This window comes from Etheostoma spectabile, chromosome 11 (genome assembly GCF_008692095.1).
Source record: "Etheostoma spectabile isolate EspeVRDwgs_2016 chromosome 11, UIUC_Espe_1.0, whole genome shotgun sequence".
Lineage (NCBI taxonomy): Eukaryota > Metazoa > Chordata > Actinopteri > Perciformes > Percidae > Etheostoma > Etheostoma spectabile.
The window spans coordinates 4,889,847-5,000,189 of record NC_045743.1 but is presented as its reverse complement, the minus strand read 5'-3'; the positions used below and the strand labels follow the sequence as shown (position 1 = coordinate 5,000,189).

The window sequence follows — 110,343 nt, the reverse complement described above, 5'->3', positions numbered from 1 at the left end:
CCAATGGAGAATTAAGAAAAGGTTTAATGAAAACAGCATGATGAAGATGACAAGACAAATACAATAAAACACAAAACATAATCAATCTGCAGAAGACAGTGGACTTGATCCATGCTTCTCCCTGATGGAGTCACATGAGACCAGTCCTGAATATTTCTAAATCACACACATCCGTGTTGTTTTTCAGACAACAGCAGTGACCAGTGCTAGTTAGTGTCTGTTAGCTCACAGGGCTCTAGGGTGTGACTAACATTGTTCCTCTATGTCGCACCGGTGCTAATGTCCCCGCATCCACTGCCTCGCCACAAACAAAGCAGTGTTGTTCATATTGATTTGGTTTCATTTTGTGTTACATGACCCATTTCTTCTGTGAAATGTTTGGATCTCTCTTTAAGGCCTACTCTCCGCGCAGCCCCCCCCCCCATTAACTCACACACGACTCCAGAAACATGGAGAGACACAGCGGCCGCAGGTCCACACTTCTGACATTTGTCCACAGTTTTGTTATTAACACAGCTGTATACAACTTAAGACAGAAGAATATAACATAATTTGGATGTGAAAGGAGTTATAAATAGACTATGTGACTATAACATTTGTTTTGGTTAAAATCAACCAATAATCGTGATAATTAATCGTGATCTCAATATTGATCAAAATAATAGTGATTATCATTTTGGCCGTAATCGTTCAGCCCTAGGCTTCTTTCTATGTGTCATATGCCAGACTTGACCTGGTCAATGTCTTTACAGTCAGAGGAACAGAGGGGGAAGGTGAGAGACAATAGGGCCGGTCTTGACCTCTTCACAGGGACAAATAATCCATATTTTCTTAACCTGGCTGCATCATACATAAACAGAAATACATAGTTTTTAACTTTTTATAACTCAACACTACGAGCGGCCGAAATGGGTTTCCACAGGAGGGTGGCTGCTGGCGCCCCCCTTAGAGGTAAGGGAAGAAGCTCAGTCATCCATCCGTGAAGGGACTCGGAGTAGATCCGTTACCGTCGATCCTTCGCGTCGAAAGGAGCCGCAGGTTTGTAGAAACTTGGTAAACTGCAAATATGTGGAATTCAGCCTTCATTGATTTTATTATTTGCATATTTTCATTACCTACGGTCAGCTTGTTTTTATATTGTGTTCACGAGTAATTCCTATATGCTACTAATATACAGTCTATGGCCAGTGCGCATGCACAATGCACGGAGAGGTGGCGGGCTCTGGGGCTTGTTTTCGCCCCAGAGCCCCTACATGAGTCGCCTCTCTTCCTCTCACCCTTCTCTTGCAATCATAGCCAGTTAAAGAAAGGTCGGAATCCCACCAACACTAACCAGTTTCCCATGGATTTGGTGTTTCCCTTTAAGGGTATTTCCGGAAGTTACGTCATTATCATAGATTGTGTAGCGTAGGCTATGACAGAAAGAATCACTTCGAATTTAATTGAAAGCTTAACTCTCTAGCTCTTATGATCAATTAAAAAAAAGTCGCAACACCTATTTGACGAAACCCCCTGAAGTCAAATTAATTGTTTGTTTTTCTTTACTTTAAGATGTTTCGATTAGCCTATTTTGTATTATTAATATTATATAAATTGAATTATTTTATATTTTGTTGTTCAAAGGGTCACTTATTAGGCCTATTACGTGTTTGTGACTGACGTGATATGTACATTTATTTGCTAAATAAAGTTTTAGACAATAGAAGAAGCCTAACTTTAACGTGTGACAGCATAAAAAGAGACTCAAAACGCAGTAAGTATTCGTACTTACGTCTGGATCTTCTAGCTGTCAATGTGTAGACCACATCAGAGACGGTTTAACCGTCTCTGATGTGGTCTACACATTGACAGTTTGATAACAGGTTACAAGTTTCTAGTGTTCAGAAGTAAGGGCAGAGTGAGAGCTCTGTAGATCGCCTCTGCTCTGAGGTTCCCGTCTGCCTGCATGGCGGGGGTACTCCGATGTGTTGGAAACACACGCCGCGTTTTAAGCCTCACCGTGCGGAGGTGAGACGAGGCTTTTACTATGACCTAAAAACTGAAGAAATGTTTAAGGACGTTTCTCAGAGACATAGAGCTTTGCTACTTTTCGTATTTCTTTCTGAAAGCTGTCATGTTAGCCTGTTGTGTTTCTGTGCTTCTTTCACCACGTAGATCAAAGATCGAGGGAAAGACATGAGTTCCCATGGAGTTAAAAAAGCCAGAATTAGCCAAAAGGCTATGGTTTTCATGTGTCGTCCCCTGTCCTCGCTATTAAAACGGCTTTTTAGGAAAAAAGGAAGACCACACAAGCGACACAACATTCTGCACAACACATCACAGTAAGAGAATACAACAAAACAAAGCACTCCTCACCCTAATTAGCACAAGACAAGACGCAACACAGAAGCAGAAAGAACTGCAACAAAGCAAAGCAACTCCGTTGTTGTATACGGTGACACAGCTGTTAAAAACAATAAGAGCAGTACTAAACTAGGAGGAAACAATCTGATAATAGATTAAGAGAATGATTATCAAATCATATAAAATCATCGGCGTTCCACTTGAACCATTGCAACATATTTACTGGAAACGTAGTACTAAGAAGGCACGTAGTATTATGCAGGATTCTAGTCATCCTGCACACCACCTCTTCTCCCACCTTCCATCAGGGAGACGGTTGCTGAGTATCCCAACGCGCACATCACGTTTTAGGGATAGTTTTATATTTTATTTATAATCAGGTTGTTGAATGATAGCGCAGAAGGAAGGAGGGCTGGGGTCTGGATTTAGTTACTTAGCCACTGTTTATTGTGGTGGTTAAATGGTTTTATGTTTTTAAACTATATTATTGTTATTGATTGTTACTGTTGACTGGTGCTGAGAGAGTGTAATAGGGCATACTGTATTTCATTGCTGTGGTACTTGTACTAAAGTGCATATGACAATACATTTTGAACTTGAACTTGAAGCTAAATAATGATTAACTTCATCTTCCCAAAACTCCTCCCATTTAGTCCACTATCCATTTAGTGTCTGTTATCCTTCTCGCTGCTCAAAGGTTATTTGCTGCTGACCATCGGTGGACCCACTCTGTGAGAGGAAGAGTAGCAGCCGGCACACACTACAGTCCATCTTTTTCACACTCAGCTTCAGGTAGGTCTTTGTCTTGGGAAATACGTGCTTCTGGTTCATAGAAGTCCACTGAATTAAACAATCTGCAAAGCTCAACACAACTTTTTACAACAGTGATGTAGGTTACAGGTCAAGTTACATATATCTCCAGCTTACTCATTTACCAGAGGAGTTGTGTGTAGGAATTTAAATGTAGGATTAACAGTCAGAACAGTTGTGTTTTGTTCTTATTGGACTGAAGTATTTGCTCCTCAGGGTCCATGATGGGTAAGAAGCTGCTGGTGGATGTAGATTGTGGAGTGGACGACGCTCAGGCCATCATGTTGGCGCTGGCCGCCCCAAACGTGGAGCTCCTTGGCGTCACGTGTGTGCATGGAAACACCACAGTGGAGAATGTGTGTAAGAACACACTTCGAGTTCTGCAAGCTTGCAATAAACTTGAGGTGGGTGCAGCACGGTTAGTTTTCTATAAAGTGTAGTTATTTTATGATCCAGACATGATTTACTGGGGAATTTTGTGTCTTTTTTTTTAGAAAATGATTTGTGTTTCTCAAGAGTGTCGGAGGAATTTACTGCTGTTGTGTTTGCTGTTTCTAAAACTGCCCAACAATGAGTTGTTGTTCCTCAAACCTCATGACATGAAGCAGGAACTGGAAGAACTACACAACCAGTATGAGCTCAATAAGCTTGAGTAGAAAAGTTGCATGAGTTATGAAGATTAGACTACTGCATTTTAATACCAAAATGAAACAGGAAATGTTCTTTGGTTTTGCTTTCAAAAGGGAAATGAAACCAAATACTTGACATGATATTATTATTATATTAAATCACTGCTTATAACAAACAGTATTACACATAAATCACCTTGTCTCACTCAATGGAAACACCTTTAATTAAACTTGCCAATAATCAACAAGATGTATATCAATCCCATCATACCAGTGCATACAAATTTAAGGCATTAAATGTCCCCAAAAAGTACTTTAGAAAAGCAAAACATTTTATAGTCCAAACTCACTGCCTTTATGGAAACCAGCATAGTATACTATACATTTTTAATTGTGTCCACATTTATTCTTGTATTGGGGTTCAATTCGCTGGCCCCCCACCAATCTGGTTGATGAGAAGGGATTCACACGAGACTTCAATCACATTTCACAAGTTTTTTCACAAAGCAGATATCTGGAGACATAACTCCTACCCAGTTATGTCTGAAAGCAAACTCACAGCATAGCAGATTATGTAGAAAAAACACTCCTTGTTACACACATTCAGTACTTCTCCATATCCTGGGGCCCCTGCCCCAGCCCATTGTGCTGACCCTCAACTCACCCTCCGTCTTCCTGCTTTGTACTGATAAGTGCCCACCTGTGTCGAGTGTGGAGTGTGGCTGAAACCGGGGTGCAATTGCAGCCTAAAATGTAGCAGATAATGTCACACAATGTGCTTTGTTTTTCCCTCCAGCTGTATAATTTGCAATATTAGCTACATTGGTATACATGTTGTCTCTTATGTTTCAAACTCCAAGATATGTCGCATATATGGACAGAAATCAGTTTGGGAGCTGTGTAACAATTATACTGGTATAAATGTTTCCTTGTGGTATGTTTTTTTTTCATCTGGTGCCAGATTCCAGTGTTTAAAGGTGCAGCTAAGCCAATCCTTGGGAACAGCCTCAGTGCGGGACAATTCCACGGGCAGGACGGGTTGGGTGACGCTCCTGACCCCAACGCACCAGGTCTGGACCTGGTTCAGAAGGAGGGCGCTGTGTCAGCCATGATCCGGATTGTCAATGAGAATCCAGGAGAGGTGAGAGACGTGTGAGACAGCTGTATGTATGTATGTATGTATGTATGTGTATGTGTGCGTGTGGTTGTGTGCTTTTTCAGGTCTGTAAGGTTTGGGTTTTTTCCCCAGGTGTCTCTGGTTGCCACGGCACCCCTCACCAACCTGGCTCTGGCTGTAAGAATGGATCCATCTCTACCGAGCAAACTCCGAGGGCTCTACATCATGGGAGGCAACACTGAATGTCAGTAAAATCATAAACTAGGTTTTTCATATGCATTTTAGCAAAATGTGGGGAAGGTGACAGTCTTAATGGGCTAGACAAAGTCAGGTACTCTGACAAAAAGGACTTATTTGAATTAATTATTGTCTTTTGCCATTCATCTCCAATTAGCACAGAAATGACTGTTCTTTATTTCTTGTGTCATTTTCAAAACGACATGAGATAAGACACAACAGAGTTAAACTGAGTGCCAGACATCTTTTACAGTGTGACTAATTTCACTGTGATGAGAGTTGAAACGAGTATTTATTATATATTATTGATAATTGATTATTAATTTAAAGGACCCATGACATGGTGCTCTTTGGATGCTTTTATATGCTTTTCTTCTTACGACTTAAAGATTCCAGATCGGCTGATCTGAGCTTTCATTTTCTCAAAGGCTAAGCAGGATACCCAGGGCTCGGTTTATACCTATCACCATTTTTAGCCACTTGGGGACCATAGGCAGGCCGGGGGAATGCATATTAATGTTAAAAAAACCTCATAAAGTGACATTTTCATGCCATGGGACCTTTAAGCCAATTCTCCAGCAAAACCGCCAATAATTACCTGGTTGAAACTTCCCCAGTGTGAGGATTTTGGGGTTTTGCCTGATCATCTTTGGGTTTTGGACTGTTGGTTGGACAAAAGAAGTTGGGTCAAATATGTCAATATGACATTTCTTTAATTTCAAGTATTATCCAGACATCAACATGAATCAATCAATCAAGACAAGAATAATCTAGAAGGAAAATAATTGTTAGCTGAAGCCCTAACCTTGACCCCCGTGTGTTTGTAACTCTGTGATCAAATTACTTCAGAATTCAAATCCTTGTCTATCAAGTGTTCTCATTATTCTGTCTACATCCTTTAATGGTGGTCGTTTTATGTGGTTTGCGCCTTCAGCTCGAGGAAACACTACAGTGTGTGGTGAGTTCAATTTTGCTGCGGATCCAGAAGCTGCGTACGTTGTACTGAACGACTACCGGTGTCCAACCTACTTGGCCTGCTGGGAGTTTACCTGCTACAGCAAGCTGTCCTGGGTAAGGCTTCTTTTTACACAGTGACGTATACATTTCTCTAATTTTTACAGCACATAGCCCTTCCGATACGTTTACGCATCCAAGGAACTCATGAAAGAACAATTGCCGCTCTGTGTTTACAATTCTCCTGGTGTTGACAGGAGTTTTGCGACACCTGGTTGGCGCAAGACACCGATAAAGCTCGCTTCATGGCACGGATCTTCCAACACAGCATCAAGGTTTCACAAAGCGAACGCTTCCAGAAAGAGTTTGTCGCCGGCACAGGTTTTATTTCCTGCGACTCGTATGCCATGGCAGCCGCCGTAGACGATTCATTCATCACAGAAAGCGACCATTATCCAGTTAGCGTAGAGCTGACGGGCACACACACCCGAGGCATGATGATAGTAGACACTGTGGGCTTCCTGAAAGACGCTCAAAAGGCTTTTATTATGAAGAAGGTGGATATGGAGAAGTTCAAGCAGATGATGATGGCTGCTTTGAAATAAAAGCTGTGCCCACACTAAGCATGTTATAGTTTCCACCCACACATTTTGGCCCAGTTTTCTGTTGAGTTGTAGAAGATGCTTTGGTCTTACTACTCACAATGAGTAATTTTTTCTCCATTTGTATTTTTTGTAATAAACTAACTGTATATAAAACTAACTGACTGCAAACTGTAACTTAGCACTGTCTATAGCAGAAAGTCCAGAACTAAAGAATAATTCTGTATGATGTAATTTGAATATACCTCAATTGTATGATGACCCTATCATAAAAACAGATTTTAAATGTTATACTTGAAATCGTATGTTTCAGTAAGAAGTGTTTCTGATGACAGCGCCTCATTAAAATGTTAAGAGAATCTTTTACATTGTATTATTTCATCACATCAAGTTTCTCAACTCTCGCACGCGCACAGTTTTTCAGCACTACATTTTGTCCTTCAGTTTGCATTGTTCTTTAATATTTGGTAGTCCATTCTTGACACATACTTCAGATGAGGTTGTAAGGCTGCACATACTCTGGCCTATGAGCAGCACTCTTTAGTTTAAATCATTACAAGTATTTACAGTTGCTTCAAGATTCACTCAACCACTTCTTCACATGGTTCCTCAATATCCTTTCCTTCCTCTGAATCTCGACCTTGTGTCCAGCTGTAAGACAGGACAGACATTTGTTAGTGTGCAGCACGCGCTGAAGGCATGAGTCCATTTATCTTTTTACAAGACATTTAAATTAAACATCAGCCATTTGGTTAGTATTCCATATGCTTCTGGTCACTTTGGGAAAGCACAGCTTACAGGCACACCAAGAAATAAGAGAAAACATTTCCTGCTTTCAAAATTACAATGTACTGCTGACTTACCATTGACCTCTTGCACTCAAAGAAGGATGTCTGCAGGGCTTTGCAGTGGCCTTCCTTCAAACACTCACTAGGCATCTTCCCCTCCTCACAAATTAAGAAACCAGTTAGAAAACAGTGGGCACTTCCCATGAGCTAACTGTTCATTTCCTCGCACAAATGCAATGTTTGAACCTGGTCTCAAAGTCAAATTGAGTTAACATGTTAGAAAACACCAACCTCAATATTGTATTTTTGGTGCAGTAACTTAGCTAGCGTTAACTGCAAAGAGCATAGACTGTACACAACTAGCTAACTTAGTTACTAGTTACTTAGCTAGCTAAAGTTGTTACGTTAACGTCAACGATAACTGTAGCTAACTTAAGAAATACTCTTGGCACCGAACAAACATCGATTAGGTTAGGGTTAAATCCATGGATTTATTAAGCGGGTTAAATTGAGGCGTTGGCAAGCAGCTACTGAAGGTAATATCAGCGGTAATCGACGAACGTTAAAACAGTAAACTAACTTCACCTCGGTAATTTCATTATCATATTTATGAATTTATTAAATGGCCCGTTTTTACATTGAGTTTGTCGTGACGTAGAATGACACATGGTGACTGGTTGGGGTTTGGGGAAACATCACCCACGTAACGTTACGGTTCTTACTCCAGAGCCATGTGGACATAGCTAGGTCTGGCAATGGGAAACTACAACTTAGGTACTAGCTAGCTAGCTAGCTAGGTCACGCTAAAGGTCACTTAACTCCAAGCGTTTGTAGATTAACGTTTCTATTACCAACGATGGACCCGCAGCGCCTTGTTTCTCCCCTCTAAGGTACCTCAGATGTTACGACCAGAGAAACCTTAGGCTCGTTCGAGATGAGCCAGGTCTGCGCAGAATCGATCACCGGCGATCGGCGCCCGTTGCATGCCGGTTAGATTTGTGTCCGACTTGATCCCGACTTGCTCTGACGTCATGCACACGTGGGCAACGGAAATCTCACGAGAGCAAGGCGGCCGCAGTTCTGAGACGCAGGCGGCGCAGTTGCTTTTCACCGACTGCAAGAGCCAGGCGGACCCAGGCGGACCCAGAGCATGCTGGGAAACGCCGGCTTCTCAGCTGATTTAACACCTGATTGGTTTACAACATGATGACGTTTTATATAAACTTTTTATTGTTTTTGAATCGGAGCGATTTTAATTGCTATTTGTCTGATTTAAAGACTTATTCTGTCCAGAACACATGTTGTGTGACTGATAGTTAAGTTTAGAAGTCAAAGAGACTAAATCCGTTCAGATCACGGATCATCTCCAGTCTGTTGTTCATTAAAATCAGCAACAGATCGCATGTAGAGCACTTTGCCAGCTACTCTGTCATAACTAAAACAACTGGAGACTGTGTACCAACTGGTATGAGGGTCTGATTATATTTTATAAAATCGGAATCGCACCACAGTGTTTTCATCACTTCCTGTCCAGCCTGAAGGCGGCTGGAATCGGCTGGAAACTGTCCGACTTTACCGCAGCTTTTTGTCACTGCCCCCCGCTGCTACCGCCTGCTCTCGTCCACTTTACAGGCGAGGCGCAGTTCATCTCGAACGAGCCTCTTCTCTTACCTTTACCACGCAGTCGTGCTGAAGGAGACATGCCTTGAAGTCCTCTCTGACACCGGCGCAGGCTCGGGTATCTTCCTCTTTATCCTCATAATATTTCGGCATTGTGCAGAATCCACGTTAACACCAATATTCCCTTATTCATAAATTCACAGGTGCAAAAACTTGGTTAGATAACAGAAGTGACATCAGACATCAACATTATGAAAGCTTTCTGCCACCATGTTTCTGAAACTGCATGATGGGAAAACGGAAGTACGTTGGGGCAAAGAAGTGAACGCTGGGAAGGTTTGTAGTTTTTCTATGTTGATTTTCTTTCTGAAAGTAATGTAGACAGATCATCCATCTGCGAAAAGTTAAAATAATGTGTCAAATGAATTTTCTGAACATGTTTGCAATATATTTACTATGCTTTTACCCTGTTACTTTACAGCAAACCTGGTGATGCAGATGGCATGAGCAATGCAAGTAGAACAAAATCACAACACAGAAAAATGGCCATGACCTCTAACAACTTCTATCATTTATTTCAAAGATGTCCATGAAAAATGATGTCAAAAACATCGGAGGCAGGCATACACATGTACGTGATGAAGGCACATGAACTGATGAGTGTATGGAGTTGTCGATCAATGGAAGAGTTCCTTTTCTTTTTGTCTCCAGTCCAACAATACAGTAGGGGGATCAGAAGGAGATTCATGACCGTTCATGCGGTTTTCATGCAGTTTCTGTTTGTAAGGGGATCCAGGAAAAGAGAGAGAAGTACTGTATCTCTTTCAAAACATGTTCCACCATTTAAGCGACGTGCTCTCATCTTCTCCCAGTTAAAAAAAAAAAAAAAAGAATCTGATGATTCTACTTCCGTTTTCTTGAGTACAGATCTAGCATGGATGATTTGATCAGGGGTGGAGGAGCCTTCTCGGACCAAAAGTGCACTGTTCGTAAACTACAAATAATCTTCCACATGGACAAAATGGTAAGCAAAGATTGGCCTATATCAATTTCACCAAAAGGCACTTTACCACCCCCTTGAATAAACCACAAAGATGTATAATGAGTGAAGTTTCACTTTAAAATTTCTTCAACTCAAAAATTGGCCACACACACTTCAAGTGAATTTCAATAACCTATATGAGTGAGAGAGAGAGAGAAGAGAGAGAGAGAGAGAGAGAGAGAGAGCACATTGCTTTTTTATATATTTACAAATCAGTGAAAGTACTACACAATCTCAACCAAATCAAACAAGAAAATGTGCACATGATCAGTAGTCATAATATTCTGTCTATTGAAAAACAGATACGCACGTGCTTGGGCAAATAGTTTTTACGTAGATTTTGAGAAGTCAGTGAAATAGGCATCTAATATGGGAAGTACAATGTTGAAGGGTGTGATGGTAACAAAACAAATGTGAAAAAAGCAGTGCAAATTACACCGTTCCAGATGATAATCTGGTAACCCCCCCCCCCCCCCTTTTTACCACTGCCTTTTAGCATAACACAGAGATACTGTTCTTTACGTTCAATCACTAATTGGATTGTGTGTTTTAAAAAAATGTTAGTGTTTCCAGCAATCAAAGTGTAGGCAGGAGTGAGAGATTGGAATAATGTTGCTCAGACAATTTTAAGGAACCTGGATATAAGGCACAATTATTTTCAATTTTGAACCACAACTTCAACAGAATCTATTCACAACTCTCCAGCCATTCAGACTTTAAGAAGTGAACATTTACCGTTTTTGTGTAACATTTCGCTTCAAGTGAAAAGAAACTGTCACAGACTGAACCCAGCTACTTGCAACAGCAGACAAAAGCAACTTTGCAAGTAGCTGTAATAATGAAAAAAATTACACAGCAATTTAGACAACAAAAACACAGTACACAAATAAAACATCCTCTGAACTACCATACACGTCTCTTAATAGAATAAAAATATATTTTACCTCTTGTACAAATTAAAGATTTATTTCAAATAAATTAAGTCACCTTCATAGATCGTCATAGCTGTAATAATATATCAATATATTCCTTCAGGAAAATGACGCAAAGGCAATGTCTGATTGGTTTACTATTAGTGGACACTGAGGTCATACACGGCTTGTCAGACAGGAGGTGAAATAGATATGGTGTTATGGAACTTATTTCTTGATGAATTGGGATAGTTTCCACGGAATCTGGCCTACAGTATGGTCAAAGTTGTTACTGACTGGCTACAGGCAGGATTTTGGAACAGTAAGCTCATCCCGAGTTTGTGTTTCAGGACAAGTGGAGTATTTGAGTGTGGCTGACTGTACTCTGGGTGTGAGGGAAACATTGTTGTTTGGGCTGGTGTTGATCTAGAGCTCCGTCATCTCTGTCGAGAACAGAGAGCAACTGGCCGTTACTGATGATAACATTCTTGATCATCATGGGCTTTTGCTGAGGCGCTAGTGGACAGTGCAATGCCCCAGCTTGCCCAAATGTGGCAGCATTGAGAAACAGAGGAGGATTTGGCAGCATCTACACCAATGGCCAGGTGACTGGTTCTCCCTAGACGTGATGATTTGTCCTTTTTCGTCCAAGCATTTTCTGATTGTGTTCTAAGCCGCTGAACAACATAGTCACTTTGAGAGCCAGAGCTGGGAACAGATGTCTTACACACACCGCTGTTGTTCTTCAGGACAGTAGTATTCACATTCTCACAAATGAATTAAGAACACAAGAGTGAGGGAGAGATGCAGAAAGAAATGGAGAAATCGATCGATGAGAAGCAAAACAAGGTACATTAGGAAGAGCAGGGACAGAGAGGTGGCGTTCCTCAGACAAGCAACTCTAGTGGGCTCTAATGACTTCACTGCTGGTTGCCAAGTGCCAGAAGCCCTGCGTAAGCAATCTAGGAGATTTGGGTCCCCCAGAGGCCAGGATTCATGTGCCCGCTCCAGAACAGTCAGCCAGCTATCCTCTTTATATGAATCTACAGGAGGAGAGCAGAGCATCATGTGTTATTGGATAAAACAAGGAGGCAGAATGCATCTGGAGAGAGTGATTTTTATAATTTCATTGGACAGAATATGGACAGGTGTGTATGCGATTGGCTTACTTCACTGAGGATGGCCCACACAGCTGAGTCTTTGACAACTGAAAGCCGAAGTGCTATGATGGGATTAAAAGAAGGATCTACAAATCCCTCTGCCACACCCTTTTCAAACTGACCTGTAGGTTAAAACACACACACACAAAAAGAGAAAAGGGGCTGTGACTGAGAACATTTCACACACTTTTGTGTGTCTATCACTGTAGTCAGTGTGAGTGGGTAAGCCGACCACGAAGTTTCATTGTGTTTATATGCACTCACACACACACGGCACTACGAGACTATCAAATCCACTTACCAATCCTGTAAAAGCGGTCTTCAGTTCGCTTGAACTTCTCTTTGGTCTTCGGTCCAGGTTCCTAACATTTGAACAAATTGAAAGATGGACAGTAGAGTAAAAGACAAGACACACAAGTGTGACCGTTCAGTTTGTGTGTGTTCGTACCGAAACAGGCAGTATTTCCACTGTGGTGTTCTCTATCTTGTCCCCTGGGTGCTCTTGGTTACCACTGCGAAACAGGAATCTGCCAATCAAATCAAGCATTCAGTTATTCATTTTAATATTAACATTCATGGATAAGCATTCTTGCACTTTTCCCCTTATGGTAGCTGCCACACAGATATGCCATCAAATCACTCATGGTTAGTTTTGCAAGTTATGTTTATTAAATGAAAAATGTAGCTTGTAAAAGTATGTAGACCTCCTGTCCCAGCGCTTGTCCCTTGTCCCTCCCGCATTCCCACCACTGAGGTGCTCTTGAGCAAGGCCCTTTACCCCAACCGCTCCAGTGAGCTGCTCAGTGGCCAGCAGATCAGACTGTGGCTGTACTGGGCAGCTTTCAGGTATGAATGCACAACTGTGTGAATGTGACAGGTCGTTGTTGCAAATGAAAATTTGTTGGGTCCAGACTAGATTGATAATAGCCAGACAGATTCTTTTAAGAAAATGAAAAATGAAGGGGTGCCATCAATCCAGAAGTGGGCTTGTGCAATGGCTAGGGTGTTTTCACTTAAAGTTGCACCGTACTTACTTGGATTACATGTTTAACAGACAGAGTAGGAGACAGAGGAAAAATGCCAGACAGACCAACTGCTGATGAGATGTTATCTAAAAGAGTTTGAACCAGTGTCATTTAAAAGCAGAAAAGCACTCCAGAGTCAGACAGTGAAACACTAGATGGCCGTTTTCCCACTCACTGTCACTTGCTTGCTGAGTGACAGTGACAGTCTCACACACTTGTCTTGCTGTCCTAACATTATCTTTACAAAAACAATGGATACATTCATCGCTATGAAATGAATCTCCTCATGACCAAATATTAACATCCTTTTCAGGTCCGCTCTGATCCAAGCTGTCAGCTTTGCCATCAGCTCTCTTTAATTTCACTGTCTTGCTCCCTTTCTACCTCTGGATCCACAGAGAGTAGGAGGCTCGCCCGAGAATGCTTATTTTAGAGCACTCTCATTAGCTCGGCCTGATCTCTGAAGAGACATACAGTGCACGCACGCACACTGTATGTCTCGTCAGGGATCCACACACACACACACACACACACACACACACACACACACACACACACACACACACACACACACCACACACACACACCCCACACACACACACACACACACACACACACACCACACACACACACACACACACACACACGTTAAGTGTGTGTATCACTGAAGGGTATCAGGTGAAAAAAGTGAAAAGACAGATTTCTACATGTGCCTGTATGTGGAAATGTTATTGTCATGATAATGATATATATGCATGCTCACAATATTATTTGAATGCAATCGATAAGAAGCTGTGCACACAAACCACAATCAGATAAAGCCCTTTATATGTACCTCTCTATGTTAACAGGTCGGTCAAATTTGAAGAGGATGTAGTCTCCTGCAGTAGGAGTGATGGCCCAGAAGAAGTCCTCTCCTAGGTACGTCTTCTCTAGCGTGTGACCCTGATACACCTATGTGACACAATACATGTTTTGTTCCACACTGATCACGGATTTTGAAGTTATTGCATTAAACTAATTGTTCTTTGATAGTTATTTTTATGAAGTAGATAAGTGCAATGTAAAGATCGACATATAATAGTTTATGGGCAAATTATACCTTCACTGAAGTGGAAACTTCAGCTGGGGGGTTGACATGCATCTTGTGAAGCAGTGGCTTCAGGAAGTCCTTGTCCTACAGATACAGACAAGAAACCAACATTTCAACACAGAACTAGCCTCAACTGCTAAATGCTAAATGGCGGTGAGGGTGTGAGACTCACTGTGAGTTTTTGGATCTTTCCAGCAAGAGAAGAATGGAGTCCGACGTGTTGAAACAGGGAGGGTCTGAACCGCACACGTAGGCTGGACTTCTGCCGCTCGCAGTGTTTCTTTAAAAAAGGACAAGGAAGAAATGATGAGACCTATTCCTCTTACAATGACACTCATATCTACACAGTAATCACAGTGCATACCGCATCTTTTTCAGGATTGCAGACTTTGACCCAGAGAATATGATCCAGCAGCCAGTCGATGGGCTTTTCCTTGTAGAACATAAAGATGAACTCAACAATGAGGTTCAGGTCAGGAGCCTGGAACATTTTTCCTGGAGGAAAGAGAGAATAAGGGAGGTTTATAGACATTTGTTTATCCTGCACGAAAACAATCAGCATCATTAACAATGAGCTGCTTAAAGCATTAATATGAACAAAAACAAAAAAAAAGAAGAAATGATTCCAACAGTTTACTTGGATTAAAATATACCCGTTCCTCATTTACATATTGTAGTGATGGGTTTAATTTGCATTTGCTTTCCCCTGCCAAATCAAAGTACTTTACAATGACCCAATTTATATGCCGATCAATATAATTTCAGTCTTTTCTTAACTGGCTATTGCAGATCCATCCCCGGTGCATTTAACTGTGATCATATATCCGACAAGAGTTAAGAGAATGATATAATAATCACTTTTGAGAGACCATTTAGCCAGGAATGACATTGTTTGGCATTGCCGATCTTGCTTCATTTGACAGACTCGTGGTGGATGCCCAGTATTGATCATATGCTTAACAAATCGTACCAATGAAGCCCAGCTGAGAGAACTCCAGGATCATCCAGTCCTCTGATGAGAGCTGCAGGGCAAAGTTCTTCATAGTGGCAAAGTAGTTAGGCTTCGCCACAATGTCATCCTCCAGCTGAAGGAACACAGACACAGAAAGAACAAAATGTAAGACAGGAGAAACCAATTTAAGAGTTGGGGTTTAATGTTGATGGAAAAGGGTGAGAGACATGAGGGAGACTACTCTACGTCCACTCAAAGACAACACTCTAAACTGAGCTAAGAAGCACTTGCTACACTAGAGTAGCAGTAGATATCAGACAGGCAATACCTCTTTCCTTCAGGTGAGCGCAGAGAATGGAAATGGCATAACCCACAAAAAGATGATTACCAACACAGTGAAAATAAACCGTGAATGGCTAGCTTTAGCACTTTAAATTTGCGGAGAGTAAATATTCATACAAACGCTCCCAAATTGGACGCCTATTTTAGCCAAGAGGACAGATAAGAGCTGTAGAAGTCTAAGAGGATTAGGCTAAAAATAAGTGAAACTGGCTCTGGTCTGATGAAAACAACACCGGCTCTGATGAATGACTGCAACAACATGCATTTGCTTCTAGTACTCACCATGTTTTAAATTTGGTATGACACGTTCCAACCAAAAAGTAAACCAGTGTTTGCCTGATACCAAGCTTTCACGCTGACACATAAGTAACTGTCTGCAGAGCCCTTCTTAAAATTAGTCCAACAAGTTGCTGTGGTAACATCTATTTTATTCATGTATCTATTTAAGAACATACCTGGACATAATAAACTCCTTTGCTCACAGCATACATCATGAGGAAGGAATAGTCCAGATTCTGCTTGGTTCGCCATCTAAACAATGAAGAAATCATCAGCACATAATAAACAATACATATATATGAAAAGTGAAATCATCTCTCTGTATTTTACGTTACCTCTGGGATAGACACACTGCTTCACATGCAAAAAGATCAAATGTGAAAATCAGGTATTCCAAGGTACACTGTTAACAACAGACTACTGAAAAATGTATAAACCAGTGCTGTCCTACTAATTGTTTGATCTGACTGATCTGCCATTACTGCAGTCTGACTTGTGGCTGCAGGTGTTTGTGATGCTTCCAGAGAGGCAGGTTTGGAAGGTGGCACAACACACACACATTTAACACTCGGGTAAACAGACACCATAAATATGAGGGCATGGATCCATGTGCACTTAAACAAGCCAAGTGGTTGAGTGTTGCTGCTGCTTCAGAGGTGAGGGAATGTAATAAGAATTTTTCAACACACACACACACACCACACACACACACACACACCACACACACACACACACACACACACACCACACACACACACACACACACACCCACACACACACACACACACACACACACACACACACACACACACACACACAACACACACCACACACACACACACACACACACACACACACACACACACACACGACTGTTCAGCTTGCCATCAGAAGCATCTTTCATCACAAACCCCCACAACATGACATACTTGGGCCTGATGGCTATTATCAGAGTACAAACTGTAAGAAGTTGGCACAAACTGCACCATAAACATTTGCTAATGAAGCCAGTTTGTAAGCTGACAATAAAGAGAAGATAAGTACAGAGTATAATAAAAGGGAGCACCACAGAGAAAAAGAGATAGAGGGTGCTGCTGCCTATGACCTTGATCAGACTTTGAGAAATGCCTGTGGAATACTAAGTACCTCAGCAACCGACCTAAAAGCTCTCGCTTGCTCCCTGCCTCCCACTTTCCCCCTGGCTCATCCTTTACTTTTCCTGCAATCCTCAATCCTCTGCAATCACAGCTCTCCTGCATTTCATTTCTCTCAGGGCTGGTTTCTTCATGATTACCATAATGATTTCTATCACATTTTTCCTATATGAATGTGGGCAGTGAACGCACAGGTAACACAGATGTCTATGTGAGTTGCTTACTTGACTCTCTCTTTGGAGTCTCCAAACGTTTCTTTGAGGTTGGTGAGTTCGGGGTAATAAGCAGCAGGTGGGGAGATCACCTCCAGCAAGCCTGAACTCAACTCTGTAGAAAACCTGAAGAAAGAAGGCGATGTTGACGATTTTCTTACTTACATTAAACAACATTTCCACCTTTTTGCGCATCTGTGAAGAAGCAGAGAAGTGTACTCACTCTTTCTCCAGGCCAGCAACCACGCTGTGAACATAGTCCACGTCAGTCTGCAGTGGCAAACAAGGAAGACACATTAGACCCACAGACCTATTTGTTGTGCAGAAACACAATGCTTTGACTGCTACTGTATGAAGATGAGATCTCACCTCCCCAACGAAGACAATAATGACACAGTCAAGTTTCTCCTCTGGTGACAGTTTGTCTATAAGTGAACGCAGCGTCTCTGAGAGATAAGACTTCACCTTCCGCTTCACTGTAGGGATCCCCATCACCATGGTGACTGAGAAGAAAAAGTGTGAGGTGAGAATAGGAAGTGGTGAAGGATGCAGGGGTGGGGGGTTTAATCAAGTGGATCCAAAACAAAATAAGCTTGTCAAACAATGACTAATTACACTGGCCTAAATCCACAAGAACAGAAATTCATGGCCAGACTGACAGATGACAGTGGGAAGGTTGATTGATGGAAGTAGTTTGGAATGCATCTGCACTACCATGCTGTGTGTTATTATAGATAAGTGTATTTAAACTACAATCTTACACAATGTGTAACTTTAGTAAATAGTCACTAAATCCCCAGGTAGAGGCAACAATGTTTGGACTTTACACAGAGGTAACAAATATGTATCATAGCTGGAATGTCAACAAAGCCAAACGGCCAACATCGACAGCAATGAGAAAAATAAACTTTAGAGATTTAATTACTGATTAACGTTTACTGTTTTCAATTACTTGATTGAAAATGTATTGATAAAAACAAAAGGTATGCCTATTTTGTCAGGCTAATGGTCCAGAAAAACAGCAAATCCTACACTGTGAGAAGCCAGAAACAGCTGATGTGTTTTACTCGATACCAAACAATAAATCTAATTTGTTTTGTCAGTTCACTAAGCAATTGATCGCATCAGCAAAACCCACTGATCGCAAATATGAAGCGGACAATCATCTCTGAGCTAAGAGAGGTCACAAGTAGGAGCAGATATTACATTCAGCTGAGGATAGGCTGATGAAGGGAGACAACAGTAAGACATGGAAAGAGGAAAAGAAAGTGGCTATTGTCATCTCCCCGTCGCTTGGTGATGGTTGTGGCTTAACAGACGGCCTCTTCTTTAGTGTGGAGAGCTCCCCACAACAGACTGTTGCTGACATAAAAGCAGTTCATTTTACTCTTTAAGACACAAGGATCACTCACTAGGGAAAGAGAGAGTGAGGTGATAAGAGAGCAAAGAGCGTACAGCAATTCCACATTGGTGTGACAGCAAATGCCAGGATGATGTTATCAGGCTGGTTATCTGACACGGAATCAGTGTTTTCGTCATGCTAAGACAAAAAAGTAAAAACACTAGCATGACATAGGCTTGCCTATTCGCCTCTATGTGTTCATATTTAGCTCTCTCTTGCTCTATGCATGGTTTACCTGCCTTTTACTTCATTCAAAACCTAGGTTTGTATTCTACAGAAGGCGGTTTTGCACGATACACTTTGCATAATATGTAAAATGCATTTCCAGAGAAAAATGAAAACAATGTTAAGTGTTTAGTGTGTGTGCAGTTTAAAAGGGAGAGCATGCTGACTGAGCTGATGTGGGGCCACAAGGGGCCTCAACAAAACAAACTTAAGGTGCGGAATGAGTGAGCAGCATTGTGGACTGGAGAAAGGGTGAAGAGTGATCTGTGCAGCGTAGAGAATCTGTCCCAGTTTTGCTTTGTGTTTCTCACACCGAGCTCCGTGTCATATAGCGACACCCACCACCACACCAAGAAAGTAGGTCGAGGATGAAAGGAGAAAGTGGGAGGAAGGAAAAGAGACAAAGAGTGACAGAATAAGGGAGGGTGGCAGACAGTGAATGAGTGATAACGCATGCAAGTGCAGTGTGAGCTGGACCAACTCCATGACTGCCCCTCCCATGTGTCCCTTGATCAGCCTGGACGCTTCACTCTGCCGTCCTTTCATGTAAAAACAGCTAAAAAAAAATCTACATTTCTGTCCACTTCTCTGTCACATCAGTGAAAAGAACTGATTTGACATGCCTTTCACGTAACACCTGGTGTTCGGCTGTGTTTGTTATGTTCAGCAAATTGGCGCTTGATTGTTTGCTTGGACCTGACAAGAAAAATAACTATGTAAGAGTACATGTTTGATTATTAATTAAACACAAAGTATGGTCTAAGTGGCATATGTAGTAAATGGATTATATTTGGAGTTTGTTGTTTGTTTGAAGCTGTGTTTTTATGCATATTTGATGACCTTGTTTGTATCTATCTACAGTAACTTGTCTTTGCTTTTAATAATAAATAAATAATTAATAAATAATTAAAAAAGAAGCCTTTTTCTCATAAGGAGAAGTGTTGCTTTGTGATGGCCGCACTAGCAGCCACACATGGCAACAACTCACGGTGGTAACTCTCTTTTGGTATTAGCACATTACACATTATACAAAATAAATAACTGGACACATTTTAGTTCTGGAAACAGTTGTATTAGTTATTTGAGTTAGTTTTCTATTTAGGTGCACACATTTAGTTAACTTTGTCAATTTATCTAATTTCAGGTTCAGTATCTTTAAGTTACATTTTGTGAAATTAATACCTTCTTCTTTTTGAGTTACCAGTTCCTGGGGAGTTGCTGCTGGGGGTCGTTGGCTGAAAGACAAAAGGACCTCCAATTGATTCAAAGCTGTTTCCACATATCATGGGGGTGGCAGAGACTGTAATTTTTGAGTTGTGTTCTTTTCTTTGCTAGTTATACTTATAGTTAGATATGATTATTTGATTGATTTACCCTTAGTTCATATTATTTGGCATTGGTTTAACTTAGGTTGTAGTTATTGTGGTTTGGCTATTTAATGTGTTTGTCTACCCCCCTTTGTGTCAGAATGGCCCGATCAGCCACTATATAAGTTTCCCCCATGTCTCAGTCTTGTTAGGTCTGTTTAGTTTGTGTAGGTCTGTTTGGTTACGTTACCTGAGTTAAGTTCTGTTTAGTTGACCTCTTTTATGGGCCCAGGACTTTCTGTTTTCTGAAAATTTGTTGTTTTTTTGTTTTGTAAATAAAAACCTACATTTTTCTGAAAATCTACCAACTGACTCCTTGTGCCTGCCAGCTAGGTCCCTCACATGCAGCTAGGGATAAGAGGCATCCTGAGTAATGTGGGTGATTTTAATGACAAAAAGCTTTTTTCAAAAGGTTTCTAAGCTTTCAAGGTCTTACAAAGCATGAGGGACTCTGTGTGTGTGTGTGTGTGTGTGTGTGTGTGTGTGTGTGTGTGTGCAATCCATAACCTGAGTAAATCACCAAATAAACATTTAATTAACACCTCACACTCTAAATTTTTAGGATCATGTTATTTAAGTGGGGCCTTTAATAAAATGAATCCCCAACACAAGGGGCCTGGTCCAATAAAAGAGCAAGCCATCATAAATCTGACTCCTTACCCTGTGGGTTGAATCATCCAACCAGCAATGCATGTATGGAGGGGAGCTTTGCAAAAACAATAATTATGCTCTTTGTTGTAATGGTTCTGCTTGTGTGCCATTTAATGCTGCACAAAACAGCTTCACCAATGAAAAGAAGAAATTCAATTCACAATATTTCTTTAAAAAAACATGACCAACGGCACAAACTTCACAGGCGGCTCATGTTTGCCGATGCATTTCAGCCAAAGATGTTTGCACGAAGGGTAAGGCTTGATAGCCAAGGTACAAGATTCTAGCACAGTCCTGTGTTGTGAAACAGGGTTTCTTGGTTCACAAGGGGGTATGAGTGTGTTGAAAACCTACAGTTTAGATTATGTTGATTCATGAAGTGAGATCACAACTTCTGCCATTCAGACTGACTGAGTAATCAGCAGAATCAAAGGTGTCCATGCCATATTGGAGTTACTTCTGAAAGTGTACAAGCAATGATATCTGAGGTAAGAAATACATTACGGGTTAAGCAAAGAAAGAAGCAACCAAATATGCAAATGTGGAAATCATGTTACTGTCAATTTACACCTCTTTCACACAGAAGCAAAAAACACAGTTGCATTATACCAAATACAATTGGCAGCGCAATAGCAGCAGTGAGTGGGACACTGGTGAGGTGTCACCGCACTAGCAACTTCTAATGGTTAGTTGGAACACCTGTACGGAGAGCGTGGTAAATGGGAAAGACAGGATGAACTTTCACATGCGTTAGGCAGCCCTTGGAGTGAGGTTCAGACACATGACTGTGTACACTCTCCTCAGGCCAACAGAGTCAGCACGAGGAATTACAAATCGGGGAAGAAAATAACAGATCTTCAACTGTAGCTTGTAACATGTTTAATAGCTGGTCCTTGTAAACAAATGTTGATGTTGCTTGGCAACAAAATAAGTACTGACTGTTTGCATAAGGGCATAAGTTGGCACGCTGGTGGCTTGCTTAAGGTCACATGTGTGTTTGGAACAGGCAAGGCTGTATTTACAATAATGTTCTTTTGTTAGTTCCAGTCTAAAAGGGGCTCCAGTCCGGTCCTACTCCAACCATTTAAGACTGAAAGATTCTCTGAATTGAACAAGGTTTATGTTAAGAAATGGTTCAAAGTTGATGTCCTAATTTGCACAGCTATAAATACCCCAAGGTCAGATATGCTAAGACCAGCATAAAAACAAGTTGAAAGTACATGAAAGATACAGAGGTGGACAAAGAACAATGAGCAATAGAAAAAAGGGGAGGCACTATTGCCGGTGGCTAATCTAGTATGTCATGGGGCATATATAGGGGGAATGTAGGGGGAAAATTCACCCGCTGCCGCAGAGAAACGCAATCCCAGTAGCAGTACCTCCAGCTTGGGTGTGCATTCCAGTGAACACAACTGATAGTGTATTAGGGTGGGAAGCTGGTGAGAACAAAGCAGCAAGCGGTAACGATCTATCAGAGGCTGTATGCAAAAAAAAATGAAAAATGCATAAAGAGTCTTAAAAGGTAACAAATACCTGCCCACCTGTCATAAAACCAGACAGACAAGCAATGGCTAAGAGATGGCAATGATAGGCCTTGAATTTGTCCTTGTTTCCTGGGGGAATACGTGCATTCTTTGATCAAACAGACTACAGGCCAGGGACAAGAAACTCTTCTTCCTTATTAGCCAAATTAGCAGAGATAGGAGTAAGTCACACATGGACAAGTCACAAGTTTTAACCTCCAAGTGTCAAGCAAGTCCAAGTGATTTTTTGTGACAATCAAGTCAAGTCAAGTCATAGCTTACTAGCCAAAGCCAGTCTCGTTTACTCACGCCACTTGGTAATATCGTCAACGCTTCCCGGCCGCAAATGCAACAGCACCTAATCAGACTTTCTCATCTGTATATGGATTTTCTAAAATTGTAAAGTAAACGCCTCCTCAATATCAGAAAAACAGAAAGTCAAGTCATTTTAAGTAATTTGACTCAAGCCCAAGTCAAGTCTCAAGTCATGAATATCAAGTCAAAATCAAGTCAAGTCTTTTATGAAATCAAGAAAGTTTCAAGTCCTAAAATTTGCGACTTTAGTCTAACTCAAGTCAAGTCATGTGACTCAAGTCCCCCGTGTCTGCATATCAGTAATCCTCTTACAGAGAACTTGACATAGGAGAGGTCACATGCTAACTTCGTCTGTTGAGGGGTGAAAGGAAGAAACATTCAAAAAATAAAGATGGGGTCACTGAAAATAGGAGTTATTAGAAAAGAGTGAAAAGGAGAAAAATAATCCATATGAAAGAGGAGCCAATGGCAGGTAGCAGTGGACAGGTTGCAACTTTGTGAGCTTTGTAAAAGGTAGGTTTTGGAGTGTCTTCACTAAAGAAAACTACCAAGTGTTTCCTAATGTAAACTTTCTTTGTAAAGCACTTTTCAAAACGTTACAGTGCACCTCTCAGGTTAAAAAAAGAGCACAACATGTCATACATATAAAGTAGGACAGAAATGCAAAAGAAAAGGAAAATCCCCGTTCGATCAAACCAAGAGGTAAAGTACCTTATAAAGTAAATAGGGAATTACACTGTATATACACTATAATCATCTTATCTTCTTAAGAATGATCCAATTGCAAAGCTCAGTCACCAACTGAAAACTTGTTGAGACTTAATTCTCTTTGTGATTGCAATGCAGATCTCTGGAGGTTTTACTGTCTTTGTGAAGCATGCATATTCTGGAGAAAACCCCTCATTAATCAGGGAAGTTACTATTACTGTACTTAATGTGCTGTGTGTGTGTATACGCTTCTCACCTCCTGTGCGGCCAAGACCAACCTGCACAGCAGGGTGCAGGCTGCCCTCATTGTCGAGAAGGTGAGGCAGGTGGTGGTAGATATTTGGCACCTGGAGAGGTTTCCTATTTGCGAGCTCCTTCAGGAGTTTCTGTGTCTCATCTGAAGGCAGGCACACAGAGAAAACTCTTCTCACTTTCATTAAATGATGACATAGTATAATTATGCTGACCTTTAAAGCACAAGCTGTTAATGTGCTGGTAGAACAGGGATGCCATCACTACAGGATGAATAAAACATTTAACTATACACAGCAGAAAATCTGACTTCTTTACGAGAATGTGAATATTTAATGGCTGCAGCACCCTGTCTGCGCTTATGACTTATACCATACTGCATGGTTTACAAATGAATACTGTATTTCCCTTATGCAGGGCTCTTGGTGTTTTGTACTAGTCCACTGCTGCCAATAAGACAAAATCATCTAATCTAATCAAGTTTTTTTATTTTCCATTTGTCTGATGTATGAGTAAATAAAAATCTAAAAATGTTTGAAAAGCATAACAGCCAGAAGGGAACTAAAATAACATAACTCAATTGAGTTTTATTAACTGCTATTAGGATGATCAAACTCAATATGAAATGGAGTTTTCATTTTTAAATTGGCAGACAATGTGCAACTTAAGCTTAGAAACAAAGTTTCAAACTAGACTTTTACATTTTTATTTAAATTATGTTCTATGCCGAGCAGTGAAATGGTATTGTCACTTGATTGTTTTGAGGGTTGACTGAGACAGTTTTAGATTTAGTCTAAATGAATCCTGCCACTTGGAAAATGAGATGAAAGATTTCATTCAATTTCAAGAAATTAGCTAGCGCTTTGAAAGGGCACTTCCCTGCGGAAGCCGAGAACACCCATGTATATTTTTTTAATGCACTGTTATCTTGTGACAACAACTTATTAATTTGTTATCTTGATATAACAAAGTTTGTTTTCTCAAGATAAATTAATTATTTTGTTATCTCGACATAACTACATATTGTTTTGACAAAGATCCATTTGTACACAGATGGGAGGCGGACAAACTCGTATTTATCCGGCTGCTTCAGCTAAGGTAACCTAAATGTAATTCTCGGCTTCCGTACTTCCCCAAGCCTTTTTTTGAACTAATAAGCTCTAGTCATCTTCATAACACTGCGTAACAATGTCTAGAAATCTAAAAGCAGGCAAAAACAAAAGAGCCCTTTGTAACATCTAGGAGCCGTGCGTGTTTTTGATTTTCACCTATGCAACAGGTGATGCAGAGTAGGGATGTAACAATTACCGGGGTAACGGTAACAGTAACAATTATCCTTCATTTAAAATATGCTTATTAACGCGGTGGATTACCACGGTGTGGGAATCCTGTGTTTAATCCTTCCCAGCTGCATCGGAGGCTCCTGAAGTTGCCACGCAGGAGACAGGAGAAGGGGACAGAATGTATCAGCGGACTTTTTTCTTTTTCTTTACTTTCTCATTTTGTTGAAGTGATGTGGGTAGCCCAGAACTTCAGTTAAAACTATTCTGTAGCCTGCTAACCTGTCATGGGTTTTACTGCCTCATTATCATCAACAAGTGCTCTGCTAATGTGGAAGTTAAGCCTGTGTTGCGTCTTGATATTACTTTGGAGAGAGAGAGAGAGGAGAGAGAGAGAGAGAGAGAGAGAGAGAGAAGAGAGAAAGAGAAGAGAAGAGAGAGAGAGAAGAGAGAAGAGAGAGAGAGAGAAGAGAAGAGAGAGAGAGAGAAGAGAAGAAGAAAGAAGAAAGAAAAGAAGAGAAGAAAGAAGAAAGAAAGAGAAGAAGAAAGAAAAGAAAGAAAGAAAGAAAGAAGAAGAAGAGAAAGAAAGAAGAAGAAAGAAAGAAAGAAAGAAGAAGAGAAGAGAAAAAAGAAAGAAGAAGAAGAAGAAAGAAAGAGAGAGAGAGAGAGAGAGAGAGAGAGAGAGAGAGAGAGAGATCTGTATATTATTGCCTTGATCATATTGCATAGCTGATAGATGTGCAGATTGTTTAATATTACTTGTGCAGCCACGTCTTGATACTCGGGTTGTGTTTCCTACCAACGGGCAATTGCCAGTAAACAGACCAGCCTGTGGAGCCACGTGCTTAGCTATTAAAGGTGTACACCGTTTGCTCCGTTATGGATATGTGTGCTGTAATAGCTGTGGTTTATGAGCAGTTTGTGTTACTGAGCAATATGCTACATTTATGTTAATTATTACAGAGAAATTAATGTAATTCTTAGTATTGTTTCTTGTTAAATGCTGGTGGCTATAACATTTAGTTTTGGTAAATAATGTTCATAGTAGGCATAAGTCAGATGCGTATTAGTGTGCATTATTATTTGCTTATATTTCAGAACGACATCTAACTTCACATGTAACGTCAAATACCACTTCATTGTTAACTTCATATTGGAGTTGTAAATAGATCTTCTTGGATCTCAAAGTCCGACATCTCTGGTTCAAGTTCTTACCGGACACCCTGAAGCAGGCCAGTGATTCAGTAGCCACTTTTCAATAGTTTATAAGCCTATTGCCTATATTATTGTAATATCATAAACACTTTTATCAAACCATTTCAGCTCGTGTAGGTCTATCAGTGCTTTCTGAACATAATGAACACACTTTTAAAAATACCGTGATAATACCAAAAACGTGATCATTTTGGTCCCTATAACCGTGAGGTTAAATTTTCATACGGTTACATCCCTAATGCAGAGCCAGTATAAGAGGCAATGCTCGATCTATGCTGCGACATCCATTGTGCAAAAATAACTGCAAATCCTTGATGTTTCTTTAACAGTGTAAAAGCTCAGTGGAGTTGATGAGTCTTTGTATGCGAATGTGTTAGTTACCTGAGAAGTTGGTGAGCGCATCTTTGCTGCTGTTTGTCTCGGCGATGGCGCGTCTGAACTGCTCGAGAATGTTGTTGAGCTCAGACGAGCGCTGTAGCGTCCTGTGCTCGGCCACACGAAGGCGTTCTTTCAAGGCATGGAACTCCCGCTGGTATGCTATCAGCTTCTCTATAAGACAGACATTTGCAAAGGTGTGCGTTAGCAGGCGCTACATAAAGTTCCAGATTTTGAAAATAAAACAGTGGTCTGATAAAAAGGACCACTGTTGCCTTATAGGGGATGGGTTCAGTCAAAAAGACTAGACAGACTAGGTAGATCCACTTGTTTTTGTTTTTTAAATCTAATCTACTGCATTACCATATTATAATATCATTGTATACAATACAACACTCCGGAGCAGCTATTTATTGGCAATTCCAGCAATGTGTTGTTGTTGTTGTTGTTTTTTGGGGGGGGGGGGGGGGTTATCCCTTTATTAGACAGAGAGGAGGACAGCTGAAGATGTGAAAGGGGGAGAGAGTTAGGGGGAAAGACATGCAGCAAAGGGCCACAGGCCGGATTCGAACCTGGGCCCGCTGCGTCGAGGAGCAAGCCTCTGTACATGGGCACCCGCTCTACCCGCTGAGCTATCTGGGTGCCCGCAATGTGGTTTTTTTAACTGGAAATTACTTGTGAGGTTTAGATGCCGTTTACTGCAAAAATGTGAAGAAACGTTCTCAGGAAACAGAAGTTTAGCGGTTGAGTAGGAGTTTTAAAGTAGAGGCTGTGAAATTCTATGAAAAGGGAGTAGCTGTGGTCTGTTGGTGGGTTAAGATTATGGACGTTTCATATAAGATCAATCCAGTAAGAAAAATACAGCGCAGTGAGTCAGTCATAGGGTTAGATGCATATCTTACTTTACTTGTTAAAGTTTTTTGTTTCTTTTTAATTTAGTATTGCTTTGGTGTTGTATAAGTACTGTATAAGTAAAAAGTTTATAATTAAAGTATTTATTATGTTTGGAGATGATTAGAAATGGAGAAGATTTTAAACCAAAAAAAGCACATTTATGGTAGTCACTGACAAACCTACAAAGCAAGTCTTTGTGTCAATATGAGGAGAGAAGACTTAAACAGGTGTATATCTGTGTATGTGTGTGTGTTGGGGGGGGGGGGGTCTACCTGATATTCCTCTGCAGGTAGATTTATTTTTCCCTTTCCGAGAGCCCTTCACTACAACAAAACCCAGATACCCTTAATCTTCCCCTCTCCATCACTCTCTCTCTCTCTCTCTCTGACTGAGCTAATATCCATCCACTCTGCCTTGGCTCCTCTTTTGCACAGAACCATGACTCCCCCCCCCCCCCCCCCATGTTGATCTCTAAGACACACAGACAGATGCTGTCATTTGGCTCAAAACGTCATGAAAAGGGCAGCATCAAACTAAAAACAGACTTTCATCTTCACAGGACTCCAGGCCTGTGGAGATGAAACCACACCTGTAATCCCACTGTGCAAAGAAACAAAGACACACAGAGCACCACAGAAACAAGAAGTAGATAAGGTTTCTATTATGTATCTCTTGTACAGATGTATTAGGTGTTGAAACTGTAGGCATTGTGCATGTATTGAGCAAAATCACATTTGCTTTTGAAGAGGTGCCTCTCCCATTACCTGAGCAGCGTGTTAATGCAAACTTTATTGGGCAGTGTTTACATAAGTCTCTCGACATTTTAGTTAAATGTCACTCTTGATATGCTTTCCTTACACCGGGTGAGTGGGGAACCTACTCTACTGGTAAATAGCCACTGGATGACTGAATATGCACAATGCGTGCATTAAACATTTACCTGAGGTCTAGATGTCTATACAATTTCATTATTATTCTCTGCTCTCTAGAACCATTAGTTGTGGGGGCAGGGCTAAGTGGATATGCTCTACCTCAGAGCTTAACAACCTCTCCTCTTCTTTGGTTTGCATCCAACCTCTGTCTGATCCCTGTCCGATAACTTTCTACACGATCTGCATATCCATCCAGGCGTATGCTTTTTTTTTTTTTTTTTTTCTCTGTGATATTTTGCCTTGACGTGCCATCCTTTCATTCCTCTGCTCTGGTTATTTGATTTATTAATGAGATATGTGGGAGAAATGGAGAGTTTGATATATAATGGGTTCAAACAGTCTTTAGAATTAACAGACTCAAGGTTACACACACACACATACGTATGCACACACGCAAAATAAGACTAAAATGAGCTGATCAGCATGGGTTGAATCCAGAAAACTGGGCGCCTGGGAAGCTCATCTGGTAGAACGGGCGCCCATATACAGTTGTGTTCAGAATAATAGCGGTGTGTTTAAAAAAGTGAATTATGTTCAAAAGAAAGCCTTTTAATTTCCTAATTTCGATGGATTGGGAACACTGCACAATCAATTTAAAATCAAAACATGACCAAGGTTGATCAAGTTTGTGTTCTACCTTTACAGAAAGTGAAGAAAAAGGAATATTAGGAATATTATTATTTGATGTCACCCCACTAGTGCTCTTTGGGACTGAGGTCCGGGGATTGGGCTGGAAACTCTATAACATCTTGTTCATCTGGAACCAACACTTTCCTCGCTTCCTGGTGTGTTTTGGGTCATTGTGTCATGGTTTTGTCAAGTTTCTGTTTTAGTTGGTTTCTGGTTTTCTGCATGTTTTCATGGACTTCCTGTTTTATTTGGAAAGCCACTTCCACTGTCACCGTCTTCATTCATTTCAGTTGTCTTCCTGCCTTTGTTTGTTTACCGCCTTTTATGATAATGTATCCCTGCCTCTAATTAGTTTCACCTGTTTGTTTTCAGCTTCCCCCGTCCCAGTGCTTAAATACTCACCATTCCAACTCACAGTTGCCAGATTGTAGTTGTACATTATATCACTCTCGCCAGCGGTTTCCCTAGTGTTTGATTTCCCGGTGTTATTTGACTTTTGCCTGTTTCCTGATGACAATTATTGCCTGCTCCTTTTGTACTTTTGCCTGCATTGTTCTTGGAATAATAAATCTACTTACCTGTGATTCCCTGTCTGAGTCGTGCATTTGAGTCCGCCATTGCACATTGTACTCCTTTGGCCAGTCAATGTGACCTTTGACAAATTTCAACCTATTCAGTTTTTTTCAGCAATGGGACTTTGCGGGGGCTTTTAGGTGATAGCTTTGCTTCACGTAACCTTCTTCTGAAGTACAGTACTCACAGGTAACTTTAAGTCTTCTTTGATTTTCCTGGAGCTGATCATTGGTTGAGCCTTTGCCATTTTGGCTATTCTTCGATCCATTTGAATGGTAGTTGACAGTTGTTTCCCATGTCCTTCAGACTTTGGATGCCATTTCAAGGCATTTGAAATCAGTTTGGCTGAGCAGCTTATACTTATCTGCACTTCTTTATAAGTTTTACCCTCTCAAATCAACTTTTTAATCAAATTCTGCTGTTCCTCAAAGCAATATCTGGAACGACCCATTTTGCGGAGTATTTCAGTGTGAAATACACTATATCCAGCATGCTCAACATTTGTTTCCTTCCTTCCTTAAATGTGGGCCATAATTGACACCCGTTTCTTCACAGAATCAATCACCTCACTAATAAACACAACACTGCCATTATTTTGAACATTCCCCTTTCAATTACAGATTCAATTACACAGAATAAGCATCAAGCATGTCATGAATGGTGGTTTTCGATGACTCATATGATTTATGAAGTTAGTGATTTTAAACACAACTGTGTGTGTATGTATATATATATATATATATATTTTTTTTTTTTTAAAATGAAATGAAATGAAAACGATAAAGTCACGCCATCTATTGCAAAAAACAATTGACTTGAGCATATTTGACAAATACTCTTTGTTCTGGTACTGCAACTTGATAGCAAAACTGACACTGGCAAATTTGTGCAACAGAATGTGCTGAGTTCAGTAACTTAAAAAAGTTGAACATATTGTAGATAAGAAAAAATAAATCTCCGCCCACATAAGCGTTTATGCTCCATATCAGAAATGATCTCTGTCCATATTAACATGGACAAAGCATGCGCGTGCCGGTGTAAACATGAACAGATTGTCTAATGTTACTTGGGTTGACAGTCATGGATGTACAAGTTAAAACTACAGAACAACAGAGACAAAAATACCAGAGATTTATTTTGCTTGGACCGACTACGAGGTGGGACTGTTACTGAAAGGGAAGTCTACAAACCGATAAGACTGACCAATGTGCGCCGTAGCTTCCAAGAGGCCCAGTTTCTTCCTGTACAGACAACAAAGTTTTTACTTAAACGGGTTTGGCAGCGTTTCCAAATTCATCAATTTTAGGGGCTCAAATACCAAGGTAGTTTGGACGCGACAAATAAACGTAGCAAACAATATTAGTTTTGAAAACATTGTGCGGATGTAGCCTTCAAACAGATGTGTCTGAAGACTCCTTAAGACATTGCAAGAAGCTTGTAATTGGTAACATCTTAAAGTAAGCGCGTACCATCTCTTCTTTGTCCACATTGCTTTTTTTTTTTTTTAAAGCTCCTGTGAACAAAACTCATCTATCAAGAGTGTATTTGCTCAAGGAAGAGGAACATAGGTCTTAAGAACAATTGTAAATAATGTTTAAATACACTTATTAATTCACATCCTTGTTGTTGTACTTGTTATGGCACGGTGCTTACTCACATTGACCTCAGTAATAGTGCTAAAAAAATGTAACGACAATGGCTGGATGTCTAAGCTACATAGATCTTCAAACTACCATCTTCTGAACTTCACAAGAGAGAACAAGGAGGATTTTAGTGCTGAAAAATACTTTACAGAAATCCAACCCTGAACTCACCAGGGTGTTGAGTCAATCCATTAGCTCATCAAAAGCCCTCACAGTGATCTTGTCCTTGACCCCTCTCTCCCTTGCTGAGGCATGCTGCTGACAGCAGGGAGTGCTGATAAGGGACTTGTGCAGTTTATGTTTGCATGAGAGAGAGAGAGTTGCAACACATAACACGCAGGTGTCCTTATTAAAGCAATATGTCACTTTTTCCAGCAAATTTTTACTTTGAAATACACAGCTGCCCATTTAACAATACAATCACAAATAATGTCTGAACAAATAAGTGGACACTGGTTAAAAAACTGTTCTTGTACAGTTTGTCTACTTAGTTTGCTGACCTGGGGCCTGTTGCACAAAACCAGGATAAGGGATAAAGCTGGGATATAGAAGTTATCCTGGATGAATTTAGCTCTGACTTGGTTGCACGAAACCAGGTTGAATTAAACCCAGCCAAGTAACCATGGAGATTTATTCTTTGCGGCTAGACTGGTCCAGAGCAGGCTACATTCAGGCGAAGATTAATCCTTAAGTCTCATGTGTTAAATCAGCTGCCGCTCTGATCCGATATAAACATGTTTAAGTTATTCCGTTGTTCTGATTTATTTTTATTAAAATGCATTCTTTGTCACTATTGTTGTCACGGGTTTGATTTAGACCCTACTATTGCAGTTGTTTAGATGGTTAGAAATGGTTGCACTGACACCCTGATGCGGAGTGGAAATCGGGAGAGCAGGGACTTTTTCCCAGTAGGGAAATCGGGAGAGCAGGGACTTTTTCCCAGTAGGGAAATCGGGAGAGCAGGGACTTTTTCCCAGTAGGGTTTTTTCAGTGGCTGCCAGCAGACCTGTGCGTCGCGTCAGTGTCCACTCTCTCTGTAAAAGTAGTGATGAGCAGCGCGGCGTCCGTGGTCTCAGCTTCAGGTTTATACAGGACGCGCTCCGGAGATTAAGTGGGACAATGCAGCTATATTCCCACTGGTCAGAGACCAATACAGTCATGATTTCATTTTCTTGTTGCTTTTTCTTCTCTAATAAAGAACGGTTTGTGTTACTCCTTAATATGTAGGCTTCATTTTTTTTTAAATTATAGCTTACTTTGGTTTCATAACCTTCTCAATAAGTCTCACACCATTGGACCAATAACGTGGCTTATATACAAATATAGTGTAGTTTACATTCATCATACCGGGAACACCACAATGCAATCTTTTTATTTTGGTGCTGTCACTTGTCATAATAATAAAAAATTTAAAAAAACATGAATGTTGTTTCGAGTGGGGCTCGAAAGTTCGGGCATCCCAGGTACAAATTTGTATAATATTCATAAAGAAGCCAAGAAAAAATGGGGAAATCTCCAAAAAGGCATCAAATGACAGATTAGACATTGGTATAATCTGTCACAAAAAGTTAGATTTTATTTCCATCATTTACACTTTCAAAATAACAGAAAACAAAAATAAATGGCGTCTGCAAAAGTTTGGGCACCCTGCAGAGTTTCTAGCATGCACCGCCCCTTTTGAAAGCCGAGACCTGACAGTGTCATGGATTGTTCTCAAACATTGTCTGGAAAGACCAGGTGATGTCAATTAGGGCGGAACGATATTGTGTTTTAGCATCGACATTGACCTTCTGTCCCAACTGACGTTACGGTTCGGAGCTGCTACGCTGGAAACGTAACACTAATCTACTACAGAAGTATGTCTGATCTAACGTTATTTCCACTGATTTAGTTGTTCTTGGATACACAAAGTTTGTTGCTAGTGCTAACCAACAAGCTAGTCAACCACAACCTGAAATTAAGAGGAAGCAACATGCAGTCACTGTCATTCACGTTAGCCTGGATTGATTATTATATGAATACAATGGTGTCATGCTAGTCAACCAGCGTATTTCTACCTAATATCCCTCTCCAAGTAACGTTAGTCACAGCGCTTCTTGCTTTGGTGTTTGTAATGCGTTAAAGTTCAACAAAGAATGGTTCACATTAGGAAAGATCCTTTTTCATTTTTTTCTTCTATGTAGATGCACTACCCTACAAAATCACACAGTAGTGGAGAATGATTTATTATTTCCAAATAGAGCTATTTATGTCATCTTTAAAAAAATACTTTTTCTTTTTTCATTTCGCAATATACTGTATATCGCAGGGGGGGGGGGGGGGAATATCGTAATGTAAGATTTTTCCAAATGGCCCCCAAAGTCACCAGATCTCAACCCCACAGAGCATCTTTGGGATGTGGTGGAACGGGAGCTTCGTGCCCTGGATGTGCATCCCACAAATCTCCATCAACTGCAAGATGCTATCCTCTCAATATGGGCCAACGTTTCTAAAGAATGCTTTCAGCACCTTGTTGAATCAATGCCACGTAGAATTAAGGCAGTTCTGAAGGCGAAAGGGGGTCAAACAGAGTATTAGTATGGTGTGCCTAATAATCCTTTAGGTGAGTGTGCACACACACACACAGAGAGAGAGAGAGAGAGAGAGAGAGAGAGAGAGAGGAAGAGAGAGAGAGAGAGACAAAAACAACCACACCAACCCACATAAATAATATCTCACACACACAATTGATTTTTGTTGGTATTTTCCGGAGAAGTGGAAGTTGATCCATGAGTAGGCGAGTGATACTCCCTGAACGGTTCCGTGTAGTTTGCAGAAAGAGAAAATGCACACCTATATCTCATTCTGTCCTTTTTTTGCAACACAACTCTTTCACCTCACATTTAAAATAAAGTGAAAGTGTTGTGGTGTCAAAAAGAGAAGTGGTATCAGAATAAGACAGATTACAACCCAGATTCTTAATTGTTATCCTAACTATGGGCTCATCATTTCTTCTGACCTACAAACACTCTTCTTCCTTTACTGTAAGTCATAATAAGCTCATTCAGCCTACTGTGTCTCTTTAACCCCATTTCATGGGCCTACTTTAGAACGTTTTTTAGAAGAAAAAAAACATTTGCACCTGGTATTAAAATCTGATACAATTGATCCAACAACAAGTGGACAGCTATAGGTGTAGATGGAAACGTACCCAAGATGCATTGAGATCCAATCACTTAGACTGCATTCGGAGGTAGTTTAGGCAATATGTACTCTAGCTTTGCCAGAGTTTCACACACAGACTAATTTGTGGTGGTGCAACACACACACTATCTCGTGAACACCTTTACACAATCACACATTAAAAAGAGCTAAAACAACATTTTATATTCTGAATACAATGTTGTCAGTGTCCCGACCCGACCCTCAGCAAACAAGCAATTGCGCCTTTTTCAGAAAGTTAACAAAATCGCAAGTTTGCAGTAAAATGCTGTTGGGTTGTTGAGGTCCAAACTATGTAGCAACTGTGAATCAAATCTTATGAATAATAATATATGGTCATTTTTTTTACTCTTACACTGAATGTTTGCTGCTTCAATCCAGATGAGTGTTGAAAGGTATTTTCCGCGACTAAAAAATTCCGGTGTTGAGGGTGAGGACCAACCTGAACTGGAGGTATCAGTCTAAAAACCGTTCGACCAGTGCAATTAATTATGTTATTAATTTGTTTACAATATATTCAGACTTCAACAGGCCTGCACGATATTGGAAAAATCTGACATTGCAATATTTTTTCCCCTGGAATATATATTGCAATATGAAAAAAGAAAGTAATTTTTAAAAGATGACAAATAATTATTTTTGGAAATAATAAATCATTCTCGACTACTGCGGTGATTTTGTAGGGGAGTGCATTTACATAGAAGAAAAAAATTAAAAAGGATCTTTTCAAATGTGAACCATTCTTTGTTCTTTTTTGTATAGGCTTTGCCCTCTAAGGGCAACGCTATTGGGTTTATCCCTTCGCGCATGCACAGTTGTAAAGATTTTCTTTCCTGTCCTTGCACATGCCTCAACTACATCCACATTCACTGTATATGTCCACAGCGGACCCGTTCTTTGTCTCCAACTTTTCTTCAATTAGGTAAAACAGCATCTGTCGCACTGGCTGTGCGAGGCTATTACCCAAGCTTATAGCACGGAAGGGGCAGAGCCCCCCGCAACATCCAAGGGCATTCAATGAGGGCTCTGTCGGCGTCTGCGGCTCTATTTAAAGGCATGGCAGTAGCCGACATCTGCGCGGCAGTGTAGGTTACGTAGGTAACTCCAGATTCTATGAGTATATGCGTAGCCCTCTAAGGTCTGGGCCACCTGCTCCTAGAACATTAGTTGAAGAAAAAGCTGATGTTTTGGGAGACAAACAACAGGTCCACTGTGTACATATACAGTAAATGCGGACGTAGTTGAGGCTCGTGCCGGACGCAAGGGCGGGAAAGAAAATCTTCATAATCGCGCATGCGCGAAGGGATAAACCCTTAGAGCGCTACGCCTATACTCATAGAATCTGGAGTTACCTACGTAACTATCGTTAAACTTTAATGCTTTACAAACACCAAAGCAAGTAAGCGCTGTGACTCACGTTACTCTTCTGAAGTGGTTTTGGAGAAGAAATTAGGTAGAAATACGCTGGTTGACTAGCATGACACCCTTGTATTCATATAATAATCAATCCAGGCTAACGTGAATGACAATGACTGCATGTTGCTTCCTCTTAATTCCAGGTTGTGGTCGATTAGTGGGGACAACTCGCTAGTTTGATAAATTCACGCGCAACAGCAACAAACTATGTATCCAAGAACTGTTAAATCAGTGTAAATTACGTTATATCAGACAGACTGCTGTAGATTAGTGTTACGTTTCCAGCGTCGCAGCTCCGAACCGTAACGTTACAGTAGTTGGGCCAGAAGGACCCCTTGTTTCTTTAAGCTAACTATATTAGCTTTAGCCTGGCTGGCAGCATTCTGCGGGGAGAAATGGAGTTGTAATTATGTGGCATTAATCAGGTGATTTAGTTTGTATTTGCAGCAAACATAAAACACTGACTACTGTAGCTTCACTGACTACCTATCAAAAAACTATGCGCAACACTGTGTCAGCGGCAGATACACACGGAGAGCCGCAGTACAAGGTATTAACACTATAGGGTGCCCAAACTTTTGCAGATGCCATTTTTTTGTTTTCTGTCATTTTGAAAGTGTAAATGATGGAAATGAAATCTAACTTTTGTGAAAGATTATATGAATGTCTAATCTGTCATTTGATGCCTTTTGGAGATTTTTTCCATCTTTTCTTGGCTTCTTTATGCACATTAATACAATTTTTTACCTGGATTGTGCAAACTTTCGAGCCCCACTGTAGGACAGCATCCAACAGTGTGTCCTACTCAGTTTTTGATACTTTGATTGTTACAAAAATAAATATTTTTTGGGAAACTCACTTTCAGGGATGTCACCAATCAATTGTAGAATGATTGAAAAAATATTATCAATTTTGATCATCATCTAATATGTTCAGTAATGGTTTAAGCAAAAATATCAAACATTTACTATTTCTAGCTTGTCAGTTATGATGATTTGATGCTTTTACTTGTCAATATGATAGAAAACTTTTAGTTGTGAAAAAAATTAGCAATATGAAAATGTAACCTTCAGCTCTGAGAAATTATGTGCATATTAAACTACATTCTGCCATTTTATAAGCAAATCCGTATTAAGTTAATAAAAACAATAGCTGACGCATAGATAATAATAGTATTTGAAGCTCTTACTATTTTCTGTCTAAATGAAATTGAAATCTGCTCTTAAATTAAAATCTAAGGGCCACTAGGATTCACATGATGAAAATGTCATCTCCGAGAATCAGTGAGGTTCTTTGTTCTGAGTTTTTGGTCAATTAAAAGCTCATCACCTTGAGCACAGCTGACAGGATGCTTGTACTCATGCAAGAACACATCCACACAGACAAACTAATGTGTACAAGCCGGTCCTTGTACAAACAGCAAGTCTATTCCACAGATTAAATCAACGGAGAGCAGTTAGAGCCCAAACAATCAACATCTCTCCTCCTCGACACTGACGAGAAATTGTGTGCCGTCTGGGAATTCTGTTCAAGAAAATAGGAGGAACATGCATGAATGAATAGCAATGTGGGATACAGGAAGTGAACAGAAGCACGAGGAGGGACGCACAATGATTGTTAACTCACCAACGGCTGAAGACGCCTGTTCCTGTTTGCACAGGCTGTCTGGGTTAAAGGTGTGTGTGTGTGTGTGTGTGTGTGTGTGAAAGATTAATACCCCTTTCACAACGATGGCGCCATGAGGGTTATACCCATGTCGATTGTGTGTTTGAATGGGTGAACCCTCCTTGATTTATTCGGCTTTGCGACCCAGGTCGCCAGGTGGGTTTGATCAGGGTGAGACTAGAGTCGATTTCAATAGGTGCTTCTAATGTCGCTTCAATCGCCTCCTCAACACGTCAGCTTGCATCCCTTCCTCGCATCTTAGTCCCTCCCACGAGGAGGCACAGGAGAGATGCAAGGAAATCATCAGAGGAGAGAGTCAACGAGGAAATATGTTTTTAGAGAGATGAGACGTCCTTTCTTCTGAAACGTCACATTAAAACGTCAGCTGTAAGGGCGGAGTTACCAACTCCTTTAGCTGCATGGTTTCCGGGAAGGCTGCTCTAGTGTATTCTCGCCTATAGTTCCGTCACAGAGGAGGGACAGAATAACTTTCGGTTCAGCCGAGGCACAAGGAGTTTAGGAGCTATCAAATAAGACCATGAGATGCACCCAGGGAGGAACATATTATGTGATTGGTTGTAAATGACAATGGGGCAATCTTCACAGGTCCCCGAACACATTGAAAAAAACGACATATATTTGTAACACCATGCTTTGTGCTGGGTTTTCACCATAGACTGTATAAACCTAGGAGGTTCACAGGTAGCTACAACAACAGCAGAGAAGTGCCAGGATGTTCACTACTCTGCCTTTAGCAGAGTGGTGGCCATTGTCACTCCCCGATGTAAGTCGAGTGCAGATTTGAGTCGCACATGCTCAGATGTAAGCGGTTTACGGCATAATGTGTCATACCCGATGAGAGTCGAGTCAGACCGGCTCTGGTCGAGTGCAGATGTCAGTTGTGCATGCTCAGATTTAAACGGTTTACAGCATAACATGCCATACTGAAATTTGTGAAATCCATGAAATAATAAACTTTTCTCATTACAAACAATAACAGAAGATGGGAATCATTTCAAAAACGTTTTAGCTATCTATCCACACACACACACACACACCACACACACACACACACACACACACACACCACACACACACACACCACACACACACACAACACACACACACACACACACACACACACACACACACACACACACACACACACACACACACACACACACACACACACACACACACACACACACACACACACACACACACACACACACACACACACACACACTTAATTTAGTAGGTTTATTTTTACAGAAGTCTAGCATCTTGTAGGCTACTTGTAGTGAAAGTAGAGATGGGCCGATTTCCAATTTCAGCAGCCCGGTTTACGAGGCTAAACGGGTTCGAATTCATGCTAGCCGGTTGAACTGGCAATTACCACTTACGTCACCTTCTGGCAAATTAAGAAGTAGCTCCCATTAGCAATCTGTGCAGACAGTGTCACGGCACTAAATCCAACTTGTATTGCAAGCAGTATTGGGCAGTAGAGTTATTAGTTTAACTACTTCTAAAAAATTGTTGCTGTTTCTGAATCAACTAGCTTTTCAGTGGCTTAAGTTAGCTTTTATTGATCAAGACATGCGGTAGCGTCCACGCAAGCTAACGCACATTTACTAGAGCATTCTGAAGACCAAGCAGGGAGCTCTCAGCTGCGTTCTGAAATAACTATATCAGTATCACTGGTGCCACCGCTAAACACGGACGTGTATCGTTACAGGACTGTATAAAAAAAAAAAAAAAAGCGTAAAACTACAGAAAAATAACTTATCCCACAGTCTCACTGCCTTGTTAGCACTCCCATCCATTCTCTCCATCATACAGCCCACCTCAGGCTTCTCATCCACTCTCTTTTAAGATTTGGCCTTTCTGCTCTCTTCCTCCTTCCAGGCCACTTATGAGTTATCTGGCAGACTGCCCTAACACACGCACGCAATGAGAAAACACAATGTGCAAGCTATATTCTCTCCCGCTCTTATAAACCATGTATCTGGCCTAACACCTTCCTTATCTGCTGGCTCATTTGCCCCCGTCACTGCAATTACTTGTGCTATTTTCGGCCCATTGTGTTAGGCATGATGTGATGATTAAAGAAAGCCATGCCTTTAAAACACAGAGGAAGGGGAATGCATGCATGGTTTCAAGGAAGGCAAAGAGGCAGTCATATTTGCAAGCATGACGTCACATTTACAAAAATAAATGAGCTCATCTCAAACCAGGGCTGGACATCACAGAGAAAGGATTAACACAGTCACAACTACAGTAATATGTGATAGTGATACAAACAAACATATCACTTTTGTTAATTGTTTTCATACTATAGTGTTCATTTTCTTAACAGAGATGGCATTCTGTTTCCTGCCCAGGGACTACAGATGTATCTTATAGCTAACTATGAAAAAAGTTAAGAAGCTGTGCACTGTCCCTGTCAAATAAAACTAATAAATAAATAGATAGATAGACTAGAATTACCACCTTGTTGCAAACATCCATGTCGGTCCAGACTTACATAATATATGAATTTCATAAAAGTTGGTGCCTGGGCAGCTCACCTGTTAGAGCACACGCCCATATGCAGAGACTCAGTCCTCAACGCAGCGGCTGCGGGTTTGGTTCTGACCTGCAGCCCTTAACTGCATGTCATTCTCCTTCGCTCTCCCTTTCAAATCTAAGCTGTCCAATAAACCATAAAAGGCCTAAAAATGCCACACACAAAATCTTTAAAAAAATAAATAAAAGTTATTAAGTACATTCTTTGGCGATACGTGAATGCTTCCCACACAAATCTTCAACCCGGCAGCACACAAGACATATACAATCACCACAAGATTTCAAGACTAGTGCCACCAGTTCAGTATTCAACCAAATGTCTTCCCTGGTGTTAGATTGAGTGACTGTAAATACGCCTGATGGAGAGAGAAAGTACATTTAAAGAGGGGAAAATATTGTTTTAAGCAACTTGTAGTGGCATAATGTGGTGGTGATGGTAGTATACAGTAGCCCCATTTTCTTCACATAAGGATAACAAACTATAGCCAATGCATGTTTGCTGTGTCCCCAGCAGTGTATTTTATTATCAGGAAGCAGTTCCTGTAGACTGTGTACTCTTTTTTTAAGTTTGTTTGTCCTAAGACATCGCAAAAGAATTATCACACAATATCAACTCTTTGTCCCACCCTCATCTCAAACCCAATACCCTCTATTATTATTAATTTCTATCCTGTATTAACAACAATATAGTTAAGGTCTATTTGAGATATAACCAGGGAGATAGCAGATAGCAGTCTCTCCCTGGGAGTCGAGGCGGACTCTGACATAGAAGTACACATTCTGGAGAGTCATTCAACATGGAGTGTTTGGACAGCTGACTGGCACAGCTCTCATTCACAGCAGTCAAGTGACCAAGCCAAGCTGTCTGAAGCAGAGAGTTGGGCAAAAAAAATGTAAATAAAACAAATTTAAAAAAAGATTACCTCTCCATCCAATAGTTCCCCAAACAACGGTCTTATAAACTCCAATAACTGAATCATACAAAACAGTCAAGAGTCTAAATGTAATGTTTTTCAACTACTGGAACAGGTTTTGAAATTTCTCATTTTCCGAATGACTCAATGCTTGAAGCAAGCACACTCTGAACGCCCACGCTGGGCTGCAGCAAAAGATTCAGCCATCTATAACCACAAGGAGAATAGATAATGGCACTAAAAACAGCCTTATATGTAAAAATAAAAAAACAAGCTGCATTCAAACATCTCATTTTAAGACAGCAAACAACACAAGCATAGCGCGTTACGGAGCCAGTGCAATATGAGGTAGAGTCAATGAATGTTGTACACACCCTGGGTTAATACTAAAATATAAAATAAAGATAGACCAATAAATGTTTAGGCCCAGGCAATCTGAATTTGACAATATTGCATTTTATTTCGGACCTTTGAAAGAAGCTAGGTTACTAAGTTAGGGTTACGTTTTTATCTTTGTCACATAAAGAAAGAAAACAGCCCAGTATTGTGCACAAATAATGAACTGTTCAGTAAACAATGAGAGATATGTGTCAGTGTGGCCTTCCCAAAAACTAATGCTTCCCAGAGTTCATGGTATTAATCACTACGCTAGCTTTCACTAAAAGGCCTAACTGCTCATACACCCTGTTTATCCCCAGAACATGAACATTTGACACATTTTGCAGTCCAAACTGTGATATAGATTTGAATAAACAAATAGGTATGCCGTTTTCCATATGTTGCTCAGTGCACTGCAGCTTAAGAAAACAAAACAAACAAATGAAGAAAATGTCTGACAACACAGAAATGCTGCAATTGCAACTAAGCAAAACCCACTCAAATTAAGAAGCATATTTTCCACTTTGTCACCACGTATAAGAAACTTGCTCTATATACAGACAGTACAAGATCATATAGAAACGCTGAAACACTACATCACACTAAAAATGACAAATGTGTCGACCATACATTGATTATTTTTCTAAAAATAAAACTTTTAGTTTGGCGATATTGTAAATATGCCTACTATAGTTTTTCCTTTGCAAATATGAAACCATCTTTTTCATATTGTAAGTTGCACATATGTGGTCAAATAGCTTTTCCATGTGTGGAAAACATGTTTACTTGACAATTAACTTTGGTTTGGCCTAAGTCTTTTTAACATTGGGTATCTGTTGATACAAATTTCAATCCAATACTGTCTGGGTCAACCCCTGTTTTGCTTTGTGTTTTGTCTATTTGCTTATGTTTTCTTAAGTTGCAGTGTGTTGAGCTCTCCCTGACACCATACAATCACATTTACTTTTAAACAGCAGCTTTAAGGTCAAGTGCAAACGTTCGCTCACATTCTTCCTTTTTAATGATCAGTAGATCCAAAGTAATTTTCTGCATTCTGCATGTTTTAAATATTCATGTTCTGACTAAAGATACTGGATTGTATCAACAGGTGAAACACACAGAACAGAGGGCATTGTCACTTGATCTTTGCTTAGCACAAGCACTGTCACATCGAGCCATGGCCCAGTCCCAGCATTATCTAGTAGTGGGACTCACTGGACTCCATTTATTTATTTATTTTATATATTATTATATTTTTTATATATATTATATATATATATATATATATATATATATATATATATATATATAATAATATTAAAATATATAATAATACATTTCATCAAGCTGATAAGCTCCACATTAATCACAACATGAAGGGCTTGGAATTGATCTACCGGCTGCGATTATTTACCCTCTGCTGATAACAAGTCATACACTAAGGCCCATAACCCTGCCACATGGATTGGGTCAACCCTGGCAGGTAAGCACTTGGCCTTTGTATACTACTGAAACACAGACACACTTGTGTAATAAGCCTTAGCCTATATATTTGGTGGTTAATATTCAGATAAAAAGGCCTTCATGTTTCTCCAGGAAGTGAAACAGAATTGATTGGGAATTGCCAAGAAGCATAGCAAACTGTGTTGCCTGGCGCTTTGAACTGGCACTGGTACTCTAAATGATTTCTAACTGATTAAGGTCGGAGGTCAACAGAACAGTCTGGAGATGAGCTGTGAGAGATGGAGACTGACTACATCCTCTGCCATGCTCTCAAAGTGTGAAAGCGCATACAGTGGAAATATAAATACTTGCACACGTGTGTACATTGAACCACGACATTGTAAGGAGGCAAATCCACTGGAATGAAACCGGATGAGCTAGGTCCGAGGTGAACGGCAACACCTGCTGTCCTACGACATGCTGCTGAACCCACGCCAGCTTCATATCTACCAGTTTGTTAACGAGGCCTTACCATTCTCGCTTCTTCTACAAGCCAATTAACGTTTTACATATCATGTGTGTGTGTGTGTGTGTGGTAACCGCGTTGAGAGACATGTTTAACCTACCTTTGCCATTCTGCCACGCTGTGTACCAGGACAGGCTGAGGAAAGACGTGAAGAAAATAATCGCAGTGGCCACAGTTCCATTTCTGAGCCTCATCTCATTTCAGCGATGCCTCTTCTCGGCTGAGTGTCGGGGACCCCGGAACTACCGTTGCCTCCCTCCCTCCTTATCCCTCTGCCTTCAGGGTGTTTAGACGGGCGTTGGCGCCGGCATATGGGGGGCGTCAAACGGTAAAAACGCTCTAGTTAACCGGGACTGTGAGCGCGGACTTCTGCGCTAGGAGAGGAGTGCTCGGTGCGTCTCTTCTTGTCGTTGTTCGGAGGGCTGGAAGTGGCTCTCTCTTGTACCGTTACCGTCCAACGGCGGTCAGTCACGAGTCAACTGCCTTTCGTGACAAGACCGTTTACATGGTCGGTTAAGATAAAAACAAGCTAGCTACCGATACAATCCATTGTAAAATTGTTCGGCCAGTCGGTTAGCTACAAGTTGCAAGTAGAAGGCATTTCGAGTGTGTGACGGCCGATCCTCTGGGATAGGCTGGTCGCTCGCTGACGCTGTCCGCGAGGCAACGCCTCAAATCCATCAAATCACGTTGGTGTTGCTTTATGGCGCATGGATATAAAAAAAAAAGGCAGCAGCGCGGTGCTAACCGAACCACACTCTTATCTGGAATTACAATTTAGACATCCATAATAGCATTTCAGTCGAAATTAAAATTATATCCACAACAACATCAGAAATTGCAGGCCCATTTCAAAATATCTACAAATTTGATAGTCAAAACTAAATCCTTTAAAATGTTTAAGTGTCCGCCGTGTTTAACATAAAAAGCTGTTTCAGATATCTGTAATTTAATAAGGCCTACTCCTAGTCAAAATGAACATTTCAGATATCCACATAATCTTCCTATGTACACATATGACGTCACTGAAACGTTCTTGCATAGGATAACCAGATTAACGAAAGAATAGATTAAAACGACAGGGAATACGTAACAATTGTATTATTTCTAGAGGGTATTTTGGATCATTAAAATTAGATATCTATATGGATATAAAGATATCTGGAATGTTTGTTTAATTGTGGATTTCTGAAATTACAGTTTTGACTACAATCGTATTGTACATCTGAATAGGAAACGTGACGTCATTTGTACTGGTAAGAATAACGATGTGGATCTCTGAAATGACAATTGTAGATATTGTTGATATCTGAATTGTTCTTTTTGACTGGGAAGAGTTGGATTATGGAAATCTGCAATACAGTTCAGCTATTAAATGCTTAGACTGTCAATTACAATTTTAAAAGGAGTTTTGATATATTTTATGTAGTTTTGACAAGTACAATCAAAGTTGTAGATATCTTGAAATACAAATGAAACAGACAAACTGACTAAAAACATACAGTCTGGTTTGTAGGCTGCAAGCGGGTCTTCCGGTGACATCCTTCAAAATAAAACAACCTGTGGTGCAATCACAGCTGGAGTCGAGCAACTCTGAATGGTGGCTATTTTCTTGAAGAAAGCGCCACCTCCTGTGCCTTAGTGGAGGTTCAAAAGAAAAAAATTGGGGTTTATCTCCATGGCTGTTACTACAGGTTAAAATACCTCAAATGAAAGTTAATGTAAGCAGAGAATCCTCATTCTACAAGAAAAAAGCGCGCCATCTAGTGTCCAGGCCTCTAAGCGCGTTCATGAACTTCACATTGTCTGTGTTTTGGAATTTGTTTTATAGAGATTGCGGCTGTAGTATTGCGTAAAATAGTGTTCTGTATTGTGTAAAAAGGAAACATATTTGTAATGTTTTTTTCCGTTTATTTGTACTTTTCTTTTCTTTCTGTTATCTTGCCCTCCTGACTGCAGATCAAGTTCCCACCTGAGATAATAAAGTGACTGACCTGAAGTGAATTTAGTTGGTAGAACTAAAACTTTAACAAAGTCACTATTTGTCACCAATGGTCCTTTTTGTACGTGGAGTCTGGCTTGTACTTTGCATGAAAGCAGAACTATGCTGTAATACATTTTTAAGTTATGGGTAAGACAACATGGTGCTTCATTTGTGTGCACGCAGTACCAACACATATTGCTAATTTGGGATTATAGATCATTTTTAACCTTGGAAACTGCAGTTCACAAAACAATCTCACTTTAGGCATAATATTATTATATTATAGTTATTATATTTATATATTATTTTCAGGTACTAGATTAAATAATAAAACTTAACTTGAACTCCTAATTGCCATTTTTGTCTCAAGATGAAACACCAGAGCTCAGAAAAGTTGATATAACATTTCCCTTTGAACTAACTGACTACTACAAATTCATATTTTCTTTAGTATGCACGGCAATTGTGAGTGCTAACATTCATTTATTTTTCAAAGAGCACACGTTTTAATGCAAACTCATAAGATAGACCATGTTTATAAAGAATATAATAATGACTGTGACCATTCAATAATTTAGCCTACTGGCTTTTAATACATTCACACACCAAACACAGAAAATGGATTTTGCAGGGCGAAAGCGAAAAAGTGAAGAATAAATCACTTTCACAAATTAAAATAGCAACAGAACTTTGAATATGTAAAAATATTCTTTGCACAGTGCTGCTTCACACATTCTTGCCCTTTATGAGATTGACGTCTGTGGTGTGGACAGCTGAACTGATCTGTACAGGCTGACATGATGCAGAAAGAGGGATGTTCTCAGAAAGGCGTAGCTTTAAAGTAGTCCTCCAGTGGAATCAGCGATATGCCTCCGATCCAGTCCTGCAGCCAGACCTGGATCAACTCCAACTTCATGAAGAACCACTTGTGTCCCACTGGCCACTTCGCCATAGCAGGATGTCTACAAAAAAAGAACAACACGTGATACATATGGCTAATTCTGTTGTTTCCCCTCCTTTTCAGGGTTGATGGAAGCCACCATGCACTATACGCTACATCTACCATTATCTGAGTTACCTTGAAAACATTGCCTCCTTTGCAAACATGAGCTCCTCTGGGGCTACCTCCACCATCTTGCCTGTTAGTGTGAGTCGAGCACATCTTGGATCTTCTGCCTCATACACCATTTGCCTTGACACAGAATACCATGTTACCATTGTAACACACACATACTATAGGGGGTCTGGCTTTTCTGAGCCTAAGTGACTAGTCATTTAATTTAGTCAAGGTTGGATCATCAATCCGGCAAAGCTGGCAACAAAGGGCCAAAAAAGCTGTGTCAAATGATTTGTATTAATTATACTGATAAGTTTGAAAATAAGCAAAATGTCAACTGACATGATTAAGGCTGAATCTCATTTCTCTGTCAGGCAGGGGGTACGACAGAGAAATGAGATTCAGCCTAAAGTCCTTCAGGTGGGGTCCTGCTTTATTGCCCGTGCCCTTTCAAGTTAGTTAGTTTCAGTACCTTGATTATTTCCCTTTTGGGGGCCCAGTAGTTTATTTTTTGCCTGAGGACCTTTTAGCAAATTAATCTGGCCATGAGTGTAGCGGTATATGTCAAATGTTAGGGCCTACCTGCAGAATTCTCCCTCAGCCTCTGAGAATGTGAGAGAAGCGTAGGGGTTACTTTTCAGGTCTGATACAGTGTTGTCCATCGGAGTCACATAAAAATAGATGACTCCAGTGCTGTTGTCCAACGGTCCATCACTGACTGAGAAGATGTTCCCAAAAGGGAGACCTTTGATCTGTTGACATTAACACACAGTCAGTAATCAATAACATGTTCAAAATACAGAAACATTTTAGATACACAATGGGGTCCGCTATAAGGTGAAATGGACTCATATAACCTGAGGAGTAGTGGAAGAAGTATTTAGATCCTTTACTTAAATAAAAGTAGAAGTACAATGTGAAAATACTCTGCTACATGAACAAGTTTTTTTAGTTTAGTTGTGGGACAAGTTAAAACTTTATCATCAGTACATAGTGAATCCCAGCTTAACTTTGCATAGCTCCTACCAAATCAGCCTAATATCTGAAAAATCTATAATGATGCCTAATAGTTTATATATCGATCAGTTTTGTACGTAAAATTAAAGTAACAATAGAATGCACAGATCAAAATGTCCAATATTTCCCTATGAAATGTAGTGGATTATAGGTTGCATAAAGTGGAAATAAACTGCAAGTATCTCCAAATTGTTCCTATACTTTAATACATGGCCTTAGCTGCTTTTTACCACTGGACCTCAGTATTTAAAAAAACTTTTATGGCCGTCCCTCTAATCTCACTTTAGTTGATTATGAAAAGATGTGTGTTGCTTGGCTAGTTTAAAATGCACTGATTGTATTAGCACAGTAACTATTCAGAGAAAACCTACATGGACCCATAGACCGTTCATATTAATAAATATACAGTCTATGCATGGACTACAACTCCCAGTGTGTGTTACCTTGTCTTGAGTTGAAATGGTGGACAGATGTCCCCAGTCACTGTAATGAGCTATGTATCTAGCAGTCCTGGCGGTCTCTTGGTGCGGAGGGGGACTGCTGCTGCCGGACTTCTTCACCTTCTCCAGCCGATATGAAAACAGGCGAGATGAGATCTGCGCCACATTCTCGTTGTCCGGCTTGACGAGCTCTCCCGGGCTCTCCACGCTGTCTCCGAGGACGCTCGAGGACGGATACGCCTGCTTCCACAGCCCCGCGCCATCCACCAGCAAAGCCGGGGCGACCTCATCCGACAGGTCCGCGTCCTCCACCACATCGTTGGAGGAGACGACCCAGGACACGGAGCTCCTCAGGGTGTAGCTTTGACACAAACACAGGACATTGGCAAACACTGCCAAGTGAAAGTAACGGGCCGTCATGTCAATGACCGCCCTCGTCCACTCGTTTGTTTACAACCTCACGTGTATTTTGCTTTCGTAACACGAGGAAGTCTTTCAACAGAAAGCAGTTTGACAGCGACCCCTACTGACACACCAGGGGGATTTGTTTTATAATTAATTAATCCGAATGATTGAAAAATGTGCTGATTTTTACACTGAAAAGCCGTAAAGTTTTCGGAAAGTAAACGTATTTACGTACAAATTTGAGGTAGCTAGTGGTTCTTAAACACGGGCTATAGAAGTAGCCTAATATACACTTAATTAGATCTTAGAGTGACATTTAAAAAAAAAATTGGATTCTCTCATTTTAGTTTAACAGCTATTGTATATTCTATTACGTTTTTACATACAGCACTTATGATGATTTTATGTATTAATAGGTGATAAAATAGAAATAGCCAGTGGTTCCTAATCTGAGGCCCAGGACCCTCCAGGGGGTCCAAAGATACACATGAGGAGTTACAAGATGATTAAAGGGACAGTAAAAGCAAAAGCAAACATTTACTATGACTTACTTCTTTAGGTTTCTGAAAAACCTTCTATTTTACTTATTCAGTGTAATACTAACTAACTATTTAGAATTTTGATGAAGCGTCCAAGATGGACTAGTGCTAGCCATCTGTGTGTGACCTGTAATGTTCCCACCTTCCATGCTGTGCTGAGGAAGTTTATGTACAGATTTATATGTCGATTAACTGAGTCAAATAATACGATTTTAAATGCTATAATTAATCCTGCACTTAGTGATACCAGATATTTGTCAAAACTATGGAATCACTGGAACATGCACCTGTACTTGTTTTAATTATTGAGCATTGCAATTGGTAAATTTGTATGTATGTGTGTTTCTTTTGTGATGTTGTTGGGGATCAGTTTGTCTTATGTATTTATGTCTGTGTATGGTCTGAACCCCTCTTGTATTGTTTTTAAATCATTTGGACCTTGAGTCTGTAAATAAAGAAATAATAAATAATAAAATAATATCCTAGTCTAAATGTATAAGAAAGACTCAGCAAAGCTAATGGCATGCATGTAGTTGCAGAATAAGTTTTTTGTGTGAATATGCACCTGGACAATTAAGTATTGGTATGTGTTCAATGCATGCTCTGGTTAAATAATGATAATGCAGTGTAATCTAGCATTTAGATCTGTATATTATCTGTATATTTTAATTTAGTCATCTTCTTCTCCTCAGCCGTTGTACATTTAGACAATCGACAAAAACATAGCATTGGAAATTTTATTATTTAACAAACTATTAACAGCAGTGGCATGCTGATTTACATAAATTGATTTTCATCGTTTATCTTTATGTGTTTGTGGCGGAGCGATTACAATAAACCCGGGCATTTTCAATATATACTCTGTCTCTCAATACAACATTAACACTTGATAGAATTGAGTACAATTCAATACACAAACACAACAGCCTCAACAGAGCTTAATCAACATCTTTGACAGATTCAACAAAAAAACATAATTTGTCTGCAGGTCTGTCCATATTGTTGTTTTTACAACAATGTCTGTCTGTTTGTCTGGCTGTTTTCCCTCTCAGTCCATGGACTTATCACTCCAGGCCATTGACTTTCTTTTTGCCAGCTCCATCCAGGATGGCTGGCTGCTGTCAGATATGGACTGCAACGCTGATGGCACTGTGGGTGACGATGAGGGCGATGACGCCACATTTTTACGCAGCCATTTGTCCTCACGAGGTCTGTCTGGAACCTTGGAGGGACTTGATTCTGAAAGAAAAAACTGTCATGTTGGTGCACATGGAGACAATGATTACTATAAAGTATTTTGACAGTTGCAATCACTGTGTGTCAACACACCTGCAGGTTTTACCACTTGTCTTCCTTCTGGTTTTATGTCTTTGTTTAGAGGCATGGTTTTGACTGAAGCAGGGGATTCACCTGATGTCTGCACCTCTGTTTGAGCTTTCCTTAATTCCACCTGAGAAAAACTGAGTTAGATTATCTGCTCTGGATAACGTTTCAGTTTAAAACAACAGTTGTTAAAGAATAAATCTAATGATATTGTATATTTCACTAATTGTCACCAAACCTCATGAAAAGACCAAAACTAACAAGAAATTAATCTGACTACTGGGTGTCCAACAACTGAAAACAAAATGTCACAACATTGACATATTCCTTCTAGGATGAACAAGGGCACTTTAGTTTATTTTGAGTCAACTCTACACAATGTTGTATTGTAAATACTCACTAGCGCACCAAAGTTGTGGCTAAGAAGAGTCTTCAGAAATGTACTTCTGTCTGGTTTGCTAAAAACTACAGTGCCAAGCTGTTTAAGAGATTACTGAGCCTTTTTCGAACATGAAATTATGTCAATGGTCTTAGACAGGGTATGAAAGTCAAAGTATTGAGAGACTCTTGGTTATTTTGTTGATAATAACAAAAATATGGAACATCACCAGCCTTATCCTTGAATTGATTTACAGTCAAGTACGATATGAAAGACAGTTACAAAGAAGTACCACAAACCCCCTTGGTTCCAGACGGAGTGGTCCACTCTGCCCGTTTCTCCAAAAAAGCAGCCTTCTCGCTTACTGACCCGGCCCAACCGGCCCGTCTTCCTGACGGTGATGCTCCCTCATTTTCCTGCCCAGAGGCTTCTCCTTCCCCTCTTCCAAAGGTACAAATCGGCGGAGGAGCTGTTGCTGAGGAGGTGGTCGAAACTAAGGTTGTTGATTTGAGCTGGTTGGAGGGATGAAGACTTCGATTGCTCCAGGGGAGTTGCTGCTGGCCCGACGAAAGATTGGATTGTGCAAGAGACTGTGTGACACTCGCCTGTGCAAACTGAGATGAGGTTTCTGTTTGTGTAGAGGAGTGAAAGGGAGACTGGGTTGTCCATAGGTTGGTCTGTACAGCTGGATGAGAGGCAGACTGAGGTTCACTGATTTGTTTTAATGTTTGTGGTTCTCTGGAGGCGTTTGACTGAACAGGAGGGGTCTTCTGTTGCACAGCTATTAGTGATGGTTTGACAGTCTGTGCTTGACTTCTACTTTCAGCTTTGACTGCATCCGTTGATGGTTGATTTGCAGAATCTGGTGGTGTTGTACTTTGTTGTATTTTTACAGTCTGTGTCTGTACTTGTGCTCCAGTCGGTGTCTCCATTTGCACTTGTGGTCGAGCCGCTGTCTGCACCCCTGTAAAATCTCTGGGAAATCTACTAGTAAAAAGGTGCTGAAGGCTTCTGGTCTTTTCCATTGCCAAGCTCATCCAGGACACCTCAGATGAGGATGTTTGGGGGGTGGTCTGGGGCTCCTGAGGCGCTGTGGTGGCAGTTTCAACTTCTTTGAGGTTTGAGGATGCTGTTTGGACTTCTGTCGCCATCATGTGAGGATTGCTGGTAGATGACAGGTTATGCTTAACTGGAAGGGACAAGCCCGGCTGGGTTGGATCTAAGAAGTAACACAGTTCAGTTAGACACACTTGGCAGCTCTGTTAAAGTTAGCCTGAGTGGTATTTTAAGTACAAAGGTCCCCTGTGGTCAGTACAAATTGTGTTACTCTCTAGAGTGATTATTTACTATGTGCAAATCGTAGTGTGCATGTGTGCAATGTTTAACCTTTTAGGGAACTGGAAATAGGTTTGCACATAAAATAAGAAATATCTTTTTTAAGTGAACCTGAGATTAATCATTTTCTACACGGTGAAATGACTTATATTTCTCAGAGACTTACCTGTCAGTCGAAGGTCTCGTTTGTCACATTGCTCCTCATGCACATGTGGCTTTGAGTCACGATTAGAAGAGGTATCAGACCGAAATCTCATCGACAGAGATGTGGAGCGCAGTTTAACACCAAACGCCTTCTTTCCTTCATCCTCCTCGACCTCTTGGGCTTCCGCTGCCTCCTCCAACACCTCCTGGCTGCTCTCCTCCACGTCCGCAGCGCCTGTATCTGCGCTCACATTTTTAGATGGTGTTGTCACTGGTTCCATTTTTTTGAGGCTGATCCCTCGTTTCACATGGAGGAACTGAACTTTTGTGAGGCACTTCCTCTTGTCTAAGTCTTCCCACAGCAAAATGGCCCTCTCTCAGTTCTTCCTTTTCCCTCATGTTTGAAAAGGGTTTATCCTTTGTTCCCCAGACTGTCTTGTGCCTGGCTTCAGTGTGTCCCAGCACTCCTACAAAACTGCCTGATCGGGGTCTTTCTCCATCCCAGTTTTTGGCAGTGGTGAGGGCCAAATGGAAAGACCCTGATCCTGAGGTGGGTCTCTTTATTCTGCTTGTGCTTTCTGTCTCGCCTTGAACCTGCTGGTAAACTGAGCCAAAGGGAGTAGTGTGCTGGTTGGAGGAGACTTCAGCCTTGTTGAGAGTATTTCTCTTGTCATGGGACATTAATTGTATTTCAAAATCCTCTCTGTTGTCTTCAGTTCTGACTGTATAAAAGATGAGTGTGGCCGTTCTCTGGTCATTACATCCCCTGGTCTGTGAGGCTTAACTCTAAGTACCTGGGAGGGAATGGAGGCCAATCTTCCAAGAAGAGCTTGGTCCTGTTGGGGAAATGTTAGGCCGGATGATTTGGATGTTGCCTCTGATGTGACTGGTTCCACCTCTGGGGATTTTGATGGAAGACGCTGAGACATAAAAGGAGTGGCGGCCCCTCCTTGTTCTGTTTCCAATTTCACCTGCTCTTGAGTACTAAGCCGCCGCTGCGCTGCTCTTCTTCTCTTACAGACTCTGGATGGTTGGTGTCGTTAAGGGTGTGTAAGTGAGACTCGGAGTCATTCTGTTAAAAAAAAAAAAAAAAAGTAAGTAAGGGGAGGTGAATGAAGGCTGGTGTGTTTGTCTTTATTAACAATATATAAGGTGAAAACATGTTCACTCACTGCAACAATGGTCTTCTTGGTGCTGGCCCTCTGGTTTCTGGGCTTGACAGACATCCGGTGGCGTGCAGCAGAGGTATCCAGGGAGGGGGTAAACTGGGCTGGAGAGCTGAAGTCTATCGGGGGCTCCACAGCAGAAGAAGAGGAATGGGAGGAGGCAGAAAGAGGCAAAGGGAGAGATGGAGTCAGGGGCACAGATTTGGTTGGTGCAGGTTTGGGGATGGGTGAGAGCGGACGAGAGGACGGCTGGGATGGGGTCTGAAAAGGAAGGAAAGTTATAATACAGCATAACACTGCAAATGCAAATTGAACATGAAGACACCTTCAAAGATACCTTTATTGATTTGATTTATTCCCAAAACCTAACATCAAGCTGATCGCATCTGACTATTTCTAATAAGGCTGGCCATATCCTACTTTTTATTGTAACCCGTTCCCCTGAAAAGACCAAAAGCTTCATTTTCAGGTTCCTTCATTACAGTGAACATGGGTACTCTAGTTTATTTTGAGTCAATCCCCACATTCACTGTCCTGCAGCTGTAAATACTCACTAGATTAATCTGTGTCTAAAAATAGTCCCTGACAATTACACTATTTACTATTTAGCAATGTTTGCAAAAGAAATTGCAGTACCCAGCTGTTTAGGTATTAAAATTTGCAACTTAAGAGTGTCTCAGACAGGGAAGTCAGACAATATTGAGAGAAGGACTGACGCAGCAACCTTTTCATGGAGTTTGTTGACAATAAGAAAATTAAAGAATATCCCAAGCCTTATCCTTTATCCATTGCATTAAACTAGACAAATCCTAATCTCATGATTGTATCTCAAGAATTTTGGATCGTCAAAATGTCCAGAATTTAAAGTGTAGCTCTCTTTGCGGTGTGTTGGGTTTGCATTACAACATAGAAGAAACAGAAATTCACACAAAGAAACACACTTGGACACAGTCACACAACCATTGTACTTACTGCACTGCTAAGCAGGCATAGGCAAGATGTTTCACTGCTGAACTAAAAGGGCTTTGGCTCCTGGTGACAGTGAGGCCGTTGGATGGAGTAGAGCCAAAATGGTTGGTGAAAAGTAAAGACTAATAGAGTCTGATTGATAAATTCACTCAGGAGGAACTCTCAACATCATAACGCACCCTGAATTAAACTGAATGTGGACAAATCAAATAAGCAGATAAGTCACCATGTGTCACTTCAGTGGGATAATAAATCACCTTGCTTTTGGCTCCTGAGATTTCAGGGGGGCTGTGGGCAAGGCTGTCATCCTCGGATTGGCTTCCCAGATCGTCTGGACGTCTGATTGGCAGAAGGAGAGGTGGTGGCCCCAAATGCATCTTCTGATGCTGAAGTTTAATCTGTGATACCAGAGGCACAGTTTTCTTTTTAAATAAGTACATTTGTAAAGGCCCAAGAAAATGCCTAACATAAAAAGACTATACCTGCAGTGCTTTGATCTTGCTGTGAACGTTCTCCTGGGATAAGACCCTGGCTGGTTCAGTGTCTGTCAGGGCAAGATCGGCCAGAAAGATGCTGTCATGGGACAATGCCCGTGATCCCATCATCCCCTGGGAGCAACTGTGGTAGCCAGAAGAGGTGTAAAGGTATAGACTAGAAATCAGGACAGAAATGCAGCTGTAAAGCAAACATTTACAAGACCATGTAGACACTCACGCCAAATCTTCATCTGATCCGAGTCCCTTTTCTGCAGTAATGTCACTGGCTGACTGGCTGAGTTTGGCGTCTCCCCCTCCCCCTCCTCTCTTACTCCTCCCGAATAGACGAGTTTTCAGAGCCTTCAGTTTGGACTTTTTACGTCCTGACAGAGATTGAAAAAACGACAGATTCAGATCACAGCAGCTCACTCACACATGCACCAAACTAACATAGTCTCTTCTTTAATTTTTTTTTTTTACACTTTTTATATTCTCTGTTTTAATTTCTTACATCAGACACATGTCACTGGCAATAAATGGTCCCTGATGTGTGACAGTAGTCATATGTTTCAGTGTTATGCTGAACTTAATTCTGATTGATTACATTGTCAAAGACTTGCTTCCTCTTCACCTTAAAACTCTTCTGTAAAACTTCATGACAGATAGTCTCACCTGGAATGTCCTCGGTGCTTCCTTCTGTATCTCTAGGGAAATACTCCATTGGCCTGATCAATGAAAGAAGTGCAGAACAGACAAGAGGAAAGTGCATAAAGAAAGGCACCAATAATGAGAAACAACTGTGACAACAAAAACCTCAGGCATACACTTTTAAGAGGCTGTTGTCACATGCTGGAGGGAATCTCACGTGGTGTGAATCTTCCAGTGGTTTGTGCTCTGTTCTCTGGCATGCACGCATTATGCACTTATTACACTGGTGTGATAACCTGAAGGTGTGACTCTGGACTTGAGGTTCAAAGGTTTATTGGCATATCAGGAACGGTACAAACCTTTACTGTAGCTAGGCAAGGCGTGCTGAGATGTCTTTATGGTCAACAATATGTATTTCAAGGATCTTCTACTATCAAAGGACCATTAAAAACACATTAAATACAGTGTCATCAAGAAATAAAACACACTATGTAGGTCATAGAGGAGGTATTGGTATTTTAAATATAATATTGCAATAGTAGGAGTACACATAAATACCACACTGTCACAAAGCAGTGCAGCCTGGATACTATTTTATGACCACAGCAAAGCTAAAATCTTGCTCTCAGACAGCTTTACTTATGCAACACTTTGTCTGACAAACATGAAGATTTGGGTTGATGTGTTACCGGGTGCAAAATTCAGTGCAAGGTGCATGTTTTCATTTTGTTTTTACAAACTTCATTTTGTACCCTGTCCTGCAGCTAGCGTGCTATTTGAGATAAACAATTGTCTGTAAGTCATGTAGTTTTCAACTGCACCGAGGCACGTTTACCAGAGCAGGATCCGGTACAGCATCTGTGTCTGATAAGACAAGATGGGGCAGGTTATGGATAAACATGCAAAGTCCACACTGCACCTCTCATGTCACCCAGCCTGCCCTCAGAATGCAAGCACGCCCTATTAATAAAGGATATAAGCATATGAATAACCTGGGACACTCTAAAAAAAAAAGACACAACATTTGAACCTCTTGCCCAAATACAAATGTGGCGTTTCCACCAGAACACTGAATGAAACGAAAGTGCAAATGAACCAGGCCATACCTCTGAGTTTTATCATCCACTGAGCCAAGCTATAGCCCCAACCGAAACAACGGATAATCAAGTGGATTATTGACATTGCAGAGAGATCCTTGTGAGATTTCACAGCACCATGATCCACACAACAGCTTGATCATAAAATTCCCATGTCAGGTACAGTATACTTCTCCTTCTCTATGTTAAAACACAGATTGACACACACCGCTTAGTGCAAAATTGAGTAAACTTACCCAACGTCTAATGGAACCGCCTTTGCTTCTCTTCCTCCTTTTTGTCCTCTTCTCTGGGCAGAGTTGTCTTGTCTCAGCAGTGGTACTGTTGTTTTTAAACCTCAGGCTTGAGTCGTCCAAATCTGCAGACAGAGGAAGATGCAGAAGGAAGGGAGCAAGGGAAGTGTAAAGAGAGAGAAAAACATGCAGGGAGAAAGAGAAAGCGAGCGAGAGAAGGACACTCCATGACAGGGTAAGCGAATGCACAAAGAGAAAAGAGGACAGAAGAGACTAAGAGAGCGAGAGAGTGAGAGAGAGAGAGAAAGAGAGAGAGATACTCCATTACATTAGTGGCACACTGTGGCCCTCTGCGCTAAGCTCCTTATAAAACACTAACCTGATTTTAGGCCCAGAAATGAGAGTAGAGGGGAAAAAATAAAGCTTCAGTTGGAAAGAGGGCAGGCTGCTGGAGTTCCAGCTCATAGGACTGTTTACACATTACACCGGGTTGCTTACACCCCCAGGAGATCACAGAGTGATCAGAGAGAGAGAGTGTGTGTGTGTGTGTGTGTGTGTGTGTGTGTGTGTGTGTGTGTGTGTGTGTGTGTGTGTGTGTGTGTGTGTGTGTGTGTGTGTAAGAAAGTTAAAAATTGAAAAAGACACACACCTATAACCCATAATTAGCCATCTTCCAGCCCTGGTAAGATCCCAAATTCAAACCCAAATGCACCAGACACAGATGTGTTTTAATTGAGATGCGTGTGTTTTTAGAAATACATGAAGGTAATGTATGTAGTTTACTGTATGAGTGTCCATACATCACTGTTCTTTTTGAATGCATACAAATTGACCTTTGTTGCATGTTTCAACTACTCATTGGTAAATTGTCCAATAAAGTCAAGGAATAACCTAAACAGTAACAAAAAGGGAACCTTTTAGTAATACTGGTAAAAGAGAGAAAGCTATCCCACACATAAGTTTTATAATCAATGTGTTTCAATGGTGAATCCAATTCTCTAAACATTCACGCAGGATAACATTGAGAGATGGGAACACTATCTAGGCCATGGGCTACAATCAGGGCGAGGGAGGGCGGCAGGAAGAGAAAGGGAAACCTTTGCATCCATGTTTTTTGTGTCTAAGTGTGTGGCTGAGCAGCTTCTGTGATGAGGCTCCTCATCGCACAAATCCTTATCTCTTGCACCAGAATATAAACCCAGCCAGTGACATGTGGTTTACATGCAACCAGCAGCATGTTAACAGAACAATGTGGCATCTTGGATGTGGTTTCATTAATGGTTTTATTTCCTGCAATCTACACATAAGGCACACTAAGGGTATTTATTTTATCTTACACTGTGATCACAGCGGATGAGTTGTATTTCAGTATGTGAAAGCTGTTTGCACATAGGCCTATTTAATTACACTTGCACAAACTGCCTCTAGCACGTCAGCCTTTTGTACTCGAGGACGCTCATTGTCTGCTCTCAGAAAACCAAGGCAGCAATGTGTGTCACAGTTACTGTATAGTCATCTCTGGTTCATGTGAATCCCTGACGGATTATATTTCTTCCTTTCAGAGCCCAGATTAGGACGGTACACATCGAGATTAAGGGCGATAGATAATCCGATCACGGCGCTGTTTGAAATCATGCGGGTTCCCATTCATTCATACAAACTATTCCTCATGAAAAATAAATGAAGGAGATATTTTTTCAATGATTGTCGTTTTTTGTCATTAAATTACATAAAACTAAACTCATATTGGAGTTTCCTAAATATGAGTTTTAATCCTTTACAGTGTGCCTACATCCAGCAGCAGTTGAGATTGTTGTGTAAAGGAGAATAAAAAACAATATTTTCATATCAGGCCTTTCTGATCAAGCTGCCGCAACAGTAAGGTATTGTGGCGTTGCACATTTCAAGGAATTTAAAATATGGTTAATAATGTGTTGCTATTTGAATGACTAGGCAATCAATGCAATACAGTTCATCCTTGGAAATGGCTATTAATTCAAGAAAGTTCAATAGTGCTCAGAATAATGCAAAGTTTGGACATCCGTTCGTCCTAAGCCAACTCTATCTGCTGATGAAGCCCGTGTGATATGGTCAAAAGCCCAGGAGCAGGTTAGTAACTAAGCCTTGTGTTAAGATTCTTTTGAAAACTGGAAGTAGTAGTCTAGTTTTACAAACAAAATCTTCGGTTGACTTTCTACTAAATCACTATACACCACAAACTTAATAATCAGCTGCAGTTTGTGTGCTTTGCATACCAAGACACCAAAATCAGACTTACAGTTACTAATCTTGTAAAACTCCTTTTTATTAATATACTTTTTTTATGTATGATTTTTTTTTAGTTAGCATATTTTGAATGAGGACAATGAATATAAAGTAACTGGACAAGCACAAATCCTGGTTAAAATTGAATAATAACACACAGAGAAATGTTATATTAATAAAAGCACTTTAATGATAATTTTTGAAGGTTTTGATTTATTTTTCCACCAGATGGCGGTATAGCATTCTAAAAAGCAAATAGAAAAGTTTAAAAAAAAGTCTAAGAAAAGAACCCAAAATTACTCTTAGACAGTTTGACTCCAGGCAAAACTGAAGAAACCATACAAAATGATACAGTTGGTTGGAATTAAAGGCATACCAGTATGACAAAAAGCACATTGTAAAACCTGAAAATGCTTGTTAGAGTTGGCATAAGGCCGATCAACATGCACCTGTATGCTAAGGCCAATCCAACGACACAGCCGTGGTGTCTGTGTGTTTTGAGGGCAGGTATGTACCTTAAGATTTAGGCTTCATGTATCTCATAGTGTTTTTGTGTGTTTGGTGTGAAAAATGTCTACGTTGGTCTCTTGGCACTGCCTGAGGTCATAGTCACAATATCCAATAGAGAATCGGCCCTGGGAGATAAAAAGGAACACTTCTTACAACCAAAACTCAACATGTTGATACACAGACATTCATTCAGCACCGTTATTCTGACAATGGCAGCAATAGAGAAGGATGAATATGAATTAGTATGAAGTCTCACCTTAGGTCTCTTGAAGTAATCGAGCCCTCTTCCTATCTTGATGATCCAACCATTGTCAAACCTAAAAACACAATTCATTGTGGATTACTGCCATAAAGAAAGGCCCAATGACAGAGAGTGGAGTGCGGATGTAAAGGTAAATCCTATAACTCAGGCAAGAATTTCTTTAAAAAGAAGACACCATCATTTGAAAACAATTCCAAGGCTATACAGTGTAGTGATTTGGTATGAAATCCTTTGGTGCAGCTGTACCTGATCTCCCTGTCATGTATCGTGGAGGAGTACTGCAGATCCAGAGTCACTCCCTGAGCACTCAGACTCTCTTTCAGCTCAGCCAGAGCGCTGCTTTGCTGGCTACTATCCGCCTGCAGAACGGGATGAATGGCATAAAAACACCAACACTAACTGAACAGAAGAGACCGCTACGGCTGTTATGCATTCACTACATAGTGTGACCTCATTAGTTAAATAACCTACTTCATCCTGTGAAGTGAGGAGATGGATCTTTTTCACCGGGCAGGGCGCTTTCAGCAGCATCTCACAGTACCGCAGGAAGTTGTACAACTGTAGTGGCGAGGGGGGGAAAGGGGTTTGTTTGACATGTTAGAATGAGTCAATACAACATTATTTCTACCACATGGTAACAGATACCTTATTTATTAATATTGATTTATTTCAATGTTGAGCGATCCAATACCAAAGATTCTATTGTACCTTAAAATAATGTTTCCAAAATAGTTTAGTGGTTCATTAAGTTGTTGTAATGAGACATAAAAATATTGGTAACAATTCCCCTCTCAACCTATAGGGGGAACGAAGAGGAAAAGTGCTTTGGTGCCTACTGTAACGGTGCTATTTAAGTATCTAATGCTAATGTGATTGATTAAAAAAAAAAATGTGTGCTGCCAAATCCAGCTTGAAACAAAGAAGAAAAAACCTGCACAATAAGGTAATGATGAAAACTAAGATCTTACCTGGTGGGTGTGGCGTATGTATGGGTCTTGTACCCAGACCTCTGTGAGTAAACTGCTCATGTAGGGCTTGAACAGAGACTCGTAGCTGTAACCAGTAGCATCCTCTGCTATTCTAATCTGCTCATGGTATTTCCCATCTGCCAGGAGAGGTAGCAAGAAATAGAAGTAAGAGGTGTCACAGACAGCAGCTAGTAACAATCCCCCCCCCCCCCCTCTTCACACACAAACACAAAATTGATTTAACACAACTGTATTTAATGATATGCACCCTGTAACTTGCATAATAGGAGCTGAAGAAGTAAGAATGGGTAAGAAAATACAGAAGCAACTTAGGGCTCCCAAAATGTTTAGTTTTTAACTGTGCCATGTGAATCACTTGGTTTGTTGTTCATTTAATTTTTATATTTTTATATGCACCACTTCAGCCTTGTGTACACATACTGTATATATTCATATATTCATTCATTTCAAAATAAACGTCTGAAAAGTTATTTCAGTGGGTCAATGGGGACCCACAGAGGTTAATCCGGCCGTGGCAGGGTCAGACACACACTTCTCCCGGTTTGTTATTCATCCTTTGGTGGTTGCATTAATTACCTTCTTTCATCTGGTTCACATGAGCTTTGATTTGCTCTGCTCTGTCCATGTAGCTCTTTATCTTCTCTCTGTAGTGGCCTCTCTTTGAGTCATCTTTCACAGCTGCTGACAGAAGAAACCAAACAAAACTAAATGACGGTTCGTGTCGACATTATGCGACCTCTGCTGTATATACCTTTCATCGCGTCTATAAGCAGCTGGATGCCTTCCTGGTAGCAGACCAGAGACTCCTGAAACCGGTCGCTGTGGTCGAGCTCCACTGCCCGCTTCAGAACGGAGATGGCGGATGTCTCCATCCCTGACACATGATTTTGTGTCATTGTTGTGTCTCTCTATCCCTAGAGCTTCTATGAAACCAACAGGGTAATCATGCTTATCTACTGCCAGGAAAGAAAAAGAAGTTTCACCAGTGGCCCACCTTCCCAGTTGATTATTTAACTGTCTATGGTTGACAGCTCCATGAGTGCGCCACAAAAATATTCCCCGTAGAAACGTAACGGTGGAATAATGGTCCACGATGCTTAGACGGGTGCAGTTAATATAAACATACATTTTAAACGTCTATATTTTAATCATGTATTTATAAAAATGTAAACAGTACACTTTTTTTTTTTAAATCTCAAATTTAGTTTAAAAATAGTTCTAGGAACTTTGTCCTGGGAACATTTGCCACATCGGTGCAGTTTCAATGTAAACCTTCGAGGTTTCCGGTTGATGCATCCACGGAGGAGACAAAACAGACATGATGCTTACGGTTGCAGTTGTTTTTCAGCTCTTGAATTAATGTTGTACGTGTGAATTTGATGTCTATATAGTTACGTTCATGTTTTTATCCATAACGTTTGGTTTGATCCACGCGCTCATTTTGCGGTCAGCAGGGCTGGACGTTAAAGGTAACCTTGGCTCGCGTGACTAGTTTTTTTTGTACCTGGGGTCAACTGTCAAAACTAGTCCAACTACGGGAAAATAAGACATGGCGGGTGTCTGTCACGGTTTGAGCTCTTTATCAGGCAAGGTAAGAACAATATTTTCTTCATGTTTCAACTCTTCCATCCTGACAGAATCAAATAACGTGTTCTGTATTTTTTAAATTAGGACCTCTCAATGTAGATACTGTCCCCACTAACACAGAACGTTTAGGAAACGTTAGGGAACGTTAGTTTTTGGTTCTCTAAAGGTTAGTTCGAACCAAAACCAAAATCTAACGTTAGGGAACGTTAGGTAACGTTAGTTTTTGGTTCTCTAAAGGTATGTTCGAACCAAACCAAAATCTAACGTTTATGGAACGTTAGGTAACGTTAGTTTTTGGTTCTCTAAAGGTTAGTTCGAACCAAACCAAAACCTAACGTTTATGGAACGTTAGGTAACGTTAGTTTTTGGTTCTCTAAAGGTAAGTTCGAACCAAACTTAAATCTAACGTTCAGGGAACGTTCCCTTCTGGTTATAACGTTCCCAACCAACGGTAACGTTCCCCTGCGGTTGCACCGTACCTTCACACAACGTTCCCGTTTGGTTGTTTTTGGTTGTTCTGAGTTTTTGAAGTAGCATAAAGGTTTGCTGTCACTTGATTTAAATTCACTCAAAAAATATTGGACTTAAACAATCTAAGTAAGATAAACAGCATAGCAAGATAATCTATTTATTTTAAGGCTGATATCAATTTAGCTTAAAACAGTAGGCTACTTTTGTGCTTGAATTTTTTTTATAACTGTATTAGTGAAAATAACAAGAATCTATCGATAGAACAATTTTCACAACTAAGAAAATTCACTTCTTTAATTTAGTTTGCCAAACTAACCAAAATACAAAATACCCCCTTGTGCAGGTATTTTGTATTCAAATGTGAGAATTTACTGCATTTCTTTGTCTTAAAACATAAAGTAAGCGGTTTGGTTTACAAAACATTTTACGATATTTACCGAACTCTAATTAGCTGCTATGATGCTGAAAGTTGCACAAAAAATAGTCGGTGATAAACTGTCTCTGAGGTCATTAAATTGTAAATAGAGGACGCTAATTATACGTAATAGGGATACATCCTCTGGCTGTTTTTAATTGTGTTTGACGAATCACAGTACTCAATCACGTTGTTGCAAAAGTTAAAGCATTGTCCAATGCCCTCAATGGCTAAATAAACCCAGGGATATTAAAGTGATAGCCACCACAGTATAAACCTGGCAAAATCTGACAGTTGACAAATGTATATTGTCTCTCGTCCTATCACTCCAACCCCACAGGACACTGCATTTATGTCCTCCCATAATAGAAAACAAATCTCTCTTTAAGCCAATGCCAATCACCCCTCTCTGATTTTACTCGCTTTTACAGTTCCTGTCAGAAGCTATACTTTTGTCACCTTGCCCGTGGTTTGTGTCTGCACGCAGCAAATTTACCAAAGCAAGAATCCCAAAAGAGGTAAGTATCAAGTCAAGAGCCACAGGCTCGCTGTACAGTATGTCATTAGTTGCATGTTAGTTCGCAAACATTTTGTCCACCATACCGAATTTAACTTCCTTAGTAGTTTAAGTTAGATTGTACTCACATAGTATATATTGGTAATATAGGTAGATTGGATCAGTTATGGTGCTTTGTTCTGCACTTCTAAAGTAAATTAAAGCATCACTCTGGCTCATTCGTTCTGTTCAAACGATTTGTCCTTTTTCGTCACAGCTTTTTGCAGAGAGATCAAAAGAACATGAGAAATATGGGGGAGATCCAGAGCAACCTCATAAACTGCACATAGTGACACGAGTCAAAAGTACGATGCGCAGACCGTACTGGGAGAAAGAGATGGTGAAACATCTTGGGCTTGAGAAGGTACAGCTTTCGTGCTTTTGTGCCGTTCCATTCAACAACAAAGAAAATGTTTAGCATTAGATTTGGGAAATATGATATTAACATGTATTATTTAGGACTACTTAGGTGTTAATACTAGGGCTGTAACGATATGCAAAATAAACCGGTAACGCCATCGGAGGAATACCGTTACTTATGTAAAACATTACGTATGCTAAATGTTCAGTGATTTTTATGACTACAAAATAAGTCCCGCAATAAGCATTATACACCGTGGCTGTTAAAGCTATAGCGTGCAACTATTTTTTATTGTTGGACGTCCGTTTATAATAATAATAATAATAATAATGTATACTTTATTAATCCTGCATGGGGAAATTGCAATGTTTTTAATCCGTTGTTATTACACACCGGCCTGAACTACACTTACAAGCTTACTTACTTTGGCCCATATGGGGACTTGAACCAGCAACCCTCCGGCTCCCAACCCAACTCCCTACTGAGCAACCTACAAAGCAAATTTAGCCTATAAGCTTAACAAAACTCTGTCTTTCTCAGTATGGCTACCTTTAGAAAAGGGTGTAGTCTGGCATCTTTAGTGCACAGAAGTTCGAAGACAGAAGAGTCTGTTTTTTTTTTTATTCCTCTGTGTCCTCCTTGGCTACAAGCATGGAGGAGGGGCGGGGGTGGTGCCATAGGTGGTGCTCCTGCACTGAAGGCTTACTTCATGTGGATGCAACATCAGTGTTGTCATTACTTAGTATTCCCCATGAGGGAGACATAAAGTACGTGCTGTAGCTTTACCTTGCCTTGTAGACCGACAAAAACTGCTTTGGGATGATCCCTAAAATAGTTATCTGTGATTGTATCACATGAAGCAGATGTAGCATCCATCCACTACAGAGACCGATGGAACGTTTATTAAAACAACTCTGATTTTCCTTTTCTGTTGTGTATTTAGGCCCATGTACCTGTAATTCACAAAAATACTCCTGCAGTCAATAGCCAACTGAAATTCGTCAAGCACCTTGTCAGGTAAGATTAATGTAATATCTGCCTTACATGAATGGTCGTCAAGTCTCTGCTAATCGTGAAAGCATTTGTCTGGACGTTTAAAAAGACTTGTTTGTATAATTTCTTGTCCATCTATCATCTCTCCGGGGTTCATTCAGGATCCAGCCCCTGAGGACGCCCTATGGACTCCCCGCTGAACAGGACATGGGTGACACCTACATTAACAGCAAAGGAGAGTTGATTGTTCGTCGCCTCCTCCAACCTGTAGACCCAAAGGCTATCGAGTCTTAGCTCTCCTTTCAATCATATCTATAGTTCAATTGTTCGTAAATATCATTAAAAATCTTGTGCTCCATAGCTTCCTGTTTTGGTTCCATTAAACTAAGAAACTTTGTTTGGTTTAATGGGTTCTACATTTACTCAACAAATGTTCATTTAAATACACACTAATCAGTCATACAGATTACAAATTAGGACCAGATGATGATACAAATTCTTTATTAAACAACTTGTAAAAACGGAACATTTAGACCTTTCAAAATGAAATGCCGTCTGTTTCCTTTTCGTTGGGTTCTACCTTTTCTCAGCTTCACTCACACAGGCGTTTATTTTAACATTTAGACAACTTTTTAGGACTGTAGCTGTGTCGATTCTGTACTACATGCAAATTGTTTAAAGGCATCAGCTATATCCGCTTATCCTTTAGAGCAGAGGTCTTTGTTTGGGCCAAGGACCCCTAACCTCAAAGAGTTTCGAGCAGGGACCCCCTTTCAGTTTGTAAACTGTTATATAAAATTTAGTTGCATAATGAACTGGGCCTACAATAATGTGTAGTTTGGCCTAAAGCCTATACACATACCCTTTTATGGTGTCCTACAATACTAAGCTATTAAAACAATTTACATATTCATATATCATGTTTTTAATGTCAAACAGAGTAAATCAATAAGCCTAACTGATGGCTACCTTACAGGCCAGTAACCATATGTTGTTGAGGTTGTTAGTTTTACAGGAACAAGCCGATTTATCTTTGCCAATAATATGTCAGATTCATGTTAATATTTTCAGACATTTTATGTTGCCCCTTATGAGGTCATAAGGGGCGAGGTTACCTCCCCTTTCTCTGATCTGCCAGATTAGCCAATCTGAGTTATAATTTTCTCAAATGCAGAGCAGGATACCCAGGGCTCGGTTTACAACTATGGCCATCTCTAGCAACTGGGGGACCTCGTATTAATGTCAAATGTCATGGCACCTTTAAAACAATCATTTACACCTCATTCTTATTGGTGCGTTTTTTGGGGACCACACAAAATTCTCAGTTATTCCCAATTAACCTTGATCTGAGCAGAGCTCTAATCAGCCAGAATGCTTGACACCTGAACCAACATTAAAGGGGAACTTCTCCAATTTTAGCACTTCCAGGGAAGAAAGGTCTAAGAAAGACCGTGTTTTACACCCATACTAGCAACTGAAGCAGTATGCTGCTACAGCCACTTCTCTCACAAGTACCTCAACTTTATAGAAGAACTATACAAAATCACAGAAGCATATTTTTAAGCCTACATTAATCAAGTCATACTCTTGCTACAAGGAAATGTGATGTAAAAATGAATTCTGATGCTAAAAGATGATTTTGGCAATCGGGCACGGCGTCATGGGTGGGCCTGACGGGCCTAGGCCCACCCACTTTTCAACAGGCCCACCCACAAATTTTCATTAAAAAAAATAATATATTTTAATTATAAAGAATTATTAAAAAAATAGCAAATTATCTCATAATTTGTGCTAAAATAGTCTAAATCTTAAATAGTTTATAACTTAATTTAAAAAAAAGTTGTTTGTCTATTAAGTGACAGTGATCTGCGCAACATTTCCAACGCGCTAATAGACTCTCAGCTTAATAAACACTGGATTCCACAGTGACACAAATGGCCTCATGGCATCTGCAGCAGTCCTGATGTCTCCTAGCCTTCAGACTAATGACATATGCAATGAGGACGTTTTCCCAAACACCCATGCTGAACGCGTCTTTTCCAGTGTCAACCGGATTAAAACACCAAACAGGAGCACCATGCTTACGTCTCGCCTTATGTCTCTGTGTCTGTTGACATAAGAGAGCTTATAGTAACTCTCGACTTCGATGAAATCATTGATATTTTCAAGAGCAAACCCCGCCGACTACTGCTGTAATTTGTGTCAGTGTGTGTGCGAGGCGACCTAAAAACTAAAAAAGCTATACATGTTGAAAGTTAGTAACATAGCAGAGAGAAAAAGAGGAACGGAGTCGTTCCCTGTTCGCTTCTTCTAGGCCTATTTTAGCAAGTTTAGTTGTGTACCATGAGGGGATAAGATTAAGGTATGTGAAGGCTACTCTGTATTGAGATATATTAAAATAATCGATTACTAACCCGTTACAAATCTACAGGCGCATTTCTATTTCTATATCAGCTTGTTACTGTTGTTCTTTTTCCCTCATGGGTTCCCCTTGTTATCGTCGCTGTCTGTTGTTAATGTGATTTATTTCCTTTTGTTAAATATGTTTATAACATGAATCACACTTAACAGTTTGTCTCTTTCGGAAATAACTTGAGTTTTACACGACAGATGACGTCAATGAACCAGTTCTGTGCCCGAGTGTTGAATGAAAACTGTTGGGCAGTGTTGTTGATCTGTAGTGTTGAAAACATAAAAACAATTAAACAGAATTGTGAAATATTCGGCCTCCTGTTACACGAGCAGAACTACATTATGTTCTGGGGAAATATTAAATGCCTGACCACTATTTCAGTCTATGGAGCTTTGCGTAATAGCGCAGCCAGGTATGGTGCGTAATGGAGATTCCAATGCGCTCCTCTCTGGGCAGAACCAAGGAGAGCGGTCCGATAGGGTCGTCCTATACAACCAAACGTTTGTACAATGTTTTTTTACAACATATTTAAAGAGCATCAAGCTATTGAAATCTCTATTATGTTAGCACAGATAATATAACAGTATAGTAGTCATTTGTATTAGGTTAAACAGTGATTTGATAACACGTTTTAATTTAAGGCCCATCCAAAACTGGAATCCTGGCGCCGTGCCTGTTGGCAATCATGCATCAGGGTTTCTGTTCAAACACCAGACTCACATGGTTACAAGAAAACACATGAAATAAAAAGAACTACCCAAATGAGCACAGCCGTAAGTGCATGTGTGTAATTTTTGTTGTTCAAATGTAATTCATTAGATAAGGCTGAAGCAAAAAGCGCTTTTATAAAAAAAAATTGGATTTGAGATGTGGTATATTAAAACAAAATCTCATGAATGGAAAAGTCACAGAGAAGAGGAATAGGAAGAGGAAGAAAAATGAAAGCGGGCTGTCTGCTAAACTTATTTCCTTTAAGGAGGTAGCCCTGAGAGAGAGAAACAGATGACGGTTGGTGCTTTTCAATCATCTTCAGAATCAGAATCCGAGTCATAACCTCCCCCTCTGATGGTTTTCTTCTCCACCTTTGTGAACTTTGTGCCCGACCTCTGTGTCATTGTAGGAGGCTCCATCAGGTTACCACTAGAAGAGATGAAAAAAATAAATAAGTAAAAGAATGTTTAAATCAGGTTGCATATTGTCTTTATCAGCTCATTAATGTGATTCTGTAGCTATGACGTCTAAAAAGGTGAAGGCGGGAGTCTACTGTACGTCTCACCTGTAGTTAATAACATCTGCACAGCCCAGTCTCCATTCAAGCATCTCTGTGGAAAACTCATCTGTGTTTCCCAGGTCAGAGAATCCAACCACGTAATCCTTTGTTTTTCCATCTAATAGCAAGGCCAGCGTAGGAATGACCTTGATCCGCAGCCTCTCTGTCAGAAACGGGGCTTTTTCCACATTCAGTTTGATGAATTTGGTCTCAACGTGCTTCTTTGCCAAGATGGCCAAGTGTTTGTCAAGGATCTTACATCTTTATGTAGGGAGCAGAGGACAGAATGACAAGTTCAGCTAGCAACAGTTACTAAAATTAAAAAACAAAGAAGAGATCTAACAAATAAAAATAGGATAATTTTAACAACAATAATAAAGTAACACAATGAACTAAAAGCTGAATGCTAGTAAATGGTACGGTGCTGACTCCTGGAAGTGATATTCTTATGCTTTTATTAAAAGTGACTAAATTAGGGGCTGCAACTATAGACTTACGCAACGGATGTTTTGTTCTTTTAGACGTATTATTTAGTATCAGGGCTCTAGCCATTATTGTATGTGTGCCATCTGTCAGTGCAGGGGTCACGGCCTGGTGCAGCTGCCCAGTAACAGTTAGCCGTATGTTGTTAGCAACGTGTTGAGGTGTTGAGCTGATTGGTAAACGTTATCTCTAAGAGCTTTATAATCTGCACAGCATAAATCTTCTGGCAGGTTAATGTTCTGTTGACTAACAAACGACAAATCCTTTTAGCACTAGATTCAATTTCTCAATCGTACAGGTCAGTCACTTTATTGATTTAAATAAATACTAGCTATAGCCTAGACTTACCTGAAGGTAGAATTTTTGTAGAAGTGGCAGACAACGTTCTTGCTATCTTTGACCTCGCTGAAAAAGTCTTTCTCACTTGAGATTTCTCTGTACTCTCCATGGCCTTTAGACAACCACTCCTTAAAAACAGAGAACTAGGGTGAGTAGCAGAACAAATCTCAAACAATAGAAAAACTGGCTTTACATGTGAGCATGAAAACATTTTTTTTTGGTTGGCTAATTTGGAATTTGTGTCAAAACCATTTTCCCCATCAAAGATTACTTGTACTCCAGATGTATGGACAAACTCCAAAGCAGGACTTAGTCTATAAATCACCCCAGGGTTCCCACCATGGTCCTTAAAATTAAATTACTTTTCCAAAAACACTACAAAACAGGTTTTCATTAAAAAAAGATTTGCTGTTATTCTAAATGATTTCTAAAAGGGCTCTGTAAATAAAACTGCATCTTTATAGTGGCTCTGCGAAGACACAATTTTGTTAATTGTTCCAGAAATCCGGTGACAACTTGAATAAGGCCACAATTAAGCTGTCACATGATAACAAGTCGCCTCCAAGAAATAATTATTACTCGCCATAGCAAGCTCCAAGACACCATTTACAACAGTGTCATGGATATGTTAAAACGTTTGCAGTGGGTGTGGTGTGATATAAACGTTGCACTTGCTGTATTAAGTGTATTTACTAAATGGCCCAGATAATGTAATCTGCTTCAGAAACTGAATATAAAACTGTTAAAACAAGACATCCCACATACCTGCTTCTGTTTCTGTGCTTTTTTAAGCGCCTCTAATCGCTTCTCCTTCAGTCTTTCCATATCATCTTCATCCATTTCATTCAGTTTGCTCAACTGTGCATCCACCTTCTCCTCCACCAGCTTGGCTGAATGCTCCAAGGCCTTTGTTATGAGGTCAATTGATTGGTTGGCCATGGTTGCCGGCTTAAACTCTTCAAATCTGGGGTAAAAGAACAAGTACTGTAAACTGAGACATGGCAGCAGACAGGTTAACAATAAAGAAACCAGTTGAGATTTCCCCTGGCCATAATTGCATAAACATGCTGCAAGGATAACAATTAGGCTACATGAGAGACAAAAAATGTTTACTATGAAAATACACTGTCTGACTCGGCTATGCTGTCTAATGCAAAGCTTAGTGTTGATTCAATTCCATAGTCGTTTCGGGGGCTGTAGATTGTGATAATGGTTAACTTTACTGCACCACATGGAGACATGTTTCTAATATTAAGTGTAAAAATGTTGAAGGGGTTCAAAACTGAACATTAGAACCATCATGACATGAAGGTACCGTTAAGGTTTATGACAGGGCTGTAGTACTGCAATACATTTTGCAAGGTGTAACGTTGTCTAAGCAATTGGCATCTGTAAACCCTGGCATGATTGCAACCGCCCTAACATGAGCAACGAAGCAACTTTGCTACTACGATAACAACGTACGTAGCTAATGTTACTGCCCACTCATTGCGAAAAACGATGCGGTGAAAGCGGTCGGACTGAACAGCGTCTTTTAGGTAACGCTAGAGACAAAGCCTTGGTGACAACTGGGCCCACCTTATTTTCACAACGCCGGTTGTTAGCCATACCTTATGGCTCGTTGGCTAGCTGCATTAACGTAACTTAGCTAGCTAACTACACTTGGTTGTGATCGTCTTATCTGTTCGACATTTCCTCTTTCGCTCTTTGCAGCTAATAATTACACGCCAGTCAATCGAAAAATTAAGCTAGATGCTAACTCCTGCCAATAATCCACGTTACAGTCAGACCATAATAACGTTATATTAGCCTGCTAAGCTAGCTAGCATTAGCCCTGCGAATTCCCTATAGCTAGCTAGCTATGTTAACGTTAACACCTAATTCTAGTATGGACAAGTGTTTGAGATGGTAATTAACGTCATTAATGTGTGGTTTTAAATTAAAACATGCTAATGCATAACCACACTACCGCCAAATGAATGGGTTAACGTTACCTGATAGAACTCAACGAGACTTCTGTTTGTACGTGATATACAAACGGTTGCTGCGCATACTGCGGATGTGACGTCACAGTGGGCAAGTTTGACGGTAAACCACATCCGGGCAATTCATAAAATAAGTTTTAAAAAATGCTTGTGATGCATGTTTCCATAAAGCTAAATCTTTGCATTGTATTTGAAAAAATCTATATTTAAAATCATGAAATTATTTAAGTATTTGCTGATTTTATTTATTTATTTAGAGCTCAAATGTCAAACACCTAATTGAAAAATATAATAACGTGGCAATTTGTAAGAGTTGATTTAAAATTCTTATTTGAGTAAAATCAATAGAATTGTGCTAAACATTTGGCAGTGTGCAACATATACATGTGTATATTATACATACCTATGTATATATATACACACACACACACACACACACACACACACACACACACACACACACACACCCTATCAGCTGGCCATAGACTTTATTACCATTGTGTTACCTCATTCCACAGTAGATAGTCTTAACAAATTTGTTTAAATGAAACTCTTCCAGACAACAGCTTTAAAATTTAACTTATTTTTTAATGTAAAATCTGCACATTGTAATTTATTGTCATTGTATTATTGAAATTGTTTTGTTTGTATTCAATACTAAATAAAAAAAATTCTAAAACAAAACTAATCAAATACTATTACAAAACAAATATAAACTTGCAAACCATGCAAAACAATGTTGATAAGAAATTGACTGTGGCTGGTTTTACTGGGATTCCCAAAATTATTTATTGGCACAAACATGCAAGACTTCAGCATATTGCACATTAGTGGATTTCTTGCCTGCAAGGCCCTTTGCAAACACAATAACAGTGGGAGGAAAAAAAACTTTATGTGGATTCAATTTTGAGTATTGAGGTATGGAATACTACTGTATTTATCTGCTCCTCATTGTCAGATCGGGGACACAGTGCAGATGAAGATGATGATCTTCCAAGAATAGATATTCGTCACTATTCCCAGTTTGTAATATACCAGTAGAAGAAAATAGCTATTTTCCCCCTTCAAAAAGTTACTTTCAGAACCAACATGATTGGAAACCCTTCTACTATTCAGGTTGTAACCTTTAACAATGACAAAGACAAATAAATTAATACAGAGTTTACAGTTTATTACCAAGATTTAGAAAACTTACAAACAAGTTCACAGCTTCAGGTCTTCAGGCACAAGCCAGTTAAGAGAAGACAAGACTGACCAATTTTAACTTCTGGCCATTCCCTTCTGGAAAGATGTGAAAGGTGAAAACATCTTGAAAGTGATTGGAGACTTGCACATTCTGAATTACATTCATTTCAACAAGTTGAGGAAAAAAAATGACGGACTGGTTTGTTTTGCATATAGGGGCTACTGCTTTAAACAAACTACACACACGCACGGTGAGATCACGAGCCAGTCAGCCGCATGTGCTGAATACTTCAAATCACCAATCATAAAAGTTAAGTTCACAATAAAATGTTGTAGCCACGAGCCCAACAAATGTCTCCAATGGATGAAGTACACAAGTACATACTTGAAATAAAAATCAGGTCACCTGTTCCTTTGCAAATCCTGCATTATTTCAATATTCAAATTTGTGGAACTGGTAACTACATTGCAAACACACTAGAAAAAATGTACTCCAGATAAAAAGGCTTTATGAAACGTTACATTATCTCGAAGGAACATCTCACTTGCTTGTGAAAAAAAGAAGTGCATAGGCTACTTATTGATTGCCATAACCCCTGTCACCATCCTCCCAAGTCAGAGTGCTACTGAGAATCAACAGTTAACCTCACATGAAGTGCTTTGGCCAGCTTCTGTTATCCATGTTGGAACACAAACAAGCAATTAAAGAGTGAGAAGATTTTACAATTTAAAGACAGTTACTAAGAATTCACTACATGTAAACAATACAAGGGGTAAACCCTCCACATACATATTTTCTCGTAAAACTTTTAACAAGGGTCTTTAAAAACATTATTTACATTCTACTATAATAACAAGGTTTGGCACTTGTCTTTGCGGGAGACAAGAAAAAAGATACCACTTTATGCAACAGACTATATATATATATATATATATATATATATTTACATTTTTTTTTTGTGACACAGCAGTAGGACATAGTTCACGTCAGTACAAGTGGCATGGAGCACCAAAGAAACACTGATGAAAAACAAGGCATTTTCATCCTACCATTTCTGATATTATCATAAGTCTGGCTGTTGTATGTCTGAGGAGTGCTACAAGTCTAACTGATACCAAAATTACCAAAAGGTGCTTTACGTTTAAACATTATGGTGAAAACACGTGCCTGCGTATTTTAAACCTTAAGAACACATAGGAGACGTCAACTGCTATTTCAGATGAAAAATGCGCATCAGGAGGAAATTAAAATTCTTTTAAGGCCTGGCTTGTATTGCAAATAGTTAAGCACTGCCTGCAAAATGTTTTTATTTATATAAAATTTCACATGTTTATTTAGAGAAGAACTCCATATGAAAAATGATGATATTGATAAAAAAAGCTGCTACGCTTAAGGACATTTCCTGCCTTTCAGTTTGTCTCAGTTTCACTTTTCCCTTAAAAAAGCAAGTACAGAAAATAATGAACTGTACAAAATCTCATTAAATACTGTCATGGCTCTTGTAACACTAACTAACCCTAATTTAGACGTCCTAATTCGTATTGCAGATGACCTTGTGAAAGTAGCAAAATCAAGAGTCTTGGTATAATGGTAACACACACAGATAATAGTACCCCCTCCTTCTTCATACTACTTTCAGGGTGCTACCATAAGCCTGCTGCACAACCACCTGCACGTTGTCTAGGATGAAGTCGAAAGCCATACTCCAAACAGACTCTACCGACTGCTGCATGAGCCTGCAGAGAAAAGACCAAAAGGCACAATAAGGAATAAATAAAAACACAAAAGAAAGAGTGCGAGGTAGAGGAATGGAGGTGGCTAAACTGTAAAGTTCTTACCTTTTCATATATTTTATAATCAAATCCAACTTCTCCAGATCTTTATCCTCGATCAGATCAGTGCAATATTTTACCACCTGCAGGATGTCCTCCTCCATGGGTTCTAACAAAAAGTAAGACGTGATTACATGTAGTACATACAACATAAGTGACTGCATGAGTAGGCACTATGAGAGAGCTGTTCACTGTCTACCTGTTATGGTGGTGACCCATTCCCGTAGGAGTGTTTTAATGTCCGTCAGGTCATAGGCTCCGGCCAACACTGGAGAAGGGCGAGGAATGAATTTGGACAGAGACTCTGGGATGTCTTGTTTTGAGGTTGATGTGGAGGGACAATTTTCAGTCTGGGAAGAGAAAACAGGTGTGAGCTGGAAAGATTACTTAGAGTACAAACTGCCAAGAAAGTGTACATAATAATAATAATTTATTTGACAGGGACAGTGTACATTAATCAACATTGCTGTAAATGCACCAGAATTAGCCAAAAGGCTATTTTTCATCCGTTGTCCCTGGACAGATCTTAAAATTGTCTCCCTAAAAAACAACAACAATAAGAAAATTACAGTCAACAATACAAATAAAAAAGTAGTAAAACAGATAAAACTCTTTACAACACGTTGATAAATACAGTCTACAAATGTAATACAGACATTAGGGAAAATAAAAAAAATAAAAAAGATACTACACAATAGAGACACAAGTTGCAGCACGGTTGGGTAGAGTGAAAATACATTTTCTCATTAATGCCGACATGTCTGATGTGTTATGAACCAGCTTTTTAGATGTTTTTTGAACAGAGTGTAAGTGGTGAGGTCTCTGATGTTCTGAGGGACAGAGTTCCACTCCCGTGCTGCTGTGACTGAAAAGGCACTCTGACTAAATGCACTTCTCCGCAGAGGAACAACACAGTCTCCTCGGGCCGACCCTCGTGTTACTCTCTGTGTCGTGTTCCTAATGGTCACAAACTGACTGAGTGGAGGAGATGACAGACCATGGATGATTTTGTATAACAGACAGAGGTTTGAATACTTAATGACATTTTCCCAACTTAAAAGTTTATGCTTTTGTAAAATGGCACAATGGTGATCCGCACACGCTGCCACTATCAACACATGTAGAACTTTTCTTTGGCTCACCTTTAATATATTTATTGTTTCCCGTGCCTTTATAGAATGTGGTAGGGTTTTGGCTGGGCTGGTAGTTGTGTGATGCCTCTTTAGAGGGGAAAGACCTTTTTTAACAGGGCTCACAGCATTTTTTCTCTTGTAGCGCCGCTTTACCCGACCAATGCCCACTCCAAGTCCTGACTGTTTTAGCTGCAACAGCGGATTATTCTGCTCCACTGCTGAGAAGCCAAGAGGAAAAACAAAAGATAAAGAGAATATGCAAGCTGATAATAGTAGAAAAAAAGCAAAACTAATTCTTAACAAATTCACCTGGGGACTTACATATTTTTGCCTGGGGCTGGACATTTGTTACGCGGTTGTAGGCAGACTTAAGTTCATCCTGGAGCTCTTTGGGAAGGGCAGCAAATACGTCCGGATCAACCTACAGTCAGAAAGCAGAGAGACTAAATAAAATCCAACGTATATTCATAAACAATTACATCAGCTTTATACAATATATATAATATAATTATGCTCATTTGGAGAAACGCTTTTGCCCTTTGAATAAAAGGTGCCTCTTACATGATTACATGTATTGATATTTTTAACATACACGACTGTAATAAGTGTTCACATTTCTCTGTGACAACTTGGGCTTTTAACAGATTTATGGATTATTTACAAAAGGCAAAATGTCAAAATGTTTGCATCCCTACCTGTGAGAAGTTTGGTAGTTCCAGTACAATTCCCGGACTGTCTGGCTGGTTTGGAATCTGTAGAAGCAATGTGCCAACGGGTGGAGTGTAGAGTGCAGGACCAGAGACAGGAGGACGAAGTGGGGAGCTAGGATGAGACTTTAGAGATGGAGGCTGTGGAAGAGGAGCAGAGGGCCGTGGACTGGGTGACCGATGGTTCCTTGCTCTCCCATCCCAATTAGTCCATGACTGCTCCACTTGTTCTCTCAGATCTGCAGGCAACGCCGCCAACACTGAATGATCCACCTTGGATATCGTAAAGAAACCCAAGTTGTTTAAAACATTTAACTGTTCAGTTCTTGTTCAATCTATTAGACGTACCCTCCAAGTCTTTACCTGTGAAGGGGAGGGGACCTCAATACTGAAGTTGAGACGGGCTCGAGAATGTTTTGGAGTTTGTCTGCATGCCTGCTGGTCTCTGCTCGTCCCTGGGACTGGCTCGGGAGAGGACAGAGGACCTGGAGAGGAGCGAGATGATGGGCCTGTGGTTGAGGAAGTCCTTTCCTGATGTGTGTTGTCAACAGCGTCTGTAACATTGAAGCTGAACTCAATTGATTTCACAGTAAACAACCAATATATAAACTGAAACACAAGACTTTGCACAAACCTTTGTGACTGGATCTCGCACTTCCCTGGCCTAGCAACATTTCCTTGATGGAGCGTGTCCTGGGGCCCAAAGAGTCCTGGGGGACAGAGTGATGTCCCTCAAGAAGCTGAACCTGGATGCCGACTCCTCTCATGTCCAGAATCTGCAACTTCATGGCGTGAAACAGCTTGATGACTGCTGCGGCTATCAGCTGACCATTGTCAGTGGATTGAGCGAGCATCACAGTCCTGACAAAAAAGGATAAAACATGAGTCTACAGAGAGACAATAATATGGATAAGCAATGCATAGAGGACATTATGAATCAACCCCTAACATACACAGATGAAAGTTTCTTTCCTACCTGGCTAAGCTATCACATATGCCATGACCGCCGTATTTAGCAGATTCGAGCGGCGCTCCAACCTTGCGAACCATGACCTTAAGGGTAACTTTGCGTCCCCGCAGCCCTGCTTCTTGTAAACGTTTTTGGACCTCCATGGACAAGTTAGTCATGAAAGACTCTGCCTCATCAACCTGATCACAGAGGTAGGGGGACAAGAGGGTTTGAGAGATGGGAAATGCAGGGATGATAAAGAGAAGATGGAACAGGAGAAAGAAAGCAGGTCTAACCGTAGTAAAGCGAATGTTATAGTTCATCTCAGCTGAGACGGACTTCCTTTCCTTCTCGTAGCGGACAGGTCGGTCGTCTAGCCCCCTGCAAAAGCGGAACAGGGTCTGTCCGGTCCGCGGTCCAAACTTCTTTTGCAACTGAGACAGAGATACCTGTTGGAGGTCCCCACATGACCTCACACCCATAGCAGCCAGTTTTCTGCCCATAACAGGCCCAACACCTAGAGAAAAGAAATGAAAAATTGATCAAATATTTACCACAGGAAAGACTGTGTGCTGACAGCCGTGACTAGCAGATTGTGCTGTATCTACCTGGTAAGCTGGTGACTGGCAGGTCTCTGATAAAATCATCCACTCCTTCAGACTTTAAGAAGTACTGGCCGTCTGGCTTGGCCTTACGGGTCGCCAACCGAGCCAATAGAATGTTGGACCCTGAACAGATGAGTCAGCCGGAGTTTGTTAAACAGGAACGCTGTCTTGATGTATTTTATAATATAAGACAAACTCACCCATGCCCACTGAAGCACAGCATTCAGTTTTCTCCTTGATGTCGGCTCTGATTGCACTAGCCAGATCTTCTGGATTGACGCCCAACTCAGTTAGCAGAGCAGAGCCGTCTATCAACACTTCGTCACAGCTTAGAGCCTCAATGTCATGGGTGTAACTGCAAAAAAAACAATAAGAAGGTATGCTTTAGGTCATTTTTAATGTAAACAAGAGGGAAGTGATTTAAAAATTGACAAGGAAGTTCTTCTTACCCTGCCAGAGTCTCATACATGGTGAGAGCCACCTCTTTATAGGCCTCAAAATCATATGGGACGGACTGCAGTGAGGGACACAGCTGTTTTGCTTTGCCAAAAAACATCCCGTTTCTCACACCAGCCTGCCTGTGAGAGAAAACAGATTCCTGTTGGTACAAAGTACAGACATTTGTGTTGTTTAATATAATTGGAAAACCCACAAGTGTGTGATTAATCTTACCTAGCTTCGTAACTGCAGGAGGCAATCTCTGCCATTGAGAGAGTGGCAGCAGCCTGGTCCACTCCGTTAGCATGGGAGTCAGGACTCTCTTGTGAAGGACTTCTGTGTAGATCCTCGTCTGCACTTTCTGAGAGGCAGAACAAGGATTCACTTAAAAGTTAAAATAAGATATGTACAGGAAAATACCGGAAACACACTGAGTCAAGCTTACGAAAATCAAGGTCAGCCCACTCCATGACAAATAAGTTGAGTATGATGATCTCACCAGGTTGAGGATGAGTATGTTTCCTCTGGTAGTACTGCTGCTCCAGCTGAGGGTGGGCCCCGGGCCTCAGGGGCACTCTGCCCTGTCCACGGTTACTGGTCACAGCTATAGGCTTCCCTGCAAGACAATCGTGAACTCAACCAGGAGCACAGACTGGATGGATGAGACTACTCTACACAGCACGGGCCTGCATATTATCAACATGTTTCACTGGCAGCACACAATTGAAACAGTAAAAAGGCGCCTTACCTCTAAGCTCTGGTCGATGTCGGATCCCCACAGACACAAAGAAACAGTCCATGTCCACATGAAGAATACAAGATTTAACACTCGTGGGTACCGACGTTCCTGACCACACAAATAAATACATACAAGATTGTCAGTTTTCCAAATCACAAATAACATGAGCATCTAAATCCAGTTTAAAACGGGCCACACATGCATCATCAGTACATCGTCAATTAGCAGGGACACAGATGAGATCTCATAGAGAACATGTTGTTCATCTTTTAGAAATAGAACACGTACTCCTAGGTTTTATGGTGCTTGTTTGCTTATTCACGATGAGACAACTTAAGATGTTTTTAGCATTCATTCACACGACCCACACTGGTCAAACAGAGAAAAACCTTCTCTAAGAGGCTCCAACAGCATCGATGTCGCACGGACCGCTACAAGAAATACAAGAAATCCTAACCCTACCACAGGAAATACAACTTTTTAACACTGGGTGCTAAATAAGACTGAGACATCACAATACTGCACTTAGTGCAACTTGCACAATAAGTTTATCTACATATTTATCATACTATTTAAGCCGTTGCACATTTTTGTATTCCCAACTTGTATATATTCAAATATTTCTACTTGTATTTTATCCTATTATTATTTCATGTATATTGTATGTATGTATATTGTATCGTAGTATTTCATTTATATTTATACTCTGTGCTGTGTGACTCATATTTTGCTGCTGTAACACTATAATTTCCCATTTTATTGGGATCAATAAATATCTATCCATCTATCTATCCATCCATCTATCCATCTATCTTTACAGTCGAGAGAAACAGGACACATGAGAATGAATATCACTAATGTTTCTGTCTGAATTTGAACAGGAGAAGTTGGAGTTATGAGGTATGCGTCATGGACTGTGTAGTCACCTAAGTTTACCCTTCTTTAACAAAAATAAACCAATAGCAGCTTTTCTTTCCTACCTCGACTGTCTGTCGAGCGCTGGGCCACAGATTTCCTCAGTCGGTCTTTCCCAGGAAAGGAGGCCCCTCCCACTGCTTTTCGCTTTCCGTGCAGTTCATTGACATACTCAGAAAAGTTGGACCTCCATGTGGAGATCTGGTGTAAACGTGAGTGAGAGTAGAACTCAGAGATCAAACCGCCTGTCTGTGCCAGCAGCTGAGCTGATGACTTAGATGGTGATAAAGCCTTTTCAGTGGGAGGATCCGGTTTGGCTGTTACGTTGGTTGTGTTAAGCGATGCCGGGTCAGAAGAAAAGGCATTATGGTGACTTCCGTTCAGTCGAATTGGAGTATGTGAAAGAGAGCGAGATGCAGGTGACAGAGTCTTTTCCAGATTCAAGTCAACCGGACGGGATTGCTGGACCTGTTTTGGGAGTAGGTGGCTTTCAGTGGCTTTTATAGCCTCCTGGTAGGTGGGTGGTGGAGGTTTAGGTCTCTGCTCATTGGCTCCATGTAAACTGGATTGCTTTAGAATGACAGGAGACTGGTCATATTGTTTTGGAGGACTATGGGGAAACTCATAAGGGTCAGATTTGCTCTGAAACTGTACTGGAGGACTCTGAGGTTTATCATCTGAACTCTTGACTCTGCATGAAGGCCGTTTATTGTCAACATGGTAGTCATCTGTAACAGGAGACAGGTCCTCTGGCTTTAAGGCACCATTAACAAGGTGAGTGTGTCCATTTGTCAGATGTGTTTTCTTCACCACCTGCGGGAGAGGATTTCCTTTGCCACAGTCTTGTACTTCATTTATTTTGGAATGGCTTATCACATTCAATGAGGTCTGTAATAATCTGCTTCTGTGGGATCAAAAGGTGAATAAGAGATGTCTTAATCAATATTCATGTAACAAGATCTTCCAATTGTGTGTGCAAGACTTTGTAATCTCACATTTAAGTAAAAAAAAAAATAAAATAAAAAATGCCTACTCACATTTTTAATTCCACTTCTTTGCAGCCACTCTGGGCACTGTTGCAGGAAGAGTTGTTCTGAGGTTGTGGTCCACTAGCTCTTTGATTTTGAAGATTAGAATGAGCTGTTTGAACAGTAGACTGTTGGGGCTTATGTGGGTGCTTTGTGGGGCTTGGGTTAGACAGCAGGTGGGTGTGCAAAGGGCTTCTGTGGCTGGGATCTGTATTGAGGTAAGTAGATGCTAAGTGACTTGGTTGTTGGTTAATGAAGCAAACTGCAGAACTTTGTTGGATGGACTGAGGTTGGACGTTGCCTTGGTAAAGTCCACTGTGGCTGGGGTTAGGGATAGAGTAGGATGTGGACTGCTCATGATTGACTACAGAGTGCTGAATGCTGCCCTGTGGCAGATGAAGCTTTTGATGGACGCTCGGCTGAAGCAGCCCATGGCTGGGTCCTGCGATCTCTGACGTCTGACGCAGAGTTGTGCCAGGGAAGAGTGGGCCTTTCTGTTTGGTGTACAGCTGGTACTGGAAGTACGGCAGGAGACGCCCAGCCTTGATACTGTTTCAAACAAATGACACATTTTCAGCTAAGATTTAACAACATGATATTAAATGAGCAAGACAATTTCCAGTGAACAAACCTATCGGTGATCCACTCTGGCCTGATGATCTTTTCCCCTTTGAGCTCCTGAATTTTGCTGTTGGGCAAGTTATTGGTAATGATGTGGGTGGTCTTGCAGCGAGAGTAGTACATGTGGAACTGGCCACCATGCAGCATCATTAGTCTGCGTAGCTCATCTGCACATGGCTCTGCTCACAAAGAGGCAACCAATAAAACAGTAAACCAAAAAGACACACAAATCGTAATATCAGACAAAAGTCCTACTTATAGATCTGAGACAACATCACAAAAGAAAAGTAGATACAGGTATCACATAAAACCATGACCTGAAAGAAAGTAAAAGAATGTGTATATTTATATATTTTTTTACATTAGTACTGTAGCGCAGTGTTACCTGTGTATCCATTGACATAGATGGCCACACCGATAAAAATATTGGAGCATGAGCCATCCTTTTGTTTCTCTCTGGGGGCATCGAGTTTGAACTGCTCCTCCAGCTTAGAAACTTTTGCAGCCATATAGCCGCCCTAGAACATAAAGGAGAGCAGTGAGAGAGAACTAGTCTTGATATGCTGGTAAGAATATTACAAGGCCTTCTCTTACAATAAGGTATGGTATAGTATATCTACTTCCATCACCAAGCAACACTTTAAGTTCTCGTATAAAGAATAAACTCTGCAATATGTATGTATGTATGTATATGTGTGGTGTGTGTGTGTGTGTGATATATATATATATTTTTTTTTTTCAATGTTGCTTTTTTATCTAACATGCTTGCATACCATGCACATTGTCTTTTATGGTTGGTACATAGTGTGTATGACATTTAAATAGGAACACACACACACACATGTTGCAAAAATAATTTTCTTTTTCAGTTAAAAAAGTCTAATTTGCTGTGTTGCTATAGTGAGATGTTGGCTATATGGCTATATGCAGCTCTTACATCTGCTTCAGGCTCTTAGCTATCATAATAAAATTGCAGGGAGTGAAGAACAAGACTGTTCACTTCCAGTAATATTGTGAAGCTCACTATGCATTAACCATGTAATACATTTTATCCCACTGCATGTTTTACTCTTAACAATTGCCCATTCAGCTGCCCATCTACCTACCCTTAAGGTTACACTTCTTCGACAGTCACACAGCCTACTGTTTTCCTTTTTAGATTGAGCATGTCCTCATCCTGGGTTTTATTTCTGCTTTACATGGTTAATTATGATGACATGAGAGATACCCACCCTTTCAGCCCAACCATTGTCACCACTGTCATTGGCTCTCTTCTTCGTCCATGCATCTCGACTCATACTGAGCTACCTGAAAGCAGCACAAGGAGTTACTCATCAGTACTGAGTCATACAAGGCAAAGCCGAGTTCAGACACCAGACTGCAAAACGTTCAGTGCTTAGGTTCTTAATAAACTGTTTAGAAGAGACACTGACTACTGTATTTATGTTGCACACAAATAGCTTTTTAGACATACTTAAAATGATGCTGGGTGTCAACACTAATGTAAAGGTGTGTAATTTTAATTACCAACTTACTAATAAGGTAAATACACTTTTGAGAAGTGAATAATTACTGAGTGATTTTTTTTCTTGCTAGTTTACAAAGTTTTCTCAGGTGTAGACAAACAGTCACACCAGTAACAACTGATATTTATGGCAGTTGTGTTATGAATTTATTATTGTGATGTAATGTTTGTTCAGCATAAATGTTCCGATATTGGTTTTATGCTTAGATTTGTGTTCAAAGGCATGTGAAATCAGGACTACATTATCCCAGAGAGGCTAAAGATTCTTTAAAACACAGGGAAGTCTCGTGGAGACCTGCCCAGGCAGCAGGGCGGTAAGGGAAGATTCATGAATATTTATTAGGCAATGAGTACTAGCCATTCAGGAGCGAACTCACCCTGAATGGCTAGTACTCTTTGCTTGCTTTGATTGGGTTGGTTAGAGTCAGACAAGAGGAGGGTTACGTATAGGCAAGAGGAGTGGGATTGGTTATTGTTTGGGTAAGGATATCAGGGCAAGCCAATCAGGGGTGAGTCTTCCCCTACCATCCTGCAACCAGGACCGGAGTAACAATTTCACGTGCCCTGGGCAACAAGACTCAACACCCCCCTGCCCCAAAGCAACAATTGCAAAGTCGCTATCATCAAGCGCATATACCCTATACTTCCTTAATAACAAATCAGGTTTCTGCATGGTCAGTAGAGAAGTATGCATTTACAATAATTGTTGCTACCACTGGCTACGCTGTTGCATGTAGTTCAAAGTCACAATCATGTTTATTGTTTCACAATCAACTACATCAACATTTTATGTTGATTAACTACTATATATTCTTATTATTTTAGTTGAACAAATGGGCCTTACAACTGGCCTCTTTATCTGCCCCCTCCTGATCACTTAATGCCTCTGTCCCTCTCTCTGAATCCGTAGCCTCCTCTTCATCCCTCACATCCATTCGTTCTTTTCCTTCTTCTCTTTCACTTATTTCTGCTTCTCCTTCCTGCTCGTCTCCAGTTTGCTGCCTTCTCCTTCTTCATTTACCTCCTCTTCCTCCTGTGCACTACTCAGAATTTGAACACAGTGCTGAGATCGGTCTCAGCACGCGGTGTGTTGTGTTGTGTTGTGACGTAACGCCACCGACACACCGACCCTCTAAACGTTATGAAATTAAACATGCCAGTTTATAATATTTGTCTTAGGCTGTCCTTGTCTTTTTGGCTAACGTAATAGACGCGCTGTTGTTAATTCTGACTCACCTTTCGCATACATTACAAATATAACTTTAAATAAATTAAACATGCGTTTACACTTTACCTGGGGATGCCTTGTGCCCCTCGGCAAGTGACCAGTGACCAAAACTCGCCGCCCGGGCAGATCTTCACGAGACTTCCCTGTGTGAGCTACGAATCGGAAGCTAACTTCAGCGTCGTCGGGCAGGTCCACTGCCGTTGACAGGTAGGTTACAACAGAGCCCCATGTGGCACTTCGTCAGGTAGCTTAGCCACTCTGCTCGGCTAATTATTCGTGCATGTCGCTGCGCCGCGGCACGAAATACCATGTCAATTCACGCGAGCAAAAAATACGGGTACAAGTGTTGACTGCACTCGCTAACAACGCTGCCAAAATTAGCTCGCAAACAAAAGACAGTACCGTTATATGACTTTGTAACTTAAGTACGGTGTTAATCTGTAAACAAACGACAGTCCTGAGTGATTGTAACAGGAGTCACTCGCTTTTACCTTTTATTCTGTCGGACTGGGTTGTTCGCCACAGACTTCTCTCTGCAGATACAGCCCAACACAAACGAGTGCGCACTGATTACGAGGTAAGACCAAAGCAAAGCGAAATCAAAATCCTCCAGACAGTTAGCGTTAGCTCGACTCCTCAACCTGGCCTTTGTTATTCAGACAACACCTTTTGGTGGACAGATCTCCCCTTATGTTGTCTTGTTGCCACGCCATGTCTCTTCAACATTTTCGCTCTCCATTTCTACCGCCTGATCCCTGTGCTTTCCTTTTTTCTCAGTGTGCGTCAAGCGAAGAAGGCGACACGTAGTACTTCCGGAGAAAATGTCAAAATAAAACATAGGATGATAATTTAACATTTTGAATAGGTGCGTGAGTGTGTTGAATAGACTCATACAATGTTGTGGAGAAAATGTGGGGTTAAGAGCAAAACAACATAACATGAATGTGTTATCACACACATTTATACAGTGCTTGTCCTGCAGTAGGCAATTATACGTAGCCTATGTTAGGTCACCAGACATAGCTTTCTTCTTCTCTTATTGAAGTCAACTAGCACAAAGCTTGGATAACCAAAAAGGCGTTGAAGAAACTGAGACTAGACAGCCAAATAAATTTTGTATAAAAAATAATAATCGGTCATAAAACATAACGGAATAAACATATGAAATGAATATATATGAATATAAATATGTTGTTTCTACATAGTAAAAGTAAGACATCATCACAGGCTGAACTAACTGGTTATTATGGTCTTGTGTTAGACATAATAATTGGAAGAAAAAAACATAAGTACAGCTGTGTATATTTGTGAACATATTGGTCGGACCCCTTTGGCTAGTTTAGATCAGAAATGTTATTTATATTTTGACTGGCAAAAACACCTGTATTTTATTTTCAAAAACAAAATACGCAGAATTTCCGGTTGACTCGTAGCAGCTCATCGCGGCTAGCCTACAGGATGTGTTGTCATGCTGCCACTGTGAGGGCAACTGAGTGTCACCTGAACTGACTGTATAAAACAGCTCTTGGAATAGAGGCTTTGTTCAGTTTTAAACCTCCCACTCGGATACTTCCGCACCGATTTACTCAATGGCCTCGACACGAGCACGAGAGCCGTTGGTGTGAAGCTTTTTGATGTAGAAGTAACCGTTGGTTATCGCTCTCTGACTGTTACCTTTTAAAATGCGTCCCCGCGGTTTAAACCAGGACGGTTTGTGTTCACACCTCCTGTTTTGCTACGGTAGACAGTCGATTAAACGCCTAGTCTAGGACCACCCCCCCCCCCCCCCCGTATTTCTACTGTCTGGCTCCGAGATTGTCCTCAGACGGCCCGGCATACAGACTCTATAACGGCCGTGACGCAGAGGCACGTGCGGATTGAACGAGCCAGCAGCGTAACGGCAGGCTGTGATCATGGTGGTCCGCAGACAATAACGACCATGTAGGCGACAGACTTCCCCAAAAATAAATAGCACACTTGTGTCACTTGTCACGGCTTCTGTTAGTCAGAAGCTCATTGAACGAATTAAATTACGATGGAGTAAAATAAGGTCATGCAGACACAAACGGCGGGCTGCAACCTGTTTTTTGTAGGTTACATCGGTGCCTGATTTGATTGACACATGAATTATATAGCTTTTTAAAATCATTTAAGACAACCAAATTGTAAATTGCAAAACGCATGAAGACATTGGTTGATTTACTTGATATTAAATCAAACGGCATAGGCATATAGACTAGGCTACTCAATTGTAGCCTAAATAAATCTTTAAATTAAGGACAGTGGAATAAAGTAAGTCATAATACAGGGAAGAAAAATTGGATTAGTTTGCAACAAACCTCATTTCACAGAATCAAAAACACCATGATGCTATTGACCCAAGGTTTGTCATGGCCTGAAGAGACCCCTTATTGGTTATCTCTGTTGCTATGGTAGCCTACCAGACATCGGATGCTGAAGTTTCATGTGCAACTTGAGACTGTGTCGGTGTAGCAGGAAGTATAGTTGCAGTGATGGATAGTCAGAGAGTGATTGATGAACGTGTGAGTGTGCAGAGAGAGAGGGAGATCTCTGCACAGCTGGGCCGACTGAAGAGTCTGACTCACACACTGTCATTTAGACTGTAGTGTGTTTGTGTGTCAGTGATAGAAATAAAGCCAGAGAGAGAGTAAACAACCTGGGAGCCTCTTCCTTTCCAGGACTAATGCATCAATACATTAACACATGATTTAACACCCTGTCTACAAAGTTTATGATCATGAAATAAAAAACCCACTGTGAGACAATAACAGCAGGATAATCAGTGGGATGCTTCTCCTAAACATTAGGGTGCTTTTCAGGGAGAAAGCTGTGAATTGTGTTTTAGAGACCAGGTTTGCAGAAGGGTACAGGGGGCCATGGGATTGCTGTGTGAATTTGGGGCATCCTTGTTTATAAACAAATACCAATAGTTATGCAAAAGTCTCAGAATCACAGACTGTGTGCATGCCTGTGTCTGAAAATGTCACAATTTCATAGCTCTGAATCACTGCCCACGCATTTTATTTGTTGAGCAACTCAAATAATTTAAAGAAAATGAATGAAAGTAAAACGGCAAATAACTTTGATTGTCCGGCTGACTTTTACAAGGTGAAATAAAACGTCCTGATTTTTAAGAGGTCTTTTGGGCTGATGATTTAAAGAAAGTCTTGATTCACAGGTAACATTGTAAGCCTTCAGTTAAAACATGGAACATAACCCAAATTAGAGGTAAAGGATTACCACCTCGATAGTGATGCTGTCACCTGTGTCACACATTTAAAATGCATACTCCTGAACTAGACCTCAGACAATACACATACAAAAAAGTAAGTGACCTCTTAAACTTCCTTATTCATTAAATTATATAATCCCTTACTCAAAACAGGGACAAAAATAACATTTGCATAAAAGGGATATTGGATGTTGGCAACTAAACTAACCAAACCTTTTTTCTTTCTCCGGTTATTGTTCTTTTTTTCTTCTTCTTTTTTTTCTAAAAACAGATAATCCATCAAATATTGCACAGTAAAAACACATACAAGATATTTAAAAAGAAGAGTCATTGAAACCTTCATTAGAAAAAGATGCAGACAAATTTCCTACTTTAAAGAAAGTGGTATGTGATTGATTGGTCTTTTTTTTTTTTAGCATCTTCTCCTGTTTTGGCAGCAGAGAAACAGTCCACTGGTTAATAATTAAATCTGAAGTATGAAAAGTTTAAAGTTACACATGGAACTGTACTGTATGAGAGTCCTGTCACTGTGGGACATTTGGCAAATGATTAGAGACTTCAAATCCATAGCACACACAACTCTTCAGATTAATCCAATGATGAGGAATAAGGTGCATGTAGTTCATCTGTGAGAAGTTAAAAGACTACTCCTTCAGAAGGTTGTGCACACAGTAAGCACCCCAACATCCTATGAGGATGATCAGGCTCCATGGGATTTCATCCCCCTTCATTTCACACAGCTCAGTAGGTATCAGTGCTGTTCTGTCAGCTGCATAGAGATCCAGAGCTTTGTCTCTTCTAAACATGACCTGGAGATCCAGTGGGCAGGTTACAGTAAATCCTCCCCGTCGTTAGTTAAGTTTGGCACTAATGCGTATCCACTGAAGAGCCTGTCTGGTGTACTGGACAGCGTGAGCAATGCTACTGTGAAGAGTCAACGGCCCAGACAACGTATTTAAGTAGTTGAAGAACTCTGTAATGAAAAAGGAAGACAGACAGTTGGAAGACAGACAGTTGTTTGACCCAATGGGACTTATTTTCATGTAAATTCAACTCAACCAGTGGATGTGTCTGTGTACCTTTATTCTCTTGTGCGAGGTTGTCTGCCACCTCCCAGTACTCATAGCTGTACAGGACACTGTTGGTAATGTTCAGATGATTTGCTGCCATCTGGTGGATACGTTGGGGAATGCTTATGACAGAGGGGAACGCGCTGCCCCCATGTGAACCCCGTCCAAGGTGTTTGGCGTTGGGTGAAAGTGAAGAAGGGGGTCCTCCTGTACCCCTGGAAGCGATAGAACGTACACAAAGAGGTGGTGATCAATGAAGGTGCAGTGGCTGGAATGCAAGCTGATGAAACAGAGAGCATTTAATATGCAGAAGTAATTATCCACCTACTTCCCAGAGTCACTCCAACAGGGCGGTGTAGAAGGCACTTTGGAAGAAGTCTGTAATGACACCATAAACAAGTCATCCACACCCAAATGTTTAAATACTAACACAAACTGGAAAAGACAAAAACATTTACTTTATGTTAATGTCTCTATGTAAATGGTACCTCAGACTTTCTTTTTTTCTTTTAGCTATACCTTAAAGTAGTCCAGCAGAACTTTGGAGTATTTCAGTGCATGGTCCTTCTTTAAACGAAACATTTGCCAGTAAAGGAGGGCAAGGCACCGGAAACTGTGGACAACACAAGCAGACGTCAATGAGACTCAGATGGACCACAAATCATCCTCAAAGTACAGGTCCTTCAGAGTGATGATTGATGTGGCGTAAACAGAGGAAATGACATACGCACCACAGAACCGCCAGCTGTTTGTCTTCCTGTCTTGCCCCAGGGCCAGAGTGGCTCTTCAGCCTCATTGCGTACCTTAAGACACAGGACTGTTAAAATGCAGCGGCAGTTCGTGTATATGTATCTGTGAGTGTATGTGTGTCTCTCAAATCGAAATTATTTGCTTTTGTTTTTGCATGAGTGTACAGCATACCTAATAAGATCCACTGTCTCTGAGTACATGGTATAAGGGGACTTTGCCTCTAGTGGCCCTTCCTCCATTGCTTTCCCGCATTCCATGAAGGAGAGAGCAGCATCAACGTAATTGACAGCCTTTCCCAGTTTGTCCACCTGGAAATAAGAAATCCAAAGTTTAAGTAAGATTGAGAGTAAATATAAAATCAATACGTGCATATTGTAGCCTTAAGTGTCTAAAACAAGCAGGAATTAGCAGAAAAGTACTTCAGCTCTGTGCAGTAGAGGTTTATCCAGGAGGTGTTTAGCCTAGCTTAGACAAAAACTGCACGCAGGGTGAAATGGCTGAATATATCTTATGTTTGCTAGACTCAAGATTTACTTACCTGCTTACTAAACACATTGAAATGTTGCCAAATGTTTAATCTTCCTCCAAGTCAATGTCAATGATTGAACATCCCAGTTTTGCTTAACTGTCGGCATTTTATATTCAGTTAAAGATAAAGGACTCACCATTGCGTCGGCACGGTGCTTCATCCTTTTAGCTTCATGTAAGTAGTACTCAGCATGGTGCGGACTAAGATGGGCAGAAATACAAAAACATGAGCACAGTGCAGTTGTAGTGTTTTTTGTCACCAGTAAGTCACAACAGACAGTTGTCTTTTGAGTGTGTATCTAGTCTAGTCTCGTATTGCCAGACCTACTCCACAGCGCTGTGGAGTAAGGTCTGGCTACACCACAGATACGTTCTGGGATAAGACAGAAAAAACTCTGGGTTGTTTGCATTCTTCAAAGGTCCCATGACATGGTGCTCTTTGGAGGCTTTTAAATAGACATTGGTAGTCCCTTAATACCATGTCTGAAGTCTCTTTGCTGAAATGCAGCCTTGGTGCAGTATTACAGCCACTAGAGCCAGTCCCACAATGAGCTTTCCTAAGGATGTGCTATTTCTGAGTCTGTAGCTTTTGAGGAGGGGGGGGGGCAAGGTGGAGGCAGGAGGTGTGGCCTTGACCAACTGCCACTTTGCTCGTTTGAAAGCCACGAAGCCACTCTCAAGGGTGGGCCAAATTCTCTGGGCGGGCAAAGCAGAGAAAGGGGGAGGTAACCTTGTCCCTTATGACCTCATAAGGGGCAAGATTCCAGATCAGCCAATCTGGGCTTTCATATCCTCAAAGGCAGAGCAGGATACCCAGGGCTCGGTTTACAACTATCGCAATTTCTAACCACTGGGGGACAATAGGCAGGCTGGGAGAACTCATATCAATTTTTAAAAACCTCATAAAATGAAATTTTCATGCCATGGGACCTTTAAACCAATCACTCCGGACGCAGCGATGGTGGCTCTGCAACATAGTCTCGAGAAGGAACTTGTTTATGTGGAACATTTCCACCTGGCAAAAGAAAACGCCATATACAAAATAAATAAAGTTAACTGTTCACCCAATACAGTAATGTGAGCTATTTAAATCAGCTGGATACATGGTTAAACATAATTTGCTTTCACCATATCACCGTGTGTTCTTCGCCCATTGCAATCCCACCAATCGGTCCCAAAACGTCCCAGTTAGATGGTAAATTACATTAACATATTCTTTGTAAATCTTTACAATCAATCCCTAAAAGAACCAAGCAGGCCGGCCTTGCTGCACGATCCATGTTTTCTTCCAAATTTGCAATTTTAGCTTGCTAGGTCAAAGTTTGTTGTTGTTTTCCAAAGCGAACAGAGTTTGAGAACGGCAACACACAGAGAGCGGAAGGTAGCGCTGGATGTCAGACAATTATCCTGGAAATGTTATTCTGTTGATCCAGACTAGTATCTAACAAACATCAAGCAGTGTGGGCTATGCAGTGATGCTCACGTTTCATTGTTTGGCACGGTCCCCCTGTGTCCTGCAGGGCCCCAGGACTCAAGTGGGGTTGGGGCTGTCTTGACACTTTGACACATTCCACCTCCATCTTGGGCTGAGTGCACAGGTGAAGAAAAAAATGTGAAATAAACCAAAAGGCTGTGAGGAATGAAGTTGGGATGATCCAAACAAGGGCTTTAGTTGTATCACCTTTATAGCTGAATCTCTATTCTTGTCTCTGTTTTTGTGGACATGGACGTGATGCTGCTCTGAAGTCTTTGTTTTGAGGGGAGGCTTGGTGGACTCCGGGCTGTCGGACAGTGGAGACAGGGGAGACAACGGCCTCTTGCTGTCCAAGTACTCCTCCAAGTACCTGCACGTATACGAACACACATGGGGTGTAAATATAAATATGCTTATTGTATTTGTGTATACAGCATGATTGTGTATGTGAGACAAAGTGGTGTGTTTAGTTGTTTTTTCACCCGTTGTGTGTGGTCTCGGTGACAAAGTCAGCTGTGTGAGATGAAGACTCTGTATGGCCTGAGAGGTCATTTGCATACGGAATACTCCTCTTGCTTTCACTTTGTGACACACTGTTCTCCAACTGGTCACACACAAACACACATCCGCATGCTTTAAAGAACAAGCCCGTGTCATTGCTTTCATATTTATGCATGCAAACGTACACATCAAATTCAAAAGAGAAGAGGGTAAACATGCATGTTGTCTACCTTGCGTTTCCTTTTACTGTCTTTCGTCACAGTCTCAGGGACGTACAGGTGTTTCATAGCTTCTCTTTGCTTATCCTTGGCTGAGGAAGAAGAGGGTTTTTTAACAGTAGAACTAGTAGTGCTGTCCGGGACCCTTTTGAGAAGACAGAGGTCTATCTGCACCACCAGATTTCTAAGCCCTCGCTGGAAAGGCGCTGTAGCTTGTTCACCACGCCCGAACGGGACCAGGGTGTAGAGTTTTTGCTTCCTCTCACTCTGCTGCCCTTCACTTGGATTACCTGAGGTTGGTATTCTGGGGTGCACCACCTTCGGCCTGCTGGCGTCAGGCCTGCCTGGGCCTTGTTGCCCTCTACTGGGGAGTCTCTTGTGAGAAGTGGAGTCTGCTGGAACTTTAGTTATCGGAGCCTGATATTCCGATTCTGAATCTGAATTTGAAGACGGCGAGGCAGAGGGTAGGAGGATGGTCTGTGAGGAGTTGGGGAACGTGACGGAGGAGGTGATGGATCTTGTTGTAACTCTCTCTCCTCCTCACTTCTCCCTCCCTTTTTTGTCCTTCCCTCGTTATTGGTAGGCAGTCTCTGTTTGACCTGGACTGTTTGCCATTCACGTCTATGTTGCTGCTCCCTCCCCCTCCTCTTTTCCCCTCTTGCAGTCTCCTCTCTTCTCCTCTGCGTCTCTATCACTCCCTCCTCCTCCTCTGCCTCCTCCTCCTCTTCTTCTGCCGAACTCTGGATCCAGGGACGTCTCAGTAGCTGCTCCTCCGCCAGCCTCCTGTCTTCCTTTCTCTCCTGTTTACCTGGTTGTTTTTCCTGATGTCTATTCTGTTTTCTCTCGTGTTTTCTCCCCTCTGCTTGGGTCAAATGATCACCTCTGTGTTCCACCTCCTGTTCCTTGGAATGGGGTTTCTTTTGTGTTGTTTTTGTAAGGTCGACATGCACAGAGTTTGGCGCTGTAGCCTCTGAAGACTTGGCCCTATGTTTAAGGCCGGGTGTTGATCTAGAGTTCAACCCAGTATTAGATTTAGTAGCAGCTTTAGAGGTAGATTGGGAATGAGAACTATGATCAGAGTTGGTTTCACGACTAGCGGGAATTAAGTGCTTAGCTGTTGTGGGGCTATGTTGTAAGCTAGATTGAAATGAAGGCCTGGGCCTGTGGTTGGAGTTGTGGTTGGATCTGCTACTCTGGATTTGCTCTATATGTGATGTGTGTTTGGCTTTTGGAGCCTCAGAGAGCTTTTTAGAACTTGGATGGAAGTTAGGTTTAGGTCTAGATTTGTGTCTGTGACTCTGGTTAGAGTTTATAAGAGCAGAAGCCTTGGGTTTGCTTTGGTCTTGGTTCTCTGTGGATCGGATCTTGGACCTGTGCTGATGAGTTGGCTGAAGATGAGTACTGTTTGTAGGCTTACTTTTGGTGTTGGTGTAAGGCAATGGCGTAATCCTATTTTTTGTCCTGTGGGGATTAGTTGTTAAGCTAGGTTGTGTTGTCCGAACGTCGGGGTAGTGCCGGACCCTGGAAGGAGCAGGTACGCTGGGACTGGGTCTTCTTGGAGGTTCTCCAGATATAGGGCTGGGGCTACGGCTTGCTCTTAGGCTCCCACATGGACTGGGGCATACACTTGGAACCGGGCTAGGGATCGGATTGTGCCTTGGGCTAGGGCTGGGACTTGGGCATGTGCTGGGGAATGGGCTGGGGCTAGGGCAGTAGCTATAACCAGGGCTAGGTAAGGGGCTGTTGTTGTGGCTGTAATTAAAATGTGGGCTGGGAATAGGGCTTTGGCTAGGGCTGTATTCCTGATTGCTGTCCCACGACCTGGCTGGAGATGGGGCTCTTTGAGTGTGGGGAGAGGGAAGGTTTCCTGCAATGCTCTGGGAGGGATCCTGGTCACTGCTGGCAGATTTGTTCCGGGACTTCTTCAGCCATTTATCCAACTGCCACTGGGCCGCAGAGGGGTGATCAGTCTTGAAAGAGCATAGAAAACCAAAAATAAATATTAAATCATAAACTAAATGAATCTAATAGTGAGGCTTAAAAATCTGAGTCAAGTATTTTCAGCAAAACCTACCTAAAGTTTCAAAAGTACAGAAGAATGTTTGACCATTGCATAGTCATGTATACATTATATTGTTGGACTATTATTACTGATTTATTAATGTGTACATAACAGCTAATTTTAACTACTTCGTTGTTAAGGAGTTCAGCCCAAATAAACAATTCTGGCTACAATTGGCTCCTGAAAAATGTTGTCAGTGCAGAAAGAGTGTGTTTTAATTCAAACAAAATTGTCTAAAGAATTACCTGAATCAAGAAAGTATAAAATGTGTTTCTTTACTAGAATTATGAAAAACTTGATTTAAAAAAATACTCAAAACAAATTGAATTGCATTGAAAACCTGTAAAAATATTCCTGTGGATTTCATTCACATTTTAAGAAAATAAGAGGTCCAAGAGGACTCAATTATGGACTAAAATGACTTAATAAGAAGTACATTTCTGCAGGTAACATACAGCATGTATTGTAATTTAAAAAGGAGATAACTAGAACGTTAAAAAAGAATTATTAATAAGTAACTTAAGCTCTGAAATATGGATGTATTAAAGTAGTGAAGTAGAAGTGTGAAGTAACAGAAAATCGAAATACTTGAGTAAAGTACAATTACCTCAAACTTGTACTTAAGTGCGATATGTGAGCAAATCTATTTGTTACACTCCACTGTACACGTTTTTTTCTGTACTAGTTCAGAGATAACAAGGTGCTAGCAGAGACAACCATGGGAGGAATGACACATATTACAATACTCACTGCACATAACAAATACCTCACTGACTCAGCTGCGATTAAAACAATTTAAACTCCAAAAATTGGAATCTGGATAATGACTCTTGTCTAAAAAGCGTGTTAAAAATTCCAACTGACACTATAACCTCCTTTCAATAGCCTACTTACTACATAGTCTCACAGCACACATCTGTGCTTACAGTAGCTCAACCCCCATCCAATTATGCCAAATGACTCACTTACTGTTTGCTCAACAACTGGCTTGGTAACCAAAAATGAGATGAACACATGAGAAAGCAGAAGTTTCTACTAAATAGAAAAAAAACAAAGAGGATACTCACGGCTGGAGAGCAAACTTCTTTCTCTCTCTCTCCCTCTCTCGCGTTCTCTCTTTCTCTCGTTGCTGACCAGGAACTAAATTAAACCTCTACTCCTCAAGTCAAACAGTGACCCCCTCCCCACATCCCTCACCCTCTTTCCAGAGAAGACACTGCATCTCTTGTACAGTCTCAACTGCCCTCCCTCCTTCTTTTCTGTCCCTCCTTCTTTCTCCCAATACCTAGAACTCTGAATTCACTGCTTCCATAACTCCAACCCCCATCTCTTCCTTGGGAGACATTTAAACAGTCCACGTAAATGAAAAACACATGGTGTTCACCCCTACGCCTCACCACCCCCAAACACACACTTCACTCCCTCCCTCTCTATAGGGGCCCAATGTAGTGCATGTTTAGTAATACAGTCCACCATGTCATACAGGGCCTTCCATTCATAAAAGAGGAGCAGGTTTCCCCTTCATTCCACACATAGTACACATCTCAACAGCCACAATGCCGCACACCTCCAAAAGCCCGTCATACCTACCACACTCCACACCTCAGCACTAAGTGACCAATTCACTAGTTAACTAAGATAATGCTATGGAAGTAGTCCATATTATCTGTGTGCACAGTTGGTTTGAAAGCAAAGGGAACTTTAGTTGTAGATGTAAACATGAACTTGAGTCTTGATGACTTCCACCTCCAGAGGGCTTTCTTCTTCAAGACTGGACCAAAGCTACCCCTGCCCCTCACCCTCCCCATCTACAACTCATATGCATTCCTCATTCCTCTGTCCCTTCCCACACCTGCCGTCAACTGCCTTGAGGCCACCTCTCCCTGCAGAGAATTTACTCGAGGAAGAGACAGACAGGCGAGGCATGGACAGAGAAGATAGAGAGCAGAAGAAGAGGAGGCTGTGGCTCAGCGTTGGTACCTCCTTGCTGTTGTGGCTGTGAGTTGGCTGCGTGTTGGTAGGCGATGCAGGATCTGGGAGAACGTCTGGGCTCCGGCTTCCGGGAGTGAAAGCTGCTGCTTCCCGACCCAGCAGTGGAGTCCGAGCCTGAAGAGTCTGAACTGGAATGTCTCACCCGCCTGCCATGTGTGTGCACTCGCTGTGCTGACAGGCTGTCAATCAACACACACACACACACACACACCACCACACACACCACACACACACACCACACACACACACACACACACACACACACACACACTACACACACACCTCAGAGAGGGGTCAGTGAAAATACACAGCCGAGTGGAGTCCACACACACATACACACACAGGGCGGCAGACAGATACTTATGTTTACAGACAAACATCCAAAGCTCATTTCCATAATACACACTTGATATTTGTAATATAGTACCTGTGTCCATCCCAGGAAGTAGACTCATGAGTTACCTTCAGGGACACAAAAACAAAACAGTAAGTAATTATCTACCACAGCAGCATAATGTACAGCTGGCTTCACTCAATGTCTTACCTCTGCTGTCTTAATATTCTTAGTAGCAGTTGTGCCAAACTGCGTATAGGTGTGTGTGCACACAATTAAACACTACCAGAAAAACAGGCATCCTTCAGCAGGAGCTGCCAAACAATCCAGTCATAGTCTCTGTTTCGCTTTGTCTTACACTTCCTTTTTCTGTTCTCTCCCACTCTCCTCCACTGTCTGTTGGCCTTCTTAAGCATGCACGTAACATGAAGATATGTCCAGCTTAGATCAAAACTAAGTAGTTACTCAATGTATCAGTTATTATTTCTGCCTAATATCTGTCCCATATGGAATTAGAAGACACTGCTATCATACAAAACATGCATCTTCCAGTAATACACATAATATATAACAACATTACATTGCTGTTACAACATTACTTTTATATACTTTCAAAAAAACATATTTACATGGAAAAATTCCAAATGAACTTCAACCTTAAACTGAAAATAACTGCCACAAGCCTGCAATTTATCCAGATGAAAGGCTTTTTTTCTCTCATCTCTCAGACTTTCTCCAAGAAACTGGATAATTAATCTTACGAAACAATAATGCTGATGTTATTATTATTATTCACCAGTAACAATAAAGACATACAGTAGTATCACCTACCCTTTGAGTGTCATCATCATCACTGCTCAGCTTCAGATCATCAGCAAGCATTCTGTAAGCAATGAAACACAGACTCAAACACTAGGATATTTAATAGAGACGCACCAATACCGATTCTGATGACTAAGGACATCTACCAATACTGAGTACTGAGTTCTTTTACAAATCCATTGTATCAGATTGGTGTATCCATAGTTTTAAACACTTTAAAGTCATCTGAAAAATGTTCATCAAAATAAAAAAATGATGGGTTATTTTTACAGTAAACTTCCATAACAATAAGCTTCTGTAGGCTTCTGGAAATGGGATCAAACCAAGACACTGTATTAGCCAGATATTTATACACATAATCCGAAGTAAGTAAGTTAGTAAAGATATTGTAGAACGTATTTTTATTTGCAGTTATATTTCAAAAACAAAGATAACTCAGTTCTCAAAGCCTCACAAATTTGCATCCAAACGTGTCAAATGACCTTGACATATTGTACTAATCTCTCTCTTGTTAATATATGTAATTAGGTACATTTCAGTTACATTGCAAATAGTGCTCGGACTCTGTGGAAAAAAAGGCTTCTTCCAAATGTTTAGAAAATGTTACATCACAAAGGCTGTGTGAGAAGGTGGAACAGGCAATCGGCTTACAACACTGAACATGTGTTTTGCCGTAAAAGGAGGATGTAAAGAGGTAACAAACAGGAGCACATCGCTCTCAACTGACAGCTTTAGGAATGTTAACTGACCTTTGACCTGACCTTGTTATGTAGCCTGAAACCCTGTGTGTGCTGACCCATAAGTCTCTTTCCTTAATGCTGTTCCCTGTGATTGTACTGACGATGATGTCCATGATTTGTAATTTCACAAAAGTTGCTGAGAAGAAAACATAAATCATGTGTGTGATATATTATATTGTCTGTGCTTGACCTTCAGTGGATCATGTTTCCTCATTACCCACTTACGATTTGTGAGGTGCCACGCAAGGGTGACGGGTCATTCGCAGCTGTACATCCCCCCGATCTTACAGAGAGAGAGCGAGTGAGAGAGAGAGATCAAACATGTTTAAAACCAGACGACAAACAATGTATTAACAGAGAGCCAACTGTACACATATCAGACAAACAACCTTCTCAGTAAATGTTATCACATACTTTGCCTTTGCTGTGCAGTTGGTAGTTTTGCTTCCTTTGGAAAGAGGGAGAAAAAAAGATAGTGAGCAAAAAACTCTATTTACATACCTAAATGCTTAATTATTTGTTTTGTTTTTTAATATATTTATTAATGGAGCTCAATTCTATAACGCAGTTTTTATCTGTGTTTTTAAAGGAGCCATGCTCATAATTTCATTCATGCTTTACATATTTCTGTTTTGCGGAATGACAATAAAAGGATCCTTAAGTCTAAAAGAGTACTACACGGATTTTGCATTACACTACAGTATAACATTGTCACGAAGGGCAACCTTTTTTTTTTTTTAAAGGATAAAAATCACAAGCACAGTTCGCTTAGGAGTTGCGGTTGTGTTATGCTAGTAGTGGCTGATGTAGCCTCAAACCGCTAGCCTGAAGCAGAGCTGAGGAGCGGGTTCCAGAGGTCTAGTAAGCGGACTTCTTTCTAACTCTAAACACCCAGATTTTTAAACTTGTAGTCTTCAGACCCAACTGACACCGACTCAAGTGACACCACTTAAGGCAATTTATCAGATTTCGCACAGCTCTCTCTGGACCCACAACTGGTTTTATACACATACACGGTAGTACTCCCCAAGGCCTGTAAACATACTTTTTTAGGGGAGTTCCCCTTTAATTATCAAACGATAAACAACACATATACAACAAACACACATACCTTAGGGTTATAGAGAATTCGTTGGGCCCGGTCACCCCCTAAGGCTTGCTGAGACGGCCAGGACTGAGTCATGTCCTGTGCAACAGAAGGGGGGAGGGTCAAAGGTGAATTGTGAGACTTCACTGTGATTGATTTTCTAAATATACACCACCTCCAGCCATCCTAAATCTGTTCCCAGAACGTTCTTCATTTTTCTTTCATTTAAGAGCAACTTATCTCTCCAATTTACTTGCAAACAGTGCGGAGAGCCTCATTTGACAGCTCTGTTTCTTCCCACCAGGGGGGAGTGTGACTGTGATAAATATGGGTTAGTCTCAGCGTCTGGTGTTGGCTGTAGGCTGAACGATGTGCGTTACAAGGTTGGTGTGGGAGTGTACACTTTGCAGCTGTGTCAAGATTCCTCTGCAATCATTTTGTTTCATTTTGATCTCTTGCCCTCTTTTTGATCCCTCTCTATTTTTTTTTTATCTCTAGCCGTATCTTTTTCCAGGTATTTCAAGTATCTGCTATTTATTTTTGTTTAAGCTATTTTTATGTTTCACAGCTCTTTTCTCTTTTTAAAAGTGAACAAAGTGAACAAATTAAAGACCCTGGCTCCATTTGTTTTGTTTGTGAACCAATTACACAGTATAGTCTGAAAATGTGATTTTATGAACTTTCTAGAAAATTTCATGATTTTACATTCCAAGAGGACCGGTCTGAGTTTCACTAGACTGACAAGTTTAATATATGTATAAAAGAAAAAATAACATTAAATAATTTGCTAGTTACAATCTATTGAATGTGAAGCTGTTCTTGCTTTTTTTTATTTCTTATCAAAGTTAGTTGACTACATTTAGCAAAAATATAAAATTTTAAGACATCAGTTCACGCTCAGTACTTACATTTTACAGGCTGAAAGAGTAGTGAATCAGCAATACATTAATTTATTATGAAAACTGTTTTTAGCGGCAACCATATTTAATTCTTAAACGCATTGTGCAATTACAGCCAAATTTAGTTTACAGTTTACATAAAAAGTGGATGGTAGTTCACTTATAGGTGGCGCTACAGCAACGTGATAAGGTCTAACCCTCACACCGCATCCTTTAACAAATCCCGAATGTTCTTACATACAAAACAAAATTCTGCCTTCTCCCGATTAGTTTACATGTTGATACAAAATTTAAAAATAAATGTTTATTTATTTTTTATTTATTTTTTTATTTCAGGACAATGCACACTGATGAACATGTACAGCAGTACACGTAACAATACCAGATTGTAGCCCGAGGGCTAATTTCCAACTATAGTCCCGGCTGGTTGAAGTTCCAATAAAAAAATGACAAAGGATATTCAATAAGATCATTTGTTGTGATGATTGTGTATGTTTCGGTTTTCCTGTCCTGATTGTGTAAGGTTATGATGACGGTTTCTGTTTCCTGGTTATTTTGTAGTAGTCTAGTTCTGTTGTGTCTTGTCTTGTTTTACTTCCTGTCTTTTAGTTGTCCCGCCCGTGTGATTGTCTAATGTCTTTGTTTTTTGTTAATAAATCCTCAACCTACACCTACCAGCTCTCTGCTTTTGGGTCCTTAAATTCCCTGAGTTGTAACAATTAACAATTAACAATGTTATTTATGACAAGGAGAAACAGAGAAAAAAATGTAGGCTTGCCAGAACTGTGAACGCTCTAAGCTCTTTTGAGTTATCAAAACAGTGTTTACAAAACATGATTATTATAGCCTACTGTATTTTTATTATAGGATCATTATTTTTTTATTTCAAATACATTTGGTGCATTCTCACAGATCAGTGACAGCAGATGTCACTGCTCACACTGATTCAAGTGATTACACTTGATTATACAACTGGACTATTATGAAAATGGAAACCATTTCTTATTTGTTCTCTGCACCATACTCGAGAGGAAACCAGCCACACGGAGAGAGATCTGCATCCACATGGCACAGTTTGTGCTCCTGCTCTGATTATAATCTCTGCTGATTAGATTGCCTGTAGTCACATTCAAACAAACCAGGCCCTTATGGATGCTGACAAAATGGCCTGGTTTCGTACCACAGCATAATCTGGTTCCTCAGCTGTGTGTCCTAATGTGGGAGCATGGGGGTTCAGTGTGTAATGTGTGAGGTGATCACTGGGTGAGGGATAGCAGTAGCAGAAACACTGACCAAGCTCTGGAAAAGGTACAGTTTTTCAGCAGGGTTGTCTGAGGATTTGTGTGTGTGTAGCCTATATGTGCTTGTGTGTGTCGGTGGTCAGAGTGCGGATCAGAATGTGTGGTAACAAAACTCAGCTAAAGTTGTTGAGATTGGAATAGATAAGCATTTTGGAAATTACACTTATATCGATACCACTTACAGTGGTGCTCATAAGTTCACATGCCTATGCTTAAGTTGACTAAAAAGAGGAATAAAAAAATAGTGTTTTGGAAATTTATCTTAACACCTTAATTTAAAAAAAAAGAGGTAAAATCCAACCTTTAACGACACCAATTTTCTTTGTGAATGAATATTGTATTGTAAATAAATAAATGTTATTCCTTAAAATACAGGGGGCATACGTATACACCCCCCCCTATGTTAAAGTCCCATAGAGGCAGGCAGATTTTTATTATTAAAGGCCAGTTATTTCATGGATCAGGATACTATGCATCCTGATAAAGTTATCTTGGCCTTTGGAATTAAAATAGCCCCACACTCATCACATACCCTTCACCGTACATAGAGATCGCCATGGGAGACTTTCCATAAAATCATCTCTAAATGCAAATCCAACCAGCTATTAGTCTAACTGAAATGATTGTGTTACATTCAGACAGCTAGCTCCTCCCCCTGGTTGAAGTGTTTATGCTAAGCTATGCTAACCAGCTGCTGGCTGTAGCTTTTCTCTTTAGCGTACAGACATGAGAATGGTATCGTTCTTCCAGCTAACGCTCAATCAAGATGTGTCAAATTATTTCTTTAACTTTAGTTAGAGTCTGCTAGAAGGAATGTTTCCAGTTTCATTTATTTAAATCCTAAGATGCTCATGAGATGACAAATGTTTATCAACCTGGCAGGTGACTCAAAGCTTTTCTTCCTCCACTTCAAACTTGCCACCTCTACAGTAAGCCCTCGAGGGCCAGTGTTTCCTCTCTCTGCTCATCCTTTCACTTCATTAACTCTCAGTCACCAAGGACACAGCACCAGACCTCAGCCCTTTCCTCCTCCAACAACAACAAGGTCTCCCCGGGGGGCAATTGTTTTTCTATCTTCCTCCCATCCTTTCCCCCCCCCAGGTTTTGTACTCTATTCTCCCCTCCGCTCCTCTATTGTCCCCAATGACAGGACACGAAAGCATATCCCCACCCCGGTTTCGATTTCCGATAAATATTCTCGTTCAGCATCTAGACATAAGTTTGCTCTTTTTCTGTTTTATTTATTTCAAAAAAGATTTTTTTTGGGTTTGGGGCTTTTGTAGACAAAACAAGTTTTTAAGACGCACTTTCCTTTTGGGGGAAATTTAAATGGGGATTTTAACTATTTTCGGATTATAGTAAAAAAAGGGGCTAAAAACTATTATTAAATTTTTAATTTTTAAATTAAAATTATCCACCCTCCAGTCAGCCCCATACCTATTTCTGCAGGGTTTTTTTCCCCTAAGCAAGTCTGTAATTATTTTTTGTCTTTCTAAGTAAAAAGTTCCCCATACGATACCAGTACGGTCAGAACACTCTTTTAAGCTGTTTTTAAGTCAAAACCTGAAAAAATGAAAATATCCCCCCCAATTAAACCCCATACTTTAAGAGAGAGAATCAAATTATTGAAAATGTTCAAAAACAATTTACCGCTATGGTGTTCATTTAATTTTTAAATGAAAAAGAAATCATCAAAGTAAGCAATGCAAAAAAAAAAATTCTTACCTCCAGAATATTTTTGGCACAGTTTGTTGGGGTTCTTTTTACCCTTTCAAACAAAAAAGTGTGGTAAACGGGAAACCACAGGAATTCCCACTGACAGGGATTTGGACAACAGACACAACCCAGCTTCAACTTACCCACACAGGGGAAAAAAGGGCCCGTTGCACACAAACCCTCTAGCATTAAAATTTCAATGCAGGTGGTCCTCTAAACCACACACAAAATTTACAGCAAAAAAAACTGTGCCTTTTTATACACCCCCACAAAACACCCCCACACACAACACACACACCACACACACACAGATCTGACTCATTCTTTTTCACCAGGCCGTATTTCCCAAATTGGCATTCAGTCTCCCTTTCACAAAGATAACATACACACATATACAGTACATACACTAACAAATCAACTTCTGCACTCTGCTCCCGCCTTTTTGCTGCAACATTCATAACACTGTCACACTTGTTCACTTAACTGTCAATCTTACAGTCTCTCTCTCTCTCTCTCTCTCTCTCACACACACGCATACACACACACACACACACACACACACACATACACACAATTATGAGAGTTGAGAGGAGGTTGAAAGCTTGTTGATGACTCATCTTAAAAATCACAGCTGCAGATGATCAGACGGATGTTGATTCTGTTGCAAGCAACTTTCGGTTTCCATCTGCATCAGGTAACCCCGCTCTCCCTCCCCCACGTTTCTCCACTTTTTACAAAACCCAAGAACAATGTTGCTCAAGCATTAGTGCTTTCTATTTATGTGGAAATGTGTTTCATTCTGTGTTTTTTTTTGGTGAAATCAGATTATCCCACTGCACAAACTAATATAACATATATTGTTTCCTCTAGTTCCTCATTCATAAAAGTCATCACACTCGTTATACATCTCAGGTTTGGTTTTTGGTTGACTTTTTCATCGTTCTGAATTTCTACGTGGACCTCATCTGCAGAAGACTTATATGGACTTCCTGCTTGGTTATATACATTTCAGACCTTAAACATTTCATTTGAAAACACTAATCCATTTTCATTTAGGTGACCTGCTTCTTTCTTGTAGGACCCACTCTGTCATCTTGTGCCATCTGCGCAACTTAAGTATAAGTATGCACGATAAAAAAAAATGTTTGTGTGCGTGTGTGTGAAACTGCCTCTTCTCGCATGCATGACTCACTAAGGTCAGCGTCTGAGTGGCTGGACTCTAAGCCTGCGGATGTAAAACAGTGTGTGTGAAAACTGTCACAAACAGCTACAAGGCAGTTATGGGGCTGTGGGCACTAAATAAAAAACATAAACACAGACAGACAGTGTTTTATCTCCCTGTGGCAGTGCACAAGCTAAAGCCTGGTCTGCTTCCTCAGTTTACACTAACACATCCATTAGTATGGATATTATCATTAGCAATGTGTTTCACACGTCCATACCAACCCGCACCACAGGCTACAGCTCTGGTGCAATACCCTGATGAGTGAACATTCCCCCGGGGCCAAACAAACCACAACCCATCATAACACCTGCAGCAAACAGCATGCAAGCCAACTACTACTAACCACCTGTTACATTCTTAAAGCATCAGCAATTACTGAAGTTATGCTCATTTTCAGCTGCTATTCAGAACTTCAATCTACGTTGAGTGCCTTTCACAAAAATATGAAAACCCTTTATATATCTGCAAACTTAATATTTATGAAGATAGAAACACAAATTGCACGACCGGAATTATTCTCTTATTTTATTTCAGAATTCAGTAATCTTTCAAAAATTAACCTGCAGGTAGGCCTACTCTATGTAGCCTAGGCTACAATTTATGGTCTTTAAACATGTATAGTCTTGTGCAAGAACAAAAACAATGTTGAAAGACGTACTCAAACTGCTTTATAAATAGGCTATTACCCACACTCCATGCACCCTCTCACCTGAGAATATGCGCATCTGAGTAGAAAACAGACAATGGAAAGTTCCCCTTTGCCACCGAGGACAGTAGGCATGGTTCCTGGAGATGGTCAGTTCTCTTCTCCGGTGTCCATTCCAGTGTGGACTCGCGTTAAGAGCGACGGATGCCCCTGCGTGACGCTGGCAGACCGGGCTCTTCACTGCCGGAAAGTGTCTGTGTCAATGGGGGAGACAGAGGGTGATGTAGGCGGGCCGGGAAACGTCAGAGATGACACACACGCAGCTCACGCAGGAACATCACGACTCAAAGCACCCCGGTGGCTGTTCATCACCGGTGCTTTTCAAAGGCATAGCCTATTAGGATGTCAGCGCTGCTAAATACACCAGCGACGGGACACTTTGTAATGTAGTAAGATTTATGACATAAATGTCTAATTTACAGGGGCTGCGTTAAGAATTAAGGGGCCCTTAAACCAACATTAACCAAACTGATGTTTTGGCCACATGGGGGCATCGCAACAAGTGTGCCAATATAATACATGACAGTGTGTTGTAAACAAGACATTTGACGAGATGATATGGCTAACGTGTTAGCAAACAGTTGCCTGACACAGCTTTAAGTAACATTTACATAGGCCTACATGAAGAATCATGTTTGTTTAATATTCACTTTCTTCTTATGCTGAAATGATTTCGAAAGGAGAAATGACTTGCATCATATATATATATATATATATATATATATATATATATATATATATATATATATATAATTATATATAAGTGAGTAAGTTTGGTCACACCTTCTCATTCAATGCATTTCCTTTATTTTCATGACTATTTACATAGTCATCAAAACTATGAATGAACACATGTGGATTATATGTAAAAGTGTGAATTAACTCTTAAATAGTTCTTATATTTTAGATTCCTCAAAGTAGCCACTCTTTCTTTTTTGATAGCGCTGCAAACCCTTGGTGTTCTCTAAATAAGCTTCATGAGGTAGTCACCTAAGATGGGTTTCACTTCACAGGTGTGCCTTTTTCAGGGTTAATTGGGGAATTTCTTGCCTTATTAATGGGGTTGGGACCATCAGTTGTGTTGTGCAGAAGTCCGGTTGATACACAGCCGACAGCCTATGGACAACTGTTAGAATTCATATTATGGCAAGAACCAATCAGCTAAGTAAAGAGAAACGAGTGGCCATCATTACTTTAAGAAATGAAGGTCAGTTGGTCCGGAAAATTGCGAAAACTTTAAAAGTGTCCCCAAGTGCAGTCACAAAAACCATCAAGCGCTACAACGAAACTGGCTCACATGAGGACCACCCCGGGAAGGGAAGACCAAGAGTCACCTCTGCTGCTGAGGATAAATTCATCTGAGTCACAAGCCTCAGAAATTGCAAGTTAACAGCATCTCTAGAACAACTGTTAAGAGGAGACTGCGTCAATCAGGCCTTCATGGTCAAATAGCAACTAGGAAACCACGACTGAGGAGAGGCAACGAGCAGAAGAGATTTGTTTGGGCCAAGAAACAAAAGGAATGGACATTAGACCAGTGGAAATCTGGGCTTTGGTCTGATGAGTCCAAGTTTGCGGTCTTTGGTTCCAACCGCCGTGTCTTTGTGCGACGCAGAAAAGGTGGCCGGATGGATTCTACATGCCTGGTTCCCACCGTGAAGCATGGAGGACAAGGTGTGATGGTGTGGGGGTGCTTTGCTGGTTTGCGTTTAGTTGGACCGTCATTTATTTTTCAACAGGACAATGACGCCAAACACACCTCCAGGCTGTGCAAGGGCTATTTGACCAAGAAGAGTGATGGAGAGCTGCGCCTCCACAGTCACCGGACCTGAACCCAAGCGAGATGGTTTGGGGAGAGCTGGACTGTAGAGTGAAGAAAAAAGGTACTGAGCATCTCTGGGAACTCCTTGGGTTGGGAAGCCATTTCAGGTGACTACCTCTTGAAGCTCATCAAGAGAATGCCAAGAGTGTGCGAAGCAGTAATCAGAGCAAAGGGTGGCTACTTTGAAGAAACTAGAATACAAGACATGTTTTCAGTTATTTCACACTTTTTTGTTAAGTACATAATTCCATATGTGTTCATTCATCGTTCTGATGCCTTCAGTGAGAATTTACAATGTAAATTGTCATGAAAATAAATGGAACGCATTGAATGAGAAGGTGTAACCAAACTTTTGGCTTGTCCTGTATATATATACGTGTATTGCAATCTTTATGGTGATTGTCTAAAACTTAGGCTATAAATCACTAAACCCAACCATGCTGTTCTTCTTTTCCTAAACCCAACCATCCCGTTGTTATCTCGCATGTCATGGAAATGTAATCCCACCCACAACCTTTTCCTTAACTTGAGGGGCTGTGTTCATTCCACGGAATTCTTCCGTGGGCCCATCACGGTGAAATGGAGAGTAAATATACTTTAAGGCATTGTATCCAAATGTAAATATGTAATATAAACATACATATTGACATATGTCAATATGTAATATAAGCATAAACAAACATACATTATGTTAATGGTAAGATTTGAGCTAAGTCAAACACCTTGTATGCCTTGTTACAAATATCTTTTGTTCACAACAATTTGAAGTCCAGCCCAGCTAGATGTTATGTCACAGTAACCCAACCTGATATTTATCATATTTATCATGCCCCATTTATGTCAGTGGTTACTAATAAAGTCCAGAAACAGTTTTGCAAAACCCCAATTAAGATGTACTTTCCATAACAAGCATGTAAGTGGACCTTGGTTGATTTTGTTTTGTTAAAGTTGTCTTGTTTTCAGGTCAGTAATGACATTTTAAGCCAACATGGATGAGAAGTCCTAGAGATCTCTGTAATGTCTAAGGCAGCTGAGCAAATTCATTCTGCTTATGAGGTCTGCATGATATGGCCAAAAGCTCTAGAACAAGCAGGTAAATGGACCATGAGTTGAGTTTGTTTTTTACAAAAAAAGTATATTACTTACTTTCCACCTTCTGCTTGAAGGATGTTCTTTTTTGACTAATTTAGATTGAAGAATATATAGTGTGTTATTCTTTATGTGAAGCCATATACATAAATACTTTAACTGTAAACTGTACAAGAAACAGTTCTGTGACTGAGAGCAAATGTTGGCCAAGGACAAAATCTGATTATCTTTCCTTCCTGCATCTTGGCCTTGTGTGCTTGTCTAGTCCATCTATTATTCTGCTTAATGTATTCTGGCCTGTGAAGTGGCTCTGGATTGCATGGATTTTGCCTTGTCATGATAAAATATGAGCTGTCTCCCCGACTCAGATGGCTGGGGGTAGGCTGGGAAAAGAGGAAAAGACAGACACAGAGAGCTTAACATATTAGCATTGACTGCATTGATTTAAGGGATCATATTGACACCTTGTTCCACATAACCATAAATCTTCCTCTGAAACAGAACCAAAATTTTCAATTGATTATATCTAGAATTTGGTTTGAGCTGCACACCCTGGAGCCACAGTGTCCCTTATTTGTTTGAGGTACCTGTCAAAGACTGACCTCAGTCACTGTGTATATAGCTGGTAGTCCAGATGTAGAAACTCATTTAAACTGCAGAGTGTTGAAGAGAAAAACAACACTAGTTAAGAAAATGAAAAGGACACATACTGTGTACTGTGCCTAATAAATGAGCAATTTTGTGACCTCCATATATTTGATTCTGGTTAATTCAACCTAACGTCATTGCATAACTTCATCTTCTTAGTTCAGTTTATCTATGTGTGTTTGTGTGGGTGCACACCTTTTTGTCTGTGGCTTTTGTGTTTCCGTGTTTCAAAGGGATGTTTTAAACAAAGTGCATTAACTCAAGAAAGTGTTTCGATAAGATGAATAGATAGGCCACTGAACTCCCCAAGAGGAAATTTGCATGTCACAGTACAAAAGAGATATACACTGGCTTACTTTTTCATTTCATAGTGACAATTCTCACATTTTAGTTAGTTAGTTAATTAGTTATTCTCACCACACAGCTTTTAACAATATAAAAAGACAACTGTAGCTGAGTGTAAATTCTGCAAATATTAACTTGTTCCAGGTTCTTAAATGTGAAGACTTTAAGCTTTTCTTTGCCGTTCATTATAGTAAGAGAGATGTTTCTAATTATTTGTTCTCCTTATTTACATACATGAGGGGTGCAGGATATTAGAAACACCTCTAAATATAATGATATAATGCAGTCCAATACAACACCAGCACTTACTATGACTTTGATGCTAAAACATATCATTAAAACCTCTATGGTAGTGTCAAAAACTGAACATTATAGGCATAATAAACATAGACTTTACGACAGAACAGTGTTATAAGATAGCATTAGATTTTACACTAATAAAGTGTATGTGGCTGTCTGCCTGCTCTTTTCTTTGGACTTGTTGTCTTTGTTTGGATTTGTCTGCTCTCTTTCCGCATGCTCACAAAACCAGGAAGCAAAGAGAAAAGAGAAGCAATCAGGTTTCTCCTATGGAACCGAATGGAAATGTAGGGATGAACTGGGAATGGAGGGATAACAAATGCCTGGGGCCAGTCTCCACAGCCACTTTGTAGAATCCTTGGTTACACCCCCATGGCGACAGGACCTGAAAGGCACGACGGCATCCCTTGACGCTGCCTGTTTAGAACACGGCTGGCCTCAAGAGTCAGCCTTCCTCACAACACACTCTCCCTCTTTCTTTCTGTCTTTCTTTCTCTCATGGCCTAAATGAGGAAGATGGAGATTGAGAGGTGTTGGGAGAGAATGAGTGGGCCCGAGCTACGTTGTATGTCCCTGTAGCTTGCTTTGGTTACCATGGATATTCTAAATTCCTGCAGGTAAAGAGGGAAAGGTAGACAATTGGGTACCCCTTTCTAATAAGACACCCTTTATGTAGGCTTGAATAAGCTCTAATTTATGTTTTTTTTATGGTTAGCAAATTCTTTACTAATGCTTTATAGATATATTTTTAAGCATACCTTTTGGGGTTGCCAGGTTGTGAAACATCCCCAGACTGGTGCTAAAAAGATGTTGGTAAGCAATTACAATATATATTCAGTTTCTCATGATCTAATAAGCCAACAAGTCATTTCTGTAGAATGGTTATCTCCTATCTCTATGTTAATAAGTTGTTATAAATGGATTTTGGTCCAGATGTTCTGCAGCCTTTAATATAAGTGATCATCTATTGAAGGGGTCTTTTTAATTCATTTAAAAAGCAGCATGGATGCAAGACTGGATGAGCAGACGATCAGGTGGTATACAGTGAGCAGTGATCCCCACCCTGTGGCCAAAGTGAGAA

The 110,343-nt window shown here is 40.6% G+C and overlaps 10 protein-coding genes and 1 long non-coding RNA gene across 16 annotated transcripts; 3 read left to right on the top strand and 8 right to left on the bottom strand.

Moving 5' to 3' along the window:
* Positions 1-1,018: 1,018 nt before the first annotated feature.
* si:dkey-4e7.3 (inosine-uridine preferring nucleoside hydrolase) lies at positions 1,019-7,054 on the top strand. 3 transcript variants are annotated; one of them, XM_032529230.1, is made up of 7 exons: positions 1,019-1,038; positions 3,041-3,135; positions 3,370-3,557; positions 4,744-4,923; positions 5,032-5,143; positions 6,071-6,207; positions 6,348-7,054. In XM_032529230.1, exons 3-7 carry the CDS (start codon positions 3,375-3,377, stop codon positions 6,693-6,695), a joined length of 960 nt encoding a protein of 319 aa, XP_032385121.1. In that variant the 5' UTR covers positions 1,019-1,038; positions 3,041-3,135; positions 3,370-3,374; the 3' UTR covers positions 6,696-7,054. The 3 variants fall into 3 exon arrangements, with proteins under 3 accessions (XP_032385121.1, XP_032385120.1, XP_032385119.1); XM_032529229.1 differs by lacking the exon at positions 1,019-1,038 and adding an exon at positions 1,850-2,007 and having other exon boundaries at positions 6,348-6,695; XM_032529228.1 differs by lacking the exon at positions 1,019-1,038 and adding an exon at positions 2,206-2,321.
* On the bottom strand, positions 6,825-9,415 carry coa5 (cytochrome C oxidase assembly factor 5). The gene is made up of 3 exons (XM_032529289.1): positions 9,152-9,415; positions 7,556-7,639; positions 6,825-7,343 (listed from the first exon to the last, which is right to left on the bottom strand). Exons 1-3 carry the CDS (start codon positions 9,251-9,253, stop codon positions 7,302-7,304), a joined length of 228 nt encoding a protein of 75 aa, XP_032385180.1. The 5' UTR covers positions 9,254-9,415; the 3' UTR covers positions 6,825-7,301.
* A 234-nt stretch (positions 9,416-9,649) lies between these two features.
* Positions 9,650-44,021, bottom strand: mgat4a (alpha-1,3-mannosyl-glycoprotein 4-beta-N-acetylglucosaminyltransferase A). The gene is made up of 16 exons (XM_032529209.1): positions 43,464-44,021; positions 26,590-26,757; positions 23,718-23,858; positions 17,640-17,773; positions 17,494-17,540; positions 17,283-17,396; positions 16,081-16,156; positions 15,302-15,416; positions 14,696-14,826; positions 14,504-14,611; positions 14,341-14,415; positions 14,074-14,192; positions 12,662-12,740; positions 12,515-12,575; positions 12,223-12,335; positions 9,650-12,096 (listed from the first exon to the last, which is right to left on the bottom strand). The coding sequence occupies exons 1-16, from the start codon at positions 43,555-43,557 to the stop codon at positions 12,070-12,072; spliced, it is 1,602 nt and encodes a 533-aa protein (XP_032385100.1). The 5' UTR covers positions 43,558-44,021; the 3' UTR covers positions 9,650-12,069.
* Positions 44,022-45,524: 1,503 nt separating this feature from the next.
* Positions 45,525-48,346, bottom strand: creg2 (cellular repressor of E1A-stimulated genes 2). The gene is made up of 4 exons (XM_032529265.1): positions 47,865-48,346; positions 46,987-47,156; positions 46,426-46,539; positions 45,525-46,309 (listed from the first exon to the last, which is right to left on the bottom strand). Exons 1-4 carry the CDS (start codon positions 48,279-48,281, stop codon positions 46,168-46,170), a joined length of 843 nt encoding a protein of 280 aa, XP_032385156.1. The 5' UTR covers positions 48,282-48,346; the 3' UTR covers positions 45,525-46,167.
* Positions 48,347-49,536: 1,190 nt separating this feature from the next.
* Positions 49,537-56,960, bottom strand: cracdla (cracd like a). The gene is given in 14 exon segments (XM_032529149.1): positions 49,537-49,800; positions 49,835-50,044; positions 50,135-50,255; positions 50,807-51,726; positions 52,009-52,279; positions 52,281-52,699; positions 52,702-52,984; positions 52,987-53,058; positions 53,159-53,413; positions 54,379-54,519; positions 54,604-54,739; positions 54,836-54,980; positions 55,270-55,322; positions 56,579-56,960. Coding segments are annotated over 12 exon segments (3,003 nt in total). The 5' UTR covers positions 55,319-55,322; positions 56,579-56,960; the 3' UTR covers positions 49,537-49,800; positions 49,835-49,853.
* Positions 56,961-59,054: 2,094 nt separating this feature from the next.
* mitd1 (MIT, microtubule interacting and transport, domain containing 1) lies at positions 59,055-61,649 on the bottom strand. 2 transcript variants are annotated; one of them, XM_032529275.1, is made up of 7 exons: positions 61,353-61,649; positions 61,178-61,282; positions 60,581-60,717; positions 60,084-60,170; positions 59,859-59,971; positions 59,607-59,667; positions 59,055-59,475 (listed from the first exon to the last, which is right to left on the bottom strand). In XM_032529275.1, the coding sequence occupies exons 1-7, from the start codon at positions 61,495-61,497 to the stop codon at positions 59,380-59,382; spliced, it is 744 nt and encodes a 247-aa protein (XP_032385166.1). In that variant the 5' UTR covers positions 61,498-61,649; the 3' UTR covers positions 59,055-59,379. The 2 variants fall into 2 exon arrangements, with proteins under 2 accessions (XP_032385166.1, XP_032385167.1); XM_032529276.1 differs by having other exon boundaries at positions 59,061-59,475; positions 61,178-61,279; positions 61,353-61,647.
* Positions 61,650-61,828: 179 nt separating this feature from the next.
* On the top strand, positions 61,829-70,515 carry LOC116697812 (uncharacterized). Its single transcript, XR_004334045.1, has 3 exons — positions 61,829-62,110; positions 65,961-65,964; positions 70,502-70,515. It is a non-coding gene; the product is annotated as an uncharacterized LOC116697812 (long non-coding RNA).
* On the top strand, positions 61,938-65,344 carry mrpl30 (mitochondrial ribosomal protein L30). Its single transcript, XM_032529282.1, has 5 exons — positions 61,938-62,192; positions 63,506-63,592; positions 63,848-63,994; positions 64,935-65,008; positions 65,146-65,344. The coding sequence occupies exons 1-5, from the start codon at positions 62,151-62,153 to the stop codon at positions 65,276-65,278; spliced, it is 483 nt and encodes a 160-aa protein (XP_032385173.1). The 5' UTR covers positions 61,938-62,150; the 3' UTR covers positions 65,279-65,344.
* On the bottom strand, positions 68,189-71,578 carry txndc9 (thioredoxin domain containing 9). The gene is made up of 5 exons (XM_032529278.1): positions 71,484-71,578; positions 70,255-70,453; positions 69,499-69,617; positions 68,674-68,928; positions 68,189-68,537 (listed from the first exon to the last, which is right to left on the bottom strand). The coding sequence occupies exons 2-5, from the start codon at positions 70,426-70,428 to the stop codon at positions 68,417-68,419; spliced, it is 669 nt and encodes a 222-aa protein (XP_032385169.1). The 5' UTR covers positions 70,429-70,453; positions 71,484-71,578; the 3' UTR covers positions 68,189-68,416.
* A 1,046-nt stretch (positions 71,579-72,624) lies between these two features.
* On the bottom strand, positions 72,625-85,166 carry rev1 (REV1 DNA directed polymerase). 3 transcript variants are annotated; one of them, XM_032529133.1, is made up of 22 exons: positions 84,872-85,166; positions 82,860-82,935; positions 82,013-82,145; positions 81,638-81,806; positions 81,016-81,555; positions 80,044-80,882; positions 79,073-79,171; positions 78,824-78,940; positions 78,559-78,685; positions 78,336-78,464; positions 78,087-78,241; positions 77,890-78,009; positions 77,578-77,798; positions 77,309-77,481; positions 76,967-77,193; positions 76,696-76,886; positions 76,321-76,605; positions 75,947-76,046; positions 75,635-75,843; positions 74,692-74,842; positions 74,499-74,601; positions 72,625-74,396 (listed from the first exon to the last, which is right to left on the bottom strand). In XM_032529133.1, the coding sequence occupies exons 2-22, from the start codon at positions 82,923-82,925 to the stop codon at positions 74,285-74,287; spliced, it is 4,266 nt and encodes a 1,421-aa protein (XP_032385024.1). In that variant the 5' UTR covers positions 82,926-82,935; positions 84,872-85,166; the 3' UTR covers positions 72,625-74,284. The 3 variants fall into 3 exon arrangements, with proteins under 3 accessions (XP_032385024.1, XP_032385025.1, XP_032385026.1); XM_032529134.1 differs by having other exon boundaries at positions 75,635-75,840; XM_032529135.1 differs by having other exon boundaries at positions 76,696-76,817.
* A 2,238-nt stretch (positions 85,167-87,404) lies between these two features.
* aff3 (AF4/FMR2 family, member 3) lies at positions 87,405-105,349 on the bottom strand. The gene is given in 22 exon segments (XM_032529136.1): positions 87,405-88,606; positions 88,713-88,918; positions 89,032-89,081; positions 89,223-89,316; positions 89,435-89,506; positions 89,625-89,761; positions 90,119-90,182; positions 91,465-91,522; positions 91,525-91,567; positions 91,663-91,825; positions 91,938-92,059; positions 92,187-92,641; positions 92,644-94,144; positions 96,217-96,295; positions 96,297-96,407; positions 96,656-96,690; positions 97,394-97,445; positions 98,350-98,407; positions 98,539-98,572; positions 99,236-99,310; positions 103,137-103,178; positions 105,062-105,349. Coding segments are annotated over 22 exon segments (3,645 nt in total). The 5' UTR covers positions 105,134-105,349; the 3' UTR covers positions 87,405-88,484.
* Between the last annotated feature and the right edge of the window lie 4,994 nt (positions 105,350-110,343).

Coding starts and splice junctions, on each gene's coding strand:
- si:dkey-4e7.3 (XM_032529228.1), top strand. CDS start 2,221: ATGGTTTTCATGTGTCGTCCCCTGTCCTCGCTATTAAAACGGCTTTTT. Junction 3,558..4,743: donor AAGCTTGCAATAAACTTGAG/GTGGGTGCAGCA, acceptor ATCTGGTGCCAG/ATTCCAGTGTTTAAAGGTGC. Junction 4,924..5,031: donor TCAATGAGAATCCAGGAGAG/GTGAGAGACGTG, acceptor TTTTTTCCCCAG/GTGTCTCTGGTTGCCACGGC.
- coa5 (XM_032529289.1), bottom strand. CDS start 9,253: ATGCCGAAATATTATGAGGATAAAGAGGAAGATACCCGAGCCTGCGCC. Junction 7,640..9,151: donor AGCACGACTGCGTGGTAAAG/GTAAGAGAAGAG, acceptor TTAATTTGTGAG/GAGGGGAAGATGCCTAGTGA. Junction 7,344..7,555: donor TTGAGTGCAAGAGGTCAATG/GTAAGTCAGCAG, acceptor CCTGTCTTACAG/CTGGACACAAGGTCGAGATT.
- mgat4a (XM_032529209.1), bottom strand. CDS start 43,557: ATGAGGCTCAGAAATGGAACTGTGGCCACTGCGATTATTTTCTTCACG. Junction 17,774..23,717: donor TGGTCTTGGCCGCACAGGAG/GTGAGAAGCGTA, acceptor TTTTCTTCTCAG/TCACCATGGTGATGGGGATC. Junction 12,336..12,514: donor AGACCGCTTTTACAGGATTG/GTAAGTGGATTT, acceptor TTTAACCTACAG/GTCAGTTTGAAAAGGGTGTG.
- creg2 (XM_032529265.1), bottom strand. CDS start 48,281: ATGACGGCCCGTTACTTTCACTTGGCAGTGTTTGCCAATGTCCTGTGT. Junction 46,540..46,986: donor GCTGAGGGAGAATTCTGCAG/GTAGGCCCTAAC, acceptor TTCTGTGTCAAG/GCAAATGGTGTATGAGGCAG. Junction 46,310..46,425: donor AAGGAGGCAATGTTTTCAAG/GTAACTCAGATA, acceptor CTTTTTTTGTAG/ACATCCTGCTATGGCGAAGT.
- mitd1 (XM_032529275.1), bottom strand. CDS start 61,497: ATGACACAAAATCATGTGTCAGGGATGGAGACATCCGCCATCTCCGTT. Junction 60,718..61,177: donor TGTGAACCAGATGAAAGAAG/GTAATTAATGCA, acceptor CTCTCCTGGCAG/ATGGGAAATACCATGAGCAG. Junction 59,668..59,858: donor ATACATGACAGGGAGATCAG/GTACAGCTGCAC, acceptor TTGTGTTTTTAG/GTTTGACAATGGTTGGATCA.
- mrpl30 (XM_032529282.1), top strand. CDS start 62,151: ATGGCGGGTGTCTGTCACGGTTTGAGCTCTTTATCAGGCAAG. Junction 63,593..63,847: donor AAGCAAGAATCCCAAAAGAG/GTAAGTATCAAG, acceptor TTTTCGTCACAG/CTTTTTGCAGAGAGATCAAA. Junction 63,995..64,934: donor AACATCTTGGGCTTGAGAAG/GTACAGCTTTCG, acceptor TTGTGTATTTAG/GCCCATGTACCTGTAATTCA.
- txndc9 (XM_032529278.1), bottom strand. CDS start 70,428: ATGGCCAACCAATCAATTGACCTCATAACAAAGGCCTTGGAGCATTCA. Junction 69,618..70,254: donor AAGCACAGAAACAGAAGCAG/GTATGTGGGATG, acceptor TCTGTTTTTAAG/GAGTGGTTGTCTAAAGGCCA. Junction 68,538..68,673: donor GCAGATGTTATTAACTACAG/GTGAGACGTACA, acceptor CATCTCTTCTAG/TGGTAACCTGATGGAGCCTC.
- rev1 (XM_032529133.1), bottom strand. CDS start 82,925: ATGAGTCGAGATGCATGGACGAAGAAGAGAGCCAATGACAGTGGTGAC. Junction 77,799..77,889: donor GCCAGTCACCAGCTTACCAG/GTAGATACAGCA, acceptor TCTTTTCTCTAG/GTGTTGGGCCTGTTATGGGC. Junction 76,606..76,695: donor AGGTCCCCTCCCCTTCACAG/GTAAAGACTTGG, acceptor ACGATATCCAAG/GTGGATCATTCAGTGTTGGC.